This window comes from Physcomitrium patens, chromosome 25 (genome assembly GCF_059467195.1).
Source record: "Physcomitrium patens ecotype Gransden chromosome 25, ASM5946719v1, whole genome shotgun sequence".
Lineage (NCBI taxonomy): Eukaryota > Viridiplantae > Streptophyta > Bryopsida > Funariales > Funariaceae > Physcomitrium > Physcomitrium patens.
The window spans coordinates 2,577,743-2,718,948 of record NC_143434.1 but is presented as its reverse complement, the minus strand read 5'-3'; the positions used below and the strand labels follow the sequence as shown (position 1 = coordinate 2,718,948).

Genomic DNA, 141,206 nt, shown 5'->3' with positions numbered 1-141,206 from the left:
GAAAGCCTAAACAGAAGAAGAAGAAGAAGAAGAAGAAGAAGTCTCGGCCTCGCAGCCCTAATTCTCTTGACCTCGCCATCGCCGTCGCCACTCCGCCAATTCGCCTTCCAGTTGCATCGCCGTGGCCTTTTTTCCCCCCTGGAATTGGAAGAGACAACCACATGCTCCGCCGGGGCTGGTTCGTCTGAGCGTTACGATCGCCGTGATGGCGGAGCTCCACAGGTTATGATGAAGGAGCTTAGGCGCAGGACTATGGCTTATGACGTCTCCATAGGCGTTGCGGAGGTCGGGATAGGAGGGGACGGAGGCGAAGGTTGCTTTGCGATGTCAATGTGTGCAACCGCAGATTGTTTCGTGGAGGTTTATGAAAGTCGCGTGGATGTGGCCTGGAGTGCTAATATATTGGCGGCGTTTGAGTGCGGGGTGGTGTAGAGGTCGTGAATCGTGGTGTTGATTCCTGCGAGTCGCGGTTGGTTGTGTTGAACAGGATGTGTAGGTTCGGAGGTTTATGCGTGAGAGGGAAGGCTTATTGAAATGCTGAGTGAGCTTGGAAGGGTTTGTGGTTGTGATTGGTAGATTTGCGATGGGTGATCCGTCAGATTTTGTTGCAGCGCAGGCGGTAGTGCAGGGGGCACAAGAGGATGAGTTCGCACAATTGGCAGGTGCTCATGCCATGCAGCATGCGCCAGATGATATCTCTACGTCTTACGTGAGCAAGGAGATGTCGCAAGCTATGTCTTACTCGGTGACCGCTGATGAAATGAAAAGTAATGCAGCTCGCGTTCAAATTTCAACTATAACTCCAGCACCGGTTGGTGCACAGGATGCGCATATTCTTCAAGCGAGCAAAGGTTCGCAGAATTCGACAGTAGACGATGAAGGGCACGATGAAGGAACCACTAGCAGGCCGGGACGGGTATGGATGGAAGCTACTGGTGCTGCATCATCTTCAGTTGCATCCCAACGCGCTCGCGATGAGCCGGATCCTGACAAGTTCGAATTCCCAATTGAAACTGTTGCCGCAGTTCTGCCTCCGCCGATTTTAAAGGCACCTCGGAAGCCTTTTCTTCAAGCTTTGACACTGCCTACTGAACAGTCACCCCAACCATCACCGCATGGGAGCGAACAAGAGGACAGCCGGAGAGCGTCACCTACTATGACGCCATCCTCGTTTGTTGCACACACTGTGATGAACAAGAAGCCACCCAGGGCCTTGACTCGTCTCAAAACACGCCTTCAAGACCCTCCTCCCATGACGCCCGCAGTCAGTGCTCTTGTTTCCAGGGGCCGTCTTTTCGGGAACAGCCCAGATCAAGAATATCCGCCGCCTATGACAAGCAGGGGTATGCCTACTAGTCGAAAATTTTCAGTGGCTGGAAATTTGAGCCACGTTGCCTCATTTGCTGCAGCTACACCAGGAAAGCTCAGGTCCATGGCATCCGCGCTCTTCACACCTCGAGGTTCTGCAGCCACACCACATCCTTTCCCGCCTCCAGAAGAAGAGGTAGATCCCTTGAAACAAGCTAGTCTTAAGCTTATCCCGCGTATCAGCTTTAATTTTGAAGGAAACGTTCAATATATTTTAGACGCGTTTTGCTTAGACTACAAACATGAATATGTTAACCTCCCCGGTGATGCAGATTGATCCTTTGGATGACGAGTCCATTCCAAAGTACAAGAAATGGAAGAAGACGGGCAACCGCCGGCTTCATATATTACAGTGGTCCTGTCTCGTTACTGCGTGTGTCCTCCTCGCGTGTTCTGTCCGTATACCATCTATGAAAGGCATTCATTGGTATAACATCATTCTATGGCAATGGCTTACTCTTGCACTTGTGGTGACATGTGGTCGACTCGTCGCTGGTTGGGCAGTCCAGGTATAGTGTTTTATTTTCATCCTCTCCTTTTTAGAAAGAGCTGTGACCATTGCAGAAGCTCATCCTACATTAAATGATACAAATCACCTGCATCTGCTTATATTCACATAACTCACGGGATTCATGGAATTGTGGGCAGCTCCTTGTTTTCTTGATAGAACGTCATTTCCTACTCAAACGCCGAGTTCTGTACTTTGTCTATGGATTGAGGCATTCTTTCAAAAACTGCATATGGTTGGCGCTGGTCATTGGAACCTGGAAGGTCATTCTCAGAAACAATACCGATCAAAATACCGTTCCTGTGATCACAAAGGTACAATTATATATCTCCTTAACACAAGCTTTATCTTTGTGTCTTAGTTGACGCTAGAGTTTGCGATTGGCTGCATCTGGCATGTTCAGCAATAATGTTAGTTTCAACCAAATCCATTCTTGGCCGGCAACTAACGTGGGAACTGGTTGGGATTTTGGGAACAGATTCTGTGGTGCTTTTTCACCGCGTCAGTATTGTGGATGGCAAAAATTTTATTTGTTAAAACCGCAGCCAATAGCTTTCATCGTGCAGCCTATTTTGATAGGATTCAGGATTGCTTGTTTCATCAATACGTTTTAGAGACGATATCGCAACCAAAATCATTCGAAGACGACTACTATTGGGGTTATGGTACAGGGCCGGCAGTTGAAACCAGCGTCAAACGGGTAATTATTAGCAAATGACTAGGATCTTGGTGGAACTCTAAATTTTCCCATTTCTATGCGCACTAGAGTTAGAACTCAAGTCTTTGTGATGGCCGACAGGAACCTGTAAACCAGGAGCCAGATTCTGCCGTTGGACGAACGTACTATCGTACTAACTCGTCAGAAGCAAGTAAAGCTAATAAAATTTTGAAGGCTTCAGAGTTGGAAACGCAGGTACGATAATAAGGCATATCTTTTTATATCGCTAAGCTTTAGTTCTGATTCTCTTCTACCTAGTGTGTGAATTTAATTGGACAATCAATTTAACTATTGAAAACATAAACTTAAATCTGATCTTTGTGGTATCGGGGCCAGGAGCATACAATAAATATCAACGGTTCTCATGCTCCTGTTGTTCAACGGGGTTTAGATCCTATTCCACCATCCCCAGGTAAAACACATGTGTTAACACACTAATGTCACATTCTGTAATCGATGAATAAATGTATCACATTAAGCGCACTGTGTTAACAAATTAATATTACTTTGTCTTCGTATCTCTCAGTTCATCAGAAGAACAAACTCGATTTTGGATACTTCTTGGTCAACGGCGTTTGATAGATATCAAGGGCACAAAGTCATCAAAAGATGTCCATATATGGTCAAGTCAGTACTTGGTGCATGGGTAGTTTAAAATCTCGTGGTGCAATGTACGGATGGATTCTCAGTGTCATGTGGCATTAACTGCACTGATGAGAGGTTTTTGGAGAGCAACTAGTATATGAATGTTGCGAATGAACAGTCCTTATATTCATACAATGTGCGATGTTGTAAAAGATAATTGGTGTATCCATTAGAATTGGTTTGTAAGTCTGATTTGCTATTGTAGGATTGCTTGGTAAACGCTGATCTACTAAATGTGAGGACATTACCAAGATAAATTGGTTAGACAGGATGCAGCACATTCTATTGATTGAAGAATTTTCTTTATTCATTTACAGCTCCCATTCCTGCAATGCAATTCTCAAGTACGGCGCAAACTTCATCACATCCAGGTCCAACCAGCAACAACGATGGCCATTTTGGCACAGGTTTTAGTCCTGCAGCAGGTCTACAAACCTCCAGGGCTAGGGCTAGCTACCTTGGTTTTCCAGCTGTAATTGATGGCAAAACTGTGGAGCCAGCCGTTATCATTGCACAGGATAAGTTACAAGGATTGACCTCTGATGTGAGTTTCTAAAAACTAAATTCTTCAGTATTATTTTCTTGTCGTTTTCCTTCTTTGTGTAAACTATTCTAAAAGAATTACTGCATTATTCAGTTGTCATATTTGAGCATTCATAGAAGTGATAACGGGTTTGCCATGCCCCTCCTGGTTCAGTCAGTGTCACCGTGGACCTTGAAGAAATTGATGAAGCTGGTTCGAACCCACAACATGTCGACGTTCTCATCGATGTTGTCAGCCGATTGGGAGATTGATAGTGAAGCCCAAGCTAAATCTGCGGCTAAGCAGGTGTGCATCTTTCTTTTTGACTAGGTAAATTGAATAGGCATCCCAGAAAGTTTTATTTGAATGATTTTGTCTACTGCAGACGTTCATGACTGGTATTTGAGAAACATTTTTCTAGTGACCAAGTTGAAAACCCTGATTTTGTTCAATCTTGAGCCTTATTTACATCAAACAAGCCAGTTGAGCAGTGCAAACATTTTCGACTCAACTGGCATTAGTTTGTTCAATCTGTGGTTAAGAAGAGGTTACAGTCACGGTATCTCACTCCTGTGTGTTCTATATCAATTGAGGAAATCTAGTAACCATGATTTTGTCACAGATTTTTTACAACATGGCCGACCCAGGTGCGAAGTACCTGACATTAGATAATTTCACGGAGTTTTTGCCCGAGGACAAGGCAGCGAAGGCATTTGGCTTGTTTGAGGTTACTGATCAAGGACATATTTCGAAAAAGGGCCTTATGCAATGGGTGGTTAGTGTCTACAAGGAGCGCAAGGCATTGTCCCTGACCCTTAGTGATAACCGCACTGTAGTTGCCAAACTTCATCGCGTCCTTGATGTTGTAAGTGTACTTACTCACTCATAATGTATATTTACAAACTTGTTGCAAGAACATCCTTCAGGTTCCCGAGCACTGTTCTAGGAGTAGGTTCCATAGATGAACACTTACAATTCGGGCTGCTGATTTTAGTGCAAACAAAATTGACTCTGGTTATATACTTGAGGTTAAAAAAATCTTCTAGTATAAAGATTGGTAATGATCATCATATTTTCATGGCTAGCTAAACATTTGGAATTCCACTTTCACGCCTTACAGGTTAAGAAGTCATTACAGGATCTCACATTTTTGTTGGAAAAGTCATGCAGCTTATGTTGGCCATCTTGTTGACGATTTGCTTTCTCATCATGGGAGTCAACACGCAGAAGCTATTGGTTGCTTTCTCCTCAATATTGCTTCCTTCTGTGTTTGTCTTCGGCAATGCAGCAAGGAGCACATTTGAGTCCCTCATCTTCCTCTTCATTATGCATCCTTTTGATGTGGGTGACCGGATTAATGTTGACAACGTTTCCTTGGTTGTTGAGGTGCATCTTGACCCCTTAATAGTGTGTCTTTATATTTTGACGCAGAAATTGCTGTTTGAACGTGCATATTGAACCAGACTTGAAACTGTCCGAGTGTAATCCATTTAGTTCTCAGTTAATATGATCTGCTTGCATCATCTATATTTAAAAAGCGTCATGATCATCAGTTTTAATGTGAGGAGGGGAGGAACTGAGACCTGGCTATTACTTCCTAAATGTATGCTGATTTTTCATTTATTAATATTATATCTGCAGGAAATGAACATTCTCAACACCATCTTCTTGAGGTACTCAACATAATTATAGCGTTGTATTTGTAAATTGCTCTTGATTTGTTGGAAGCATCTCTTGTAAAATGCTCGTCGATTTATTAAATCTTGCTCAAAAGTACGTGGCGTGTCGCTTTCTTAACAACATGTTCGTGCCTGACAAAATTCGTGTATTGGTACAGTGGTTCGAATGAGAAAGTCTACTACCCGAACTCTGTTTTGGCATCAAAACCAATCTCCAACCTCTACCGCAGCCCTGACCAATGGGATGCCATAGAATTTCAAATTCACTCAAGTACCCCATGTGAGAAAATAGGAATCTTGAAGGAGAGGATGACCAAGTATATTGAGAGTTTGCCACAGTACTGGTATCCTACGTTTCGTTTAGTGTGCAAAGATATTGAGGACAGCAATCGCATGAAGATGGCTCTTTGGATGCAGCATCACATGAACTTCCAGGTTAGGCATCTATGCCATCGGCTTGTGGAACTGATTTAAAATGCAATGCTTGAATTATATGCCCTTGCAACGTCAACTATCCACCATTGAATACTTTTCAACTTGTTTTCTGTAGTGTCATAAACTACACAGATTAACGATCACTTTGACCTGATGGTTAAGCCAAATAGGAAACTTGCAAACTTCACTGTTTTCTCCGCAATTTTGTGGTGGATAGGAGTCTGGTGAAAGGTGGCAGCGTCGTAGCAACATGATATTGCACATGAAGACATGTATGGAGGACTTAAAGATTGGCTTTATGCTACCCAGGCAGGAGATTACTGTAACTGGGATCCCTCTTCTCGACGTTCCCCACACTCGTCTGTGAAAAAACCTTTTTGTCATCGACAGATTTGGATTAACACCTACGTTTGGGGCCTGTGCCGACTTTCCCTCTTCCTGCCAGTGCTTCGAAGGTAAGTATCACAAAAAGATGAAGTCACTAAGACTTGAACACAAAGGGATTTTTTGTCCTATAACTTTTGAATTGCACAGTATGATTTGCCACGAATACTTCCATAGCATCCTACTGTGACGATTAAAGAATGAACAAAAATAGAGTAGGCTTCAGAAGAGACGCTCGAACAGACATAAGAAAAGTGCTGGATGGTTAGATCTACAGCATGAACCGTTGTTATGATTTGGGAAGAGGACAATTACGTCAACACAGAAATCTCGACCCAGACACGACTAAATGGTCTTCTTCGCCCCCATGAAATCTGCATTTCTGTCGTCATATCCCAGCAAAAATTGCAGAAAGATAATTGTCCGACTTGCTATGTCTGATGGTGAGTTGCACCTTGACATTACTAAAAACAGATAACCTCAAAATATGGTGAACAGAAATTTAAAATCACTGAGAATTTTTTGTTTTTGTTGTGGGAAATCTGGAAATAAATTTAAAGAATAATTTCGCCTTACCTATACCACCTTACAATAACAGCCACATGAGGGACTGTCGACGTTAGATCAACTTGAAGAGCAAAATCTTCTCTTCCCAATTGGAGTGGGTGATTTGAAGACTGAATTTTGAAGTTCATATAATACGGTACTGATTATATTGGCATGTGCCGGAAATACGAATTAATCAGATTTTAAGGTTAAGTAGTTCTCAAAGCGAAAGATTTTCCAAGTGTGGAGGCCGCCCTTAGAAGGTTGTAGAATGCAGGTCAATGAGGTTCCCTAGGAGCCTGCAATTCTCTCTTCGATACTCATGCGGAAGTAAGCCACTTTAACACGGTTTAGGCGATGATTGATTACATGGAATAGTTCGACCTCCTGATAAACTACTTAACTTTATAAGAAAACAACAGTCCTCGTCCTTCAGTTTATTACCGGTCATGAACCCATGGACATTCATCAAGTGCATGAGGTCACCAATGTAGAATACTTAAAAATCTGATTTTTCTTGAACACACATTGCATCTTCACGTGCACAGATTAGAATGCGGCACATGTAACCGTTCGGCACCTCACCAGATTCGCGCATGGTGGAAAATGTTCGCAAGGCTCCTTTCTGTATGCTTAATCTCAAGTAAACGCGTACCAAAGTGCCACAGCTTTCCGTGTCATCAACCCAACCAGTGTCCAGAAATAAGCTGACCTCGTCTGGGTCAAGGTCCTCTTTCTTCATCTTCTTGACCAGACAATCCGATTTGTTGCACAGATCTACATTTCCATTTGCAAAGATCATGAAGTCATGACGCATGGCACCTAACGTCGGAATACCTTAAAGCAACAACTTTAGGTATTTCAGCTATCTCGGGGGGGATTGGTGGAGAAACAAGGTTCTGATGTGCTTCAAAACAAAAAAAATTACAAAATCTGTATTGGTTTAATTGATGTAAAATTTGAAAGGGTTTTACACTTTGAGCCCCTGAACCAACACATACAATTGGCCAAAACCGTCCATAAAAACACATTAAACCACCACTTCCATCACACTAAACCACCAACTTTATCCTTATAAAGTTTACCAATCATTAGTGGGCTTGAAATGGGCTTGGAATTTTTCTACAGGAAGAATGGTTGTTTTAGGGTTTAAGCAAGGGCAGCTTCAGACAAGGTCTACTGGTTGATTCATGGGCGTGTGACACGCTTCAAGGTATTTCGACGTTATACTCTAACCTAATTTCTCCATTGTATCCATTATGTGCTCCGCTTCCTTGATTACACCCTATTGTCCATTAGTTTTTCAGCTGCTTCTCCACAGTTGTCTATTGGACGCTAGCTCGTTGTTCCTCATATCATTCATTATTTGCTCTTACTCAAACAAACCGTCACGCGTGTAAACTGCAATCGTAGCAGAGTACGCGGCCACCACTTGTACCCCGCTCTGCAACATGTGCGATAATAAGTTCGCACATGTTACTGAGCGGGGTACGAGTGGTAACCGCATGCTCGGACGCTTCAACTTCATATCCATGCTTCCTCAACATCACCATAGTGCTAATGCAGCATCCTCGTACTTCAGTTCATTTTACAGGCTGAACCCCAATTCTTCAACATTGTCTGGAAAGATTTCGCGGCATAGTCAGCGCAATTGGCCTTGCTTGCCCTCATAGTCAAGGTCATGAATGTGTAGTCACCCGGCTCACAACCACCTCCCTACATGTTAATTAGAAGGTTGTCCATTCATCTTTTTATTCTCGCTACTAAAATCTGGAACAAACATACACTTTTTTCCCGTTCTCACGCATCAGTTTGAAAAACCTCCAACGCTTCGTCCTGACTCCTTCCATCATTCTGAAGAAAAATAGTTTCGCATGATGGGAGAAGTAACTTAAGACAGCCCCAGTCAAATTTGAAGTGACGATCCGGACGTCAAAAACCTATCGATTAAACAAAGTTGTTTATCTTATGCTTTAGGCCCCTTCATGACACTTGCGCCTGTCAAGTACACTCGACTTCCCCATGATCTCCTCTTTAATCTTTGAACACGACCCTAGTAATTGTCTTTACTGAGACTTTCGTAAGAGGCTTATGCTCTACAGCCTCAGAATTCTCGAAACCGCAACCTACATCCAATCCCCCCGCCTACATCCGAATGTGTCCCTAGCAATACTCCAGCAATTTCAATGCAATATAATATAGACTTATCAACCTCGGAGGAAAAGGAAAAGGAAAAGGACAAAAAAAAAAAAAAAAAAAAAAAAAAAGTCTAGGGAACGGCCAACTCCCTGGTCATTAGAAGCCAAATGATCCTACGCCGAATTATCCTCATCCGAGTCCAATTCCTACACAATTCCCTCTAGAGAAGCCTCGGCACCAATTCTCACTTCCCGCAAGTCCAGAGAAACAGACTCACGATCTCTGCTAGCAACTCCAATTGCTCATCACTTCAAATTGCACAACCACGTGGACGATGGAAGAAACTTATTGTTAACGTCTGCTTAATGTGCTCTGCAAATTTGAATGAGATTGGCTTCGCGCGCTTCTCCTTCTTCCCGCCCTCTCTTGCCCGCCACCTGGGGGGAGGGTGGATGGGGACAGGTCCACGGTGGAAACGAGCTAAGTGTACACGGTGTTAGGTCCATGGGGCCTAATTCCGCACCTGGTGTTCTCTGATGCTATTCTGAGCCGACAATTAAAAACACACAACATCAATATTTTTTCATGGATTTTCATATTCATAGAATTAATATAAAGAGAACGAAATAATGCGAATGGCTAAATTAGAAACAAAGCATGTTACTCCTAAGAATTCATGGAATTGAATTTGAATAGTTTTGCTCAAAATTTTAGAGCACATTTAATTTTTTGCTTCTGGAAATTGAAATATACTAAATTGTAGATGATAACTACAATTGAAAAAAAAAGGATCCTGTTGTGTATAAACATGACCAATATTGTTACAAATAAATTTGGCCAAGAGTTCAGTCTCAACATTTAAATGATTAAATTCAAAAATTGTAATAAATTTTAGTTATTATTTAATACAGTTCTTTTTAATAAGATTTTTTTTGTTGATGATTAATCCTTACAAAATCTATGATTGTTTGGTGTTAATTAAAAAATATGTACTATTCTAAATAGATTGTCTACCACCTCAAAAAGGCATCCAAACAATAAAGGTGGTAGATTTCTAACAAAGATAATAAGATCAAAGTTGCTCTGCAATTGGCAACGAATGTAAGATTTTATGAAAGCAATGTTTCATGTTGATGATATTAGACACTTATAATATAAATAAATAAATAAATAAATAAATAAAGTACACACAATATCATCACAAGTATGATAAAATTCACCAAAATGTTGATGAAAATGACTACACAATTTTACATACTTATAATGGTTTGAAAAAGTTCAGCATCATATCTAATCTCTCTCTCTCTCTCTCTCTCGCTCTCTCTCTCTCTCTCTCTCTCTCGCTCTCTCTCTCTCTATATATATATATATATATGTAATACAAATTAAAAGAAAATATAGGCATTTATGTTTAATTAGAAATGAAAACTTCCATGTATGTACGTATATATATACATATACATATACATGTATGTATCTTATTGAGTACACTATTCCTTCATGTTTTACTGTGAGTCAAAAACCTATGTTTAAAACATGTTTTCATGATTTTAATCTATAAACCTTTAATATTTTAAGGTTTTGAGAACAATTCACATATTGAAGTCATGTTTTAAATTGACCCACCCTTTTACAAAATCGACGCATGGACACTGTGGCGATGCTGAGTCCAGCTGTGGAGATGCGTTGATGAAAGACTATACTGATGATCTCGCTCTGTGGCAGCCCTCTGGGGGTGGTGCCACAAAGCCTTGTGCTGGAAGCAGAGTCAATCACAGGTTTGAGGGGGTGGGGTGAATGGAAGGTAGCGCAGGGTATCTAGGGTGACTCTGCATTGTGGCTAGACCTCGTCAGTCCCGAGTAATTCAGATTCTCTCGTGTCAGATTGGTGCCTTCAGGTCAATGGCAGCGTAATGTGTAGAATCCATTCGCGTATCGGGTTTGGTTGGCCTTGAGAGGGCACTCAACTCTTGATTTGCATGAGGGTGCTGGATTTCTCATGTGTGATTCATGTTGAGGTGGGTCGATTATGCAAAAAGGTGGGTTGATTTAACAATTCTCTATATTTAGATTAGATTTTAATATCTCAGTTCACACAGCCCTCTGCCGGGTCTCAAAATATCGGTGTTCACACAGCACCAAAACGGTTACGATCATCACCCTTCGGCTCGAGTGAAGCCCGAAAACGTAGCGGAGTGTGCCTGCTGCGAGCTTCGGGGGAGCAATCGTACTACAAAGTCCCACCGCAGTACAATCCTTACTTGGTACTGCCAAACGACAGTACAGTCGAAGAATCTTAGCTTTCATCACTACAAACACTCAAAACACGGAGGCTCCCGTAGCGTAATCCAGTTTGTCGCTGAAGTACGATTCTCATACTTTCAGGCTAAACGCACAATTCCGAGCGAACTGCAGTACAAAGCACAGATATGAAAACCACCTAGATCAACCAACTCTATCAACTCCCATCACATTCGCTGATGACCTTGCAGTACTCATTGAGGTGCCTGGAGCGTGTCCCTGAGGTTGTTGGAAAATTGATACGAGGTATTTTTTCTGTTCATTTGTTCTTGGTAAGAATCGGTTGGGTGTTAGTGAAATGGATCATCAAATGGCTCCAGTGACACATGTGATGGAAATGTCGCAAATGACGTTTTACTGGGGGAAGAAGGTGACGATCCTGTTCTACTTCTGGCGCGTGCAGTCGTGGGGGTGGTTTGCCGTTTCCTTGCTGATCGTGATTCTCTTAGCCATGCTGCATGAGTTCTTGTCGTTCGTCAAATCGAGATTTGTGTTGGGGTTGAAGCCAACAGAAGAAGACGGAGGCTTCAGAAGCTCTCATCACAAAGGCGCAGTTCAGGGGAGCTTCTCCAGGAGAGCGTTGGAGTCCTTGATGTTTGGGGTCATCGTCGGGATAAGGTACTTGCTCATGCTCGCGTCCATGTCGTTCAACGGCGGCGTATTTATCGCCATTGTGCTAGGGCTCACTCTCGGCCACTTCCTGTTCCGCAGCTCGGACATCGCAGGCAGCGACTGCGCTTGAGCACCGTGATAGATTCCAGTAGAGAGATTCTTGCTTAGGTCCGCTGTAGCAGCATCATTAATCTTGTGATTCAGATTTGTGTGTGATAGATGGTACCCTCAATGAGGTAACAAAATATGTCAGAAAAGAAATAATTTGCAGCTTCTAGATTTATATGCGAGGCCGCATGAACAACAGGTTCTCAGTGGTACGCCGCCCTCGCAGTGGATTCACGCTGGTTTGTAAAAAGAAATGGATGCATTCGCAAGTCTCACGACAGCCATTGCTGAGCTCTTTCGATCCTCATGTTCTTGAGTCCGTTTCTGTAGCTTTAATTCCACCCTAGGGTTTTGTTCTTGTCGATATATCTTTTGCTGAAAGATTCTTTCCGATCCGCAGTTGATGAATTCAATAATCACTGCTGGGACTGTACACAATCCTAATGATACGGTCAGCATGTTCAAATTCCACATGCATCTATGTATATACGTAGAATTATAAGGTGAATTACAGTGAAAAAATATTTATTGAAAGTAAACATGTTTAGGTCATAGAAGCGAAATTAAAAGCTTATTGTTGTTATTATTACTCAACACAAATGGGGGTCTTCATTGCATTCATTACTATGAGAAGTAAAAACAAAGCATCTACTTTCTTAACAACCTATATCAAGGCATGTATTGCAACATATGAATTTCTATACCTTATGAATACAATTAATAAGTGTATTTTTTTTCTAAACCATTGATTAGTAATATTAATTAAAACTTTTCATCTATATGGTTCATCAATTCTATCTTAAAATATAAATAATACATGTTGATTGGTTATTATGTTTGTTTGTTAATTCTATTGAAAGTAGTTATATTTTTAGTGCATGTGTCAACCATAAAGGATTCAAAATTTTTAATTGGTATTTTAACCACTAATTAAAAAAAAATTAAATGCCATTTATTATTAGGTTTAAGCTACAAGCATACTCCAAATTACTACACAGACATCCATTATGTCTATATACACACTCAAGTCTTTTAATTAGCTCATCTAAATCTCTATTTCTTTATCTTGATGCATGCCTTAGTTCCCTTCCTTCTCTCTCTTGCTTTTATGTAGGTCCAAGCCTTCTTCTTTTCTTTCTTATTTTGGCACAAGCCTTAGTCTTCTCTTTTTCTCCCTTGCCATGGCATAGGTTCCAACCACCTAATCATGTGAGAAGAGTTATTGATTCCATAGTTCATGAATAATATGGAAGTATGCCAATAAATTCATATTTTAAATAATAGCAAGAGTCAAAGTGTGAAATTCAAAAACCGAGATAGTCATATTGAGAGATTATGATGCATTGTAGATATGATAAAATTATACTATTCTTATACATCCAATTTTATAAAAGTGCTCATAAGAAGAAAAAAAATTATAGTTTATAGGAAAAAGAGTCATAATACAATTTTAAAGCATGCTAAATATTCACCAATAGAATTGGAAAATAACAAGTTTTTTATAAAGAAAGACTAAAGACCTCCTTCCAAGCCTGATTAGAAAACTCATTTAGGTCTAAAATATAAAATCCTCTCTTGATTCTCTAATATATCATCAATTTAAAAATGAAGCCAAAAATTCTCCTTGATTGATTTTAAAAAGCAAAAAGAGAAAGTAGAGCAGTCCATCAATGAATTGGTAGACTTTTGACATGTCATAAGAGGTCATTAGATCTTTTTATAACTTCTTATAAAAGATTATTTGCATGTATAAGAAAAAGATCCAAACCATTAATACATTATTCTTAGAAGTATAGTTAGAGGTGGATTTGGAGCTTGTAGGTCCCAAGTCATTAAGTGTTTCACTCTTCTTATACATGGAAGTGCAAATTTTGAAAACAAGCGGACTTTGCCTCCTGGAAATCACCAAGTGTAGCTAAAGTTTAAGATTAACATTGCCCACCAATCAAGCATGGAAGAAAGTCTTAAATAAATGGATTATAAAGAATCAAACATTATTTCTTTGCTATAAGACTCACGATTGCATTTAATAGTGTTAATTTTGTGTAAATGAGAGGGTTTCATAAGATCACTTAGAACTTTTAGTAAATTTTATGTGTAGAGTATTAGATAATAATTTGAAGAAAAATAGTGAGTTTTGAATTGGCCTATAAAAGTTAAATAATTAGTCTTTTATATTTTAGCCAACTTTGACCTATATGTAGATGTAAATTTTATTACTTTATGTGGCTCAAACATTCCTTTTCTTTCTTATGCAAACAATTCAAAGTACAAGGAATTTGAATCAAAGTGGTTGTATACTTAAGTTAGTTTATATGGTTCATTTGGATTATACTTGGTTTCAATTTAAGTTGGAACATTTTTATTGCTTGATTTTTATGAAAGTCTAATTTTAAAAGTACTAATTTATGACCACCAAGTTTAGAGTAGAATATTTAAGTAGAAAAAATGAATATGTTTACTTTGGATGCATTTGAATTTTGTTGCATATACATAAGATTGTAATGTTTAGATTTGTTATAAATTAGATGTATCAAAGTTGTGCTTATTAAATATTTTTTAGCACTTTGTTAGAAATATGTATTACAATGAGTATTCATATTAATATTATTGCTAAGAGTTGATAATTTTGAGAGAGTAAATAGTTGTAAGATAGGTGCAAGAAAAATAAAGAGAATAAGCAAATATAAGGTGAAAGTGAAGAAGCCTTAAGATGGGAGTGAAGAAAAGATTCTAGGATAAGTATGTTGTAGAGATTAGAAACCTAGATAAACAACAAAGGCAATAGCTATGAGCATTTGATATCATAAAATAAGTTGTAATTGCATACAATTTTACTACAAAATCTATGTAGAGATTAAAAGAAAAGTAAAAAGGACACATTGGATCAAAGAAGAAATGAATAATGAGACTAAGTCTTGTGCCGAGGTAAAGAGTGGAGGATGGAAGGATAGAACCTCTACCAAGGCAAGGTAGAAAAGAAAGGAAATTAAGACTTGGACATGGATAAGAAAAAAGAAATCTAGATGAGGTAATCAAAAGTCTTGGATATGTATATAGATATAATGAGTGTGCATATAGCAACTTAGGATGAACTTGTATCATGAGCCTTATTATTATTATTATTATTATTATTATTATTATTATAATTTAGTATTTTTAAGCTATAGAAGACAAAAATTAATATATTTTAATAGAAAATATGATTTAAATAATTTTTTTTATATGTAAAAAAATTAAATATAATATATTGATTAAAATTTTTGATAATAAATAAAATAACATACTTCAAATCAATGTTTTTTTTTATTCTTGAAGTTCTAGCAATTGTTACTATTGCTTTAGGCATTATGATTTTAATATTTGATTACACAATGATTAAATTCTATAATATACATATATTAATTTTTTATTATAAAAAACAAAAATAATTCTAAATTAAAATAAAAATATTTTATATAAAAAATATTTTGGCATAATAATGCAATTAATGTTGTAGATATAAAATAAAAAAAAAGATTTTAAAAAATTCTATTATATCTTAAAAGATTTTAGAAGATTTCTATTAATTTTAAAAAGTTATTAATAGGTTCTAACAGATTCTAAGAAGCTTTCAAAAGGTCTTAAAAGGTTCTAAAAAAATTTAAATGATTGTAGAAGATTCTTTGATACTTGCTTCACTTCCAAGTATTGATGAGATTCCTTGAAGGAATTCTTAACTTGACTGAGTAATGTGTTTGTAACAATTTTTCAAGCCTAAGGTTATATAATATTAGAGATTGGTTTTTTTAGATAAAAAGTAGATTAGAGACTTTTTTGAAAACACTATAATATTCTAACAGTTGTAATAAATATTATTTAAGAAAAATAAAGAACTTTATACTATAGTATTTTTTAAAATGATTTCAAGGAATATTATTTAAGAAAAATAAAGAATTTTATATGACTATATATAATGGTCAAAGAACATAATGACCTTGGATATAACTACAAGTTGCTTTAGAAATTTGATGATGAAGATCTACTTTATTAAAAGATGTATGTATTTTAAATGGTAAATTGATGTGAATAAAAAAATAATGATGAATTAACTTTTCTAATAAATTTGATGGAACTTATTAAAAGTTTTGTGGCTATATAAATCAAGTATAACATGTTACTTTACTCCATCTTCAATAATATTTTTAAAAAGTATCTTGTGTTGGTCTTCTTAGAATTTTATTTTGAAGTCAAGCTTTGTCTTGATTTGTTCCATTATTTGAAAAGAATTCTCATACATTATATAACTTTGAAACAATTTTGGTAGAATTTGATGAACCATTTGGTAAACATGATAAGATCTATTTTGTAACAACAAAGATTTGAAGCCTTCAATAAAGAATATGTTCTTCGTTAGTTTGTGCCTTGGATTTTTGACAATGAGCATATGATATAAAATAGGGAGAAGAAGCATTAATAAGTCAATTTTATTGGAAAATAAAAGATAATTCAAAAAGATCTATTTTTGACCATATTTAATCTTTAATCATTAAATAAAGTAAATTATTAAGATATGAAGTAAAATCACTTATTTTTTAAATATTGGTAAGATAAACGTCTATTATTTATGCTAAGAATTTATTGTGCATTTATTGTGCATCTTCTATACTTTTTAATTTTAAAAAATATTTGGATGTAAAAGATCTCCCATTTACTACAATTTGATTCAAATCCATTTTTGAACAAGAAAAGAAGTGTCAAAAAAAATACGACTTATGTTTGTATTATTGAAAACATGGACACAAGATTACTAATCTCTACAAAAAGTGTCAATATTTTTATTAATTGAATAGTGTGACCACATCATCAAGTGCTTTGAAGGAAAATAAAGATTTTCTATTACAATATATACCATGTAATCTCTCTTTGATATATATTTTATTTGTTTATTTAAATTTTAAAAAAATTTATTTTTAATTAATAATCCATATAAAATTTATTTATAGTCGATTCTTATTTTCTAAAGGTATTATTTATAAAACCATTATATGAAAAGTAACATTAAAAAATCGTATTAGTCAAATTATATTTAATATTATTAAGCTTCTATCAATCTTGATTGTATTTTTAGCATTTGCTATTAAGATACCTATCATTTTAGGACATTTTTAGTATGAAAGATATAATCTTCATACTGATTAGATATCTTATATAATAGATTATTTTTTAAAACCATACTTATTATTATTAAAATTATTAGAAAATTCCATGCTCTTTATTTATCTACATTTATAAAACTTCATTTTATTGATGGCAAAAAATTCATAAAAACAACAAAAAAAATATATTTTTATTTATTTATTTATTTATTTATTTGTTTATACAACTCTAGTATTTGAAGTGATGAATAGTCCAACAATCTTTGTAAATAAATATTTAAAATCTTAAGATGTATTTAAAAAGAAGAATGAAGATACTTTACAAAAATAGTATTTATATGATTGTACTTTTGATCTTTAAAATGACTCACAACTATCTTTTGTTCTAATTTATAACCTATTATACAATGAACATATGTAAAATAAGACTGGTCTATTTCAAGTATCTAAGACCCTTCTAATCTATAGCAACATAAAATCTCATCACAAAATAGGACAAAATGGGCCAGAACAAAACTAAACAGAATTCAACAGAATAGGACACAAAAGAAAAAATTGAGCAATTAGAATTAGAAGAGAACAAAACAAAATAGGAAGATAAAAACCCAAATTTTATTAAGAGAATGTGTTCAAAGCCATATCTAATGAGATGTCCCAAAAGTCCCTAGCCAGTCTTACTTATATTTTGTTCTACCACCCTCGACTTTCTAGAATGTTCTTAGATGATAGATCCTACTTAGATAACCATCTTAAATTCCATCTAAAAAGTTCTATAGTAGGCTCTACCTAGATAACCATCCTAAGCTATTTCTAGAAGGTTCCACGATGGATTCCTCTTAAATAGTTGCCCTAAGATCTTTCTAGAATGTTCCACGATAGATCCTACTTAATCCACTAATCTAACTCCAATTCTAGAAACTTCCATAACTTTTCAAACATGGTTCCAACTATCTATTTTTATATGTCAATAATATAATTATCTTATCTTTATCATTTTACAATTAATTCTCCTCCACTAATATGAAACATCATCGTTTTGCTCTTAATGATATCTCCAAATTGTCTCTTAGCAATGGATGAAATACTATGTAGGTTCCCACGTTGCATTGTAGATGGAATAATCTTTCTAAAGCACTTTTTATTGAGGTTATAGATGTCTATTGCCACGTCAAAGGTAGCGATGCTCTAAAATGCTGTCTACTTCATATTCTTGCTAGTTTGTAAGTATAATTGGTGGTAGTGGTAGTTGGTATTGATTCGAAAAGTACTTTGGCTCAATATGAAATTCTTTTATTTATAAAATATGGAAGATTGAATGGACCCAAATAAGTAGTAGAAGCTTGAGAAGGTATGCGACATCAAACATTGCTGCAAAAATGTAAAAAGATCCAAGCTATTGAGGTGCTAATTTATGGTTTTAGATTGATGTAACAAGTGGCAAGTTGGCATTGAAAAATAATAGCTAATTATCTTCTCAAAAGATCTTGAATTATTGGTAGTTATCCGCATACTATTTTGTCAATTTTGTGTAATATAAAGATAATGTCTTGTCTCTTGTAAGGCCGTTGTAAGCCATTGTATAAATTCCTCCATTGTCAGGTTGTTGGTGTTGATGGGATGATAGAAAGTTGCTGACATAAGTAGATATTGATCAATGTTAAGAGAAAAATGGCAAATAATCGGTACTTGCTTAAATACTATCATTGTAAGCAAAATCCAAAGGCATCAAATATTCATCTTAGTTATTATAAAGAACTATCACAAATGCTTCCAACATATCTTCCAAGGTCCAATTTGCACACTCTATTTGTCCATTTGTTTGGAGATGGAAGGCTCTAGATATAACAAGTCATGTACTTAGTAGCTTAAATAAGACTTGCGAAAAACTTCCTGTGAAGCATGGATCCCTATTTAAAATAATGATATAAAATAATCTATAGTAATAAAAATTAATATTAAAAAAGATCTTTGGAAGTTTTGGAACATCAATATCCAAGCACACTACGACTGAGTAAAGTTAGTTTGAGAGTCGATCCACAAAGACGGCAACCGCAATGAGATTATGAGGCATCTGTTGTAGACACATTTTGAGATCCATAATCATCTACTTCTAACATGCTGTAGGTAGTAAAATTGATTGCAATAGTCTAAAAGACGTTGCATTGTATGCTTTATTATGTTAATATGATTTGTAAGAGTATACAAAAGCTTGAACATCATAATCCAAATCTATCCAAAATTATGTCTTGAAGATCCATTTTAGAGGCTTCTCTGGCTTTAGATGTCTAGATATTGGAATGTCATATTCCTCTTGAAGTATGCATGTCTAAAATATAATATTATTGGATATATAAATTTGCTTCTTGAAATAGAGCAAGCCATAACTAAGTTTATAAATTTGATATTATATATCACCTACCTTCAATTGATCACTAATCATCTTAAAATAAGCATCTCAATATGTAACTTCTTTGTATTCTCCATATTTAGTTAGGTTTGAAATGACACTATTGGTGGTAGCGACTTCTGCCTTGTTTCTTAATTTGGCCTTCAAGTTTGGTCTCCACAATAAGTTTTTTGGTACAACATATTGTTGCTATTGCTTGTACTCATATTAGATATCAAAAAACTGTATCTATTCTTTTCAATGATGATATCATGATTTCATATTTTTTAGATGCAAATCGTGTAGCAAAGATCAATGGTTAGTCTAAATAACTACTAGTTTCTCCAATAGATAATATTACCACATCTTTGTAGTATGTAGAATTGATAATTATTGTCAATCATGTGCAGAGTAATTGTACTTTGAACTTTTGAGCTTGTAGGATGCATATGCTATAGGTTGAAGGCTCCTACCAAAGTCTTATTGAAGAATTATTCCAATAGCAAAGTCGAAAGCATCAATGTCAAGTGTGTAGGGAAGGTTAAGATCATATGATTAGAATATTAAAGCTATAATAAGTGCTTCCTTCAACTTATTAAAGGTACTTTGCTACTCTGGTTTCTATTTGAATGAGGCACCTTTCTCCAATAGGTTTGCCAATGAGGCAGCAATGTGTGCAAATCACTAAACAAAACGATGATAATATCAAGTAAGGCCTAAAAATGAGTAAACTTCAAAAGCATCTTTGGAGATTTGTTAATTCTCTACTACTTTCATCTTATCTTGCTCCATGTGCATGCCTTTGGAAGACACCACATGCCCTTAAAAGGTGACTTTTGACTTGCAAAGTTCACATTTTGATTGCTTATAATAAAAGCAATTATCTTATAATCAACACAACACTTTTTGTAGGTGTTGTTCTTACTCTTCAAAGATTTTACTATATATAAGGATATCATCAATGAAAACAACTACATATTTGTTCAAAAGATTCTAAAATAATCTATTCATGTGACTCATGAAAGAGGCTCAAGTATTAATGAGACCAAATAATAAAACTAACCATTTGAAATATCCATAGTATATACAAAATGCCAACTTTACTATATCCTTTCTTACAATAGGTATTTACCAATAGCTCCTTCAAAGATTCAATTTGCTAAAGATGGTCAGATCTCAAAGTTGGTCAAGAAGATCATCCACATGTGAAAGTGGATATGCATTCTTAATAATTTGCTTATTGAGGCCTTGATAATTGATTCAAAGCCAAAATCTATCATCCTTCTTGGATACAAAGAATAGAGGTGCTCCCCATGGTGGTGTATTTTTTCAAATGACACCTTTTTCTAAGAGTTCATCTAATGTCTTCCATAGCTCTTTAAGTTCATTTGGTACTAAGCAATAAATTGATTGACTTACTAGTTTGGCTCTAAACAATAGTTCTATTTGAAAGAAGGTATCTCGATTAAAAAGAATGCCACTAGATAGGTCGATTAGGAAGACATTTTGATATTCCTATATGAGTTGATTTGCCTATTCTATTCCTTTGGCTATCTTTCCTACTATTGATGCAAGATTTGAAACCACGATATATACCAATTTTTTTTGTATTTTTTTTCTTTATAAAGGTTGTTCCTATGAGTAAGTCTTTAGTTGCACATTATTTTTTTTCTTTACTCGATGTGAAAGTATAAAGAGTCACCTTGCATTGACCATCTTTGAAGGAGGTTGTCCTTGCTATCAAATCAACTTACTTATTTTCTATCTTTAGCCATGGTATACCAAAGACAACATCATATCTTAACTTTATTACCTTGAACCTCTCTCCTAAAACATAGGTGTTAGTCAATCTCAAGATTTATTCTTCATATGTCTCATTCAATATGTTCTATTGGTTATCTGCAAGTTTTTTTTTTTTTTTTTTTTTTTTTTTTTTTTTTTTTTTTTTTTTTTCTTTGATTATCTTAGTTTTAATCCCAAGTTGGTCAATAATTTTAGACGAGATGTAATTTTTTATAGAGCCACAATCCACAAGTACTTGACATAGTTGTTCCCTCAATAGTCTCGTTAGATGCATCAATCAACTCTTTTCATTGTTGTCTGAGGCCATGCCATTTGTTTCTAAGAGACAATAGTTATTCCAAGTATTAATCCTCTACGCCTTTACTATGAAGTTTCATTTCCCTGTTCTATCTCATTATTGACTTTGTGAGTTTTGATACTATAAACTTGCCTTATTTTGTTGATTCTTAAATTTTGACATTCTAAACAGCCTTTGATATAAATGCCTAATTCTTGACAATAGAAATACAATCCCTTTTGCATCAATATTTTTCGTCTTTATGGTGTTAATGATCTTTATAGGGCATCAATTTCCATTTACATTGGTTGTTATGCCATTGTATTAGATAGCGACATAGGACTTCGTGCTATAGGTCATGCTCTACAATTTCTAAAATCTATAGTATAGACCCTCTTTGCAATCCTAATTGCTTCTTCAAATATTTGTGGATCTTAGATTTAAAACCTCATAGAATTCGATTCATCATTTTTGTCTTTGAAACATTGTCAATTTGGAGACATAGGGACGTAAATCAAGAGACATAATCTTGCATCAATCTAGATTGTGTAAGATTTGCCAACTGATTGCATGCTATCTTTTTTACATTGATGGGCCAAAATTGATTCCTAAACTTAGTCTCAAATTCCTTCTAATTACAAAATCCACCTTGAACTTCATAGTTTTGAACTTGATGTTGCCACCAAATGACTACTGCATCTCTCAAATTCTTAGCTGCATATATAATTCTTTCAGTGGTATTTGCTCCATATAGTTGGAGGTATTATCACATGTTAAAGAACCATTGACATATATCTTCTTGCCTTAAAGTCCTAGAGTATGTACGAAGCTTATTAAATTTTAGCCTAAGACATGTTAATTCTTTTATTCTAGAGGCTTCTATTTGCTCTTGTAAAGTAGCTATTTGGCCTAAGAAGTGCTATATTTGAGCTTTCATCAAGGATTTCTCTGTCATATCTAATATGTTGTAATTTTTTGTTGGACTTTACTTTTGTAATGTCTTTTCATCTTTTGGTTGACTTTCTAAGAATAGCTCATAGTAGCTTCAACAAAGTACCTAGTGTAACTACAACAACTAACCTTGAACTAGATGATGACTATCGACACACTACCTAAAAACAATCTACCACTTACTCTAATACCAATGAAATAGGACTGATCTATCTCAAGTATTCAAGACCCTTCTAATCCATACGAACATAAAATCTCATCACAAAGTAGGACAAAATGGGCTAGAATAAAATTGAATAGAATTGAATAAAATAAGACATAAAAGATAAAATTAAGCAACTAGAATTAAAACAAAACAAAAAAAAGAGAAGAAGATACAAACTCAAATTCTATTAAGAGAAAGGATCTAAAGCCATACCTAATCACATGCTCCAAAAGGCCATGACTAGTTCTATTTATATTTTGTACTATCACCTCAGACTTTTTAGAATATTTTTAGATGATGGGCTCCACTTAAATAACCGCCTTAAATTCCGTCTAGAAGGTTCTATGGTAGATACTATCTAGATAACCATCCTAGGCCATTTCTAGAAGATTCTATAGTAGATTCTATCTAAATTACTACCTTAAGCTCTTTTTAGAATGTTCTATGATAGCTCCTATATAATCTACTAACTTAGCTTTAGTTCTAGAAACTTCTATAACTTTTTAAACATGATTCCAACTATCTATTCCTATGTGTCAACAATATAATTATCTTATCTTTACCATGTTATAATATGATATTGAATAAGTATATTTATTGAAATTTAATAAAAAAATTGATATTTTAAATCCTATGTTGATATATTTATATTTTTTTTGAAAAAAATAAAATATATTTTTATAAATGTACATCAATTATTATATTTTTAATAATACATATATATATATATATATATATATTATTTATAATAAATATATGAATTTTTTGATCAGCTAGATTAAACTAAGATTTACATCAAAATATGTTTTTGTGGAGCTTATAATCTAATAGGCATCATAACAAGATATATATGAAAGAGTCTTTTTTATAAAAGATATGGAAACTTTAGATACAATATCTTGTCTTTTGATCTTTTGGATACGCCAATCATTTTCCAACATTTAATGAATGATTTATTTTATGATTTTTTTGATGATTTTGTTATAAATTATTTAAATAACATCTCAATTTATTCTAAGACTTTTGAAGAACATAAAGAATATATTTATATTTTCTTACAAAAATTAAAAGATAATAGTTTATATACAAAATTAGAGGAATGAATATTTCATAAGCTTTAAGTAGAATTTTTTGGCTATATTATATAAAATAAATGATTAATAATAGATCCAAATAAAATTAAGACTATTAGCAATTAAAAAACTTCAAAATTGGTATGTGATATCTTATGATTTTTAAATTTATAAAATTATATAGAAAATTTATTAATAATTATTCTCAAATAGCTACTCCAATTACATGGCTGACATGCAAGGATAAGCTCAAATTAAAACTAGATGTCATAGATATATATATAGGTATTCTAGTAAATACTTATATAATTAGGTAGAAATAAGTAAAAGTAGTTAAAAGTAAGTTAATTTCATAATACCTTCTAAAAAAGCTTCTTAAAAGCTTTATAGATGCTGCTTTGACTTTAAATGTGTTTGTAGTTGATTGATAGGTTAGAAACTTGGTCAACAAATTAACCATGTATTAATAGTTTGTGAGACAAGCTAATTATGTGGCGCACATATAAAAAACTTGCCTTGCAAGTTAAGATACTTATCTTACAAATTCAACATGTTTAGGAGGTCCTATAGGATATCACCACATAGCTCTTAGTTAAGAGTATATATGGAGGCACGAGTGAAGCCTTCTTCATTCTTATCAATGCCTTTTTAGTCCTTAGTCTTATTTCAAGACTTTCTAGTCTTCTTGTTTTTGGCAATAGTCATTCTAGTTTAATATTATATCATCTTTGAATGACTTTTTAGTTTCTTTCAGTGACACAAGAAAGTATTGAGGATTTTCTTTCTTTGAGATTTATATCCTTGACACTAGAAACTGAAAAAGCATTTGAGTACTTAAAGAAAATATGCACCACAATTTGTATTTTGATTTATTCAAATCTTTTCAACCTATTGTTTTATAGAAATGAATATTTCAAATTTTACATTAAAAGAAAACTTATTAAAACATAGAAGAAAAAAAAATACATTGAATTGCATTCAAGTCCAGTGAAGCATGTCTCTATTTTATTTTGACTTCAACATTGCATATAAATTTAAGAAGCAACAATGATTATTAATTTTTTTTCAAGGTAATTATATCTTATGCCAAAAAGTAAAGAGATATTAGAACTACCTATAGAAAACAATCTTTGAAGCTTCATAAATTTTATATTTGAGCAATTAGTATATTAATTCTAAAAAATATATTTTTTTTTAATCAAGTTTTTGTAACCTTGATTATAGACCTTTTTAAATTTTTTTCATATTAAATATTACTTTAGTAAGATCTACAATGATTTAAATAAATATAAATTTGAAGATAATTTCATCTATTTTAATACCTACATATCTTAGAAGGACCATTGCACCTTTGTGTTCTCTAAATGTGTCATGAATTTTCAACCTCAAGATATTTTGGATTCAACTCGATATTAGAACTCATTGCTATATATTTTTGGTAGCCTCAAATATATAAAAAAAAAAATTAAACTCTCTTGCAACACATGTTCTAGATCAAAAAATCTTTAACATTACTATTTGGATTTCTTTAACCATTATTAGTTCTAAAGCAACTATGGTCTTTTATCTCTATAAACTTCATTACAAACCTCTTGCTATTAAATTTCTTTGAAACTACATTAGTAATTATTCACTAATTTATAAAGATGGTATATTTTACTTTTCTTATAGAAAGGCTATTTTAAATAATTAAATAACCAAAATTTTCATTAATAATATCTATTAATATAATAGATTATTAAATAATATTAGATTGGATTAAAGGCCACAATTTGTATCTAAGTTTTAGAAGTTATTTTTTAAAATATTTCAAAAGATATTAAATATTTTTTTAGTATTTCATCTATACATTGATAGCCAAATACAACAAGTCAATTAAACTATGAATAGGATAATTGGACATCTTACTTATTTGTTGCAAAGTTTGTCTATAATAATATAATTTATGCATCTATTTAATAAACTCCATTTCGTTCTAATATTAATTATTATCTAAAATTATATATTTTATTTTTGATAGATTCAAAAATATGGCATCAAATTATTTTATAAGCTAAACAGATGATATCTCATTTCTTTTAAAGCTTCAATTGAAAGAAGCCAAATTTTACTCCTGAGACTTTGTTGACATATAGAAGAAGAAATAACTTTGATTTTGAGTTTGAAACAAAGTATGGTTGTTGTGGTATAATATAAAGACTATTCAACCATTTGAAAAGTTTAACTATAAAAAATTATGATTAATTTCTATTCAAGAGCAAATAATTATGTTACTTAGCATTGGAACTACTAACAACTATAAAAGTACATCATGTTTTCAACACCTCTCTTTTAGAACCTTACAAAAATTAAAACTTATTAAGAAGAACTTAATTGCTATTACCTAATATTGAAGTGGATAACTATAAAGAATTTGAAATAGAAGAAGTACTTGATTCAAAGCTAAGAGAATGACAACTAGAGTATTTTGTATATAAGCAATGTTACATCCTTAGTAAGCACACATAAGAGCCAATTTCAAATTTAGTGAATGCATTGCAAAAGCTATAAGAATTTCATTGATAATATTTTTTTGGATCTATATTGAAAATATGTGTTAGCTAATACTTCCACCTTGCATACTTAAATATGATATATTTTAGACTTTGTAACATTTTTGTAAAAAAAAAGAAGTAGTTTTAAAAAAATAATTTAAAAATTTAATTCTTAAATAAACTAATAAATCTTAAAGTATTATTATAATATATCTTTTATTTAGCTTGTGTAGTTAGATATGAATAGTCAAAAAGACAATACTATACCATTCTACCAATATTCTATTTAGACTTAGTACGAATATTTCACATTTTATTTAGATTTAGTAAAAAAAAATCAAAGTTTGATATTAAGTCTTCAAATTTGTATACTTATTTTGATATTTGTATATATATTTATATTATATATATATATATATATATATATATATATATATATATATATATATATATATATTTTATTAAATTCTATTAAAAAATCTAATAAATATTCTATGAAACATAAAGCTTAAATTTTATTGATTTACAAAACTATAAAATTTTGATTTTATTTTTAAAATATAATATTAATAATATATATATATATATATATATATATATACATAAATTTATTTAAAAATAACATCATGTAATATTTATCTTTATATATATATATATATATATATATATATATATATATATATTTTATATAAATAATACAACATTGCTTAAAATTTGTAACAATCTTATTTGCCTTTAGGTTGTAATGGTAAAAAATGCATTAGTAGATGATAGAATTGGCAAAGTTCCTTATTAACACATTTAGGTAGTCATATGCCGCCTTATAACCAATATGGAATATTTTACAAAGACACAATGGCACCAAATTAATACCAATTTCATTAGAACCAATGACTCTTTTATTTTTCATACAAAACAATATACAATCATAGATATAATCAAAAAGATCATAGAACTTAGTGAAACTATTGGCATTTAAGGCACTACTATACAAATGATTAATCACTCAATTCAAAAAAAGACCTTGAAGTCCCTCCAATGGCTTTTTATATATCTAAGATTCTTAGATATGTAAGTACTGCTTAATATTATACTTTTGCTACAGTGCCACTAATAGTTATCATAATAGCTTCAAATAATCACAAATATTTACATAAGTAGAAAGAAAGATAGAGAGAAGAATTTTTTATATCTATGATTTAAGTGTATTAAAATAAAAATATTAAAAAAATAATTATATTGAATTTTATATATATAATAAATTAATAAAAATTAAAGTTTTTTTTTTTTTTTTTTTTTTTTTTTTTTTTTTTTTGTATTGGATTCTAAAAGACTTGAATAATTTTAAATTACTTCACGTACGTGCTCAAGTCATTAATGGGCATTACAATATGCTTTTAAAATTATATCATAATAAAAAAATGAAGTATAATATTTATTTGATATATATAATATATTTATATAGTAATTCTATAGAATTATTTATATATATATATATATATATATATATATATGATTTTTTTTAAAAAAAATAATACAACCTTTATAAAAAGAAAGTAAAAATTTTTAAACGACTTTTTTTATTTATTTAGAGAATGTAAATTAAATCTTATTTATTCAAAATTAAAGTTTTATATCGATTGTGATGATTTATTTAATACAAAACAATATTAAACACAAGACAAACTTTTTGTTAGTAATGAAATATACAAAAAATTGAATAAAGAATAATGTGAAGAATTCTTAATATTTTAACAAAAATTAAAAATAAAATAAAATACATATACATATACATCTATATTATGTTTAAGATTGAATTAAAAGTTACAAAAAAGAAGTTTAAAAAAAAATTACTAACAAGTTTACTTCAATAATGTATATCAAAGAATATTAAATTAAATAAAACTTTTACTTAGTGTTCTTAAGAAACCATAGCAAAGCATTTTGTTGTTAAAAAACAGTATTATATATATATATATATATATATATATATATATATATATATATATATATGTAAATTTTATTTTTGAAATTTGAAGGAGTTGGTGCTTCAATGAATAAAATATTATGAATGTAACATATATATATATATATATATATATACATAAGTATATATATTGCACTAGTTTTTTTTTTTTTTTTTTTTTTTTTTATATTAAAATTGATTTATTAAAATAAGCTTCAAGTATAAAGAAAAAGTCTTATATATTTTAGAATTTTATTCTTGCTCAGCATTTGATGTTTAGTTTACAATATGCCTTACAAATAGTATTTTACTTTTACGTTAGTTAGGTTGTAAAAAATGAAGTATTTAATTCTTCTACAAGAATACATGCTGCTTATAGTTCTCTGTTTAAATTTTAAATTCCTTTTTAAAAGAAGACAACATACCTGTCATATTTCTGAAAATAGCTTTTGACTACTTTAAAAATGGATAGGAATGACCGTAATTTATTAGAGGGTTGCAAGTAGTTGCTAGAATAGCCTGGTTCAAATCTACAATGTAAATTTTAAACCTTAATAAAAAAATAGCACACAGACATCCTCGCTGTTTCAAAGGCAAATAAATCAAACTAAAACAACAAATCTCAAGAAATAAACTAGTTTAGGCATGCCTTAAATTTAGTTATTCAACAAAAACGGTGGAAGAAGAAGACATGGTTGACGACGTCATCACGCTGGTCAGTTCTACCGCCACCAGTTCAGCCTCCTTCGCTACGGTCCAAATTTACCAGACCAGCATATGCCAAGGAAAAGCTTGAATCTTCTTCCGGGCAGCCGCTGACTCGGCTGCCCGAATCGTTCTCCCATGTCGTTTTTTGTTTTGGGCAGAGGCCACGGAATAAGGGTGAGAACCCGCGCTTTCTCTGGGCATGGGGAGCCTAATATGGGGAACCCAGTTGTGGGTGTTCTACCGATAGTCAATGAGAAAAGGCTTTGGTGGCGGCCTCGATAAAAGGGAGAGGCTCTGTCTCGCTTGGCCAGACATCCGATCGTTTGGCTTGCTGTAGCGCATCCGCCATTCCAGGGAGCAGCAGAATGATGCTAGCTAGATTTTGATCAGACTGTGCAGAAAATTGCCCTCGCGGGTGTCGGATTTGTTCGCCGCTTGACAAGCAGAGCTGGGTATCGGTCACCGACGTTCGACATGGTGGTTCAGGTGATCTGTTCGTGAATGCCGGATGGGGCAAGGAGGTTGGCTGGAAGGCCAATCTGAATAATGGGTGTCTTCACGAGAGTAAACTTCGGGCTGCTGCTGCTGTGAGCGTGATCTGATGTGGTCTTGGTTGTGATGACGGGGTAGAGAGCGTGGTTTTTGCAGGATGTCTGGTCACGCGGTTGCTCGCTGGGAGGTGTTGTTGTTAAAAAGGGGACAAGAGGATAGGGTTTTCCGTTTCAGCAGATTAATGGGGCTTAGGCAGGGATTTCTGGTGGTAGAATCGACGCTTTGAGTAGATTGCGAGATGTGGCTGAAGTTGATTGCTTTTTGTTGCTGTATGGAAAGCGGTCTAGCGGAGTGAGTAGCTGAGTTTCCAGTGAGAGTTGCTTGTCGTCCGAGATGTGGACTGAAACTCGCTCTTGCGAATCGTGACCTTTCTGGAGTAAGTGCTGTGTGGTTAGAGCCATGGGCATTGGGATGGGGCTGGTATGAAACAAGTCCGGTGCGGAGTGTTTTGATGTAGAGAACGTTGTTGAGTTCGACGAGGCCATTGGTATGTTGGAGGCGGTTTGCCTTCCGATTTTGAACCTGCAAAGAAGTGTCCATACCACAATAGATGAACTAAGAGCTGTGAAACAATGCTTCAGCAATGACTGAAATTGAGAACTTTTAAGCTTCTGATGACTGGGGCCACTTAGAAATGTACACGCTTGCGATTGAGTTACTAAGATATAGTCGGTGGATTGCGAAAACAAGTGATCCAGATTACATCTGTTGCTGGTGGATGGCGCTGCCGCTGACTACACGTGCGCGAACAGCTTCAAGTTTAAGCTCGTTCCCCTAGGATTAGAATTTAGCACAATCACAACCTAAATGAGTTTGATATTGGGAGACTGAATGGATTAGGATCCGCATTACTTCAGTAAACTGTCGCGAATGATGCATTGCACAAGACAGTTGGGAAATCTGTCGATGTCTGTGTGCGTGACTGCATACTTCGACTAGATTCCGTAGGATTTGTATTGAGATTGAGGCTCATGGCTCGCAGATTTGTGAGATTCTCTTCTGATCGAATTATATATTTTGAAGTGGAGTAACGAATTCCAGTAAGCATCTTTGAGAGGAGATCGAGCAGACTAGTGCCAAGATGGCAGCCGGGGCAGCCGTCACTCAATCCGAAGATAGCGGTCATGACAAGCCGAATGCACAAATCCAGTTGGAGAAGCCGGTTGACACAAGTCCTCTCTACACGATGCAAGCGTTCTTCGATGGCAAGATGAAAGTAGAGGACTTTGCGAGATCGGAGCAAGAGCGGCCCAGTGTCCCGCATTATGTTTTTGATGACACGCTGCCTGTCATTGACATCGCTGCCATCAAAGAAAGATCCAGCGAAGAACGGGAGGCCAATGTGGCCAAGATGCTGATGGCGGCGAGGTCGTGGGGATTTTTCAGGATTATTAATCACGACGTTCCTGTGGAATTGGTATTAAACAATGCTCTGGAGCCTTCTTCGTCATCGAAGACCATGATTGTCAAGAGACCACGTGGATTGTCTGATGTTTTAGAAGTTAGTTGATAATAACAATTTCATTTTCAATCTGATGGAAGCCTCACTTTCTGGAGGCGAACCTCACAGGTGAAGCAAGTGGAGGCAAATGGCAAGCAGTTCTTTGCGTTGCCGATGGAGAGGAAACTTTCAGTGCGAGCGCCAGACTTCGTGTTTGGGTACACGGGCGGCTCTCCGATCAAGTGGAAATCAAAATGGTGGCTCGAAGGTCTCATGATCAAGGTGCGCAGAGGTTACAGTCTCATCGAAAGCGTTAAGAATCGCGATATGTTCAGTATCTTAGCTGGTACTCATGTTATTTGGTAGACCGTTTTCAGGCTTTGTCATGACTACAGTGAACCCAGTGATGTACAGGCTGGTAGGGTGAGTTCTGGATTGCCTTTTTAACTGCACAAAAACTACAGGTGACGGACGAGGCGTTGGATGATATGGTGAACCAGGTGTATCCACATGAGAAAGAATTCGCTGCACAGTTCAAGTGAGTTATATCATTAAACTAGTTTGTATAATAGTTGGAGCGAAACACATTTCCACTACTTTCTTCCATTTTTTATCTCATTTGGTACTCGATTCCGAATGGAACTGAAACTTCGAAAAACGCTCTGAAACCTGTAACGCGATTCGACACCTGGTTTTGAAACAGGTTTCATTGTTCTGAAAATGTTTTTGAGATGATCTGGAAATGCACGTCTCGGAATATTGATTCAGATCTGTTCAGATAACAATGCATGTTTTTGCGGAAGTTCAGCTATCAGATGTTCCAATCGGTCGTTGAAAACATGGATTGAACAATAATGCAGGAAGGATCTGAAGTCGTTCTTCGGCCCGATGCATGAGCTGTCGCGTTTCATAGTCGAGGAATTGACCGAGGGACTTGGCCTTGAACGAGATACTTACACCCGTCTAGAGACCCCGAACTCTAATTGCACTGGACGCATGAACCACTACCCGGTCTGCTCCGATCCAGACTCCGTGCTGGGGATTCCTGGCCACGCAGACACGCAAATGCTGGCAATTTTGTATCAGGATGATGTTGGTGGGCTACAAGTGCTCAAGGACGGTGAGTGGGTGGGAATCCGGCCCGACGATAACAGCTTCATCGTTAATATTGGAGATACCTTCCAGGTAACTTTACGAAGCTTGGTTTTGCACTGGTTTCTGATACCTAAGATGCTGTAGCAATTATGATATCTCTGCAGTTCACCAGTAATCCATCTTTTGAATGAGTGCTTTGCTTTCAGGCGATCACAAATGGGATTCTTCACAGCGCATCACATCGAGCTGTGGTGAATTCAAAGAAAGACCGATACTCTACTGTGTACTTCTACGGCATTGACAACTCCATCACTCTTACAGTGCCGCCAGGGCTCATCACCGAAGATCGTCCTCTTAAGTACCGTCCCTTTACAATCATGGAACACAGGAAATACATTGTGGACAACGAAGTCCCATTGGATGCGGTTCGGCACTTGCAGATCAACCCCGAAGCATGATGCTCGAAAGCTCTCCGGTCGCAGGGTCGTAAAAGCGCCTAGTCAAGTAGGCGCCACTGGAATCAGCTCATGATTACAGGATGTCGTGCCGCCTTGTCGCTCACTCAGTCTTCTTTCAATCCTTGTAGTCGACATCCACAGATTCATGAACCTCGCAAAACTCACATGGAGGACTCCTGAAGGTCAATGGCAATGCAGAGTTCACCTGGCTGACTCCTGCCTATTGGAATGATACTATTCACTGGAGAAATCGGTCATCTCGCCATGAATCCAGGAGGTCAACCGGCGTTGTTTCCTATGCCGATGTTCGTACTGCATCACTGTCGGTGCCTCCAGGTCCAGTTTCTTGCAATATGGGTTTTAATGTCGGTAAGCTGAGCATGCCTAAGGTCATCGCTGTATACTTGTGATCTCTTCCTGACCAAGTAGAATCCTAGCGATGAATCAGTTGAAGTGTACTAAAACAATTTGTACCTTTTCCTTTGTGTCCACAAGATTGAACACGTATTTCACCGTATTTGTTGATGTGTTCATCATCGCAGTCGTCGTGAATGCTGAACTATCATGTTACTGTTTCTTAATAATTGTTGTTAGCGTCGACGTTAGTGTCGTAATGTGGAGAAATGTGTGCGACAGGGTGCTTTCTGTCGGCGCATGAACCAAGGTCCATAAACAACGAAGAGGAAACTAGTGAAGCAAATGGATTGCTAAAGCTCTTTAAAATTAGGATTTACGTCTCGAAACTTACTTTAACTGTGGCAGATCAATGAGGAAGAGGCATCATAATCTTAGATGTCAGTATTTGAGAGTACTTAAAATTTAAGAATATTGAGTCTGTTGTGATGAAAATTGATTTGGGAATGTTTCTAAAGATATTTGGAGATTAATTATTAAATTTATATGGACTTTATATGGATATACATACTAAGAGATAAAGTTTTTAGGAACTATTTTTGTGTTAAAGTGTTTACAAGCAAAAATTTGTATCTTTGACCACAAATATAGTTTTTGTGAATATTTACTACTGATTTATTTAATAAAGTAAATATAAGCTATTTATTAAAGTGTGCCAAATAAGGGAAATGGATGAATCATGAGTTCTTAGAAAAAACTAGAAACTGTTGACAAAGTACTAAAATAGAATCCACAAAATGATATAACATGTTAAAAGAATAAATATAAGTCAAAAACAAAATTTGTAAAGAATGTTAAACAAAAGCAATAATTGTGAGTTGGAACAAAACAAGCATTGCATAAAACTGATTTTCTGTTTCAACCTAACCTCAAAGTTGGTCAAACTAACTCTACACTAAAACAAAATCTTTCTCTCCACTAACATCACTTAGTCAATCCATTTGTATGATAGCCCACATTGATTTTCAACCACATCTTCTTTGCCGAATTGTGCATAATTGTGTTTTTAATGTAAATATAACCAAATCCAGTTGCATGGTTGCAAAAACGAGAGATTCCAAGGTGCCACGTGGCTATTCAGCCAATGCCACTTGGTAGAGCGTGGCATCCACGTGGGATTTAGCACGAGGGACACCTTTGCAGCCAAAGCAACGAAGCGATCGTCCGGGTCAAGTTGTGAAGGTACTCCAGCATCGAATCCGAGAATGTCGAAGACGGCAGCCTCGACGGATCCATCGATCCGACGCTTATCCGCCTCGCCCAAGGGAGGTTGACATTTAAAACAAATTCCACGCAAAGCATATTCGACGAGGAGATCGAGTCACCTGGCACTTCAGGAGGCTTTCGTTCGAAGCTTCCTCTATCTAATCTTCTAGAAAATGAATCTCCGAAAACTTCGTGGATCTGGGCCTACCCGCCATCCGATCTCCCACCCGAAGGCCACTCTGCGCACCCGCTGTTGCTCTAGCCTTGCGACCTCAGGTTCGTTGTGTCATTGCGGTCGTCGATTGCTCCATTGTTGTACTTCGAATGGTATTCGGTTGCGATCCACATTCTTCTCAACAATTCCCTGTCAGGGAATGATCGGATTCTACCTGCAGTGTCCTCTCTTGCGGGGCCATGATGGTTATGTACCTCGATCGATTGCAGCCCACATGGAAGGTGATGTTGACGTCGTTGGCGAACTCGCTCCCCGGCCCACAAGACATGGAACACCCTCTGCTGTAGACAGCAATATGATAGGAAAACATGATTCAGTTCAGCCCGAAACATGAGCGTTTTGGAACAAAAGAAGACGAAGGATCGAGATGAAATTGTGCGTTTCGGGTGAAACATCTGCCACGATGTGAACCATCCTCCCAACGACTTTTACTTCGAACCGTCGATGGGTTTCTATGTTACAAACATGGTTAAGTTGTTTGTCATTTGTTTTACGTGCAATTAATAACTGTGTACTAACCATGAGAGCAATCATCTAGGAGCTTTATCGAAGGAATATCACTAATAAATAAACCTATGATGACACACGGGGTAATGGGTATGTAATTTGTTGCCATTTTCCTCCATGTACTAATAATTTTCTCGAGCATTGATTACTAAATCAAATCTAAGGGCACAACAGAACCTGTAAAATAGGACAAGTTGGTTGGATGTAAAATTAGAACGATCACTTTATCTCTGCACGTGTTTATACGTTCCGAGATTCCCTGTCCGAAAGAAGAGCAGGAATAATTATGATAATAGTATTCGACTTAAATTTTGCCTAACTATTCTTTTCGTGGACCATGGGATGCAACAACAGCTTCACTCACTTACTAATGTATGTTGTATGTTGGGAAGGGAAAAAAGTAGGAAAGTATACAACAATAGTTGTGTTCTTTGTCTTGCCCGGGTACAATGGCTTCCTTCCTGGTTTCAAGGTCGACAATATTCTAGAAAGTCATGTCTACGAAGTACACCTAATTGTCACCTCCCTAGTTATCATACTGAGGAAGCTAAGTAGAAGTAAACTAAGAAGAAAAAGAATTGGCGCATATAGACATACGTGACTCTGGATGTTTTTAGTGTTCTAAAGAAAAATGTTGTAGTTTTTCAACGAGTAATACTGGTTCCCGTTTGCTTCACATACACAAATTCTGCTTTACCTACTTCCTGCGCTTGAACGACTGCCCCCCACATTGGTGATGTGATCATCGCGGCGTCATTTGGCCGAAGAGTTGTGTCTACTGAAGGGAATACATGGGATGGAACAAGTAACAAACAACGATGCAACCATTGGATCGCACGTGGGGAGTGTGAAAACATTTCGACATATGTAGATGCGTCACTTTTATTGAGGTGCGAAATGGGACGTTTCAGAGGCGAATGCTTGACCAGGTCGCCAGGGAATCGAACCTAACGCCCCTGAGACGCTGACATCCTGTAGCTGGATTTCTGCATCGATAAGTGGTCTGCCAACTTGCGTTAAACACTCTCTACCTCATATTAGATTTATCGACGTCTGGAGTTTGTGCGCATGCAGCCGGTGGTAACAGATCCCCAGGCTTCTCTAGCCCGGGTACGACCGTGACATCACTCGTCTGATGTCAATGGACCGACGTCAGCGTTCTAGTGCCAATGAACCTAGTCATTCTGGATGTTTCTGGCACAACCTTCTTCACTCCGGCTATAACTGTTGTTTCCAGTGTAGTGCTCTGTAGAATCCTGTATTTCAGGGAAAAAGGCGGTTCACGTCTCTAAGTTGGTTACAGTCTGTAAGAAATGATAGAAGAGCTGAATATAGGAAACCATGTGAAGCATCTTTAGCAAAGCGCTCTCAATTTGGACACGATTTTATTTTTAGTTAGAATAAGACATCATCCCTCCGGCCAAGATGACAAAATGATACACATTGATGACTTCAGGAGCTGAAATTAAGGCTGGCACCCAGATTACCACATCTGCCAACCAACTCAGCAGATCCGATCTGAACAACGACACCTTGTTACTGTGTTTGAGCTAGGCTTGGACGACCTTTTTTGAATGGCCTTTGCAAGTGCTGAGGCTTTCGTCTGGCACGATTTTAAAGCACCGTTATTATGGGTACTGTGACGGTTCAGCGGTCCAAAATACGTTTCTACCCTACGTGAAGCTCAATTTACAGGATCACATAAAGAAAGAATGTTGGATATTTCCTCTAAGGCATCGTCACCCATGTTGGTTCCTGGGGCCCGCATTGTGCACTTCTTTCACTCGGTTTGTCGTTTGTCATCATAGGACAAAAGAATGCACTATCTCATTGGATGGATCTTTGTCGTTACTTAGGAGTGGGACAAATAGCCTGTGGCTTCATTGCTCCGCAGGCTGAATGTGAAAGCCGGGAAAATGTGAAGGAGAATGTCTTGTATCTGAAGGGAATTTCTTTCTGCTTGTGTGCAGAGGATCGGATTCCCCAGCTAGTGTCACGTTTCAGCTTTCCCACATGAAGTTTGGAACACTTGGTTCAGAACGGAGCTTTTAAGTCCTCGAGATCGTAAAGTTGGAAAGGCTTGTTTTGTTTTGAGTGTTCAGAGGCTCAAGAAACGTTTTGCTTCCCTGCTCACGTCGGAGAAGTTGGTGTCACGTTTCAGCTTTCCCGCATGAAGTTTGGAACGCTTGGTTCAGCAGGGAGCTTTTAAGTCCTCGAGATCGTCAACTCTTAAAGCCTTGTTTTGTTTTGAATGTTTAGAGGCTTGGGAAACGTTTTGCTTCCCTCCTCACATCTGAGAAGCTGGCGTAACGTGGTCGACCAAACCCTTAATCAGTTCTGCCAGTGCGAAGGGATCTCGTCTTGTTTCAGTATTCTCTGATGTGTGGAATTCGGAACTTCTGAAGCAGGGAAAGAAATCCGAGTGGGAAGCGTTCTGACTGAGCCTGGAAAAAACCGAGTGAGGAGGTGAGGCTAGTGATGGGGTCAAGTGAGTTGTTGATTCATGGCCAAGATAATCGTGGAGGCGGTGAGGTGGAAAAGAAATCGGAGATTCCGCTCTACACAATGCAAGCCTTGTGGGACGGAAAAATATCGCTGAAGGATTTTGAAGTGGTAGGAATGGATAAACCTATAATACCTCACGATGTCTTTGAGCCGGATGAAGCGTTACCCGTCATCGATGTAGAAGCGCTCCTTGGTGCTGACAACGAGGCTCGACTTGAGAACATGGTCAGAATGCTAGAAGCAGCAAAGACGTGGGGTTTTTTTAAAATTCGCAACCACGGCGTGTCCCTGGAAGTGGTATATACCTCGCACCCGACTCTTTTCCAAATGTAGAAAACGCGCGAATTGCTTTGTAGTTCACTTCGATTGGTTGGTGAAGTGGCTTCAAAGCATAGTACGGCTGTGGGGCTGTCGGGTTCGGCAGTCTGGAAATGATATACTGGCCTTAATGCCCTAGCTCACATAGATAGAAGTGTCTCATTTCAGCACATAGTGTGTTAATCTCAACATTAGATTGGTTCTGCATACGAGCCAATCAGCTTGAGTTCCAGTTCACTTGAGCAGTCTTCTTCTATCTCCAAAGAGAGCACCTAAAGCGGAGAGAAGTCGCAGAACATGCAGAATTCATAGCAGCGTTGACAAAAAGTAGTTGTTGTAGAGATTCAATGTCAACACACTGGATACGAACCACTTTCATGTGCAGTGGATGACTGACCAATGTGCGAGGATTGATATACAGGTGAAGAAAGTGGAGGCGAATGTGAAGAAATTCTTCGCATTGCCCATGGAGAAGAAACTATTGGTAAAAGCCAACAACTTCTCTTTCGGGTATGTTGGGGGATCGCCAGTCAGCTGGAAATACAAGTGGTGGCTAGAGGGGCTACATATGAAAGTAAACATTCGACCATCTAGTCAACCAATTATTCCTGCACTCTTGTTCAAATGCTCGCACTTGTGACTTATTCTTATTAAAGGCTTCCAGTATCATTTCTGAGCCTGCAATCCACCTGTCTGATGAACTCTTGGCAGGTTCAAGACGAGGCAATAAAGAATATTGTGGACCTGGTGTGGTCCGATGATGAAGAGTTTTCTACAGAATTCACGTGAGCACAAACTCCCATTTTTCCACGTGTTCCTCATTCGAACTTGACTATGATGTCACATCAGAGCAGGTTTAAATCGCATATTTCTAACTTCCGTCATCGAATACGTACAACAATGCAGAGCTGATTTGACAAACTATTTCGCCATCATGCGAGATCTGTCACGTCTGATCGTAGAATGCCTGACTGAAGGCCTCGGCCTTCCCCGTGACACTTACACCAAACTCGAAACGCCGAACGCCATTTGCAACGCACGTGTGAATCACTACCCCGCATGTCCCGATCCGTCCAGTGTGTTCGGCATCCCAGGCCACACCGATCCCCAAATGCTGTCTATTCTGTACCAAGACGACGTCGGAGGCCTGCAAGTGCTCAAGGATGGCAAGTGGATCGGCATTCGTCCCGATGACTCTACCTTCGTGGTGAATCTGGGCGACACTTTTCAGGTAAGGAATCACTTAGCCATGACTATCACCTCCTAGAATGTAAATTCTTTCAACTTCCAGTAGCACTTGTAGCACAACTTTTTAGGCTAATTCATTTACTTTTAAGCAGGTCATTTCGAACGGCATTCTGCACAGCGCAGCCCACCGAGTCGCGGTGAACACCACCAGGTCCCGGTACGCAACCATCTATTTCTACGGGATCGACAATGAGATTCCACTCTTCATCCCACCCCAACTTGTCACTAAAGAGAGGCCGCTTAAGTACCGGCCCTTCACTGTAAATGAATATAGAGAACACCTAGTGATAAAACAAGTTCCTATGGATGGCGTCAAGTATCTAGAGATGGAGCCCGAGATCCAAGACGCTGCATCGCCATCCAACTCCTCACAATAACACACTTTTTTCGAGTTATGTAAATTCAAAACATGTAAGCTTCCGAGTGCTGAAGGTGTAGAGATTCAGTCAGACCTGCTGTCCAACCTGAATTAAGAAGAGTGTCTGACATGGTACGTTATAGATGACTACTGAAGCCAGGTGATTTAGAGCGAATCACCTGCAACATGCATGTCCGGAACTCAAAGAAAGAATAACACCCCATGTTAGTGACAGACACTTAGAGAATTATGTGGAGTGTACACGTTGCAGTTCGTCGCAGTGAATTCCTGGGCTGGAAGATTTTCAGCAAGTGCGTCTGATTTACTGGTGCATTGTCGATACGGGGTTGTTTCTTCGGATGGTGGAGTCGGACCCGGAGCTTCTGCACTACCTCCAGCTGAATCTCGTGTGCTTTGTCCCGAGTGCACCTGAATTGTCGGAGTAGGTTTCCTTTGTCCAGTTCTACTCCTTTACGAGTGAAAAGTGGGATTTTATTAGCACACATGGAATCGGATACATTTTATTCTTTTTCGACACATGACGAGTATTCCCGTTGCATTGATAGATTGCAACCGGATACGTTCAACGCAAAGGGATAGGTAACTGAAATGCTCATGCCTACCCGAAATAGCGAATCAAGTGGCCTATATTTTCAGCTAAATCTCTGCATAGCCCAGTGTCGAACCATCTATTCTGTCGCCACAGAGCCCATGGATAATTGCTCTAGGCTGGAGTATACACAGTAAATGTTAAAGGAAAAGAACACGCTGGCTTAGTAAAGCAACTGTAGAAATTTTGCTGCAAAGCCAGTATGTCTTCCCCCCTTCTTTTGGAGAAGATGTGTATCGATCCGTAAAGTATGCAATCATCGTCCAGTAAAATACAATTGGACGAAAAGTGGCATTGAATGCGTATTACACAAGCCTGTAAAAAGACTATCAACCTCAAGGGAGAAGGACTTGTATCTAACTTCTGTCACAATATTTTATTTAATGGCATTACTGTATCGCATTGTCGCCACCCCTGCAAGTGAATTGTGCAAGTTTTAGTGTACTCCGTATCAATTAGAACATCGACATAGGCAGACCAATGCCGAGAAAACAAGTGAACAAGGGTCAGGCTGAGAATTAGATCAGGATTGGGGTAGTAAATCAGAATCATGTATAGATAGAGTGAAGACATTGTGAAGGTAAAGATAAAATGTTGTGTCAAATATTGTCAATTGTTGCTAGTTTTGTAATGTGTGGACTAATTTTGCATCAATTCAAATAATGAATTGAGTTTCTTGGTTACAAGAAGCAAGCAATTGTAGTGCCATGAAATCAAATTGGAAAATAATACTTTAAGTTAAAAACCTAATTTAAAAGACATGTTACACAGCATTATTTTTTATTTTTTATTTTTAAAAAAACATTTGTGCATATTTCAATATCAGAATGTCAGTTTTAATGTGAGTGCAATATGGAATCCTGTTGCAAAGATAGATGAAATTGAACCTATCCAGATATTTGATTGTCTAACATTAAACATGATTATAGAATAATTTGAAAGAGTAACCAATTAAATAGTTGTGGGAATTGAAGAAGTATAGAAAGAAAATCTTGGCAACCATAAAAAGAACTTAAACTTAGATTTTGTTTGGTATTTAAATCTTTAGTTGGATGATAATTGGAAATACAAGTAATTAACTTTTTAAATAAGAAAATAAATGCACTTATAAAAACAATTCATATATAAGGTGCAAAAATTGCTTGGTAACAAACCAAAACATTAAATGGTTGTTTAGTTCTTATTAGATACAAATAAAATCTTTCAGAAAAGAATATAAAAAAAAATAATTATTGGTGATGTTTTAGAAGCTAGTATCAACAAAATAAATAAATAAATAAATAAATAACCTTCAAAGAATCTTCAATAATTAAAAATCAGCTCATATTATTTTAAAACAATAATGCATATCACATATATGGTACAAAAGATAGATTTTGATTATTGGGGTTTAAAAAGAAATAAAATTATAAATATTTGAAAAAATACATAAGATTATTACATCCTTAAGATAGTACAAAAAGAATGAAAACTTAGGTAATAGCAACCTTACAAAAATCTAAAGAAGAACTATAAGGACTAAGATGGTAAATCAAATCCTAGTATTAGAAAAAATAAAGTGTTTAAAGTCATATCTATTTTAGTCTATAATTATTTCAAAAGAGTTTATTTTGACTTAGGCATGAAATAAAACTAACACAATTTAGATATCTAAGATATGACAAGACAATCAAAAAGTAATTAGTAGTAATAAGAAAAATTATATATTTTTTTGGATTTTAATATTTTATTAATATACACCTATATATATGTATGTATATATATATATATATATATATATATATATATATGCATAATTTATTATTTTAGATATTTCTAATAAAAAATTGGTGCAATATTAAATAAGTTCATAATTATTAAAATTTATCAGTCACTTGGTTTTACAAACAAGAATTTATTAAAAAAATAGTAATAAAAAATAAACTAAAAGGCATAAGTTATATAACATAAAAGAAATAAAAAAATCTAGTTAATCAAGACTATTCAATCATGTAAACAAAGTAGGAATCAAATAAAAAATATATTTTGATTAATACATTTGTGGAAAGAATAGTACATTAGCTATAATATCTAAGATACACTAACACTATTGTAGCATACTTTCATGTATAAGATATTTTGATTAAAAAAAAGACAATATTTTGGTATTGATTAATATACATAAAGTTGATTGAATTTGTTTCTATATTTGTTGTAAACTAAATCAAACTTACAATTGAAACATTATTAATTAATTGTTCCAAAATATATTGTATTTTGGTTTTAATTCTTACATGTCTCAAGCTCAAGGTAGAGAATGATTGAAATTATGATATTCATAAATAACATTGTAATTAATGTTTTCATTCTTGAAGCATATTATAATTAATAAAATTTTAAGGTCAAACTGAGAATAAGGATTTAATGGTTACTTGTATAAATGTCTTCTTTTATAACTTAAAAAGAAAGTAGAGAAAATAATATTGAACATGGTAGAGACATTATAATACAAGACATTTAAAAGTACCAAAATTAAAAGAAGAATTATATTATTTTAATAGACTTAGAAGTATATATATAAAAAATATTATTTCCATCCTAAAACCTAAATTATTTTTTAATTTCTTATTTTATTATAAATAAATATCTTCTTAAAATTTTAATATTTGATTAGTATTATTAAAATAACACTGGAAAGATATATATTTAAGATTTTTTTTAAATGATATTTTTATTTGTATTTTGTTTCAAAAAAAAAACTTTAAATATTCTATTGTTGTCACTATATATGATCACATTAAAAATTTATACTTTTCAAAATTAAGATGATAAATTCAACTTAAAAGCCATTTGGAATCCAAACTTGTTAAATCAATTGGAAGAAAAATTATTTTGTACATAAATCACATAAAAAAGACTACTAGAAAAGAATTAATAGTAGCCTTGCACAAAATAATTTGCTTGCAAGAAGTACTTGGTATTGGATTAGATAACTAAAAGACTTAAAAATTAAATTCTATCATGTTTTAAATTTCAAAGAAAGATAGGAGTTTGAGCCACATATGATAAATCTTAATACATTGAGTTAAAATCTTTGTAGTTTTAAAAATTAGTAAAAATTTTAAAGAAATTATTGGAAGAATAGGCTAAAATCTAATATAGATTTCCATAGGATGTGAAAGCAAGAAAAACAATAGTTATGTAAAAGATTACAATTTTAGAATAAAAATAATAACAGTAAAAAAGTTTATTAAATAATTATAACAAGTACTAACATAAAAAATAAAAAACATTATTAGAAAGTATAAGAAAGAAAAATTATATTAAAAAATGGATATAATTTTTTTTTAAAGTGAGCTTTAATAAGTAATTATAAGTATTTTTTTAATTGACTAAAGGTTGTGAAAGTGCAATGCAAAAGGCATGTAAGCAAGAAATATGCAACCTTACTTCTTCCATTATCATTTTAAAATCCACTTTTGATAATAATAATGTATTATTAATTTAATATAATATCAATATATAAATTTCAAAGCTATAAATTAAAATTTCTAAGATAGCATAAGAGAAAATCCAAAAAGAAGAGATGCATAAATCAATAAGAAGTGGCATTATCTATAGTAATACTACTTTCTAGCCATGGCTAACAAAATTAAGTAATCAAGTTATCTCTTTAATTTAATTTAAATGTTTCTTATATAAATTATATTCATTTATTTATTTATTTATTCAAAATTTTTATTGATATAATATTCATCTCCTACCACATCCAAAATCAATCAATTTGGTGAATTTTAGTTAATTATAGACCATAAAAGGTCAAGTTCTTTAGATAACACCATATGTAAGAATTAAAGTAATCTTCATTCGATTTCTTTGATTAATAAATTCAAACATTATTTTATGTAATATTAAAATTTAATCATCTATAAAACAAAGAATTATTTTTTGAAGAATTCAATTAATTTTTGATGTTTTCTTATTTAAAAATATTAGCCTTATAATAAAAATGAATTCAAATATTTAAAAAGTAAATTACAACTAACTGGAGTTTTTTAGACTAAAAGCTACTCTAAGTTGTATTAAGATTATAAATGGAGAAAAAAAAGTTATGTTCATTTTGATTTATTCATTTAAAAATTATTCAGTAACAAATATTGGATTTTTCATAAATGGTAAAATTTTATAGATTGAAAAAAAATTCTTTAAAAAAACTCAAAATTAAAAAAATATCTATACATCCGATAAAATATATAGAGAAATATGGTAAATTTTATGTCTACAAACTGTTTTTTTAATTTATTGGAAAAGATTTGAACACAAAAAATTCATATTATTCTATTACCTAATATGTAGTATTAAAATGCACCACACATTTGGATGTAGAACCTTATATATAGTATGAAAATGTACCACACATTTAGTTTTAGATTTTTATTGTATAATTGTCTTATAATAAAAAAATAAGGTGCTTATTAAAAAATCCTAATAAATCTTAACAAGCTCTAAGCTTATTATAAATTCTAATTAGCAAACCACAAAATAATGTTATATTTTTTAGACTTTTAAAATTTTAACTGATTTTTAATATTAATAAATAATATAAATATTTTTAAATGGCACACTTTATTTTTATTTTCTTTTAGATAAGAAAAATCTTAATAACTAAAATAATATATATATACATATATAAGATCCACAATAGTAAAATTCTTGTTGTTGTGGATTCATTCCAAAAACGTCATAGCCTAGAAGACCCTTCTTATTTAATCACAAATTATGTTACTTGAAATAATATTAAATATCTTTTGCCATTAGTATCAAAGACAAGAATTCAAAAAATGTAAATAAATAAGTGAAACATTTTTTAAAGAGAGATGACAAAAAAAGAAAGAAATAAATATGTATATTCAAGAAGAAACTAGAATAGCTATTGCCAAAGATTAGACAATTGGAGACTCTTGAAATTATAGTAAAATTAACAAAAGAATTGATAAAAGTGAGGAAGGTGTCACTCTTGCCTCTACACGTATTATCTAACTACAGGCTAAATAATAACATTCTATGAGACTTCTAATATATATCCAAGTTGTAGACTATATGTCTAACTTCTAAGATATGTTTCTTACATATGTACTACATGATATCATAGTTATAACTAATATTAATAATTACTTAGATAAGCGGAGTCAAGTAGAAAATAAGTAAAAATGAATAAATTATATAATATCTTATGGATATGCTTCTTAGAAGCTTTATACATGCAAATTTGAATTTATATATGTTTGTACATGATTGATAGGTTGAAAAGTTGGCCAAAAAATTGGCCAAATGTTACACATATTAGCTACTTGTGGTACAAGTTGGCTACATTGCATACATACATGAAACATTTTTTGCAAGTTAGATATGTGTTCAACAAGTTTGATACTTATCAAAGGTCTTATAGAACTTTGTTACATAGCTTCTAATTAGATAGTATATATTGAGGTAAAAAAAAGGTCTTTTTTACTTTTATCAATCACTTTTTTGTTCTTAGTTTAATTTCAAGAGTTTATAGTTTTTTTTAATCTTTAATAGTAGCCATTCTAATTTTTCTTGAATATTTATATTAACTTTTTTTTTTTGTCATTTCTCTTTGAAAAACATATCATTTTTTATTTTTATTCTTCAATTCTTATCTTTTATAGATTCACAAAAATATACTTATAATATTAGAACTTTTGCTTTTTTTGATTAAAAATATATTTTCTTTTTCTCTTGCAAAGACATAAGTATATTAGATATTATAGATTATTTACTTCTAAATTAATATTTTTCATAAAATTTTCTTTTTTTTAATATTTTCTTTTTTTTAATATATTTTTTTCTTATTTTGAGTAATATTAGATGACTATTTTTATTATTTGATTATGGTAGAGCTTGTTGAAATAAAAAATGCAATGGCATAAATAAAAGAAAAAATAAAAAAAATAATGTTTACAATGCATAAACTCAATTCACCACCATAGGGAACAATAAGATTGATTAGAAATAAAGATATAAATATGATTAAAGTTACTTAAATATGGACTTCAAATCATATTACTTCTTTTATGGTGGAACATTACTAAAGTATTAAAGAACTAAGAGTTGGCTTCCTTGAAAAGTTTGATGGTACAAGATTCAAGTTTCAAAGATTTATCAATTAAGTAAACTAATGATTGAGCTTCAATTTCAAAGTTTTCAAGTTACTTTAATTTCTTTATTTTACTTCAGTTTGTCTTTACAAGTCAAAAATATAAGTGGAATTGAAATTCAAAAATATTTTTTGATAAATATTCAATATTAATTTATAAATTAAAAAAAAATTGACATCTCTTGTTGTTTCTAAATTTTTTTAATCAAAAATAGTTTAAACTTTCTTAGGATCCATCATAAGGCCATTATTTGACATGATATATCCTAAAAAATCAACTTAAATTATATAAAATATATTCTTTTCTATCTTAGCATATAGTCTTAGATCTCTAAGTTTTTATAACAAACAAAAAATATGAAATTCATATTCTTTAGTATTCTTAGAATAGATTAATATATAATTTAAATAACAAAAGATAAAATCAATTAAAAACTCTAGAAAGACAGCATTTATAAGACATTGAGAAGCAAGTGGTGCATTTGTGAGTGTAATAGGCATGACATTATATTTAAAATATTCATACATGGTTTGAAATGTAGTATTTTATTCATCTCCTTTATTAATGTGTATTAAATTATATGCTTTTCATAGATCTATTTCTATATAGATCTTGGCTTGATTCAATTAATGAAGAATGTATAGGATATCTATTTTTGATGGTAATTTTATTGAGCCTTCAATAATCTATACACATTTATAATAATATATTTTTTTTTATTTATAAACAAGATAGGAACTCTTGTTAGAAATTTTGAATGGTGTATGAAGTTCTTTGCCATATTTTTATTAATGTATTCTTTAAATTTAAGCAATTTATATTACAATAAGTTGTTGATTGGTCCAAATAGTAATTGAGCTCTCTCTTGAAGGCCAATTGAATAATGATAAGGATTAATAAAATTATTAATGATGCTTTAAAAAGATATTTATATTTTTTTTGCTAATCTTAATATTGATTTACAATAATGCTTGAAGTTTTTTTACCATTAAAAATTGGTGTGGTACAAATAACAAAAAGTGACTCTTTTTTTGCAACATGCATGAAAATTCTTATACACATAAAAAAGAATTTGGTTGTAGTAGGCTTATGACTTTTTATTTACTAAGAAAAAATATTAGTTATGTTTTGCAAAAAATTGAGATTCTAAAAAATCCAATCTATTTGAAGATTATACTTTTTTCTACGACAACAACCTTGAAATAATTGAATTAGAAGTAAATCTAATAATATTAAATGACACTACGCTATTGTGACTATTTATTGCTAAATATATAAGAATGATTTTATACATAACATCTTTAAAAGCAATGGCCAACTATCTATGACTTCTACATGTAAGTTAAGTTTTCTTTCTTAAGAATATTTTGAGCAATATACTTAGATTTTGTTCAATATAAACACAATTCTTCTAAACAATATTAAATCCTTTTTTGCTTAGTAATAGGTTTAAAATGTATTGTGATGAATTTTTTGTTAATAATTTTTAAATATTTGTCTTAAAAAATATTTTTTTGCTATTAAATTTTAATAAAATTAAAAGTTATTTTTATAATTCTTAAATTAAAATTTAAAAAACTAATTATTATATTTTATAACTAAATAAATTATTTCACTCAATGTTTGAGTATTATATAAGTTTAATATTAATTTCTTTATTTCATATTATAATCCATAGAAAAATTAGTCAATAAGTGCAGTATCATTTAATTTGATATTAATTATAAGTTTTTAGAATTATAAAGTACATAATGTTATTAATTGATTTTTTAATAAAAAATACATAATTTATTGGTTGTAATACAAATTGTGTCAAATTTATCATACATAAATCAAAATTCTACCAAAATGTACTTCAAATTATTTAGTTTTAGATCATATTGTTCAAAAAAAGAGATAAAAACCATGATAAAGAAAAATTTGAAAATAATATTCTAATAAACCTCACTTGTAATCTTGAAAATAGATAACTTTAAGATTGAAGTTTAATTTTTAATTATACTTAATTGATTAATCCTTGAAACTATTATCTTGTACCATTAAAATTTTCAAATAAGGCAATTCTTGGTTCTACGACACTTCATCAATGTTCAACCATATAAAAAGTAATATGAATTGGTGTACATATTGAAGCAACTGTAATTATCTATATATCTTCATTTTCTATCAATCTTTTTGTTTATTGTCGTAGTGAATTGAATTGGTGCATTATAAATATTAATTTCTTTATTTTTTCTTATATTTGTATTATTGCATTTTTTATAGATTTCTTTTTTATCATCATAATACAATAGAAAAGAAAGCATTACTCAAGATAAGTTAAAGAAGAGATTCAAGAAAAATTAAATAAATCTAAAAATAATATTATTTTAATAATACATAACTTAAAAATTTTAATACTCTTACATCTTATCAATAAATAGAAAGAATCCATTTTTAATTAAGAAAATACAAAGTTTTGATCTTGTAAGTATAATCTTGTCAATCTATCAAAGACAAGAACTTGAAGAATGTAAATAAATAAGTGAGATATTTTTTAAAGAAAGATGATAAAAAGAAAATAAGTCAATATGTATATTCAAAAAGAAATTGAAATAGCTATTACCAAAGATTAAAAAACTAGAGACTCTTGAAACTAGACTAAGAGCAAAAAATGAATTGATAAGAATGAAGAAGGCCTCATTCTTATTCTATATATATTAATTAACTAAAAACACATAGCCACATTCTATAAGACCTCCAATATGTGTCTAATTTACAAGACACATGTCTATCTTACAAGATAAGTTTCTTATATGTGCACCATTTGGCCAATATGTGCAATAAGTCACCAATTTGTTGGCCAAGTTTTTAACCTATCAATTACTTATTGATACTTAGAAAGTCAAATTTGCATTTGTAAAGCTTCTAAAAAGCTACTCCACAAGATATTATTAAATTTACTTACTTCTGCTTATTTCTACTTAATTCTTTCAATCTAAGTAATTTCTAATATAAATATGTATGTCAATGACAAATACATATATTAAAATATTGTTCAACTTTTGGAACATGTCTTTGTTATGATTTTTATTTAATATTATATGTTATCATGGAAAGCAATAAGACTTATCAAAAAAATTGTGTATATGTTCTTATCTTGCACAAAAAGAAAAAAAATACCACTTATTATTAACAATAGATAATTCTTTTGAAATAGAGAAATATTATCTTTAAGCTATTAAATCAACAATTCTAGTAGGTACTACTTTTTTAGACAAATTTTATTCTAATACATTAATATACCTTATTTTTTATTTATGAAAACAATCTTCATAATCATAAGGAAAATATTTTTTTTTATTTTTAATAGATAAATTTATTCTAAAAGGTCAAATACAATTATGTAAACTTTAAGTATGGAACAAATTTTGAATAAGATGATATTTTAAGTATGATGAAATTTTGAGTTTTATTTTACGAGATTGTTAATGGTTTCAAATATTAGATTCTCTTAAAGAATTTATTCAATCTTTTGATACTTGTTCACAAGCAAAGACTCCGTGTCATTAATTCTATAAACTTCTTGAACCTCTATTTATTTTAAGGCATTATTAGTTTTTTTATTTAAAAAACTTTGTTATAAATCTATCACTTCAAGATTCTTGCGACTAAATTTTTATAATGGTAGTTTATCAAATCAAAATGATATATTTTATAACTTGTACAAAAACTATTACCAGTTAAAAAAATTCAAAAAATTTAAAAAAATTTATTAGTTATGTTTATGTTAGGGACATAGTCCTTAGAACCTTCTAGAGACAAGTTTCTAGAACCTTCTAGAGACAAGCTTCTAGAACCTTCTAGAAGTAAGTCTCTGGAACCTTCTAGAAGCTTCTTAGTTGGTAGAAGATGTTAGGGACATAGTCCTTAGAACCTTCTAGAGATAAGTTTCTAGAACCTTCTAGAAGCAAGTCTCTAGAACCTTCTAGAAGCTTCCTAGTTGGTAGAAGTTGCTTGAGAAGCTTCCTAAATAGGAGTATATATTGGAATCGAGGCTGAAGAGTTCTTCAGTCTCGACAACACATCTCTTGGAGCTCTAGCTCACCTCTCTGGTGTTGTTTTTGTATTCATTTGATTAATCTAGTTCTTGCCAATTCTTCTTGAACTTCTTGGTAGATATCAAGTCTGTATTCTGTGTCCGTGACAGTTTGTCGAGACTTCACTCACCTCAGATATCAGAGCTAGTTTCTTCTTTGTTAGAGTGTAGATTATCTCTCTGCTTGGAAGTGTACTAGCACTTTAGAGGTTGCGGATTACCCTCCTCTAAACTAATACTTCTTTTCTTATAATATTGGAGTCTTATTCTTCTTGGAGAGAGTAGATTACCCCTTTTCTTGAAGCTCTTAAGGCATTTTAGAGGTTGCTGAGTACCCTCCTCTAAACCAATATTGTCTTCTTGTAGAGTCATTCCTGTCCTTCTCTTAGAATGGTCGGGGGCCAAGACATTAGTATGACGGAAAGTTCAGAGTCCAAGTTAGATGCTATCATGAATGCCCTCGCTACATTATCACAAAGAACTGCAGAGATTGAAGGAGTCATGGCAAGGCTTCATAATGATGGAGCATTTGAGATGGCACAATCTAGGTTGCACCAGCTTCAAACTTCTACACTTGGAGAAGCAACTTTGCCTCAGGTTCGACAAGCACCGCTGGTTCTACAACATAAGGAACCCCGAGTTAGCCTTCCGGATAAGTTCGATGGTACACGTTCCAAGTTTTGAGGATTCATCAACCAAATCAAGTTGATAACAGTTTTACAGCCCGAACGCTATCTAACGGAGGAGTCACATGTTGGGCTTGTTGGAACCTTACTTACAGGACAAGCTCTATCATGGTTTGCTCCTTTGTTTGAGAAACGATCGTCCATACTAAACAACTTTGAAACCTTTTTGGAGGCATTTGCGGAAGCATTTGGTGAACACGACAAGGTTCGATGGGCTACAACAAAGATCCAATCACTACGACAAGGGATGCGTTCTACATCAGTCTATGCATCGAACTTCAGGCAATTAGCATGTGACATCAATTGGGAAGAAGAAGCGTTGATGAGTCAATTCTATTAGGGTTTAAGGGACGATGTGAAGGATTTACTGTTAACTCTTCCTGATCCGCAAACGCTCAACGAAGCTATTAGCCAAGCTGTGAAATGCGATAACCGCCTATTCCAACGTCGCCAAGACCAACGTTCAAGACAACATACGGTTCGCCACACCCCAACTATGTCGGCAAGCAGCGTGAATTCACATTCACAGGTAGAAGACATGTAAATTGATGCGGTACGTGTCAAATCTCTTACTCTAGAAGAAAAAAAAGCGGCGTATGGAGGAAGGTCTATGCTTGTATTGTAGTGAAGAAGGCGACAAAGTTGGAAACTGCCCCAAGAAGCAAAATCGACGTATTATCAAGACTAGGAGTGCGTTTATTCAGGAAAACGAAGATGCCCAGCCATAATAGGAACCGTGCGGTTGGACAGTGAAATATCGCAACAACAACCAGGTTCCTTTCTTTCCGCTCAACCTGTCCTTTGTTTTACAATCCCTTTGCTTATTGGCCCTCAGAAATTGAGAACCTTAGCATTATTAGATTCGGGAACATCTGCTTGTTTCTTAGATGAAGAATTTGCAAGGCGTCATAAGATCCCTTTAGTACAAAAATCCAAACCTGTTCACGTTGAGGTCATAGATGGACGACCTTTATTGTCTGGTAGTGTCACCCATGAATCAGAACCTGTAGAAGTGACGTTTAAGGACCATAGTAGTCATATTATTTTCAATATTATTAGAACCCTATCAAATCCTGTTATTCTTGGTCTTTCCTGGTTGGAAAAGCATAACCCATCTATAGATTGGAAGTTGCGGAAGATGACCTTTCCCACAAAACCACCCAAGAGCAAGCCTAGTAGAAAACCCCGAATAGAGAAATCCTTATTTATTGGAGCAAGAGCGTTTATAAGATTGTCCAAGGGAGGCACACCGTTTGTCATTTATGCGGCTCCAACTACCGGGGAGAAGATCTCGACAGCAAGTATACCGGAGCAATATAAGGATTTTAAAGACGTGTTTCAAAAGAAAAATGCCGACATGCTACCAAAACACAGACCATATGATTGCACCATAGACTTACAGGAAGGAGCACAACCGCCTTTTGGCCCAATCTACAATCTATCGCAGATGGAGTTGGCGGAATTGCGGAAGTATATCGACGAGAATCTAGTCAAGAACTTCATCCGTCCTTCAAAATCATCAGCTGGAGCACCCATCTTATTTGTGAAGAAGAAAGATGGCTCGTTGCAGATGTGCGTGGACTATCGAGGCCTCAACAAGGTAAGAAAGAAGAATCGTTACCCGTTATCCTTGATTTTTGGTCTCTTAGAACAACTTGGACGTGCAAGGATCTTTACAAAAATTGATCTAAGGGGAGCTTACAACCTCGTACGAATCAAGGAAGGAGATGAGTGGAAGATAGCGTTCCGTACAAGGTATGGCCATTTTGAATATAATGTCATGCCCTTTGGTCTTACCAATGCTCCAGCGGTCTTTCAACATATGATGAATGACATTTTCCGAGAGTACCTTGACGATTTTATTGTCATCTATTTAGATGATATTTTGATATTCTCCAAAAATGAGGAAGAGCATGAAAAATACGTTCGTTTGGTATTGGAGAAACTACACGAGCGAGGGCTATATGTCAAGTTGGAGAAGTGTTTATTTCACCAAATAGAGATGGAGTTTCTGGGGTTCGTTGCGACTACGAAAGGCTTGAAGATGGACCCCAAGAAGGTGGAAGCAATTGTGTCTTTGGAGGTTCCGAAGACGGTTAGAGACGTACAATGCTTTCTTGGTTTTGCCAACTTCTATCGGATCTTTATCAAGAATTACTCTCAAGTTGCTGCTCATCTCACTCAGTTGACATGCAAAGATAAGCTGGAATGGGGACCTCTAACAGAGAAGGTGTTTCAAAACCTGAAGACCGCATTTACTATGGCTCTAATCTTGATACATCCAGACTTTACAAAGGCCTTCTATTTAGAAACTGATGCTTCGGATTTTGCTTTGGGAGCTGTACTTTCACAAATGGGAGAAGACAAGAAGCTCCATCTGGTTGCATTATATTCTCAAAAGTTCTCTACTACTGAAATCAATTATAAGATCCACGATAAGGAACTTCTTGCTATAGTGGATTCTTTCCAAGAATGGCGTCACTTTCTTGAAGGAGCTGCACATCCAGTGACCGTATACACAGATCACAAGAATTTGGAGTATTTCATGTCGGCTCGAGTTTTAAATCAACGTCAAGCTCGATGGAGTATGTTGCTATTTAGGTTCGATTTTATTATCACTTATCGACTTGGAAAGCAGCAAGGACTATCTGATGCCTTATCGAGGAGATCGTATCTTATACCAAAGGCTGGAAAAGCAGCGTTTGATCAACAATGTATGACATTGTTGAAGCCAGAGCAATTTCAGCTTTGCGTTACTATTATGCCAATTGATGCTGACTTCCTGAATCAGGTACGTGCCGTAACCATTGAAGATTCAGTAGCCATTGATATTAAGCAGCGTGCCAATGATGACAAGTTCAAGGTGGAGGGAGATCTTTTATACTTTGAAGAGCGGTTATAAATCCCAAGAGGACCAGCACGACTCCGAGTTCTTCAATCTCGCCACGATTTTCTTGCTGCGGGACATTGTGGATTCAACAAGACCTTGGAGCTTATTTCTCGAGATTTTTGGTGGCCCCAACTGTGGAAGGATGAGAAAGATTTTGTCCTCTCCTGCGACATCTGTTCAAGATCCAAGAATCCTCGGCATCGCCCTTATGGACTCCTACAGCCATTGCCGATTCCATGTCGACCATGGTCTTCAATTTCCATGGACTTCATCACGGACCTACCATCATCGAACTCATTTGACAGCATCTTTGTCGTGGTAGATCGGCTTACAAAAATGGCACACTTTGTCTCTTGCAATAAGACATCGTCCAGTGAAGTCACGACAAGGCTCTTTCTCGATAATGTGTATCAATATCATGGACTACCAGATGATATCGTATCAGATCGAGGAACCCAGTTCGTATCGAAGTTTTGGAGATCTCTCTTTGAGATACTGAAGGTGGATATCAAGCTTTCTTCGGCTTTTCATCCTCAAACTGACGGTCAAACGGAACGGGTGAACCAAGTCTTGGAACAATACTTACGATGCAGCATCAACTATCAGTAAGACGATTGGACCACATATCTACCGTTAGCCGAGTTTGCATATAACAACACCTTCCATGCGTCGACTCAATACACACCATTCTTTTCCAACTATGGGTATCATCCAAAGCTTGATTTATTGAGTCCATCAACAAATAACAATCCAACAGCTGAAGGATTTGCGAAACAACTATCAGAGCTTCAAAATACGTTGAAGCTTCAATTACAATCTGCTCAAGAATCCTACAAGGCGTCTGCAGATAGATTTCGGAATCAAGCACCTACTTTCAAAATTGGAGATAAAGCATGGCTTCTTCGACGGAATATCAAGACCAAGCGACCATGTGATAAGTTGGACTATCGAAGATTGGGACCATTTATCATCCAAAAGCAAATCAATCCAGTGGCGTACCGTCTGGAATTACCGGCTTCTATGAAGGTACATCCAGTCTTTCATGTTTCTTTGTTGGAGCCTTATCGAGAATCATCTTTTCCTGGAAGAGTGCAATGTCCGCCACCTAGTATTGAGATCGAGAACCACGAGGAATACGAGGTTGAAAAGGTGCTGGATTCTCGGCTAAGGTGGGACAAGTTGGAGTATCTTGTTCATTGGTGCGGCTACGACATTAATGAGCGAACGTGGGAGCCAGCTGAAAATCTCACCAATGCGCTGCAAAAGGTACAGGAGTTTCATCAACAACATCCTCATAAACCTAAGCCGGTTCAACAATAGCTTCTTTTTGAAGCTTGCTTACCCAAGAATATAAGAAAGGGAGAGAGCACCACTAAAATTCGTAGTTGATGTAGTTATTTTCTCCAAGATAAAATAGAATTTTTTTAGTAGCCATAGTTTGGTCTTCTGATATAAATAGCCAAGAGATAGATACTATGCCAGTCAGATTATCTCAATCAACTAGTTCACGAAGGCGACCCCGAGATGAAGAACTACCTACACCACGACGACGACGGAGGATACCAAGTAACCGATCACTGGTGATTGTATTTGAGTCCGAGCCTGCTTACGATGGTCAACCAAAAGGCATATTTGTAGGACAATTTCACAATGAAGATACGGAAGTTCATGTTTGGTCAGAAGTTGAAGAAGTGGGCCACTACCGTTGGCTTCAAGGGCCGATGAACCACTTACCTCGTGAACAACAGTTGGAGTTCATAGCAGACGTTATGCGACAGATCTTCATTTTCTTGCATTGATACTGATTGACAACAACATTGCTTCTCAGAGACCTCGAAGCTAAAAGAGGGGGTGATGTTAGGGACATAGTCCTTAGAACCTTCTAGAGACAAGTTTCTAGAATCTTCTAGAGACAAGCTTCTAGAACCTTCTAGAAGCAAGTCTCTGGAACCTTCTAGAAGCTTTTTAGTTGGTAGAAGATGTTAGGGACATAGTCCTTAGAACCTTCTAGAGATAAGTTTCTAGAACCTTCTAGAAGCAAGTCTCTGGAACCTTCTAGAAGCTTCTTAGTTGGTAGAAGTTGCTTGAGAAGCTTCCTAAAGAGGAGTATATATTGGAATCGAGGCTAAAGAGTTCTTTAGTCTCGACAACACATCTCTTGGAGCTCTAGCTCACCTCTCTGGTGTTGGTCTTGTATTCATCTGATTAATCTAGTTCTTGCCAGTTCTTCTTGAACTTCTTGGTAGATATCAAGTCTGTATTCTATGTCCGTGACAGTTTATTAATACTATAGATTTTTAATTAATATTTTATACAATCAAGGATCATAAATTTTATCAAGATTTTAGAAAATAATTTTTAACATATTAAAGTTTAATATCAAATTATCTTAAGTTTTTAATCTTCAATTTGATAGACACATAGAACTTGTAAATTAAATATTAGAATAGTATTTGTTATATACAATCAATTATTACTAAGTCAATTATACAAGTATTTTATCATTAATAAATTATGTATATGATAATATTATATTTTTTTGTCAATTATAGTTATCATCTATAATTTGATACTTTTTACTTTTTTAAAAGATTGAAAAATCAATATTAAAAGATTTGGCAAGAAAAATAGCAAAGATTAACACAATAATAAAGATACATTAAAAAAAAATCTCTATTCAAAGTATAGTTTTTTTTTTTTTGTTGTAATATCAAGATTAATTGATCTTATTCTAAGTTGCATTATTAAAAGCTTAATCTATTTATTATTTAAATATAAATTATCATAATTTTATATTAATTATAATTACTACAATTAATAAATATTTATTATGTATTTTATTTTTTTTATATTAAGCCTTAAATCACAATGAATATACCAAAAAGAAAACACTTATTGCTACATTCTATTAAAATAAGTAGCAACTTAGAGATTAAAATTGAAGAAGTTGTTGAGTGAAAGAAAAGTAAAAAATAGAAGATAAATTTTATAAATTGACTTGGACATAATATTAATCAATGCACATGAGAGTCATGTGTGAATCATATAAATTTATCAAAATTTATTTTTATTTTTCATCAACAATATCTATCAATATTGAGAATCATCCATTGATAATAAGATGACATAAAACAAAGAGAAACAAGTCTAAGAATCAATTTTTAGTAGTAGTATTGTATTGACATTCATCTTAGACATGTGATGCTACCAAACATAGTCCTATTTATTGCAATGTCAAATTATCTTACACTAATATCTTCTGTACCATTTTAAATATATGCACATATGGATTGGTCCTTAGGAGCATTTTCTACAATTGCACCAATACAATATCATCCAATGCATGCATCAAATCAAGGCAATTTTGACACTCTTTCTTTGTATTCTAGCTTTGTGAAAAATTCAAAGAAAGGTCACCAATTCAATTTAGTGATTTGCATGTTCCATGTTCCACATGCATTGCACTTTTTATATTGCTTACACAAGAAGTAACTCAAATCCTCCCTCTACTTGAAAATCAAGCTTTACACACTTAGGTAGTTACTGAGATTCTTCTAGTGTGATTAAAACAGACAATCTTATTTTACTTTATATAACAAGTCCTTGCTATATTTTGGCTATCTTCGAAAATGTTATAATATATTCTGGTTGAATGAAATTATTTCATTGAATTTAAACCCAAAAGATAACTTGTGGTCCACTCAATTTATTATTTTAAAGAGAAAACTAATGGATAACACTAGTAACAAGTTGTCATGAATCATTGAATAACACTAAAACAATGCTGTATGATGGGAAATGACTGGTTATAAATCCTGATATCATCATAAGTACATACAAGGTTAATCATTTATCCTTACAGGCTCGATTGCTAACTCCAAATTGTAACTGCTGGAAGAATCTAACATTTAGTGTGCACTTGCTCTTTCAAGGTGAACATTTGTACAGCGCAAATAGGGGGAAGAAAAATTAACTTCAACTAAAGTAAACAAACAACTCTTGGAAATCTCAAAAGAATTGCATTTAAACGATCTTAGCCCTTGAAAGGCAAATTGATGAGCTTGCGCTCATCATAAATAGTATAATAATAACAAATAAAAGTAGAGTACCTTCTTACTATGTCAATCACTCCAAGCTTGCAACTTATGTATTAGTATTGTTGCTCTGTTAAGAGCAGCAATATTCCCTAAGCAAGGTGCTGGCCGCATACTCTCACTAACTTCAATCATTCTAAGACCTGCCTTCTTAACCTCTTCTACGAAGAACACAAGAGTGTCCGGATTTCGGATAGCAGTAGCTATATATGCAACAGGGTACTCATAAACACTACGTTCCAATTGACTGATCGTAGCAGGGTGATCAAGGGACAGAAGAGAAGCCAACACCCTTACAAGGTGAGGAATATACGATGGATCGTAGATCAAATCAGCCCCCAAGCTGCAAAGTCACAAAATACAGGCTATAAAAAAATTTGTTTCGTCATATGCAGGGTAAGTCTGAGCAAAAAAATGTAAGCGACACCAACTTACACCTTTGCAGACCATTGTCATGAAGCTCAATCAGAAGCAAAATTAAGAGCAAACCATAAAACCCTAACTAATGCTCTTTCTTTTATTTTCACAGAAGCGCTAGCCCATTATGTATGATGATGAAATTAATTTTTAAACAATCGGCAATCTGTACATGGCGCCATTTCTCTAAACCAGCACAAACTGCCTGGAACTATAAGGACAACATGACACCTTAAGATCTGCTCTAAGTGATACAAAGCCAAAAGTGTTGAAATAAATCATCAATTATAAACTTACATGATGTTAGATTCCAGATCGTGTAATTCTTTGTCACAGAGAGTCTCCCAGATCAACTGCCGACACTCTACCTGTAGAGAGAATAAACTTCAATTAAAAACATGTTGGTATTTCGACTGCTAAAACTTGGCAGTGTGAAGGAGAGAAGTCCAAGAACATGATCAACATCTGTTCTTACCCGAGTTGAGGGGTTTGTGTACTGCTGAGAGTCGTTGACTTCTTTCATTCCTTCCACAGGAATATTGTTGATTGACAAGTTGTGCTTCATGTTAGCCAACGTAGCCAGAGAACCATCAGTCAATAATACCTGATCAAACAGAATTTGGATTCAGATGTTTTCCAGAAAATATCTGCATTGAATCTAGAAAAGACTATAAATACATGCCCCGCCCCCTTTAGCACTAAGTTAAAATCTATCCCAAAAGAAAATTCTAGATTTGTACTTAAAGGTCTTACACTCTTTAGGCATACACATAAACTTTCTAAAACGAGCATCAACATCTCAATTTAGCTGTGTTACGACTATGAAAAGTGAGAAAAACGTTTCAATCCGTACCTTAGATGCACCAAGGCGTGAAAGCAATACCCCAATCATGCCTGCTCCAGCACCTATCTGTTTCAATTCAAAGTGGAACTGAGCGTAATTCATCATACACCAAGAGTAATTCTAAAAGAAATTGCCTACGATAAGAGCTCTTACGTGTATATAGAGTCAATAAAAGCTAGAACGTATTTTAGACAAGTCAACAAAAATCAAGATCAATTATAAGAGCACAAGTAGATAGCATGGGCAACTAGGAATTCTTTAAACCATACCTCTAGACATTTCTGGCCAAAGAACAGCTCTGGATGACTTAAAACAAATTCAGAAAGCAATAAGCCAGCAGGCCAATCGCTACACCTGTAATCATATGGCAATTGCAATATCAGATACTAACGTCTTGCACCATAACGCTCCACTCCAACCCAATCGCAGGGATTTCAAATCGACAGTAATTGTAAGACACTCAAGGGTGTTTTCGATTCGCTGCACAAAACCCAACGCCCAACCCCAATCCCAACCCCAAAACTCTAACTGCCCATAGTACCGCCACTGGCATGTACGAAACAGATATTGACTTGATGACACGCATAGTTGAAATAAATGATATAAATAAATTATCATGAATAGAAAGAGAAAAAAAGAGGGAGAAAAAAAGAGTGGACAAGAGATATTGGTCAAGCCTATTCCACGTCGATAGGCGTGGATCCTGAGCACATACCAACCATAACGCCACGAAATCGAATCACGTCGTGTATGATGGCCACGTACCCAGTATCACCTTCCAACATGTTCAAGGATACTCGAAGTGTCACTAGATGCTCAACCTCTTCCATGAACTTCTTAGATCCTGTCTTGCACGCTAAATACGCTCTTGTTTTGGCAGGAATATTGTAAGTGAAGCTTTTGTAGCACTTTGGAGCCAATTCAGCGGAGCCTTCCTGTTTTGAGTGTGTCCGATAAATTTCAATATTTCTCTAGCTATGCATCAAAGTTCAGAGTAAAAATGTTCAAAACATTTCAGTTCATGCATACCCACTTCTTGCGGAAGAAATGTTGTTTCTGTTATTAACCTAAATTTAAATGAAAGATATAAGTTGATTGGTCACCTTAGGCGGCAGCAAATAGACAGCATGCAAATCATACAACCCATCCAGAACTTCATCACCGTCCTTTTCTGCCGCCAGTATCATCTGCTTCAGAACACGTCTAAGGTACAACAACCCTGGTGGGTAGCGGTTGCAAGTCTTCACGACCACAAGCGAAGAGAAATGTTAGAAGACATTCTCGACGCAAGTTCATGAACCACATTCATAGCATCCGACAGCTAACTATGAGAATAAGACATCAATGTAAACACATGATTTAACTACAACACGACCTGCAGATTGCATTTAATCAGAACGCTAGGTGAAAAGACTTTCTAACCTCATCATGAAGACATTTCTCAAGGAAAAATGTTTGGGCATCACTCGACAAGACCCCCCCTCCGAACCTCCTGTATTGTATCGCATTATCACGATTACTATACGATAACAAGTAAACCAACCCATGAAGACAATTCACGGAAGTGTTTAGCAACATTAACAGTGACAAAAATCGCGTCGTGATAAATGCTAAGAACTCAGGTACGGGGAGTACTACATAAAAAAAAATTAACTAGCGCCGAACTTGCGCTGAACCTGCGCAAAACTTCGTTTCCGATCGCAATTTTCCACTCATTGCCACTAATCTCAATTTCGGATAAAGGTTTCCAAAGCCAAGTTGAAGTGCGAAGCATAAAGAGATCTCCAGCAGCTCTTATGAAGAGTGGTTAGTCCAAGCACTTATACTAATATTTTACTTATTTAATTGGAGACAATCAGCTTCATGCCCGCAAAATATGTGCTCTGCAAACTGAACTACGCCTCTTACGGAGAAGAAAGAATTTGAGCCCTTCATACAATGTTATTGGACTTATCAGGATGGGCGGGTCTAGCACCGCTCGTCAACGCTGCATTCTTAACGGAGGTTTATTAAGTGAAAGAAAAAACGGGAAAAAATAAAACACGGAAATTGAATGAATTGAATCAAAGAAGCAAAACTCAGAAAATGCAAATAAAAACCCATCGCATTGACACGACGAGAACAAACAGAAACAAAAACAACAAACCATGACTCAAATCTCATGAAAGAGCCTGGGTAAAAAAAAAACAAAGGAAATCACAGTGCCTTGCTAGAGAAATGATTCGCGACGGCGGCTCCATGGCACGAAACGCCGCCAGCAGCACCTTGTCAACACGGTCGCTGAAATCCATTACCGAGACTCGGAACCTTTGATCCACCCAAGTTAGCAGTTAAAGAATAAGGAATCGCACACACAGCGTGAGCATCCACCCAAAGTCCAGCCAGGCAAATCCTTGAACGGCATCTCATGAACGCAGTTGACGACGCTGCAACTGGATAACCCCTCCCCCATTATTCAAAGGTTTAGGGCTTAGGGTTGCAGTTCTCTTTACCGCTTGCACCATCCCCCCCCCCCCCCCCCCAGCCGCGTCACAAGCACCCGCCATCCCCACCTTTATTCAGTCGCCACGTTGTACACGCCACGAGACCCAGCGAAATTGTTAATGATATGACGTGGCGAAGGGGATCCTAGTCAGCCAGAGTTGGGTCTTTGACGCGGCGACCCGCTGTGAAGCCTCCCCCTTATTAATGCGGGCACTAGTTATGGGATCCTATCAATTCTACATCTTCCATGTCGGGGATGTAGAAAATGACCTCCTATACTTGCGAGAATATTCTATCTGAATTAGTAGATTGTTATGTCATTTTCTTTTTAAGCAGGATCATCTGAGGTAGAAAATTCGAAACCCATTTTAATTTTTGGTTTTTTTTTTCAAGGAAAGAAGTCGATTACCTCGTATGAATGATAATTCGTACGTATGAATGATATGTATGATATGAATGATATTTACCATGTGGCCATCAAGCCTAATCCAGACGATCATGCCATTGATGAAGGCTTTAGTCACTGGTAAATTAAAGCATCGCCATTCCCAAGGTCATTCGAAGGCAAAAGCAGTCATGGCCTTGGGGATTCTCTCAACGAGGAGACAGACTTACCACCCCACCACTACATCCAAGAAAGGAGGAATCTCCTGTTTTCGAAAGGATGTCTCAGTTCATCCACCGACAAGGGAGCTACATCCAAGACGGGAGTGAGACCATTCTGGGAGTTTTGTTCATCCATCCGCCTCGAAGTGAAGTTGAAGGAAATGGAGGTATGGCTTATCGGAACCCAGGGCTTGGGATGACGCAGGGCTAGGAGGAATAATAAGATGTCGCCAGTGTCAGAGAGTCGTCAGGTTGCGCAGTGGCTCCGCAGTTGCCCAATTCGCCTTTTCGAGTTTTCACCTGGCCTACAAAAGGCAAGGCTGCGGACGTTTGTTTTTCTTAATATATATTTTTTTGTTTTCTTCCTAGTTTTTGATTTCCACGCTTGTTTTTCTCCCGGAATACTGTGTACTGCGCTTTTGGAATGCGGGAGGTCTCTTGCTCCTGTCATGCCTGGACGCAGCTCTATGGTTCGTTGAATGGTTGGGTTCCTGCTTGCGAGGCGTTTTTTAGTTGAAGCAATTAGTTCCTGGTGCCGTAGAGATTGGTGTTGTTTCCAGAGTTGTTGTGAAGCGAGTGGGGAGGCCATTGTTGTTGCTGTTTAGTTGTTCGCCGAGGGGTTGCTGGTAGGTTTTGCCTCAGTGTTGCCGCAACCTGAAGGGGGGAGGCCAGAGCTGTGGTATTGGATCGGCGAAGCACTCAAGCGGAGGAACCGAGCGTCTTTGATTAGTGGGTAAGGGTGGGGGAGGGGAGGGAGGTATACAGGGCTGCAGAATTGAAGGCTGAACGTGGGGGAATAGGGGAGGGCAAGAAGTAGAAGTGGGTGGGAAAGGGGTTAAAGAAATGTCTTGTTTGTGTGGCAGCGGATTGTCTTTCAATCCATGTAATGTACAGCCATCGTCGCGGCCTGTATCGCAGCCCGTTGTGACGGTATCTAACTCTGCATCGCAATCGTATGTGTTCTCTTCTAGGGGGAGATCACCATCTCTTCCCTCGCTTAAGTCATCATTTCTTCATCCTATGACTGCTAATCGCTCCAATCGAGCGATCAGGAAAGGTGTCACTTCACCTAGGTTGCATTGCACCACTTCCCAAGGTGGGAGTTCCTCTTCGTTAATCCTTTCCTGCCCTAAACTTCTTGTTCGTGGTTTCTCTGATGTTTTCTATTATTCATTGTCTGTCAGATTGTTTGCCAGCAATTGTAACGCTATGTCAAGGTCAGGTGAAGATCGCAAAGCTCCCTCTGAAGTTGTCAGTAATGCTCTGACGACTTTTAAGTGCGACATTGAATGTTCTCTAGATGGAGGCTTGCTTTTGTCCAACCGTGCTTTGGGAAGGTGGATCCAGATATAGATAATAGGCTATCGCGGATTTGTACGGATTAGAGAGCTCACAAGCCTGGTCTGTTAGTGGCAGTGTAAACATTGGGGTTTGTGAATGTATGATCGTAGCCGGGCTTCAAGTATTACATCGATGAGGTATTTGAATGGTGACAGCTTCTGATAGTTTCGATTGCCATTTGATTGTGCTTGCGTTTGCAGCCAGAGATATGGACGACTTGGTGGTATGCTTTGGAGAGCTCCTGATAGATTTTGTGCCCACTGTGGGCGGTCTATCGCTTGCTGAAGCTCCCGCATTCAAGAAAGCGCCTGGAGGTGCACCTGCCAATGTTGCTTGTGGGATAGCTAAGCTTGGCGGAAACGCTGCTTTTGTCGGAAAAGTATGTCTTCTACTCTCTAATGGGTTTGAAATGTCCTTTTGCGTCGTTACTTATCTTATGAAGATACTGCGAGTTTGTTTAAGTGGAAGCGAGTTACCACTCTGAACTCAGAATTTTTTCAGAAGTTGCGACATGTACTTCAATGTTAAAGCGCTAGTTTGCCTCTGCTTACAGCTTCTCTTTGCATGTATGTCTTTATGTTCCTGACCTTAATTCATTCGTATGTTTCCTAGTTAATTTCTTCGATTTGGTTGAGAAGCGTAGAAAATTAAATCAATTACTTGGCAGCACCGAGTTTAAGTAAAATTGGCGTGCACTGGTTGGGCAGTCTTTATCACAACCAGTTATCTACTTCAAATGATGGTACAATCATTTAGAAATGGTTTTCAACAACTTAAAAAGGACATTACAGTTGAGCTTGGACATCTTGTAGGTTGGCGACGATGAGTTTGGGTACATGCTTTGCGAAGTTCTCAAGGATAACAAAGTGCAAACCAAGGGTGTCAGATTCGATGCTCAAGCAAGAACAGCCCTCGCTTTTGTTACATTGCGCGACGACGGGGAGCGGGAATTTATGTTTTACCGCAATCCTAGCGCCGACATGCTCTTCCAGACAGATGAGTTGGATATTGAGTTGTTGAACCAAGTACTGTTTCCACAAGAATCTTCCGTCAGATATTTGCTCGGTTTTCATACTTCAACGTCTATGTTTTCTTGCTGGTTTTCTTTCATTTTGGTTTGTGGACATTCTTTAGAATCCTACTATGGAAAAAGTAAATGAAATTTGATTTCAATCTTCAGGCTTCCATCTTGCATTATGGCTCCATCAGTTTGATCACAGAGCCATCTCGCTCGACCCACTTGGAGGCTATGCGCATTGCCAAAGAGGCAGGCGCACTCCTGTCCTACGATCCAAACCTTCGGCTGCCCTTGTGGCCATCTGCTGACGCCGCAAAAGAGGGGATAATGTCGATTTGGGATCAGGCTGATATCATCAAGGTTTTTTTACGTAACCATCTTGCTCAGCTTTGTTTCGGCTTATAGCCTGATTATGGATATCTAATCAAGACTTGTACTAACATAGAGGACGGCCTTTAATGAGCCAAGGGTGTAGCGGAAAATTGTGGGAGATACCAAGATTTTGCTTATATAGTTGTATCCGTTCAATGCTTTTCTTTATAGGTCAGCGACGAGGAGGTCATCTTTCTAACTGGTGCAGATCCCAAGGATGATGCCCTCAACCTAAAGATGATGCATCCTGGCTGCAAGTTGATGCTAGTGACTGAGGGTGGAGAGGGCTGTCGTTATTACACCCCGGTAATTCATGGTTTTCCTTGTCCAATTGATTTACATTCGCTGAATTCACGTGAATGGTGTGATGTGCCTTGAGTATCAGCACGAAACATGAAGTCTTTTATCAAAAGGGATTGATAATCACTTTCTTAAGTCACATCCTGTGTTTGGAAATGCAGAAATTTCATGGCCACGTGAGTGGTCTCAAGGTTCAACCAGTTGATACCACTGGAGCCGGTGATGCGTTTTGTGCTGGTCTTCTGAGCCAGATTGCTAAGTCTCCAGCCCTCGTTGAGGTATAAAAATGCTTTGTACAGGCAGACTTGTTGTTCGGTATCTTAGACCTGCTGTTATCTGTTAGTATATTTTGAATACACGTTGGCTAGAATATACTTAGACATTTAATCACTAGTTATATCAAATTTCCTCTAAATTGGTCGTGGGATCACCTGTCTTCATATCAGGAAGATAATGTGATAGGTTTGACGATGAACATTTTTTTATGCCACTGAAATGTTGGCAGGATGAGGCTAAGTTGCGTGAGGCTCTCTTATTTGCAAACGCTTGTGGAGCTATTACGACGACGGAAAGGGGAGCTATTCCGTCCCTCCCTGACCAAAACACTATATCAAGGATTTTAAGTAAAACTCATAGGCTCCCTGTTTAATCAGTTCTTCTCTGCTTCGTTAATCTCTTAAATGTTTTAATTTAAGAGGAATTATTATCACATATCGTCACTGTAGTAGTCAATTAACTTTGAAGCAACGAGCTCAGTGTGAGGTTGTGAATATAGTTATTTTGTTCATTGCCTTGAGCTTGGAACTTTATGGATGTCTGCAAGTGGTATTTGCTTGTATCATTCACAAATTCATTAGAATAAAGAGTTCTAAGTGCACTTGGTTCATTCGACTTTCTTGTTGGAGGTCAATCTGGAATCACATGCACTCTGGATTATTTTGAGTATATTTGTGAGGCGGTCTGGGATTACATATACTGTGGAAAACCTCTGGAGATGTAGCAAGAGGTTTTCTCTTACCTTGCATTGAAGTATCACGTACATGTGTTCCGCGCTTCCTCCTGTAAAGACGTTACTGCTTTCCGTTTCTTATTTTTTCTTATTTATTTATTTATTTGCTGAGAATTATATAAGGTTATTTGGAGTTGATTTGACATACTGTGCAATGTCGTTCCTGTAGCAGGTTTTATGTAAATTTCGCGATATTCTGCTTTTAAACGGTTTCCTTGTCAGGAGTTTTTCCTATTTCCCATGTAAATGACTAAGAAAGCCATTCGGTCTCGCGATATGTTGAGATGGATGTTCCTTTTGCTAACTCGTGGAGTGTTTCTGTTGCTAACAGTTCTTAACTCCAACACGTCGTGCGGATGGTTTTAGAAAATATTAATCACTTTAATCCGTTTGATACCTGTGATTCTTTTGACCTATTGCATTTACTGGTGGTCGAGGTTTATTCGTGGGAAACAATTGGGATGCTGCAGTTTACTACAGCACTACGGAGGCATCTGAGCCTCAGTAATTGCCACCAGCATGTTGTCATCAAATGTTTTACAGTGTTTTGGGTGTGTTCTGTCCAGGAAAACCAGCCTATGTCTTGGTGTCGAATAAGGATCCTTCATGGCAAGGTTACCGAAGGTGGAGACACTAGGACACGGTTGCAAACTTGTCCAAAACTGCTGCGCTGATTCCTCCAATATCAGAAGATTGATGGATATACGAGTTGTATATATGTGTACACATATCATTTTTTTATTAGTCCATTGTGCTGGGACTAAGCAATGTCATTAGTAGAGGACATACTTTTTTTTTAAAAGTATATAATCGTGATTATTTTTCATACATGCGAAATAAAACCCAGTAGGGCTATACACTTCTGGAAGTTCTAAATTATGAAAACTCTGTCACTACTGTTTCCATGGCAATTATTACTGAGCTTATTGTATCAACACTATATTCATGCATGTTCTTTCAATTGGAGCAAACTTGACTACATTCAACAATCATTGGACTGAACTTCACCACACGGAAACGAATGAAAGTGTGAAGTAAATATAATATCTATAAGTATGATTGATGTGATAATAAAAAACACGGCAACACTTGCACATGCATTGTGTACTAACTGCTAGAATGAAGTTGTTTATCTACTTTAGAAATCATATTTGAGATGCAATTTCATATAGATTTGTTTGTTTGTTTTTGTTTTGTTTTTTTTATTGAAAACAAACAGTTCCATGTTTCTGATATGTATTGTAGTTTTTTAAACAATGAATCAACATATTTAATTTATACAAAACATGATAGAAAGTTTATTTTTTAATTCATTATTATTATTACTACTATAGTATATCGTTTTTAATATAAAAAGACCAAACCAAACTAAATTCTTATTGTTTCAAACCATAAAACAATATGTAAAACTAAAAAATTTATGATAGTTTTGAGATATTTGTAAATTTTAATTCTTTTAAAATCTCTCTTTTTTTATTTTTTATTTATGAGCTAAATGTAAAGATTATACACTCAAACAATAAAGAAAATAAAAAAAATATATGAATTCACATTTTTCTTATAGCTCTAATTTTAAGGATTTTATGATAGAATTGTTGCATCTAAAATGGTTTTGATTTTTTTTAAAGATTATAACTTACAAATAGAAACTTAAACATGTCATTGAAGAATAAAATAATGTATATAAATCTTACTTAAATTTATGCTTTGAAGACATCTTTTTGTAAATCATATATAAATTTTAGTTTTTTATTTTATTATATTTTAGAGATATATCTTGCAAACTCAAGTAGACATTCAAGTTAATATAAATAAAATAAAGAACACAATATATATAAATAATTAAATAATTAATCATAATATTAATAGGGAATTGTTAATGCTACATCTCTAATTGATATATAATTGCATCTTACATGACCTCTTCTTGGACAACTTGCTAATAACATGCTTATTTTTTTGTGCATTTTTATTTTTCTTCACTTTAAAAAATAAATTGGCTTTAAAAAATAAATTCACTTTAAAAAATAAATTCTCTATTTAGCTATTAATCACAAGTTTACTACTATTTTAGACTCCTATTTGTAAATTGTCTATCCTCAAACTACTATGATAAGTACAAACATTATGCCCAACTTGATCACATTTCCTATATTTTCCATGTTTAACTTCACAACCCTCTACAACCTCAAACAACAAAGAATCCTATTGCATAAATGATGTTCATATATAGTTTAAAGCTCTAGGATGATATCCTCTTGGCCACTAAGAGATTGGATTATTTTGAGGACAAAAGCATTGTGATATCAATTGGATTAGTATTTCTTGTATTACAATCTATTGATTTCAATCCAAATTAGAATAGGTGTTGGCAAACAATATAAGAATCAAAGTGATTGTAGGCACTCTTTTTGTCAAAGAAAAAAAAATCAATTGGCATAAGAAGCAAAAGTTCAAGGTGCCATTGAGAATGGGAGTTGCCAATGTACAATACACCATCTCTTGCATGACACATCTCTATTGTATGCTTGCAAGGCATTTCAAATGAGGTGATAAAATATCCACAACATATGTCTTTTTTTTTCTTTCTTTTTTTATATTTTTTCAAATTGCAAGGCATTGATCTTCAACAATACAAAAGAAGTTATCTTCATCACCACTAAATCATAAAATTACTCACCAATATCCAAGTAAAGTTGTGTCTTTTCATTTAATAACTAAGATACATGGCAATCCAATAATGAATATAATAAAATCAAGTATCAATACTTAAAGCCATTGTTTCAATTTTAAGTGACTGCTTTCTATGTAAGAACTATTGATATTGCCAAAGTAGAGATGTTAAAAGGACTAGGATGTAATAAAGTGTTTCTTTTAAGGTATCCAAGTTACAAAAATGTAAGTGATAACATTTAAGTGACTAACCTCATGCTTTATTATGAATCTTAGTCTATTATTGTCAAAGGCTTCTATCAAACAACTTCTTATGAATTGGATCCATTCTTATAAGAAGATTGTCCATTTGTCATATAAGAAGTTTTGTTTGCCATGTATTAGAATGTTCTTGTTATTGTACGACACATAAAATAGATTTGAAAATGAAAAAAAAAAAAAAAAATGGCTTACATTGTAGACATGGCTACAAGTTTGCAATCAATAATAAAGGTCTTTGGTATAATTCTATTAACAAAAATGTTTTGCATTCATTCAAAAGCCTAAATATAATTTTTTATTTATTTTTATTTTATTTTATTTTATTTATAATAAAAGAAAGAATAAAACATGTACTTTAATAATGTCATGTCTATGACATGTAGCAAAGACATGCAAAATTTGTTGCCTTGTAAGTATAATCTAATAGGAAGACATAAAAATATTTGCAAGCTAAATAAATCCAGATGGATTCATAAAGAAGAATCATGTTAAGGAAATTGTTTTGCTATCATAAGTATAGTCAAACTAATTGTCAAAGGTTTGCATTGTATAAAAGAGTGAAATAATAGAAGTATGGCCTTGCAATCTCTTATGTTGCATAGCTACACATTCATTGTATATGTTTGTTGAAATGTTTATTACATTGGCATTTTCTTGCCTAATGGAGGTCAATACTACACAGCCTAGTTTTAACAACAAGAAGACGCACATGGATATACAAAGATTGAGGTAGTATGCCAGAGTATATGCATGTATATGTGTTGTTTGTAGATAGTTGTGTATATCAATTTTTATCAAGAACAACCACTTTTCTAATGTTTTATTGTGGCATGCAATAGTTTCAAAGATGCAATTGGTCACACAAGTTTGGAAATTTTTACAATTGAATAAATGGTATATATTATTGTAGAGTGGTATTTTTGTCTAAAATTTTATTTTTTTATTTTTAATTAAAATAAAAGTATAATATATAGTATAAAAAATTAATGAAATATAGATTTTTTAAAAAAATATTATAAATTATTAAAGTTAGTAATTTTTAACTTTTTGATAACATATATAAAAAATAAAAAATATTCAAAAATATAGATATCCATAGATGTTTAACATGATCACACATATATTGCTATAGTTTTTTGGAATAACTTACATCTTAAATATTTATATAAAATATAATATTAGATTTTATTATAATTCTTATCTAAAATTAAAAAATCTTATTATAATTTTAAACAAAAAAATATTTTTTTTAAAACTTATAATACATGCTTAATTTTTTTAAAAGTAAGTAATATCATTTTTAGGGATTTTTCTTATTTTTTGTTTTACAATACTAAAAGAATAAATTTTTTATAATATGAATAATTTTAGCCTTTGTATATTCCAAAATGATTTTGAATAAAGACAAAAAAATGAAATAATAAAATAAAATACTTTCTTTGCTACTATATATGAAAAAAACCTCCAAATTCAATTGATTAGCTTGAAGCATCTTAGTTGTTAGATATCCAAATTCAATCTTAGCCATTACAAAATCTATTAGTCAAGCAAGAGAGTATTTGGAGAAATCCAAGAAGTAAGCAAAAGTGCTTTGAAGAACTTAGTGATGCAAGCAAGATTGTTAAGGATATATGGTGATGCAAGCAGCCTTATATGAAAAGAGGCTACAAATCCTAGCCACCTTCTTATTTGGCCAATTATAAATTTTTGAAATAGTAATTCAATACTAAAAGAATTGAAAAAAGTTATATTTTTAGATGTAATTGGATAGTTATTAGAGATATATTTCTATCATAGATGTTATTTTTTTTATAGCCAAAAATATTATTTTAAAAATTTAAGAAAAGATTCTTTCAAATCCTAATACCACAAACAAAATGAGGGTCAATAGGTATCCATTTGATTGACTTTTTTTACTTGCTTAGGATTTTACAATCAAATTGTACTCTTAAAATTGCTATAAAAAAAAATTGATCATTGCTATAGAAGCCAACATATATAAATTCATGTTTAATAATATAAATAGAATTTTGATGAATTACAAAAGTGTTGTAAAACCAAAGAAGCCAGATATCAAGTTAAGATACAAAGACAATGATGTTATCAAATAGAATAACAAATAGCACTATTCTTGCAACTCATAGAAAAAAGAAGAGAGGATGTTGTCAATGATTAAGCAATAACAGTCAATTCTATTAAGCTATAGAAGTAATTCTAGATAGAAGTTTAGAGATGCATTAGAGAACATACAAAAGAAGCAGTGGTTAAGTAATTTTTGAAATCATTCCTTGTAATACATCATTTATCTAGCTATTATCTACATCTTGTTGAAGCAAGGATTCAATATAAAGTTATTAAAATTTTGAGAAGGAAATGAAGCTTAAAATAAAAGATGCATCTTAAAAGAAAGTGCAATATAGTTGAATATTTTTAAATACAGCTATGAGTGATAATGTGTATTATGAATAGAAAACTTTTTCAAGACTCTTATAAATAAAATTAAAAAATATGTGGAAGACAGTCAAAATGTAATATGTAATAATAGATGAAGGTCTATATACTTTTTAGCCATGCAAATATAAAATAATAATAATAAATATATATATATATATATATATATATATATATACATATATATATCTACATGTATATATCATTAAATAAATTAAAGATTAATAGAGGTCAAAGACTTGAATTTCACCTAATCTAAAGTATATAATAAAGAAACATATAGAATATAGCAAGAAGATATAATATTCTTCTTCATATGCTTTTAAAAATACTAATATTATAATTACTTCTACTTTCTAGTTTAAAGATGTTATTTATGATTTAAATTTTGGCTAGAATCTTTATTTAAGATAAAACTATTAAAGAAAAGAAGTCTAAAAGCTACAAATACTTAACATCAACAAGGTTTGGATAAGAAAAGAAGTGTGGAATATAATATCTCTTACTTCTAATACCCTTTATTTATAAGTGGAGTTACATCCAAAATACATGAACTTCATCCAGAGACATCTTCATCCTTCCAACTAAACCTAGATTCATCTTAATTTAGCTACCACCTTAAAATCTTAACTGCCACCATAGCAACTTCTTTTAATCTTTTCTTACTTTTTGACTATTAACAAATTACCATGATTAATCTTCATGTGGTGGTAACTAAGTAAAAGCTTGTTGATCTTCAATACTTGAATTTTGCTAATTTTTAAAAGACTTTCAATTCTAATCTCTATATCAACTTGTGATGTCTATCCTTTACTTATGCCTTTATAAGCACATCAGCAAGTATGTCATTTATAACACAATACTTCATACCTATTATTCCATTTTCAAACTTCTCTCATATGAAATGATGTTCAAAATCAATGAGCTTGTTCTTTGAATGGTGTTTTGGATTCTTAGAAAATACAAGACATCCTTGATTGTCACACATAATTAGAGTTGCCTCTAATTGCATTAGTCTAATTTCTTCTAAGAGTTGTCTTATCCAATATGCTTCTATTGCACAATGACTTATTGCCATGTACTTTGCATCCATCGTTGATCTTGCAATGATAGGTTGTCTCTTACAATTCCATGAAATGACTCCCATTCCAATGAAGAACACATATGTTATTGTGGATCTTCTATCATTTGTATTTCCAATTCAATCTACATCACAATAATCTTGCAAATCAATGTTCTTACGACTAAGGCATAATTTGAAGTCCTTTGTACCTTTTAAGTATCTTAATATCATCTTCCAAATCACTCATCTCATATTCTTTCTCTAATTTGGCCTTCATCCAATCCATCTTTTCTATATTGTTACTGAAGATGATCAAGTCATCAATATAAAGGATTACAATGAGTAAGAATTCTTTTGATTGTATCACATACAATGAATAATCAGCCTCACTCCTTACAAATCCTTCACTGACAAAAAAAAAAATGTCAATTCATTGGTACTATGCCCTTGGTGGTTGTTTCAATCCATACAAGGATTTCTTCAATTTACATACAAGATTTTCTTTTCTTTATTATACAAATCCTTGAGGTTAATCAATATATATGTCTTCTTATAATTTTCCATTCAAGAAGGCTATCTTTACATCTATTTGGTGTATTTCCAAATCTATTGGTACCTCAATTATTACAATTGTCCTATTGGTTGTGAATTTAGTAAGGGATGCATAAGTCTCATTAAAATCAATCTCAATAACTTGTAAATATCTTTTGGCAACTAATCTTGCCTTGAGCCTCACCACCACACCTATTGCATCTCTTTTTGCCCTAAACACCTACTTACAACTAATACTGGATCGATTTGTTGGAAGAAGTGCCAATTTCTATGTATCATTATTCATAAGAGATTGGTACTCTTCTTCCATAACCTTCTCTCATTTGATTGCATCTTCAAACTTCATAGCATCACACAAAGACAACAAATCAGCAAAAAGAACAACATTTACATGTTCTTCACTTATTTGAAGAAAGATATGATTCTTCCATCATTCACTACATTGCCTTCTTCCTTTCAAAGGATATCTCTTTTCACTTCTAGAAAACATTCACCTTGTTGCACTCCATATTATTTTCTAACCTTCTTCTTTCTTAAATCTTGTCATTTCTCACTTAATGATTGATACTTCTCATTATCATTATCATCATAATCTTCAACATCTTCATTTCTTTCATTGTTGGTCTTAGCAATTGTAGTAGCATTCATCTTTTCAACCTTCTTTGATTTTTCATCTTTAACATCTTTATTATCTTCATCTTCTTATTTCTTTGCTGAATTCAAAGATGTATATACAAACACACTATTACTCCTACTAGGACACATCTCTAAGTATTCAAAAGTATTCTTGTGCTCCAAAAACTCAACATCATGACTTTTGAAGATCTTCTTGGTTTCCAAGTACATTAGCCTATGTGCCTTAGTACCTTCGCAATAACCAAGAAACATACACTTTATATCTTTTGTATTAAATTTGGACCTCATACAATCTAGTATTTTTGCATATGCAATGCAACCAAAGGTCCTCATATGAGAAATGCAAGATTATCTCCCACTCCAAGCTTCTTGTAGTGTCATTGATATAAGAGTACTTGTTGGATACTTATTTCTTGTATACATTGCATTTACCACAACTTTTGTACTAAATTCATAGCCAAGATTTTGAACATGAAGTATATTCCTTATCATCTCTATAATAGTTCGACTTATCCTTTCAGTAACACCATTTTGTTGTGGAGTGTATAGAGTTGTGGTTTGTCTAGCAGTTCCTTCATTCTTCAAATAAACATCAATTTGCTTAGATATGTACTCACCTCCATTGTTCATACGCATCACCTTGATTTTGCATTCACTTTGATTTTCAATAAAGTGCTTTAAACTCCTTAATCCTCCAAAAGTATTCACTCTTGGCTTTAAGAATGTAGATCCAAATCTTTCTTGAATAATCATCAATGAAAGTAAGAAAATACCTTGATCCTCCAATATTTATATTCTTCATAAGTCCACATACATCTGAATAGACAATCTCCTGTAACTTGGTAGCACATATTGCTATACTACTTGGAAATGAGGCCTTTTGTTGTTTGCCTTATATGAATCCTTCATATGCAAGTTGTTTTGTATTTTGGCTTGTATTGCCAAGATCTAAGCCACTTACCATAGACTTGATCTTTCTCATGCTCTTCACATTCAAATGGCCAAGGAAAAGATGTCATATATTCAATTTATCTTGGTTTGATGTAAACTCAACAAATACAGCTACATCTACTCTATTCACCTTCTTACAAATGAGGTAGTACAAATTTCTCTCTTTAAAGCCTTTAGAGACCTTGTCTCTACTTACTGTTCTTATAAAACATCCATTTATGTCAAATTAAACTTTAAAACCTTCTATTATAAGTTTATTCACCGAAAATAGGTTTTACTTCATCTTAGGCACATGAAAGACGTTTTTGAATGTGATCCTATTGGTTTGTCCATTCACAACTACCTCCACCATAATAGAACCAATTTCAATGGCTTCACATATGCCACTATCCACCAACACTACATTTGATGTTGAAATAGCCTCATAAGTATCAAATGAATACTTATAAGCTGTCATATGCTTGAAACAACATGAATCTACAATCCATCCTCATATGGCAGCCTTAGAAGTCTCATTTGTTGCTGAGAATACATAATCTTGTCTTCCAAACTCAACTTGTATACTATTTATATTCTCTTTTTTTATCTTTTTTTCTTTGTAGTAATTTCAAATAAAATGGCCTACTTTATAACAAATAAAGTAAGATTTGATATTATCTTATTGATTTGAATAGTTGCCCTTGCCTTGACTTGAGTAGAGTGCTAAAGCTTCACTTTGGAGATCCTTTTCTTTCTTCTTCATTACTTTATGAACAAGTCTTGCCGTCACATAGTCCATTATAAGCTCTTTTAGCTTAATGGACTCCAATGCCATAATGAGGTAGTTGTAGGATTCGGAAAGGCTCATCAACAAGATCATGACAATATCACTTTCTTTTAAAAGCTTGTCAACAATTGCTAGTTGGTTTGCAAGAGCATTTATCTTATCAACATGAGCCATAAGGTCTTCACCTTCTATCTTGCAAGTGAAGAAATTCTTCATTGTATAAATGATGTTGGATAAGTTCTTGCTCTCATAGATATTGCAAAGAATCTTCCATATTTTTGTTGGTTTTTTACAAGAGATAATGTGGAAGAGGTTGACTTCATCCACATTGGTTGCAATCAATCTAAAAGCCTTTTTTTTATAACATTTGAACTGCTTCTTCTTCTTCATATTAGCATTTATACTTGGAGCCTCTTTATTTTCATCTATAATATCCCAAAGATCCAAAGACACCAACAAAAGTTCCATTTTTATCTTCTAATGGTAGAAATTTTTACCTCTAAATTTTTCAATTACTCTCAATCCTTCACCCTTACTTAAAGCCATGTCTAAGGTAGAGATGTATCAAAAAAGATTGAAAGAAGAAGTCCTAATGCTCTCAAAATCAGCGAGAAAGTATTGTTGCCTTAAAATCACAAAATCCTTCTTTGTGAACAAACTAATGTTCTTATTCTCAAAAACACTTTCAACTTCACTTCTAAGACTTTTCAAAAGTCTAATGACCTATCTAAATGTTTCAAATCTGATTTTCTACTCAAATAACACTCTTATGCTCACAAATCACCTCTATACACCATAAGAGGCCTTTGAAATACAATCAATATCTTTAAGACATGAAACTACAAAATTAGACCACTAAAGATCTATCTCAACAAAATCCCAATGCAAGTTTTTTATAACTTTTCCTTAAGGTGAAAAACCAAATACCAACACCAAAATGCTTTTGATCACAAGTAAGAACAAACCAAGATCTAGATTTAGATCTGAATCTGAAAATTAGATACTTCTAAATCCTAACATAAATAACAACAACTTGATCTATTCCACACATCAACAACCACTTCAAAGAACTTCAAAACACTCAAGCAAATGTAAGTGTGCCCATAACCTATTAAAGAAAAAAAATCTAAAAGCTACAAAAAACTTAGCATTAGCAAGATTTAGATACAAAGAAAAGTATGGAGTAAGATATCTCTTACTTCCAACACCTTTTACTTATAGGTAGAATTTACATCTAAAGTACATGGACTTCATGTAGAGACATCTTCATCCTTCCAACTAAACCTAGATTCATGTTAACCTAGCTGCCACCTTAAAATCATAATTGCCACCATAGTAACTTCTTTTAATCTTTTGCTACCTTTTGACTATTAGGAACTTACTATGATTAATCTTCATGTAGTGTTAATTAAGTAAGAGCTTGCTGATCTTCAATAGTAATTGATTACTTTTTATAATTATAAAATCTTAGGTATAGCTAATGAAATACAATTTATATATATTGTTTGTAATTGAATATGAATTTAAAATAAGAATTGGATTGTAGGAGGTTTTAATTATGTGGAAATATTTTTGAAAGTAATTTTATATTTTATATTGTACGTAGATGTTTTTGAAAGCATTGATGCACTTATCAATGCAATTAAGATGCTTTAGATATAAGCAATTTTCTAAAATAAAATCTAATATATTAGAAGGAAAATCAATACTTCAAATACTTTCCAAGCTATCAAATAGAATAATTTTTGGCTCTTGAAAGCATGCTTGTATTTTTAATGCAATGTAGTACTTCTAAAAATATATCTTTATTTTCAAAATTATATTGCATTTGATAGTTATGCTTTGTTATAGTATATACTTGATTATTTTTAATAGTACAAGCAATATTAAGATATATTCAAGAAGAATATAAAATTTCTAATTTATTAGTAGATATCAAACTTATTGTACTTGGATGTATATTTATTTATACAAATAGACTTTATTCTTAATTAAAAGTTACTAACATCAACAATAAGATTTCACACAGTGCATTTGTTATACTGCAACTATTTTATATTAGGACTCTGACAAATAAAAATGATTATTGTTATAGATATCACTTTGATTTGATAATGCTCAAAAAATCTCTTAATTAATTGCATCAACATTGTCATATATATATATATATATATATATATATATATATATACTACTACTACTACTATAAGTATAATTATATGATATGCGTTCCAAATGGAAGACTTTGATAGGTGCATGAATTCACTTATAAATTTATTTATATACTCTAAAAGAGTTGTTTTTGCCCAATTCTGATTGAGCATGAGTGGTATTGCAAGCAATATTTATTAGAAGCATGTGAGGCATGTGGTGTAGCTTGATTATTGCCTATATGTCTAGTGGAGGATTTGGAGTATATTATTTTGTCTTAGAGATGCTACGAGACAACCTTTGTAAATACGGTTGTATCTATAGAAGAAGAAAAAATAAATAAATAAAATAAAATACTAAAATTTTCAAAAAAATACTTTATTTGTAGGCCCACATTGTCTTATAACATATTGTCTTGCTTGAAAATGCATTAGGCACTTTTTTGTGGAAAGTAAATTGGAAATTATAATAAATTTCTTAAAAATTCTGATATAATCTTAAATATGTTTTAATTGAAAAATTAATAATTTTAATCAAATCTTAATTAATTCTAAAAAAATCTTAAATGAAATTTAAAAGAATCATAAAAATTCTAAAGAAATACTAAAAAAAATTAAATATATCTTAAATAAATTTTAATCAAATTTTAATTAAAATCTAATAAAATCTTAATAAATATTTAATAAATCCTAATTAAATCCTTGATAAATTTTAATCAAATTCCTACAATGATCTTAAAACCTTAATAACTATTAATTAAATCATTGAACTTAATTAAATATTTTTACATATATAAATCTTTAAGCAAATAGAAAGCAAAAATACTTTGAAAAAATTTGAACATATCAATTGAAAAAAAATAAAATAAAAAATAAACTCTTAATTTTTTTAAGTGTTAGTTATCTTCATTTTTCAACCATAATATTGATCTTTTAATATCAATAATTCTTTATTTAACTATTCACTTATTCTTTAAATCAATAAAAAAAAATTAAAAACTAAGCTCATTATACTCTCATAATTTTTTTTTAATTAAATCAATACATTATTCAATATCACAAAAACTCTCATTGATTCTAAAAACAAAATATAAAAGATCTTAATCCAATCAAGTTCCAATATTCTTTATTTTAATCATTTGATTGATCTTACATTTGAAGAGTACATTCAAAATAAGAATATTTAAAAAATCACATTGACTATTATCTATATTTGTAAGTTAATTTGCTAAAATATTTTGAAATAAGATTTTCTATAATATAATTTTTTTCTCTCTTTTACCTATTAGTCATGCTACAACATGGCAATATTATAAAATTTTATTAAATATAATTATATATAATATTAATAATATATGTAATATAAGTTAGTGATGAAAATTTTATTGATTGAAGTGATATTATTTTACATAAATTTTGAAAAAAATTATAGCTTTCAAGTCTAAAATGAGATCCACAGCTCATACTATCAAAGCTAATAAGTCACAATGATGATTCATATTACTTGTATGCACAATTTAGTACATACTGTAGAAATATCATAAAGATGTTCACTATTAGATTAATAACAATAAATCACACGACATTATATATCTAGAATTACTTCAAAGAGCATTGGATGTGATTACAAATAAAAGGCATCACATGCACATAACATTGAATTTGGAGTAGTGAATGTGCCACCTAATTTAAATCATGTTGACCAATATATTTTATTACAAGATATTTGTACACCAGTAATAAATGTTAGATAAAGTGGCAATTTTTTAGAACTATGCATGGATAAGATTAGACTTCATTTAGTCTTTGTTTTTTGGTCATGCATTTTATCAATCTTAGATCACAATATTTAAGAATTCTTTTGATTCATTTCAATAGTTCTTCTTTTGTGCATTATCAAACCATGTTTGCAATTAAGTAGCTTTGTAGGAAAGTGGAAGGGAGTAGATATAATGGTGAAAAATAGACTAGCTTATAAATAATTGCATAATCCAAAGCAAAGGCTCCAAAAGGCTTATAATATTGTCAAATTCTTATATAGAATATTATTTTGTTGCATAGAAATATCTTTTAATAGAAAAAATCAAGTTTTTATTTTATAATATTTTTGTGATATGTCAAAAGATGATATTGACAAAGCTTAACATTAGAATTAGTACTAAATATTTGCACTCTATTTTATTTATTTTGTAGTCAAGCCAACCCAACTAATGATTAAAATAATAGCTTATTATTATTAGCATTGCTAGACAAAAAAATAAGAAGATTGTAAGAATTTAGACTACATATATTTATAGGTACTAAAAAGGATTTTACTTAAGAATACAAGAATTATGAAGGTAGTGATATAGGAACAATTGAAGATAGGAAAAAAATCTCAATTAGGAAACAGTGTAAACAATGATTATTATATTAGAAATTGCTTTACAGTGATAGTTGAAGACAAAAATGCAAAAAAAGTATGGTTTTATTTATTGGAATATTAAAAGCTGCATTTCAAGATTTATAAGCCCGTCATTTTCATATGGAATAATATATTTGAAGTGGAAGATTAAGTAGTGGAGGATTTTTACTATCAAAAATAGAATCAATAACAATCTAACAACTATATGTTTCTTAATGGATCACTTTTAAGATTTATCTACATATGCTATGTACAAGATAAGGATTTTAAGTTGTAATTGTGTGATCACTTGCTTTAGAATAATAAATGAATATACAAGCTGCATACATAATATCACTAATATGCAATGAAATAACTAGTTATATGCTTTTTTTATTAGTAATATAATATTGATTGAATTTTTATTATTTTAAGCTTATCTATTTATAAATCTATTATTATCATAAATACTAAATTTGATATAAATTTGAATATTAATAATTTATTTCAAATTTTCTATATAATAGTCATAGAGAGAATCATGTCTAAATAGTACTTTGGTATGAATTCAATGATAGGATCTTTCTTTGAAAATTTGATATTAAATCTATTAATAAGTTCAATTTGATGATAGTACTTAAATATGTTGGTTTGATGATCTTTATACTAAAATTTTTTAATGAAAGTTGGATAACTTACCTAATCTAGAAGTATGCATGTCAACCTCATACACAATGGAGATAGAAAAAATTTGTAATAAATATTGATTTAGGAGTACTTAGGAAAAAAATAGCATATCATCTATAATTGGAAAATATAAACCATAGCCTCTCATTCCTACACATGTTGAATCAATATCTAAAGCATGCACAATCACATCTAAATGCAATTGTCAACTTGGCTACTTCAAACTATGCAACATATTACATCTAATAGTACCAACTTTATTGTACAACATATTGATATTCCATCTTTCATAATAATTCTATATATTTTGAAGATTTTCACATATTATCACATTATAAATTATGTTACACTACTTTTGAAAGGATTTAGATGAGGATATTTAGTTAGAAATTAGTATTGTATTAATATGTCTAGCATTACTTTCTTATGGATTATTTTTAAGTTTTAGTATGGATGTGATAAGTTGTATTTTATTATTTTTTAAGATTGCATATAAGAAAATGGACCATTGGGGGTTGATTTCAAGTAATGAATCTAAAAGAACAAATAAGAAAGAAATATGAATTAATTAAATTTCTTATACATCACCAAAGTTTCTATTGATGCATTTAAAGCAAATATTTACTTTTGTATAGCAAATCAAAGCTAATACAAATTCTTAATTCTACATTTCTTTTTTAATTCTAAAATTAAATAAATAAACTACTATAATTGAAGCTTATAGTTTAATAGATCTATTTTTCTATTGGTTGAATAAATATTTATCTGATATATTGTGATGGCATATTTTACATCTTATCTAAAGATCCATGGCTTCTTATAACTTGATTTTTTTGTTGAATATATAATCTTAGAAGAAATATTCATTTTTTGATTCAATAATGTAAATCCTCCATCTTTTGTTAACAATGCCTTTGTAGATTTGTCAATAATCTTCTTTTCAAAATTCTTAGTTCTTGTGATTTTTGGCTCAAACGGCTTGGCCATGTCTTCATGTAATAATGATATACATTCTTTTCTATGTAATTTTTTTCCATCCTATATTTCTTTTCTTTTTCCATAATCCTTCTTATCAATCATTTTCTTCTCCACGTATTGATTTTTCTCCTCTACGATACTTTATACATGTATAGCATTCTTTGTAATTGAAATCTTTGGACTAGGCACAATCTTTGGTCATAGCTCTTCTTTTCATATCCTTTAATGCATCCAATTTTTAAATAAAGCTTTTGTTTTATATTTTTATTATTTTTTTTTTAGGCATGATATTTCTAAAATGACATGTCTATCAACATTACTATCTTTTAACTTTGTGAAGCATTTATTGCCTAGATTTGTGTCATCTTAGGATGATAATAATATATAAATTGTAATATCATGGTCTACATTAATAAATAAATATTACAAATCTTTCTAAGTTCTAATAATTAGATTCATGAGGCTATTTCTATAAAAAATAATATTAGGTACTTTGCATAATAGTCTTCCACCTTAACTATGCTTAATATCCAATAAAGTATTATTACCAAAGTTTATGATGTTATTATATTTTGATTTTGTGGAAGGCATGCCAAATGCCATAGGCTTAGCAAACGGCTTAAAGGATGAGTCTATTACATGAAAAACAACACACATTAGGATGAATGACATATATAGGCTATAAATAATGTAAGTATGGAATATCAAAGCATAAAAGAAGTATTTATAAGTCTTGGATTGCACTTTTTAATATTGAGGTATTCCATCAAAATTAGAATTGTCTTCTCAAAAGCTATGAAGTACCATCACAAGTTAAAGTTTGTCTTTGAAATCAATGTAATACTTTCATGATATAGCCAATTACTTTCAAAATCATTGTATTGCATCTTTGTTGCACCATGCTTGACTTTCTATGATGGAATGCTCTCAAAGGTTGATGACTATCTTCTAAAATATCAGATTTGATTCCACATGCAATGTATTTATATGTATAAGTATACATCTACTACTAAAAGTACAAACCTACATTAAAAGGTAATTATGTGTTTTCTAATGAACTTCATCCATATATCCTAAGCATAGACTTAATGGCAAAATACATAGAGAAAATATTACTAAAAAATTAGTAAATATCTTAACAATCATAAAAATAGATATACAATGTAAGTATTTTTTTGTAGAAAATATATTTATTCACTTTAGGATACAACCCTAGAGCAGCTTACTTGCAATAATTAATATGTGTAATGTAGCTAACCTCATTATCTTCTAATTTGTATGTATTAAATAGATCTTTGTTAAATTCACCAAATCTTTAGTTCTTTAGCCATATAAAAGAGGCCATTTATTGACAATCTTTGTGAATATATCCATGCTTTACTATAAAATATATTATAATATACCAATGATGATAAAGATGTTGGCAATGACATACTAACATATTATTTTGTGAAAAGGCCTTGCTATAAAAAATACAATTTGTAACCATCATTCTATTCGTTGTTGTAATAGAGGCTTGGTTTGAATAGTACAACAAGTATAGATGAATCTTGAGCCTTGCCTAATAAAACTTAAGAAGCATGTGCTATTTATATAATATGGGATATTATGGATCATGTCAGTCTTAATTTGACAATGTTTCTTAATACTTATTGTTCTTCCTCTCCAACTACAATTTCAATGTCTCCAATATAGACTTGTGCCTATTCACTTAGTGTTGTAATATCTTTATCTTGTTATAATGCTTCAACACTTCATCTTACTCCAGATTGCAAAGCCTAAGAAATAAGCAACTTAATAGTATTATATGCACATTTCTTGCATTTGGATATAAGTTGTCAAAGTCAATAGGACTAAAAATGGCACAAGCAATAATACATGACAAGTGACTACTAAATCCTTTTTATGATTCTATTATCACAACATCTTCCAACTCAAAGACTTTGTGCTAATTATCTTTAATCTCTATCAACATTATAATTTTGTCTAGTAACATAACTTAGATAAATTCTAATATTATTCTTTCTATATAACACATATCTATCAAAATCATCTTTTTTTGATACTTATTCAAATACATCTTTTGATACATTGACTTTTTGGCTAATCATTCCAAAGATGCTACTTGAAGCATTTGCAAAACTTCTATACTCAATTTTTATTTTTATTTTGGATTATAGCCTCTAAGCTTCTTCTTCAATTTATTTGTCAATCTATCTTGTTCTTCTCTTTGCAATAATAGGTCTTCTTTGGACATTGTTCTTTACTAAACTTCAAACCCACTTGTCTAGGCTTAGCCACCAAGAAAACAATATGTTGCTCTTCTTTTAAAAATACATCACATTAATTGATCCATTTGGTCTTATAAATCATGTACCCAACTTATTGAGCAATTTTAATTTGGACGGCATAGCTAGCCTAATTTACATCTTTTTTTTTCTTCAAATAATAAATTATTTTTATACAAAAAAAATTACAAGCAAGTTTTAGTTTAACAATTTGTCATAAGAATAACAAAGCGGTCACATCTAAAGTACAAAATTTAACATTGCCTCATCTATTATTTCTTTCATACTAAATCTCTTTGATCACATCTTGTTAAATTGCTCAAAAAGTTTTGTTGTATCAACTTCAAATTATTCTTTAGTTAAATGAAGATTCACACTTCTCTACGAAGTCTAAAATGCCTCTCAAAAGAATCTGCATTTTGTAGCAAAGGCAGAGGCAATTGCATCTTCAACTTTAATAATACCCCTTTGAATGTGACGACCTTCATTTTAGACTTTTCTTTCCTAGTTATAGTTGTGCCTTCCACCCTATTAACTATGATCTTATTCTTGATTCTTTTGTACAATTGAGACATAGTAGCTATTTGTTAAATCCAACAAATGCATAAGAACCACTATGTTGACCTATATGACTCTAAATCTAACTAAATTGCCACTTATTGCATACAAATCCTTATCTTGGGCAATAAGATTGAATATTGCTAGAAAAAAAAGACGATACTAGTATTTTTGGTAATGCCAAAGTTTTTGATATATATAATCAATCACTATTATAAAAATCCCTAATTTGATGACTACTAAACTCCATCACCTACTTGTTATGTTTTATTAAGTTCAAAAAATAGAATAACAAGACTCACAAGATTGACTATATGTATAAAGACATATATAATATAACTCAAGTATAGAATATGTAGCTTAATATTTTTTAATTTTTGTAAAAGATTATATATGAAAGTGTCTACTATGGCTTTAAAACCATCCATCCAATCATGGAAACCACCGTATGTTGATGCCATGTATTAGTTATAGTTTTGTCAATATATTATCTTTTCTTGTCACATTTAAATCAGATTTTGCTATTACCTATTAATCAATTTTTAATAATGACATAGCCATAGAAAAGTATAAATAATTGAATGTCAATGATGTGATCTTTGAATGAATTATATTGGCTATCAAGAAAAGGATCCATCTTCTAATGTAATATATAGTGTGAGGCGATGTTTAATAATTCAATATAAAAAAAATATAATAATAAAATAATTGATAGAATTATTGTATTTTTTCCAATTTATCCAACATATATTTTTTAACTAACAAATGAAATTAATTAATTAATTAATTAAATTAAATTAAAAAAATTACTAACATAATATTTTATATCTACACATCCATCACTTGTTATTAGATTGCCTCTTGCTCTCTCTTGCTTATTCTCTCTATGTCTCTATTTTTATTTTATCCTTATTTTTGTCTTTGCTTGTTTTTTCTTTCATTCTCTATTTTGTTCTTTATTCTTTTCTCTAACTTATTATCTCTCTTTTTTTGCTCATTTTTATTTTCCCACTTCATCAACATCTCTTTCAAATATAGACCTCAATACAACATTAATAGCCTAGTTCTTTGCCATCTAGTAGCAAATTCTTCTCACTATCAAAGGAAAGTCCTTCACTCTTTTTTAATTGACTCTTGATTAGAAGAACAAGCAAGAATGTCCAAAAGCACCTTCTTAAAGCTATGTAAATTCTTGCGTGATAAAAATGTGCTAAAAGATTCTACTACATACTCAATTCAACTTTAATTGTGCTTATATTTTTATATTGTTGGACAGTGGTCCTCAAACCAAAATATAAGAGAAAATTTTTAATATTTTGGTAAAATTTTCTTTTGTAGTAACAATATCTAAATTGTATATCATAGCTTGTATACACACCAAATTCTTCACAAATCTACAATGAGCCAACTCAATTAATAATAATAATAATAATAATAATAATAATAATAATAAAATCATCATATTTTTTATATTTATGAAAGTTGACTTATACCACATTGTGGTAAGATTTAAGTTGGTTCTTTGTAAATATAGTATTGAACTCTCTATTTGTGGAAACAACTAGGGCATCTCAAACCATTGCTTTAAATTTGTTTTGCAAATGCTTCTCTTTTTGTTGTGCAATTAACATTCCTTCAACAAAGAAATTATTGCATTATATATTCCAAACTACTTGTGATTTTATTTAGCTACCACTGTGGTAAGTTATTAGTGATAGAGTCACTTGTAGTATTGAATGTATAATAGTAGTGGTGGTTGACAAGGAGATAATAAATATTTTATAAAACAACAAGTTGTGAGGTTTTTTTTCTTTTTAAATAAAATATGTTTTCAAAAACTATTTTATTTAAAATTTTATTTTTATCATTGGACTGCCAAAAATAATAAAAACTATTTTTTAATTTAATCTATTTTTGGATCAAATTGGAATTAAACATTGAGTTGCCAAACATGCTCTAACCTTAGTAGTATACTTTCTAGTCAATTTAAGTTATTTGGAGGTACGTGGGATGTAGTAATATCAATTGGAGGTGTAGCATTAATAATTTTTTAATAATAATATATCACTAAATATATTAAATACTAAAATTTTAAAAAGAAAATATTTGATTATAATGATAATAATAATTTTGTACATTACAAATTAAACAAGGTATTTTATCAAAGAACTTTTAGTGTAAAAAAATATATTATTCTTTGCTTTGTAGATTTGAATTTAGTTCTATATACACTCTAAAAAACAAAATGTCATTTTTTATATCTTAGGATAGATTTATTCTATATGAATGGCTTGTTTTAAATAAATTAAATTTAAAAATATTTATATTATTAAGAAATTAGATTCTAATTAAGTATGATATTTTTATAAATATAAATTATTTTAAATTATTTATTTTATTAATATTAAGTAATCTAAAAGGATCATTAATATAAAAGTACATGCAAGTTATGTTATTTTATTTTTATTTTAGATTATACAATAAGGAGGAAGTTAAAGAAGTTCTAAAGAAGTATATACAAATAATTCTTAAATTCTATTATTAATTTTATTTTTAGACATTCATAATTTTTTATTATATCTTAACAATCTTGTTACTTTCTTAACAAAATTGTTTCTTTAGTTATTTATTTATTTATTTATATTAATGCAATAAGGTCAACAACTTTGTACTATCATAGTTAATGCAAAGATCATAATAAAATATTTAATTGCTCAAAAATATTTTTTAATTTATTTTTTGGTAACATATACCTTCTAAAAAAACCTCTATTATATCATCTATTTCTTGATTTTTTTTGCTTTAATAACCGATTAAAATTATACATTATTAATATATTTTAATATAAATAACAAATAATATGATATATGCAACAACAAAAGACTTGGATATTTTGTCATAAACTAAAATATTAGTTTATTTTACAAGATATTAAATGAAATTTTTCATTTCAAAAATGTACCTTCAATAATCAAAAGAATTTAATCTTTTTTACACAATTAAAAAAAACCAGGGTTACAAGCAAAACAAACTATGCAAGTTGTAAAAGTTGAAGCAGTGGCTTGGTCAACTTTTCAAAACCAAAACATCTTTTGTGTGGGAGGAAAGCCAAGCAATTTGAAACTTATGCTTTACAGATATGTGAACTTCAACGTTAGTTTCAAGACATCCCCAACTTAGCAAACATTTGTCTGTGGGCTCTGCTTAAACTCTTGTGCATGGATTCTATTGAAACTTGTGACCTATTAGATTACTTGTTTTTACTTATATATACACATTTAAATGTAAATTGTTTGTTTTTTTGTTCTTGTACTGTTTCTTTTCAATGCAAAACTCAAACTTGAATACGTTAATGTACAAACATACACGCACATGCAAGGACCCACTTGACAAAAGTTCTAAGCAGAATCGATTCCTCATGCGATTTTTACTTCGATAAACTGAGCTCGGAATCGAGACAATGGCGCATCCATGATGCGTGTTCGACGTGAACTTGAGTTGCATGAAGATTATCGTTTGCTTGCTTCATGGCTTTCCAGTAGATTCAGTCTCCAAATTCTGTGTTCCAAGCTTTGATTCCCACAGTCACTTCCGCATCTGCCACTCCACACAACTTTTTTTTATCCTTCAATGCATGATACCGCAAGGGGTGTTCTCTTTCTTTCACTCTCAATTCCTCATCCAAATCACCCCAACACCGCAACTGGGTCCCTTGGCGTCTACCAAATGATGTGGAATACGTCAAGAATCCAAGAGAAACTTCCTGCAATCCTTTCGGTTGATGCTCAGTAATTCCTAGAGATGCCGCCTTCGTCACGTCCATGTAAGGACGGGGCTTATAATCTCCAGACCATCAAGGTACATGTCCCACGCATTATTTTAAACTGGTAGCTGGATTGGATGTGGAAAGCATTTTCAATCAAATTGACATGTAACGAGCACACAGATCAAGTATACATTCCAATAAGTTTGAGATGGTCACCTTTTGAAATCTCGCATCAATATTTATTCATATAACTATCTGACGGTGTATTTAAACAATACATTCACGTAATCATTTAAGATAAGAGTTGCTGCACATCGACTCAATTTTGCTGGACTCTTTTTTTGTTACTGTCACACATTTTTAAGCAGCACGTATCATTCCAAAAGGACTTTAATGACGGTTGGTTATTGTGATAGAACTCCACATTGGCTTAACTCGTGAATTTCCAATTACTAAGCGGGGACTAAAATTTCCAATTACAAGCCTCAGAGCTGATAAAATAGAGAACATGGCAATGAGAATTTAACATTCTGGTTGGTTGGTCACAGCTATCGATGCTGTGTGTCGATGACGTAAAAGTCGAGGCTATATGTTCACAAGAGCAATTCAAAGGCACTAACACTTCTCATGGCTGAGGTGTGGCAGATTGAGCATATAACAATTTCCAGTAAATTGATTTCCGTAGTCAGACAATTCTCCACTTTTACCCCCAAATAGGCAATCAGAAAGCCTGCACAAATTACAAGACCAGGGATGTATTACATATCTGACTTAACCATCGAAATATTTAGCAACTGTAACGAATAGAAGCACTTGCGTGGAGAACTACACTGGTCGACATGGTATTCAATCACCAAATTGAAGGTTTACCGTCGCAGGTGATACTCAAGCTTTCCAAATTCCAGTAAATAAACAAAGATACAAATCCATATAATTCAGTCTAGACGTCCACTGTTCGTATCATCTTTCAATGAAATAGCATACAGGAGAGGGAGAGGGAAAACAATAACTGGTCTAGAAGGTCGGTCACCTTCAACGTCGAGAACAGAGCGAATTTCGACATAACTAAACTCTTTCAAAGGTAAGAAAGCTCTGCTGTAGAAGCGGATGCTTAGCCTCACAAGAGGACTCCCTTGCCGTGTTGTTCCATCTGTAGCAGCCATACTATAGGGGTCACCTGAGTCGCGATGAGTTCAATATGTCCAAGTTCATTGATAGAAGATTCTGACCTGACTTCTGAATATTGCATGATGACAATCTGCACAGTACTAAAACAAACACTGAAATTTGAGACTTCAGGTAAACAATTATATTCGCATGCACACTACAGCAAGCTAACCTGGGCAAACGAAGTACCAATTCCATTAGGGGTGATAAACCCAAAAACACTTGCAGGCACAAAGATTGATTACCGACTTTTAAATTTGTCGGTCAACCTTCCAGAATCTCATTGCAGAACTTGTACATTGACTTCTTCAGCTCTGTTAGCAATTTTCACTAACATTCTCTAACGAAGTGTCTACAGCCTGCACCTCAGCACTTCCCAGAAACTTGAGAAGGGCACGTCGAATTTCTCCTATGCGAAGAGCAGCCTTCTCGTCCATGGAAATCTTGTCATGCTTTGAATATTCGAAAGCACCAAGAAGTGGCGCCATCGTTGCACCACATACCTGTTCCGGCCTGATGAATTAATCATGTCTCAGCATAAAATTAAAAATGGAACGAACTAAGAATTTCCACGAATATCTACTAAAAACAAGAACGAAGTTTAAGACACATACCACGGAAATTCATGCTAAGTCTGTCGGTCTGACCAGGAGGCGTCTGAAGCTAAAACTGTGGGTAGATGAGGAAGATAGCGAAAAACTAATGGCAAAATCTTCGAACGTCTTTGCATACTCCACATAAGAGAAGTTTCTAAATCTTTAATAAGAAGTGCATCTGGGGTCTTTGCGTCAAGTTTTTGCATATCCTCGCCACTGACGTGTCTGATTCCAGTGGTAACGAATTTTTCTTTTCAAATGAAGGAGAACTGGACATTTTAGGCTTTTGATTCAGCGCAACATTCAAGCCTTCACTTCTAGAAGATGGATTTATCCCACATAATTGCTCAAGAAAATCTTCATATGCTTTAAAAGCATTGACTACAGATATTTGCATGCCAGAATCTGTTGAATGTGGTTTACGAAAATTTACTTCTAAATTGGTATTTGTTTCATGGTTTCCAGTAACTGATACACCCCCACCACTTATACGATGCTCCTGTGAGGAATTTCCAGAATTAGAAGTTACTTTCTCATCTCCATCGATCAATGTATTTCTCCTATTTGATCTACTGCTGTTCTTCAATACTCCTTCCTCGCTGACTTTACCAGGCTTATCAACTTCTGAAACACCTGTAACCACCGTCAAGCCAGAGTTCCAAGATGGAAATGGCTCTAATCCTTCTGCAAGCCTAGCAAACCCACACAACCCAACACATAATCTAATAAGGAACAATTCCAGCAGCCACAGCAGATCCCTTCTGAGCTGGATAGAAATATGACTAGGGCAAGCAAGAGAGCACATACTTCGAAGCGTTTACAGAACTTCAGGTGGAACTACAACATAGGATTGGAACATACCTGGAAACGTAGCATAACAGCCTGGGACCAACTGCGAGTTCTTCGCGATGCAGGAAAGCCTGATAGAGATTGCAAACAGAGCCAGCAAATACGCTTACAGAGGGATCGTGCACACGGAACCGTGTCATGCGTGCGTTGAAGTGGGGAAGAGCTCACTCCCCCGCTCAGTGGAGAGGAGTTGAGAGCCACAAGTTTGGCTCGTGGCAGCTTGCTTTATAGACCCCCGCAATACTGCTGCTGCTTCGAGGCCAGGTCTTGCGGCTACAGCAGCGCCTCTCTCGCCCGCCGAATGGATGGATGATATCTCTCTCATCCGTCCACATTCGTCTATGCCCGTAACTTTAAATGTTACTGACTTTATAGGTTTCCAACTTTTCGTGAGAGTACTTTTCATTCCCCAGCTTGACTTCCCGCTTTACGTGAAGCTGGATGTTTTTCATTGGATGATTTTGCGTTACGCATTTCAATGCCCATTAAGAGTATTTCCTTATTACGGTATACTTGAGTTTATGGGCTTCTCACAGTTTGGAAGATTTGTTGTTGCTATTTATAAATATATATGTTTTATATTTTTTAGTTTGTTTTTTATTTTTTTATGTATATATGTTATCAATTATTTATAAAGAATTTTTTCATGTATGATATTTCTTAGTAATTCTCATATCATAGACATTTAGTCACCAATCCCACTTTTTTATTTTTAACATTTTGTGTATGTAAATGTATACACTTTAAATTATCATTTTGAAAGTTTCCAATGGCAAGCACTTGACTTTTTACAGGTAACAACATTCTATAACATTTTTCACACGTGTTATTTCAACATTTCACAATTCACATACACTTTGAAACTATTTCTACCGATTCTTATAAAAATTGATACAAAATTACCAGCACCAAAATTCTGCTGTTGAAATCATCAAAACTAGAAGGTGCATGTTTAATATGATGGAACAAAAAAGTGAATCCAGAATTGAAACAAACGTCACTCGAATTTTGTTACCTTTGTGTGGTGCGAGATGTGGCAAATACTGTGGGCCATACTATACAAACGCTTTTTGTTTTTGACTTGGAAAGGTCACGTGCAGACCAGAGCAGTGACCCAATCCCGCATCAGGGACCTAATCCCGAATAGGGGGCTTAATACCGCTTAAGGGGCCTGATCCCACGCGGCTTGGGGGGTGAGCCCCTGCAGCGAAGGGGATAGTGGGGGACGGAGGACTCCTCAATAGTCTCACGCTTCGCCACTAGATCGTGTCTCCCTCCGCGCCAATTCCACCCTTCCCTTCTCGAAAATTTCCCTCATATCGGGAGCTCAAAACGTTTGGAACATCGTGAAACCACCTTCGCAATATTCGATCCCACCCACGTCCCAGATCACTCGCCCCCAGCACAATGTGGGTGACGCTCCGTGGCCTCTGTGTCAACTGATCGTAGTTTTTTTATGCCAGCGCTTCGCAATTTGGTGTTGAGGAGTTGGGTTCTCAAATTGCCGCAACGGGCCTGAAGGTGAGTAGCTTGGAGTGCGATTTCAGCGACTGGAGGATGGTTCAGTAGAGAATGTGAGTTGGGTTGAGGGTGGAGCGCATCTCTGAGAAGAGAGGTGGCGGAATGTGAACTGGGATTGGGTGCATAAGTGACGGCGAAATGTGAGAAGGGGTTCTGTGAAGGAATGTGTTGTGTCGGTATGAGTGTGAATTTGAGATCGTCATCGGAGGGAGAGTTTTTTGGGGGGGTGTGTTGGATGCTTGTGGTGCTCAATCTGAAAGCTTTCTGTCCGAATTGGTTGTGATTTAGGGGATTAAGCGGCTGCGTTGTTATCAGTAAGTAGGTGTTCGGGTTGTGTGCTGTAAGGATTATGGCTGCAGGTGGGAAGAGAGAGGCGAAAGATCCTTTGGATTACTTGACAGAGGCGTGGCGGGTGCTGCGATTGTCGGTTCGATGTTCGACGCGGGTGCCCACATGGGATGCTGTTATGTTGACCGCAGCAAGCCCCGCGCAGGCGAATCTGTATCAATTGCGGTTGGAGCAAGCCAAAATGCACGGTACGATCGCCAAAGAGACAGTGGTATTGGCTGTTCCCGACCCTGAAGGGCGGCGAATTGGCTCTGGAGCAGCCACAGCGAACGCACTTCGAGCTCTTGCCTGTCATTTACAAGTAACTATTACACACACGGACATGATTTTACATGGTTGTTTGATCTGGATCAAGAGTTCGGATTCGCAAGGTTTAGGATTCGTTTTCCAGAGGATGTCAGCTTTCTTCCAGTATTACTGTGGAAACGCATAAGAGCTTCAGTCAAGCTGAGGTAGGTTGCATGTTGTAAATTCCATTTTATGTCTCTAAGCTGGATCTCGTTGATTAGCAAGAGGATATACTGACTTTGAGTATTTTGAATAGGATGTGGAGGGGAGTCTAGCAGGACAGGATCTGACCACGACGACCACGCCACTCGCTTTCGATCGAAGAATGCGGGTGCTGCTATTGCACACTGGCGGTGACTCTAAACGAGTTCCATGGGCAAATCCTATTGGCAAAGCGTTTATACCGCTACCATTTTTGGCTGGGGATGAACCTGACGGACCGATACTTACTTTATTCGACCATATCCTTGCGATCTCTGCTGGCGTGCTTCAATCCTTTAGCAACAAAGGTAATCATCGGGCTACATGCACGTTACCAAAAGGACGACACACGTAACATTTTTGGTTCAAACCTTTATTTCATGTTTGAAGAGTGCGATTCTTGTTGCAGGTGGTTTGCTGATTATGACTGGCGATGTCCTTCCATGTTTCGACGCGTCATCAATGACACTCCCCGAGAATGGTGCCATTGTGATCACGGTCCCTGCACCTCTGTCTAGAGCATCAAAGCATGGTGTAATCCTGGGTTCTCAGGTTAGTATTGGTCTTTTGGGTTCTACTTCCCCTGATAGTTGACTTTGATTGTGTGCTTGTGTAAAAAATTGTGCAGCACTTCTGATAGTTTACTCACATTGTTGTAAACAGAGTGATAAAAACACAAGCACTCTGCCTCTTGTGATAGACCTGCTTCAGAAGCCGAGTTCAAAGGAAATGGGAAAGAGGGGGGCGATGCTGGCAGATGGCACAGCGCTGTTGGATACGGGTATTTTTGTTGTACGGGGAGATGCTTTCAGCAACCTAGTAGCATTTGCACTTCTGGATCCAAACCCAGTGGCAGATATTCTTGCAACAGGGGAAGAAGTGGGTGGGCTCCCTCTCTTTGCTACTATTTTTCCTTTGTCAGCAACAGGCACGGTGCTGTTAAATGAGTTAAGCTGTAACTGACATTTCTTCTTCTTTTGGAGTTCAGTAGTATGAATAGAAACTCTTGAATGTTTGGTCTACTGCAGGTGAGTTTATATGAAGAGGTTGCAGGGGCGTGGGTGTCAGCAAGGCATGAATGGCTAGTATCGCGGCCGCTTGGCAAGAAGCTCATCAATGCATTGGGGTCCAGCAGATTGTATCATCATTGCGCTGGTGTGAGACGAGCCCTTTCCTGTTTTCGCATGTTCTCACTGTGATTTGCCTTGTGTTAGGGGCATCAGCCTTTGTTATCTGTAGGTATGTTCTAAATTATGTTTTTAAAAAATATCCGCAGAGAATATCTTGTGTGCCATCCATTCACTTTTCTAGTTCTTTTTTTTGTGCTATATTCTATCGGAAGAGATTCAAGGGCTCTGTGCCAGTATTGCTAGTTTTCTAATCTGGCATCGTGTCTTGGATCCAGAGGAATTGGAGTTCCTTCATTTCGGTACATCCAGTGAAGTCTTGGATCACTTGGTAGAGGATCACAAAGGCCGCGTCTTACGCAAACAGTTCAGTGATATTCCTGGATCTCCTCTGTGCGAAGTGGCAGCATCAGCATCTGTCATTGGCTGTAAAGTTCACCCTTGTGTCTCGGTGGGTGAGGGAAGCTTAGTCTTCAGTTGCACGCTTGTGGCGGGCACAAGGGTTGGCAGCCGGTGTGTAGCCATGGGTCTTACTTCAGAAGAGCCTGATTCAAGCTTCACTCTTCCCGACCGCCATTGCTTATGGCGGGTTCCGGTCTCATTGAAAACACTGAGCGGTGCTCAAGTTGTTCTTTGTTGTGGTCTGGATGATGACCCCAAGGTTTCTTTTTCATCTGGAGGCTCGTTTTGTGGTGGACAATGGGGCAAATTTATTAGAGATCGAGGAATTTGTAAGAGTGATCTTTGGGGTCCCAATGAGGACGAAAACCTCTGGAATGCTAAGCTATTCCCTGTTGTGTCACTTCAGGAACAGGGCATTAGCTTTGCCATGTGGTTGATGGGTGCCAGTCGAACAACCTTCGACAAAAACTCTGAGCTTACCCTGTGGTGTACCAGTCATCGTCTCAGTCTCAGAGACCTTCATCGTCACATCAACTTCAATCAGCTGAACCATGAAGTTGGTGAGCACATTGCCACTTTAGCAGGTGCTTTTCTAAAAGCAAGCATTGTTTGTGGAGCTTTGGGTCGCAATTTCTCGCAGCTTTGTCAGAGCATTGCGCTTGGTGGCAAGGAAACCGCTGCTAAGCTGTTTAAGGAATCAAACTCGTTAATCACGGATCTTAAACGCGAAAATACAGCCTTTGCACCTTCAAGCAGGGTGTGCCAAGCATTGCTCGATATATGTGAAGCTTGCGGGGACCCTTGCTCTGAGTCTATTTCCGATGCCTGCGTCTGGGATGCAGTAGCTGCGGAAACTGCTGTTGCTGTGGGGCAGAGTGTCGGAGGTACGCAATCAGGCTCTTCATTAGATTTGTTTCGGCTAGTTGAATCCTATTAGGTGCTTCGCTGAAATATATGTACAGTCTATTCTGAATGCCAATATTGATGAGGACTAACAGAGGTCAAACGTCTCGATGAATTTCCAAACGATACATTACTTATATCATTCACCTGCAAGTCGTAATGCCTGGTCAAGTACTTTTGGGTTTCAAACCTCGCCATTCATAACTAGCATCTGTATGTTAGAATATCGCACGCGAATTCTCGGCCGCAATTTGTAGTACATGAAGTTCTGTAGTTGGTCATTTTTTTGCAGAGATGGAGGCGGCAAACGAAGAAATTGCAGTTCCAATCTCTATAAGAGCTATTATTCGCTCTAGAGTTGAGCTTCCTGTGCGTTTGGACATTGTTGGTGGATGGAGCGATACTCCACCGTGGAGTCTTGAAAGAATTGGCTGCGTGCTCAACATGGCTGTGCAACTGGATGGTCGGTCCCCATTGTGTGCTGAAGTGCTACTTCATTCTGATGGTGCCGGAGTCACTATTTCTGATGAGGAAGGAAATTCAATAAAAGTTGACGACAGAAGCAGCATTCAAGTACCTTTCGATTCGGACGACAGGTTCCGATTAGTGAAAGCTGCCTTGGTTGTCACAGGTTTCACCAGCAAAAACTCGCTTTCCACTTCAGGGAGGCTCGATATCACCACTTGCTCGAACGTACCACGTGGAAGTGGACTAGGAGTATCTAGTGTACTGGCAGCTGCAGTGGTGAAGGGCCTTCTCGAAGTCAAGCAGGGTGACACCTCTTCGGAGAATGTGACTAGGCTTGTTTTGTTCTTAGAACAGATCATGGGCACCGGAGGCGGGTGGCAAGACCAAATTGGTGGTGTGTATCCAGGCATTAAGTGTACGACAAGTATGCCAGGGCGGCCGATTTCTCTCAAAGTTGAGGCTGTGCCCGTGAGTGACGCCTTGAGACAAGAACTTGAGACTCGGATGTTGGTTGCTTTTACAGGACAGGTAAGGGGAGAACATGCCTTTCAGAAGGGATGCTTTACAGCCTAATAGCATCACTGCTCGTTTACATCTTCGGTTTGTCTCCTCTATTTGTTTCGGAGGTTGAGGGTAAGTGATCTGTTGTGACATTGGGATGGTTTTATGCAGGTGAGGTTGGCACACAAAGTGCTACAAATTGTTGTTCGGCGCTATTTACAACGTGATGCACGTCTCATAGCTGCAATCAATCGGCTCGCCGCTCTTGCCAAGCTAGGTGAAGCCGCCTTCGCAGCAAATGACTTGGATGCTATTGGCGAGATTATGACGGAAGCCTGGTTTTTGCACCAGGAGCTCGATCCAAATTGCAGCAACTCCTTCGTGGATTCTTTGTTTCAGAAAGTGAAACACTTAAGTTGCGGACACAAGCTTGTTGGTGCAGGTGGAGGGGGTTTTGCCATCTTCATAGGCAAGGATAAGAACGCAACTGAAGAGATGAAAGTTCTGCTTCAGAGCGTTGGTCCTCCGGTTCAAGTGTACAGTTGGGCTTTGTTCGAACCTGAATCAAAAGTTGTTGCCGAACTTGATTAGAACTCTGATTAATATAGTCTAAACTTCACCTTGTATGCCAACAAGGGTCATAGCGAGATAGGTGTTACGCGAAGTTGATGAATTTGGTCCATCAGCCGTCTTGTCATCATTGTCCGGACTCAAATGTTATTGGAACATATTGAACACGTGAGGTAGCCATTTCACAGAAAAGTTCCATTGAATTGCCTGTATCCAGTTCACCTATCTCTGGGCTGACAACAAACTTTACGGTACTTTATGTAGCAATTTTTGATAAATCTGAAGGAGGAGATTAGAAGAACTCACTCACTTTCTCGATGTTCTAGCACATCGTGGAAGTGACGTGGCTGGTGGCTACGATTTTTGTTATCTTGATTGAGATAGCTTATTTCTCTGCATGTATTTTGATATTTCTGTTCACAGTCGACTAGTAGTGATGTTCGCGTATGACTTATTGTATGTTTGCCTTTCGTGGGGACAGTTCCTCTTCAACACTGGACAAGGACAACACATTGAGACTGCTCTCTACCAGTACCTATCTCAGCGATTGCCCAAACAGTGCAAAAAAACTGGAGTTGGGCCAGATAGCAATCTGGCTCTCGAGTGTGCGTGGGCCCTCTGATGAGGGTGGTGACCGGTGATCGCGGGGATGTGCCATACATGATAGCGCGCACGCTTACCATGCGAGAGGGTATGGGGATCGGTACCCCGCTTCTCCATAGACATAGCTTCGTAGATTAAAGCATCTGTGGAGAAGGCGGGGAAGGTCCTCAGTTCAATTCTCAGTGGAAGTTCCCTTCTATCCGTAATAAGATTGGAATCAAAGATGAAAACTAGAGTTTTAGGTAGGGTCGCCTCGCGTCTCACTGGTGCAGGTCCGTCCTCCCTCTGCTTTCACCCACACTCCATCACCTCCACGCACCGCATTTCCCCCTTCTTGCATGCTTTCTGCTGCACGTCGAGATGTTGATTGGAAAACCCACTTGGGATTGAACATTTTTAGTAAATTTCCTAGTGTTGATTTTGTGGTCTTCATGACTACCCACAGGTCTAATAAATAAAAATATTTAAAATTGTAATTAAACTAGAAACCGGAGCAAAAATACGAAGACAACAAAGCTCATGGTTCGGCAAGAAGAGAAGACATGTAAGAAAATTAAAGAAGGTGAGACGACCAAGAGAAGTTATGAAAAGTTAAAATAAGTAGAAACAAAAAGAAGAAGGGGTTGTAGGCGCTGAGGCTAGCCTACAATTCTTATCAACCAAGGCTGGTACAAGAGGGCACATCGGGACCCCGGACTTTAAAGAGGAGTTGTTTTTAGACTTACCAAAGACAAAGATTTGCATATTAATGACCACGATATTTGCAGGGTTTGGAAGGATCGTTTGCTTCAACGTGGAAACTGAGTATCTGATCTCAGACTAAGCCAGCAACTAGTGGGAAGGCGCTTTGTAGAACGCATGTTTTTCTGCCAAGAAAAGTAGATGCACACACTAGTATTACCAAAAAAAAAAACACAAAAAAAACACAAAAAAACACAAAAAAAAAAAAAAAAAAAAAACACAAACACAAACACAAACACAAACACAAACACAAAAAACACAAAGAACACAAAAAGACTTGTGGAAGTTAAGCGGCCATTACATAATCGGACAAGCCATTCCAATCCTGTTGTACTTGTGCATTGCAACTGAATTGAAATGAACTTCAAATTCATTACTTCCGAGTTTCACAACCTAACACCAAATGCATCCATTGCATATTCTTACACACTTTGACATGCATTGTTAAAATATCTTTTCTCGTTCGTTGAACGAGTTCTATTAATATTACAGGGACTCTATTCTAACCTTGAAATGTCACCTCTTTATAGGAAATCGCAATTGACTAAATATACTCGCATGTCAACGATTCAATACTCCAATGACCACTTGGTCTCAGTATAAGTTGTGAAATACTTCCCAGCTATTTTCTATCTTAGTGTCGTTAAGGGGTACATGGTGATGATATCTCTACGAATTCAGACAGGCGTAGGGTGTTTCAAACTCAAACGTTCAGAGGGAGCTTTTGTACATAATGCTTTGACGTCGTCACCATCAGAAACTATGATTGATGCTCGTCGCTTGAATATCTGCAACATACATCAAAGATTGACCAATATCCCCATGTAAGTTATTGAGATAAGCACTGCCCATGCATACTGCGATAGTAGAAAGAAATTTCAGCGTCATGAATGCTTCATAAATCAATTCTAGCTGTAGAAGCGGGAGTAGATGGGTTGAAGGAAATTACTGTCTCAAAATACGGAAGCTCTTGCTGAGCAGCCCAGATCTCAAGGGAGACATCATACGGATTGCCTGTCGCTGCATCGGTGGCCGGCACTACAGCCTACCTCACAGAAAGGTAAGTTGTGAATTTTGTGTATACTAAATCTAAACGTTACATTAAACAAAAAGAAACGAAAATGAAAAAAACATACACTCACCACCTCTGCGTGCATCAAAATAATAATAATAATTAACAGCTGAAAACAGTTACTCAGTTTTCATACATCACTCCTTAAACACTACACTAATCTTCTAGAACACTATCCATTCACCACAAGGCAGATCTTACCGACAACCACACGCCGTTTTGATGGTTACAAATAAAACAACCGCAAGTTGAACTAAAAAATTGCAGCACTACAAGATAATTCACAAGATAGTTCGTCGAAGAGTTGGTGCTTACAAGAACAATGCTTTCCGTTTGCTGGGAAATATGGACATACTGAATGGCGCTTGAGTTACAGCGGTCAAGAGCAACTGCCACACGCATGACTGCACACATCGCTTGTACTTTCTTTCGAGACTGAAACCAAGGTCAGATTCACATATGTCAGAACAACGCATATTTGTCCCTTCTAGGAAAGATTTGACTGATGAAGAATCTGCATGATAGCTAGTAATGATTCAAGTCCAGCTCGTTGATTTACTCTTGTTTTAGTTAAGTACTGTCTGTTATACATTTCGATACAATTAGTAAAATTTCCTCATCTCCAGTAAAAACTGACGTAGTAAGCTGAATTCAGGGATCTTCGAGTATTTTGATGTTTTCATATTCCATTTATCAACTTGATCATTTCCGAAAGCTATCTCTTCAGGTAACTCACTTTTTCAGGCAGTCTAGCGAACTTCTTCTGACTAGGTGCTTTTTTCCGATGATATCGTACTAGGAGAGCAAGTATCTGCAACGTCAAAAAGTAATCAAATCAGATTTCCATTCAAATTGCTGTAGCAAAAGCCTAAAGAAATTACGGAACCACCTGTTTCAAATATGTGGTCGTCAATTTTATGAGTTATAGACATGCTACACCTCTAATGTACAAGATTTCTCTCAAAGTGGAGACGAACTCCTACATTTGGTTGTGAGAATACTCAAACTGAATTCATAGCAATATGTGATGGAATTGTGACAAAAAGGAAAATACCTCAATCTCTATGGTGCTGAATCCCAGCAGATGTTCAGTATTCTGCGTTGTCATATAAGCATTAGCAGCATCTAACGAACTCGTTTTGATTTTACCAATTTCATCATAAGCAATAAGGGCAGACAATATGCTTCAGGATTATCATCATAAAAAACAGCTGCCTACGACTTAAAATAGAAATTAGATGTAAAAGATAGATGGAAGATTCATGAAATGAGCGAAATGACAATTTTCACCGTACCTTTACAAGATAGTATGAATGTTTGTGGTATGACCTATGGTTGATAAACATCCCCACAAAATGCAGAATAGTAGCAGCCTCCAACAGCTCAGCATCGTCATTATTCAATAATCCAGCCACGTCTGGAACATATTCTGTAGACCCAGAGCGACACGATTGAAGTCCTGCAAGAATTTGCTGTACACAACAGATTACATCTGCATAAATAACTCGTGAATTTTGAAAGAGCCACCAAATCTGGCATCTTTGAATTGGAGACAGAATTCGTCATAGAAGCATTCCTGCAACGTCACAAACCTCCCACACAACAAACTAACAGTTGAACAAGTAACTGGCACATAAATTGTAACAACAAAAGCCACCAAGTACCATGAGAAATGACTAACCTTGGCCAGAAGAGCAGAATGTTGCGCAGACTCCATGCGTCGCCCTGTATTGAACTTCAATGCGAGATTGTGGATGGAGCTTGACCGGACGTTGACACCTGGTTGATAGCTCGCAAAAGTTTCAGCTAAAGTGTTAACAATAACTCCTTCTCGAAGTGCATAAGGTGACACCAGCATCGACTTTAATCCAAATGCCAGAAAAATTTCTTCCAAAAGCACAGCCCCCGCAACAATGACATCAGCCCTTTTTGAAGGTAATCCGGGAATCTTGGCTCGCTGCTCTGAAGTCTTGGCTTTACAAATCTGATCATCGAACTCGAATAATTATGGACTTGTAACCAGAAATATGATACAGTGATCACCTCTTCACAACACAAACAATTCATGTGCAGTAATTTCTATTTGGAAAATATATATATATATATATATATATATATATATATATATTTGAGAAAGTGCTACCTTCTTTACCGCCTGGCTGAGTTCATCTGCTGTAAACTCTCGATCCAGAAGCTTGGGATCCGTAGCCTAGTGACACATAAATGTGAGAATTTTTCCGACAAGAACCCCGGATTCAACGTGAAGATGACGAAACTTGATCTCGATGAGGGCTTTCGCCAATGAGCTACACGCACCTGTGAATCATTTGACGTTGTGACAGCATGATGAATCATTTGTTCAATACTTTCAATAGTGCCAGAGCTCCCAATGGCCACTTCAAATGGAGTGGTCTTCACTTGGTCGATCACACCCGAGTCGGCTAAGATCACTCGAATGTGTCTTATTAGCTCCTCAATCTATAACTTAACGAATATCAAAGATAAGTTGAGCTTATGTCTCGTTTGTATTACATTGAGAAAGGAAGAAAGAAATAAACCGATGCTCTCATCTGCCTCATAAAATCTAAATGTAGAAGCAGGAGACCAACAACGTGACTTCAGATGTGAATAACAAAACTTACGCAAGATTCCATGTGTCGAAAATTCAACAGTAATGATAATTACTAACCAAGTCCTTCTTCAGCCCATCTTTCTCTTCACCCAGTGATGGAAATTGCTCCGATTGCCGAACATGGCCGAGTTTGAGCGACGTTGCATAGATAGGCTTGCCTGCATTCCCAAGTATAATTTCGGTGGAGCCACCTCCGATGTCCACCACTAACACAGTCTTGTTATATACAGAAAGTGCCTCCAGTACTCCATTGTAAATCAAGCACGCCTCCTCCATGCCTGCAAGAACCTCAACCTGTAAACCCACATCGTCATGGACTCTACGCACAAATGTCCGACGATTTTTGGCTTCTCGAACCGCAGATGTAGCTACAACTCGCATTTTAGCGTTCCGGCTTTCCGCAAGAATTTTGAAACGCTTCAATGTAGCTAAAGCACGATCCTCTGCGTCTGAGGTAATTACACTTAGGTCAGGACTGCCGCTGCCAAGACGGACGGTTTCCTTTTCCGAGTCCATTACTTGGAAGCGTCCTTGCTTGTCGGCTCGCACAACCACCATGTGAAATGAATTGGTCCCCATGTCCACGGCTGCCAGTATGATGTTACCTGCAACCATTTCAATTTCCAACGTACAAGTCAAAGTTCCAGCATTCTAAAATTTTGCAGCATTGGTGGCATATCACACAGCCTTTTCTGCTACACTATGCGCTCACAAAGAAATGCATAAACGAAACCAAAACGTGCGAGTTGAGACACGAGGCTACGTAAGGGGAAACATGGTTTTCACTACTATCATCGAATGCTAAACAGACAATGGTTGAATTCCAGAGTGCAACAACCACTGCCAAATAAGGCGTTTCTTATCAATTTCCCCATGTAAACTAGCCTTGGTGGGAGCTGCTAAGCTTGTCAAGCAATCAATACTAGAGTCTGTTCAGAAATGTAATCAGCATCAAACGAGGCAACGTACCATTTTGGGCAGATTTTCCAATTCCCTCGCTTGCACTCGTTGGGTAAATACCACTCTCTGGACTGGCTAGTAGTGGATCATCGTCGAAGTCATTTATACCGACCTCATCTTTAATTGGACTGTACGGCTCCAGAGACTTCAAACTTTGAGTAATCATAGGTGCTCAGTAAAAGCGGGCTCTTTTCTCGAAAGAAGGAAGCGAACTGCTCAGTTTTGCAGAGCCTATGAGCTGAGCATAGCCGTGAGCAGAGAAACCATGTACAGATTTCAATGAGATAGGAACAATGGAGCAACTTTGTGGTACTCCCGATGAGCTAAGAACATGGTCGCCCTGAAGATCATTCCAAGAGAGTGAATTTGTTGTAAAAAAAGAGAGGTGAATTTTACTGTTAGCGCCGGAGGAAAAAAAAATTAAAAATTAAAAACATGTATGTATATCTCTTATATAAAAAAAAATCAGGGGATAAATCAAAGGGATAAATCAAGGGAAATAAATTTGATCTCTAATTGGCTACATATCTTATTGTTTTTATCAAAAATGAAGCAAAAGTTGAGTTATGTAGCAATTCATATGGCTTTAAGAGAACCAATTTTATATATTCATAGGGCCTTAACAACACATGATTCACTTCTACCTCTAAAAAGATATCACATTGGCTTTTGACTCAATCATCATTGTTTTCATCAAAAGTTTTCTTTGTATTTGAGATCATTTAAGGTTGTTGCGGAGTTCATGCCCACTCCCAAAATTGAACATGTTGAATTTTTAGAAAACAAAAAAAAAAAAAAAAAAAAAAAAAACTTTGTATTATGCTTCCTTGAGAGGTTTCTTAGTAGATCTATAACTATCACTTTCAATTTTAAACCTATGGGCACATCATTGAAAGCAATCATAAGATAGAACAATGGTATTTGCTTCATACCTTATCAGATCTTTATCAAATTTTTAAATGCTAATTTTTCTCTTAGTAGATTTGTTCTCTTAAGAGTTGTTAGCCTTTGTGCAATTTGTAAAAGAAACCAAGATGTCATCTTTCACTAAGAAAGATCGTCTAGAGTGTGTACTAATTGAGATGGTGTAACCAAGTGTGTAAAGAGGCTCAATCAATACATCTTGGATTCTTCAATCCTTTGTCTTTAGCACCAACTGGGACACCATAAGTGATTCTTTCGTTGTTTTATATAACTTCTATAACAATGGTGTTTGTCCAACTTTGATAAAAGATAGCAATGGTGGTGAACATGAAGCCAAAATTTGGTACTTATTCTTTTGCTTGGATGAGATTTTGATTGATTCCACCACTAGACATGAATATAATGTTTTATTATGGATATAAACAAAAAAAAAAATGCAATGAGCAGCTCAAAACTTGTTTTGTATTTAGGTGTCCATAATTTTATTCAAAATCATCTTTTGTAAGTGTGATAGTTTCTATCTAAAGAGGACATTGTATTTCCAAAGCATATATGAGCCGATTTTCTTCTTCAGGATGTGTGAATTTTAGTCATAAATAAGTTGTGTTTTGATTTCTTGAATCTACCACTAAACTGTACAATAGATGCTAGAAGCAATCCAAGAAGAGAAGTATGAGTTGGAGGAGAAGCAAAAGTTTTGCCTAAAGAAGAGAATAATTGAATTATAAAACAACATATTTTTGTGACAATAGCATGCATTCAACTACTATATACATATATATATATATATATATGTGTGTGTGTGTGTGTGTTTTTTTTTTTTTTTTTTTTTTTTTTTTTTCCTTTGATTTAACTCAAATACATCTATTTTCATTGAATGATTTTTTTTTTGATAGTCTCCTATATAAATTAGTGTTATTCAAACTTGTATTCTTGTATATTTATTTTTCTTTCTTCTTCCTTTTAATCTTATTTCATTATGTGGGATTTTTTTGGTAATAATAGCAATGTCATATTTCTTTCAAGTTTTGCATAAAAGGTTTATATTTTGGTTAAAGTTTACAATTTCTTCTTTTCATTTTTGTATATCCCTTCTTTGGATCTTTAATAATATTTTTTAGATTAATTTTATTTATTTTTTGTTTCCTTAGTTGTGGTTAAATTTTATTTAGTTATTCAACATTAATTGATTCTTAAATTATTCTACTACTATAAATCAATTCACTAATTTGATCCAATTCATATTATTTAAGAACTTGTAATATTAGACTTTGTTGTACATATAGAAAATATAAAGTAAACACATTAACTTTTTGAGAAATGTCTATATATATATATATATATATATAACACTACATCACAATTAATAATGATGATTTTATTATAAATATTCATAAGATAATTATATTCTTTTATATTTTTAGATAGATCTACAAATACACCTTTTTTGTCTTGTCATTTAATGCCCATTTTTTGTAGAAAAAAAATATTATTTTAATAATGCCAAATAAACATGTATAAGCAACTAAATTTTTATTTTCAAAGAATGCTTCATAAAGAACGTGCAAGATTTTTTTTATAGGTCCAAATCACAATTTTTTTTATACATGTCTAATAGTACTAACCAATGTTTAATGCAACAAATATTTCTTCAAACATAAAATTTATAATTTATTTTCCTATGAATTCTTTTAAGTATATATATATATATATATATTATTATTATTATTTTTATCTTGGTGTAAACTAGAGTTTTGATTCTGATAAAAAAATTTGATCATTTTTGATAAAAATTCATATTATTGTTATTATTATTTTATACAATATATTATATAAAAGATATTTATCAATTTAAACCACCATGTATTCTGTTCCTCCAAAATTAGTCACATTAGAATATTCAAGATTTAAAATCACAACATCTAAAATACCACTTGCATGTTTATGTGTTATGAAAAGATTTGTTATAGGTCTTTGTGGCATTACATATTTTATGTGTTTTTTTATCTTTTTTTGTCCACCTATGATTATCAGCCTCTTAGTAAAACTGAAAACATTATGTCATACAATTTTTTTCCACAAAAGCTTCTCATTTCCTCACTACATTTCATATCCAAATTAAAAGCTACCCATAATTCCAAATGACACATAAAGTTATTTATGTTTCCTAGAGTTGCAACTTTTCGTTTTGACCCACAAATATATCTTAAAAACATTCCATATGCCAGGCATTGGAAAGGGAGAGGTCTTCCTACAAGCATGCTTTAATACCATTTTCACATCTGAAGTTTAGACGTTCGAACATACATTGAGATAATTACAGGTCACCATGATAGGTTATGTGCCATGAAATACGGTATTCGGATCGATGTTTTTATGTTTTTAGATCCAGAAGTTTTCTTCTAGTTTTTGCTTTTTGTTAGCTTCCACTTGGAAGAAACTTTTCTCCGCTCCATTGTCTTCATAAATGTTATATTTCATGAGATAAGGGTTTAATATCTCTAAAGCCAAAACATCTGTTTCTTGTAAGTCATGAGCCTGAGCAAATGTGGACCAACCGCCTACAAATCCTTTTGACGTTCTACTCCACGACAAGTCCCAGTGAAGTCCTGCATCATTTGCTAACCCAATTTTGGCCTTCATGGGTAGCCTTTCCACAAACTTCGATGGAAATGACTGCAAAGATAACACCAAGTCCCTCACTGGATTGTTAAATTTTTGTGTGATTATTTACCTTAAAAAGAAATATTGTAACAAAGCTTCGAAAATCGATGGCGTGACGCAGGTCAAGTCTAAACATTACATTCGAAATACCTATCAGTTGCGTTGAAAGAATTCAAGCTTTGATGAGTTTGGCGTTGAGTTCAAGTTGAAACTCTGTAATTGAACCCTACAGATCCAATGACGAAGTTCGAAACCTCTCATTATGAGTCAAGCCAATCTTTAAGGAATGGCAGTTGAATTCAACACTTGGGTTAACTAACTCATGAAGAAACGGAATGCTTACAATGGCCGACTTTGCCTTCCCACAAATCTTTACAACTGTGGGATTTTCCTTTCCAGCCAAGTGTTGTTTTGCAGCCACAACTCCCTTCGAAATGCTTGATAGAGGATTATGTCTTGTGGTAGAAGAGGTTGTGACTGGCGACGGGGACTGAATCACACTGTGACATATGGGCGATCTAACATTGGTGGGCGAGGCCGAGAAGTTTGTAAAGCTCGTTGGATCCTCTATGCCAGGCGAAGCTTTTGCGATCCCATTGTCATCAAAAGTCTACCGCTTGTCACAGAGAGAATAGAATCAAGACTAAAATTGAACAATTGAAACCACATAGAAAGATGCAATTCAAGTGGTTATTCAAAATGTAGACTCCACACACAGACAGACAGACAGACAGAGTGAGTTGTAGTGTACCTCAAATTGAAACAAAGACTTGGAGGTTTTACTAAACAAAACACGAGAACCAAGAGGAACCACTTGATCTGTCAAAAACCCGATCGGGACAACGACAACATGCTTCCCTTCCACCAAGATAGTTTCTCCAGTGAACTTGTCCATATTAGTTTATATCATTCCATAAAACGAGATTCTCCTGTAAACTCCGCGCACTGTTACAATCACGCGGGCAGAAATGTAAACTCTATAAACACATAGAATAGAATACAATATAATAGAAGAAATTAGGGTTTCGGACAACTGAAGAAGACGAAGCGATCCGAAAGAACACAGTGGCCTCGTTCACACGGGAGCTTTTCTCTTTCTGAAGCAATCGAGGCGCTGTCCACTCAGCAGCCACCCATCAACCACAACGACAAACACCCGCGTGACGTGGCCGGGCTTATATTGGGCCACGCGGGCACGGCCTCCTGGACGGTCATGTCTCTGTCTTCGAGACTTTTCGTCCTGAATTACCAACTTCTGTCGAAAAATCCACCATCTTTCACCTTACGTTGTCATGAATACATCCTCGTTCGTCGTCGGCACCAGCGGCGGCGTCCATCCTCCACACTCCTTTTGCTGCATTTTCTTCAGTCTTGCGTCTTCTTCGAAATGCATACCATTTTCTTTTCCATTCCGATCACCAACATCTACTGTAGCTCTGACACGATTCCATTCCAGGTACTGATCCTCATTCCCCTTCCTTGTCCTCCTCATTTGGGTCTTCAGTTCTTCAATTACATGTGGTCTGTGGGTTTTTGTTGCACTTCGGGTGATCGTGTGGAGTCTTCTCTTCGTACACGTTGAAGCTGAGTTCATGGTTCATTGGTCCTTGGCGATCGACACATGTAAGGGTTTGTTGATTTTTCTGGGTTTGATCGGAGTTGTGTTGACTGTGTTTAGGGGTGCTGTGTGTGTTTTGTATTTCTTATATCAGAGTTTGTGGTTTTGATGTTAGTCTTGGTGCTCTTTCCCTCTCTGAATTGTTGAGGCCTTTGAAGGTCTCGTGGAGGACAGTTGTAGGAATTTAGCAGGAGTGAGGTAGCGCAGGAGGAGGGGTTGGTAGTTTGGTGGTCGCTACAATGCTGAGGCGGGTGGTGGAGAGTTCCACGAAGCGTTTGCTACGGCAGCGGAATGGGGCGCTGGCACGGAGCCGATCTCAGCAGCCGAAACGCGGTTTTGCGGTGGATGCGAAGGTAAGTTTGTATTATTTCGAGTGGCTGCGGTGAGATTGGACCAGTCTGTGGAATTGCATGTGGGTTTTTAGGGTTTCCAAGATTCTGGCAGTAGGCAAGGTTTGTAACTCGACTTGTCAGTTTTGTTTCTACCGGGGTCATGCAATTTGCTGAGAAACGTGGGTTTCTTACTCCATGGTGCAGTCATATCCCATAGTGGATCATACATATGACGCCATTGTTGTTGGAGCGGGAGGGGCTGGTCTTAGAGCTGCTATTGGGTTGTCCGAGACTGGATTCACTACCGCTTGTATCACGAAACTCTTCCCGACGAGGTCTCACACGGTTGCGGCACAGGTTGAGTGTGAATTTACCTCATTTTCTTTTGATTTTTAGATTGCGAGCATGTTTTCTTGTGAGTCATTCAATGGTGCAGATGTAGACATTATTATGTTCGCACTTAGTTGATGTTACCTGATCATAGCAGGTGCATAAACGTTCGATTTTATTTTTGCCGATTCGCTACATCTTTTAATTAGTAGTGCATCTGGGGGAATTACTGTGTACTGGAGGAGTTAACATGCCTCATATGAGATTAACCTGAAGTGTGCAGATGTGCATAGATATTACCTCTGAGAGCTTTCATGTTGAATAGTCTCGATTTTGGGTCGGAAGTTTGTATAGCCTTCGTGAAATCTCAAATTCGATGAATGCTGATCTGTAATTTGGCAACCGTTTCAATAGAATCAGGCACAATGCTACGTACTACCCCTTTTGACTTGCAGTTGCTGCTTTTGCCTTGATAGAGTGTCAATTCTGGGTAATAATTGCTTTGGAATTCATGGTTTGCAGGGTGGTATCAATGCAGCCTTGGGAAACATGACTGAAGATGATTGGAGGTGGCACATGTATGACACTGTAAAAGGAAGTGATTGGCTAGGTGATCCTCTTATTGGCACTTTGTGTACACCATGAATCTGATAGCGGTCATACCTGGTTAAATATAGAACTCGCTTGACATTTGACTTATTCTTCTAGCACCTGAGCATCTGATTGAGTCTCATTACTAGCGCCGACTGAAGACTTAAAAAAGACAAACCTCTTTGGAAACATCTACTTATGGCTTTATCTTGGTGGTCTTGGGTTGTTCCAGGTGATCAAGATGCCATTCAATATATGTGCAGAGAAGCTCCGAAGGCAGTCATTGAATTAGAAAACTATGGACTTCCGTTTTCGCGTACCGAAGATGGCAAGATATATCAGCGTGCTTTTGGTGGTCAAAGTTTGAACTTTGGCAAAGGTAATTTTCTTACTCGGTCCATGTTGTTTTTGAATTCGCTCTTTTCTTTTTCTCGAAGTTCTCATGGGTTTGCTGTATCTTTTTGACATGATCTCTTTGGGTTCTCTTTATTCCCCATGCTTCTCTCATGCACCGACCTGGATATATGCAAATAACAAAATCCTTCATCTATCAGGCGTCAGAACTTGTTTGCTAGAATTATCACTAACTCAGTTTGTTGCAACTTGTATGGCGCAGGTGGTCAAGCATACCGATGTGCAGCTGCAGCAGATCGCACTGGACATGCTATGCTTCATACCTTGTATGGACAAGCCATGAAGCACAACACTCAATTTTTTGTTGAGTACTTTGCTCTTGATCTGATTATGGATGAACAAGGTATGGCATAATCATCGCTTTGTATTTATCTGATAACTGGTACTCTGTTTGACGTTGATGGTGCAGTCGTCTGTCTTTGTTTCTAGCGCGTTAGTTTCTATCTTTGGACTAGGATGCTTTGAACCGTGAATATTATTGTAATGCCATTGTAAAAGCTTTTCGACGTCCATGCCAGGATATTTTAATAGAATGTTTTTGTTTGCAAGTGCTCGCCTGGATTCCTATTAAAAAAACATTTTCTTTCAGTGTGTGCCCAATTTGTTTGAAGACGCAGTATTTATGCAAAGGTCCCCACTAGATCCTCACTAGCTATCTTTGATTGGCCCGTTCTATTTCAGGTGCTTGCAGAGGAGTGATTGCATTGAATATGGAAGATGGCACTCTTCATCGCTTCCGCGCAATGAACACGATTCTTGCTACTGGGGTATGGTTGTTTCTCTCATCCAGTTTTGAATTTAGGATATTTGTGGGGTGTAGTACCTGCCAATTTTACAACTCAATCGTAGTTTTTTTTTTTTTTTTTTGAACTATTAAAAAAAACATTGCTTTGTTTACATAGGTGATAGTCCAATCAATCGTTTGATCATATGATATGCGCTTGACTTAATACACATATTGTGCCAGGGCTATGGACGTGCATATTTCTCTGCAACCTCTGCGCACACGTGCACTGGAGACGGCAATGCTATGGCTGCTCGCGCTGGCATTCCTCTACAGGTAATAAACCGTTCATGCTGGGCTCTTCTTACTCTCATTCAACTGTATAGATCAACTGCAAAGGAGATTGAATGCAGCATCCACTGTGTTGTTATCGGTGAGATTACAGAATACAGAGACGGACGGTGTACATGTTGTATGACTCTTCAGTAATCTTGGCGTTTAAGTTATTCTCCACTCTTTTCTACGTCTTCCGTCTCTACCTTCACATTTCTTCTTTGATTTAGGCAACGTTCAGACCTGATTAATGTTTGCCGTGATTACAGGATTTGGAGTTCGTTCAGTTTCACCCGACTGGAATCTATGGTGCTGGCTGTCTTATTACTGAAGGTGACTGGACCATTGCTTTCATTTATATCTACTTTCTATAGTTGTTGGTGTGTTGAAAGCCGCACTACTTCTTAATGTACAAGCTTTGTTGACAGTTCTTGTGATGTAGCATCTCGTATACGATCCGAGCACTATCTATTGTCGATTTATCCGTACTTAATGGTGTAAATGGTGCTTGTGAACCCTGTTTTGAATACAATTCTGAATACATCTTTTTCAGAGTCTAGAAGTAGTTTGAAGATACCAACTTCTTGTAATGATAGTACTTTCCTTTGTGTTTGTTGTTTTTCTTCAGGGTCTAGGGGAGAAGGAGGTATCTTGCGAAACAGTGAGGGAGAGAGGTTTATGGAAAGATATGCACCAACTGCCAAGGATTTGGCATCACGAGATGTTGTTTCACGATCAATGACCATGGAAATTCGTGAAGGACGTGGTGTTGGTGAGAGTTTCTCCTGGATAAGCTTAGAACTCAGCAATAGATCATCTTCTACAGTGGCAGTATGAAGCATACCCATCTTTTCTCTACTTATATAGATTACAATGTGTTTGTTGCCTAATGTCATACTGTATCTGGCATTATCCTAGGACCCGAGAAGGATCACATTTACCTTCACCTGAACCACTTGCCCCCCGAAGTGCTGAAAGAACGACTTCCTGGAATTTCGGAAACTGCTGCTATTTTTGCTGGTGTGGATGTGACGAAGGAACCCATTCCTGTTCTCCCAACAGTGCATTATAACATGGGTGGTATCCCCACTAATTACCATGGCGAAGTGAGTACAATACTATCATGATTTTGATATCATTGTTTGCTCTGGCGCTTGTTCTCTTCTTTTTGAAGTAGAGCAGCTTTTGGAGGATCATGTACTAACATCGTATGTCAACATAGTATTATGTTCAGAACTCAAGGCAAGAATACTGACATTTGTATTTTGGACATCGGTTGTGTTACTTTGGATCAGGTTTTGACAAAGAAAGGTGATGATCCAGATTGCATGATTCCCGGGTTGATGGCAGCTGGTGAGGCTGCATGTGCTTCTGTGCATGGAGCTAATCGACTAGGAGCTAACTCACTTCTTGACATTGTGATTTTTGGGCGCGCTTGTGCAAACCGAGTGGCCGAAATGTTCAAGCCTGGTACAGACTTACTTGAGCACGAACTTCTACCACATAAAATGCATACATGTAACTAGTACATACTGAGGAATGTATACATGCTTGAATTTACTCTAAAAATGATATGATTATCTCCCTAGTTTTTAGTGTAATAACTACAAGCTTCTTAGAATCATAGAGATATTCACCAGGTAAAACAAGCTGGTCAATTCAACTAGATTGTCTGTAGCTAGATCTTTACATTGATGGCATTTGTTTACAGGACAAAAGCAGCCTGAGCTTCCGAAAGACGCGGGAGAAAAGACAATAGCATGGTTGGACAAATTGCGATATGCCAATGGAGATATCCCAACAGCAAACATTCGTAACAAAATGCAGCGTGTCATGCAAAATAATGCTGCCGTCTTCCGAACTCAAGAGACTTTAGAGGAGGGTGAGTATCTTCTCGCACATTATTCTTGTTTTTGTTTGTATGTATATGTGTATGTTTTTCTTTTCTTTTCTTTTCTTTTCTTTTTCTTTTCTTTTTCTTTTTTTTTCTCAATGTTTTCACCTTCTGTTGTTTGAGTGCATCTTCTGTTGCTCTGTTCTTGATATAGACGTGCTCGCAATGCTTACATTTTGTGTGTCGTATTGCTGGAGTCTGTGAACGAGTGTTTGTTTTTAGCTGATCGGCGTCAAGGGCTGTCCAACAGGTTGCAAGCTTATTGACGAAACCGTAGATTCTCTCTCGCGTGTCAAAACCAACGACCGCAGTCTAACATGGTAATTGTCTACGTCTGCTCTGGGAATGCCTCTTTTGGATTACTTCCTTTTTAAATATGTCAATCAGAATTAAATGAGGAGAGTATAGATTACAATCAGCTACTTTTGTATTCGCTTTTGAGATTATTTTAAATAATAAACCTTGTTTCATAATTCTTATGGTGTCTCGTTTACGGTGATCCTTGAGCAGGAACACTGACTTAATTGAGACAATTGAATTGGAGAACCTTCTTATCAATGCATCAGTCACCATGCATTCAGCAGAGGCTCGCAAGGAAAGCCGTGGGGCTCATGCTCGTGAGGACTTTACTGTGAGTAACGTCAACCCTTTTCGCGTACAAGAATGCAAGTTATATTTGATAGAAATAAAATCACACGATCCCACCTGCGCCCAAATTCTGAGCAAAGAAGAACTACATGCGGTTTTGAGGGCCATTGTGATATTGGTGTAAAATGTTTAACCTTACAATTTTCCGCCGGATAATACTTATTCTCGATTTTTTTTCTGGCTACAGACACGAGACGACGAAAAGTGGATGAAGCACACACTTGGGTATGTATTGCCCTCTGAATGTTGGTGGTATTCCTGGTTATAATATAGTGGATTGTCAAACGATCTACCAAACGCTAAATTGAAGTTCTTACACGTTATAATCCACATGAAACCACAAGAACCTCTTTTTATTCAAGCTTCTTGCGACTCTTTTGATCACCTTAGACGCTAATCAAGTAGTTTACAACCATCCTCGACAGAACTTCTGTTCACAGCATTGTTTGACTTGTAGCATACGGAGACTTTAGTGGAGCTCTACCACTCAATTCTTCACCTCTATCCATCCACTACAATTATGTTATACCAAGTTAAGATGCTTAAAATGCTCATCGACTTCCATGTTCTGTGCAGGTATTGGGAGAATGACAGGGTAAGGTTGGATTATCGTCCAGTTCACATGAACACATTGGATGATGAGGTGGAAACTTTCCCACCTAAGGCTCGTGTGTATTAAAGAACTTATGTCCCGCTGTTTAGCAGTAGTAAATGTGCAGAATTCCAGCGTCTCCAGTGACCTTGATTCCTTGGTTGTAATCGGCATCTGTTTTTAAACAGAGTGGGGCAATCTCAAGGTGTCGCTTGCATGTTATCACGCAAACAGTACTCAAATAACCTCCACGATTAATAATGATATTCTTTTGGTCGTAGTATCTTCTTACTACGCTGATGAATCCATTAGATCTGTGTCAGTTGTGGGTTGTACTCTACTTCTGAAAACTTTTGCAGCTGTGGATGTAATCAGGTCCTTTGTCTCACATGTGATCAGTAGTAAACTTAGAATTTCGAACTTGTCATGGTGCACCTCTGCATGCTGTGTTTTTCGCATTTCTCGCCGCAGATTCATTCACTGCACCTCAATCTTAAACGCATCCAATGTTTTCCACTATGGGCGGTCACGTTGTTGCATTTTCGAACGGTTTTTTTATTATCATTAATCTTATTTCACATTTTAAAGTTTCCTATTAGCACCTGGTTTCTCTTCGCACGCAAAATGTTTCAAGTTTGCCACGTCATGATTTAGTCACTTATGTTCCTGTGTCCATGTCGTGATTCTTTTTCATTTTAAGGCAAATCAGTAAATTAACTATGAATATGTAGATGAGTATTTTAAAGCTTCAATGATGTATGAAAATTAATTAATGTTGTATCGTATATACGAATTTCTACATGTTCATATATATATATAAACAAATGTAATGATAAATAAAAAAAATGAAAACAAAAAAACGATTTTTTCCTCACTGGAGATTAATTGATTGAATGCAAGTGTAATGATCGTATTGCTTATTTAAATATTTGATACTATTATCATTTATTGAACTCTTCCGTAAAATTCTCTGTGTTTCAAGAAATATACATTAAAACATCTTTCATTATTTTTCGCAATTATTTTGTAGACTCTGTAGGAAAAAAGTACTATTGCAAGGAGTTTCTATTGTACTTTTTGGGCTTATTTCTGGAGTTGTAGATTGGGCTCTCTACAATACAAATATATATTACATGCTGTTATTTCGCTGTAATTAAGACAATTAATTGCTTCTACTACTACTTAATTTGTTTGGAACAAATTATATTAATTTTTGTTTTGACGTATCAATTTGTTTCCTTGACAGAATTTGGAATCAAACTCACATGTTTGAAGTTTCAATGTTACGTTTGAATACAATTACAAAATTTTAAAATCTCAATAAATTCGTATTATATTGCTAGAAATACACAGATTGCAGGTAAAAATAAAATACAAGAGAATGCTCATACACATAATTGAAATTCAACCATTTAAATAATATTTCTAATATAAAATACAAAAAATTCATTACAAAAAATATTATATATATATATATATATATATATAAAATACACACACACACACACTTGCAAGTGCAATATTTTAAAAAAAAAATTATGAAAAACACAAGGGCATTAGTGTTATCATAACCCAAATGAAAAATTCTCAATATGCCTCATATTTGGATAATAAAAAATATCAGAAAAGGGAGTAAAATACATAAAAAAAATAATAATAAAAGATGATCTTTTGGTGACTATACATAATGGGTTGGAAATTCTAGTGTAGTGAAATGTTAATGAAGGAATTATGACCCAGTCTGAAATCAACAGACAACTGTGGTTCTATGAGGTGGGAAGTGGGCATGACTGCAAAAAGGCAGTGGGAAAAGCACGTTCATCAGGCGACGTTTCATCCATTAAATGGATGGCTGACATCCATCGATTTCGGTCAGGAATGGGTCTCTTCTTCTCCCGTTCGCTAGGCCTCTGATTGTTTCCGCCTTCGAGAGCGTGGTGGTGGTGGTCGTCGTCGCTGAATTCCGATCTGCATCCCTCTGCTTGAAGCCATGGCGTCGCTCCCGCCCGCTCTCAAGAAGGATGACGATATCGACGACGATTGTGAGTTTCTTCGTTTTTATTGTGTTTTATTTCCTCTTTCTTTGCACTCTCAAACATCAAAAATGATCTAGATCTGACCAGAAATGAGGAAGATCTGGCGGGGGAATTGTAGGGTAGGGTAGGAAATGGAGAGCAATTGGTGGATGAAGGATCGTATCTCACTCCCGTGTTTGCATCTTCTGCAGCCGAATACTCGCCCTTCTACGGCATTGAGAAGAGCGCCGTTTTGCAGGAGGCGCGGTGCTTCAATGATCGAGAGCTGGATGCTCGCCGGTGTGCGCAGGTAACTGTGTCTCGTTTGCGGCCAGCTAGGTTCTATGCGTTTTTTCGTGTGTTCGTATCCATGCCAGTTTTGGTTTCGTTGAATGTGAGTTGTAATCAAACGAAGGCGCGCGCTCGTTTTTATCGTGCGTTGACGTTTTGCTGTGACGTCGCATGTTTACGAGAGTTTTGTGTGTGTGTGTGTGCTCGCTGTTGGTGTTCTGATCAGGTTATTACGAAGCTACTCTACCTCATCAATCAGGGCGAAACTTTCACAAAGGTTCGAACGATGCGAGACTGGAAATTTTAGGTCAATGGTCTTCTTGCGGTTGCATCGAATCAAACAGGGTAGCATTTGTCAAGCTTAATTAGGATTATTTGATTCAATACATCTTTGTGTCATCGCAGGATTGCTCCTAGGTTCAGTTCTAGGAAATTACAGCGATGCCATTTGCTGTTGAGTTGATGCATTTATTGAACATCACACTGAACATCGGATTTTTGTGATCAGAACGAGGCGACAGAGGTGTTTTTTGCAACCACTAAATTATTCCAGTCGAGGGACATTGGTTTACGGCGCATGGTCTACATCATGATTAAAGAGATTTCTCCTTCCAGTGATGAGGTAATCCGTGTTTCCATTTTTCCTATTTAGAATCTAATTATCATCTAACAACCGATTCAGGCCGTTCCGAACACTTCTAAAAAAGCAAAGACGCTTTTCAAACGTGAATTTCCCCTTTTACGATACGGGGGGCAAGGATCACTCTATACTCAATTTTAAGATGCGGTTATCTGTTTATTTTTTCTACGGGTGCTTTTCACATCTACTAGAAACTAAAGGCTTTGCTTACCTTCAATTCAATGTATTAGATTTTCATAAAACTTTGCATTAACTAGACTGGTAAAAAAATGATACTCTATTATGTTAAAATGACAATTTACTTTTTGTCGATGCAAATTCTTGTAAGCGGATAGGTGCTGTAGTTGTTGGACTCGAAGCCTGTCCTATCATGGATTGTGTGCAAGGGCTACATCACATTTTTCAATACGGTCTTGAAGCCCAATATGACGGCCCAAAATTGAGACTTAATTACAGAGACTCAGCTTCGAGTTGCTCTTGTTCTCTTGTTTTGTAGCACCGGATTCGAATTCATTGTTCTTAATGGTTTTGCGGTATGATCTATTCTGAAGCAATGCTTTCGATTTTCGGAAGCTTGACATAGAGATTAGATACGATATGTGAAGGTCTGAACATTTTTTCATGACCCAGAAGGTTGATCACAATATTAACCAACAGAAGTCTGATTCCAGGTTATCATTGTGACAAGCTCTTTGATGAAGGATATGAACAGCAAGACAGACCTTTATCGTGCAAATGCCATAAGGGTTCTGTGTCGAATCACAGACGGTGGATTGTTGGGCCAAATTGAGCGGTATCTTAAGCAGGCTGTAGTGGACAAGAATCCGGTTGTTTCGAGCGCCGCGCTTGTCAGTGGTATTCATCTTCTTCAGGTATTATTATTCTTTCAAGATCTTACTCTTCAGTTTGATATTCACTCCTTTTTACACGGTCACATCTGTATCCTGGCATGTACATTTCTTCTAGAGCTTACTTGGGTGATCAACGTCAAGCATTATGTTGCTTGCAAACTTTTCATCTATATTTTGGGATTAAGTGTTGTTAATCAAAATAGCCTACAAGTTAGCGAATGTTTTTCTGTTCTTTTAAACGTTATTTAAACAACAAATGATGAATTTTCTGATAACAGCTTCTCTTTTGCTCATTTTAAATCTGTAATTTTGTAGAGCAACCCCGAAATTGTGAAGCGCTGGAGCAATGAAGTTCAGGAAGCTGTCCAGTCTAAAGCACCTCTCGTTCAGTTCCACGGTTTGGCATTGCTTCATCAGGTTTCTTTTAACCACTCCGTCCTTTTTCTCTTGCTGAATCATCCTTGAAGGATTTACCCTGTGAATGATACATGAGAAGACTCTATGGCATGTTTATGAGGTCTGTAGTTCGAGAATGCATTTGGTGTAAGGTGAGAGCTTATGTGCTGGACAACATTTTGCATTTTCAGTTATAGACGATTGACTTCGTGGTTCGGTTTCAGTTATGCATCTATGCTGTATAGTTCTGCACTTGCGTAAGGACTACCCGCATGGGAATGGGCTCATGACGCTGTTAATTGTTTGCAGATTCGCCAAAATGATCGGTTAGCTCTAAGCAAGTTGGTGAGTGGTCTTACTAGGGGTACTGTACGGTCGCCTTTGGCTCAATGCCTACTCATCCGCTACACATCCCAGGTATGCCGATCTTATTCCTACGAGCTGGTCTCAAAGAATGCTTCTCTTGCACTGGCTGGGTTGGATGAAGTTGCCAAGTTACAACCTCTTTGATTCAGCATTTATTGAGTTACTCTTTCTGCACACCTTCCTCCGTCAATTTGAGAAAAAAACTGTTATTCCAACCATTTTCTACTTTTGTAAAATGCCAGGTGATTTCAGAGTCAGGTCCAAATTCTCAGACCGGAGATAGACCATTCTATGATTTTCTCGAGAGTTGCCTGAGGCACAAGACGGATATGGTTATATTTGAGGCTGCCCGTGCAATCACCGAATTGAGCGGTGTTACTGCCAGAGAGCTTACGCCAGCTATCACTGTTTTGCAATTATTTTTAAGCTCATCCAAGCCAGTTTTGCGTTTTGCGGCCGTGCGAACACTCAACAAGGTGCGTCTAATTTCACTATTTTAAAATAAAAAGTGTCGTTTTTGATGTGATAAATGTTTGTGTTTGCATATGCGTCGTCCTGAGAACCTTCCCGTGATGAATAGCTTCAGGTTTACATTTTGCATGCCGAAAGGTACTTGAGGAGGTGCCCCTTTGTATGGTGGTCCGAATTGCCCAGTTATTCTTTATGTGTTGACATTGAACTAGCACACAATTCATGGCGGGTTCTTCTGACGCTGCTGTTGATGTAGATCACTGAGGTTACAGTTCTGCACCTCTTAATCGTTACAACCATCCATCAATTTGTGTCCATTTCTTTCACTAATCATGTTCTTTTTTGGGGTTGTCTTTGTAGGTTGCACAGACCCATCCACTGGCAGTTGCCAACTGCAATGTTGACATGGAAAGTCTCATTTCTGACCAAAACCGCAGCATTGCTACTCTAGCCATCACTACTCTTTTGAAGACTGGCAATGAATCTAGCGTTGATCGGCTCATGAAGCAGATCACGAACTTCATGTCCGATATTGCTGATGAGTTCAAAATTGTGGTGGTGGAAGCCATCCGCTCTCTTTGTCTCAAGTTCCCTCAAAAGTATCGCGCATTGTGAGTTTCGCAAAAATATAAACCTATAAACCTATTGTGAATATATAAACCTATTGTGAATATATTGTAGAATGTTCTTTGTGATATTTCCTTCGGTTCCATATTCAGCTGTCAATTCGCTGTTTGTTTGATTAACAACTTGGGAAAGTTTACAGGGATTGATGTCTCCATGTATTCATGTGTTCTATTGATAGATTACAGGCACTCAATATTGACACCTATTTCTAGTTTGAGGCTACAAACAGAACCATTTCATAGGCTTAATCTTCATCGTCCTGATATCACGTGTAATCACCAATAATAGTTCTTGTGTGATGCAAGTATGATGACAGTGCCAGTTTTTATGCAGGATGAATTTTCTGAGCAATATCCTGAGAGAAGAAGGTGGTTTTGACTACAAAAAGTCAATCGTTGACTCTATTCTCATCCTCATCCGTGAGATTCCTGATGCTAAGGAAAGCGGACTGTCTCACCTTTGCGAGTTCATAGAAGATTGCGAATTCACCTACCTGTCTACGCAGGTTAGTAATCACTGCGTGTTGTGTTGTGCGGCAGTACACTTCCATGATATTTTACCTTGTACAACGGTGTTGTAGAGAACCCTCTGGTTTTTTCTTTTTATTAATAGAAATGACGACTTTGCCGGAACACTAAAACATCAGTCCAGCGTGAGAAAGTCATATTTTACTAACCCTTTTTGATTGCAGATATTGCATCTTCTAGGAAACGAGGGGCCTAAAACTGCCGACCCGAGCAAATATATCCGTTATGTATACAACCGTGTCATACTGGAGAATGCTACAGTGCGTGCCAGTGCTGTCAGTGCTCTAGCAAGATTTGGAGCTGTGGTTGAGGGTCTGAGGCCAAGAATTCTGATACTGTTGCGGAGATGTTTGTACGATAATGACGATGAGGTACTAAAATAACCTTTGCGAACTGGGTTGTCCAGTGCACGAGTGTTGTTCTCATAGAAATTATAACTGTGTCTCTTCCTTCAGAAGTGCTCACTTTAATTCCTCGGAAGAGATCGTACAGATTTTTGGTGTTCTTCTCGTAGGGTTACTCAATTTTGTTTTATTGTGACACATTTTTTGGATATGGAAATTATGTAAGTCAAGGGTCAATATGTCTAGTAATGTAGCGATTGGAATTCCTTCATTTATGCAGATGAAGGTTAGCATCCTTAGAAATGCAATGAGTTTTGTTGCAGGTGCGAGATAGAGCCACTCTCTATTTGAGCCTTCTCTCAGATGAACTGGAAGCAGCTCAAGATGAAGCCAAAGCGTTCTTATTTCAAGATTTGGACGTGCCCCTGGAAAACTTGGAAAAAAGCTTGCAGTCTTATGTAAGCACTTATATCACAATTAGCATCGGGTTTCATCATGGATCTTGTTGAGCCAAACTCGTTTACTTGAAGTCAGTTCATTTTTCTTGCTGGCATCTCTTAAGGTACTTTGATTATTTTCCTTTTCAACAGTTTACTATCACAGCCAAACGTAGGTGCACTTCCAACTTCTTTAGTGTCGTGGTTAACTTCGTACACTTTGTGTACTAACCTTTCGAATGTTTTTGCAGGAGCCAACCGACAGGGCATTTGACTTGGCAGCAGTTCCAAGAGATGTAAAGGCTCACCAGCAGGTGGAGAAGAAGGCTCCTACAGGCAAGGAAAAGAAGGCCGCCAAGGATGCAAGTCAAAAGGCAGCTGAGGGCAAGGCTTCAAATACCTTCGAAGCTTACGAGAAACTACTTAACTCCATTCCTCAGTTTGCAGGTTTCGGCAAACTTTTTAAGGTGCCACTCGAGTTTCTTCTTTTGGTTCCTAGTGATATGAGATGGAATCTTTGATGAATATGGTCAAGATGTACTTTTGGTCAATTTTTTTGTGCACTTTGTTATCACACACGCTGTATCCGAACATATTTACGGACTATCGGTGTTAATTCCTTGCCTACATTCAATTGTGTCGAGTGTTTATAGCACGCATGATTTGTACAAGCTGATATCTTTTGACTTAATGGTTTTAATCTGTTTGTTACTTCCGAACCCTGTGTAGTCGTCTACTCCTGTGGAGCTGACAGAAGCAGAAACAGAATACGCTGTGAATGTGGTCAAGCATGTGTACCCTGGTCACATCGTCTTCCAGTTCAACTGCACCAACACCATCGCAGAGCAGCTTCTGGAGAACGTGAGCCTGTGTTTGTTTACTTATGATTTCAAGCCGTTTCTTTGGATGTAGATTTGGTGTGTTTTCTGTGTGTCGAGTGGGATTCGTAACACTCATCTCCTCATTATTAGTGTGATAATTGTTTAGAAGGGTTTTGGAACTAATCGAGTGCACTTTGTCGTTGTTATAGCCAACCGAACGTGAATCGCAAGGGTAGTGTTAAACTTGCTATGTTTAGGGTGCACAGAACCATGTGTTATGAATTGAGGGTTTGACTGACTTGAACCTGATTCTGTGTTTTTTTGGGCATGCAGGTGAATATCGTCATGGATCTCGTAGAGGGGGAAGATTTTACGCAGGCAGCTTCGAAGCCTCTAGCATCTATGCCTTGTGGCGTTCCGGGCCAGGTTTTTGTTGCTTTTGAGAAACCAGAAGGCGCTTGCTCTCTTGGAAGGTTTTCCAATACTATGAGATTCTATGTCAAAGAGGTATGTAATATAGAATTGTCTTTGCGAATTGGCTTATTGGCAACTATTCAGACTGTGGTTGTTGGTTTCCATAATTCCGCTCTATTGATCGCACTTCAATCCACAATTCTTATGCTACGGTCATGTGCGTATCTCAGGTGGATCCCAGTACAGGTGATGCAGATGATACCGGGTACGAAGATGAGTACCAACTAGAAGATTTGGAGGTGGGATTTCTCCAGCACAGTAGATGTCTGTTATTTTGTCCTTCACGTGCATTGGACTTAGTTCTGGTATTTGGATCCTGAAGCGGAAGAATCAATTAGTGTTCTTTAGCTTTTTAATACAAAAAAGAAAAAGAAAAAAAGAAAAAGAAAAGACTAATGGGATTAGTTTCAAGTTCGTTCTAGTATTTCTTCCAACAACTACTGTTGGGTAATCGATTCCTCTAAATTGGCTCACAATTTCTTGCGTCTCTTATTCATGCACCAGATTACAGCACCTGACTACATCCTGAAGGAAGGAGTGTCAAACTTCAGAAATGCCTGGGAGTCTTTGGACTCGGAGTCGGAACGTGTTGATGAATACAGTCTTGGTGCGAGGGAGAATTTGCAAGATGCTGTACAAGCTGTGACTACGATTCTTGGGATGCAAATTTGTGAGGTAAAGTGTATTGGATTGAACTAAGTGCATCTCTATGCTTGTGTGTTTCGTTCTGAGCGATGTGTGTTTCATGTTGTACAAGCGGCACTTGCACTGAGTATTTACTTGTTTGGCTGCAGGCAACAGATGTCGTTCCCAATAATGCAAGGTCCCACACCTGTTTGTTGGCCGGCAGATTCTTGGGTGACACGCAAGTGCTGGTCCGTCTATCAGTTGGCATCGACTCTCAGAAGCAGGTTGCAATGAAACTCGCAGTCAGGGCGGAGGATATAGCTGTTAGTGACATTATTCATGATATCATCAACTCCTAGAATTTTGAGAAGTCTTTTTATCCCGCACTGCCTCCTGATACCATGCGAAGCTGACCAGTCTCCATTAGCGTATAACTATGACAAGACCATCATTTCTTCGTCCCTTTACACCACCTCGTTCACAGAAAGTACGGGTAGCAGCTTACTACGTGGTGAGGATCTTTCTAAATGAGGTCGAAGTCGTTATTAACCTAGAGATCGTCATTTAGAAGAGTTAGTTTGAGAATTAGAAACCTAGCTCCTTTTTCTTTTTATTAATTACAAAGCCTTGTAGTGGGATTTTAATATCGCCCATGAACTCTGCATCATTACCATCTTTCAATTTTTCAGCAGAGCTTCCTGTGGACAAGGACGATTCCATTGTACTGTTTCTTTTCAATTGTAATGCCATCCATAAGGAAACGTTTTGCCAGGCTTCCGTTAAAATTACTGGAACATACATATCTGACTACTCTTCAGCATTCATTTCTGCAATTTGAACTTCCAATATAAATTTAAGTTTCGCAGGATAACTGCTATCTCATGATACTACGCTACCTCCAGTTAGATTATAAAGCATCTCAGCTCCGCCTATGAAGGGGCCTGGAGATTCTGTTACCACTACATTTGCAACAACGTAAAGATTTCTGCTTTTCTCGTGCTTGCTATTCCTCCGAGTGGCTGTCTCGTGTCGCAGTAGCTTGTCAATCGTGGTGACGAGTTGTCTTGTGTCACAACACAGATTCCAACGCAGAGACGAAAGTTTTAAATGCACAAATGAATGCTCTGAAAGTTGGTCAATCTCACAGGGCATCAACAACATTCAAAATCCGAGTAAAGACGCAACACATGCTGGTCGAGTTTTAGGTGCTTAATGAATGCCAAGGTGGAGCGCAACCCCCACAATTGAATATAGGGAGCAGAATTATGAGCCAGCAGGCAGCAGACTTGCGCAGATTTATTCTCTCCCTAGCTTTGAATGGTGTCCAACTTGTCCCCTTCCTTTTGTAAGTAGTGTTTACGACCTCCGCTGTCACTGCACTTCTTTGCAGGATTCCTCATAACTGAAGGGGCCAAATTTGGTTTGGAGAGTTCTGCAGTATTAATAGCCCCAATTGATGTGCACGTCCGCCTTAGCAATTTATTTCTGAGTTGGCGGCCTCTTCAACTCATCCTTCTTGTTTGGGATCTCATTAACTGCAGTATGTCGTCCTACATGCTCGCGACTCTGTCATCGCCGAGGATTCTGAAAGCTAAGCCTATTGAATCATTTCTTTCACGAAGTGAAGACGCTGTGAGTAAAAGCATGCTTATCCTCATTCCATTTGAGGGCATTTCTAAATCCATTAACAAACCCTATTTACCATTTTAATACTGTCATTAAGGATCTGGCTCCCAAGTTTCTGGAGAATATACTTTATTTTTCTTCTGCTTTTTTTACACAAAGTTGGGTAAAGCTGATTTATCAAGCAAATGATTTGAAAGATACATCACTAACATTTGGTTCAAAGCAGATGATGAGTATAAATGACAACCCACACTACACTACACTACTCATTGATTCTACTCTTCATCAAAAACTGCACTCTCCAGCCAGACTTACAAACGATCTCTATGGAAACTATAGTCAAGTCAATCTCAAGCCCACTTTGGTTAATGAATTAAAATGTAGGAAAGTTTTTGATGAAGAGTAGAATCAATGATTCCTTGCTTGCCACTGAATGCCTACTTTTGTGCAGGTCATTGTTCTTTCACAAGATCTTTGATGACCAAGTTATTATCAAGCTCCCTCTACCCATTTATCACTATCTTTCGCTTCATATGAAATGGACTAATCCTTTGAGTTTTTCACTGTTGATATATATATATATATATATACACACAGACACAGACACACATAATTGCATTTGGGTCCATTTGGGTGCATTCTACTGTCCCATTTGAGAACTTGGAACTTCTTCCTCTATTTCTCCTCATTTATTTTGTTTGTTTTTTCTGCTTTTTCCATCGAACGGTGCCCATTGAGTGTTCTAACATTGTGCGTGGTCTCACCCACATGCTGAAAACAACATGTAGTTTGCTTCTTTGCAGTTTTTGGCAGGTATGTTATTAAATTATGTGAGTGTATATATGTATATATATATATATATATTTGATTTCATATTTGAAGAACAAAAGACCACAGAATAATGCAGCCCGTTTATGTGGCCCCAGAGTCTCTATTCAACAACTCATTGACTCTTTCTTTCTATTTGTACATACAGAGAGAAAATGAATGTTTTAGGGGATGGAGTTCATCTTTGACAACGCCTTCACAAAGCTCACAGAAACGTTATACTGCCAATGAAATACTCATCTTGAAGTCAAGACATTTTACACTTAAAGTTTGTTTCTTCATCTTCCTCATCTTACAAACATGTTTATTGATATTTTAGGAGATGGAAATGAAAAAAATACACTATCTTCCATTTTATATTCTATGTTTATAATTTTGTATATTCCACTTACATGTAATATTTTTTCCATTGTCAATGATTGATCCTTTATTTCCCTCCATGGAATAGAATAAAAAAATGACACTACTTTTGGTGGAAAAATAGAAACATTCAAAATTCTTTCTACATACACATCTATTATACACAAGACAAAGAAGTCTTCTAATTGGTCATGAAAGAAACATTTCTATTACATAACATAGCTTGGGTATATGACACAAAGAAACAAAGAAGTCTTCTGATTTGCCATGAAGAGGGGAACATGAATAAACAAGGAAATGGATGGATGGCAATGCCAAAATTGTGTTGCCCCTAGCCACAAGATTCCATGCGGAACGGCATTGGTTTCAGCTAGTAATTATACGTGTTAACATTCACATATACCATATATATGTTAACATTTACTTAGTTATTATTTGTTATCTATTAGTTAGTTTAAGTTAGCCATCCATTGAATCTGTCCCTCTAAGTCCAACGGATTTCCTGATAACTATCAGAATATCAGCATACCCCAAGGCCTGAACGCTGCTGACGCGGCAGCTTGCAAGTTGCCACGCGGGGGATGCACGTGGGCTGCTGACGAGGCGAAGACTACTTACTACCACAACCACTCAAGTCAACCATTTAGTAGGTTGCCAACCCACGAGCTTACAATCTGCCTTTGGATGGACAGTCTTCCGAATATGAACAGAGTTTTACAACCACACGTGGTCATCCTGGATGATCATTCATCCGACTTGGATCGTGCAAGCCCCTCTCGCTCTCTTTAGGCGAGTGCGAGGAAACAAGAAAAATAAAAAGAAAAAGAAAGTTCGGACTTTATCGCTTTGACAGATTGCAGTTTGTGCTGAAAAGTGAGGAAATATCATGATTTCGACAACACCGATTTCCAGCATGGCAAGAGAGTCGAGCAAGGTGGTACGACGAGAGGAAGAAACGGAGGAGGAGAAAAGAAGAAGAAGACAAAGGGAGGGAGAAATGGTATTGAAGGAGAGGAGAATCCTCGCTCCCTCCGAGCATGTCAGAATTCGGAATAAGCGACAAGCTTGCCGGATCCTGCCACCAACTCCATGCGTGGGAGCGCCGCGGATAGCACTCCTCCGAATCCTTCTCACCGCTACTACCACCTCGCCACCGTGGACAACCAGCGCGTCTTCAGGTCAGGTTCTCAAGTCGGGCTGCGGCAATTAAGAGTCCTGGGCTGGATGCGGAAGATGGGTGACGCCGCCAAGCTGCCAACCACGCAGAAAAAGAAACGGCACTCCTTGTCTGAAACTCAAAAATCGAAGCTCCGCGGATAGTAGCCTTGGGGCAGCTACTGTAAAACCGTCTGCATCGTCATACGTTTCGGGAGCGACGTAGCGGTGTTGCAGTGCGCGCGAGGGCGTACACTAGTTTGGATCTTTGTCACGAGCCTTTTGGGAGGGTACATGATAGCGGATGCCTTTAGCTGCCGTTCTGCAAGATGAGCGTTGGTCCTCAAGGACGGCGCAACTCTAGTGGTCTACGCTAGTTTCAACATCGGTCCTCGAGGGTGGTTGCTTGTCCTTGTGGCGATGAAATGGGAAACCCTGATCTATTTCACACAAGTTGAGACGTCACGGTGGAACCCTGCCAGTCCAGCAATCATTCGCACCGGTGGGTGGGTGTGTGTATGTGTATAAACATGTATATGAATAATCCCGGTATCGGACGATGCAGTGAAACTCCGATCCATCTCTCTCATGCAAGCTCCGTCTCCATGATGCGGTTACAGTGGGCTCTTCGGCGGCGGATGATTTGTTTAGAGAAGAAGCTCTCGGCCAGGGAATTCTTTGTCCTAAACCCAGCCCACCGCTGACATATATATATATATATATATTCATTCACATACACATACACAAGCTCTGCTCCTACAAAGTTTCATGGGATGTTCCACAACGTGAATATGAATTTTGGTATATTTTTGCTCTTTAAAATCCTTTAAGGGGATTCTGATGTAAGGTTTTTGTGTGATATTTCACCCATGATGATATCCTAAAGTATCCAGTGATATTTTGAAATGTCACTTGATACTTTAGAATCACCCACCTTGCAAGGTGGATGAATTTGAAATCCAAATATCAAAAGAGAGGCCAGTGAAATATCAAAAACTGCCTTGCTTGCCTTTATTGTCTTTCCTCTTTGACTTAATACCACACTGCTCTTTGACTTTTCCAAATCATCAAAATATCAAGGGATACTTCAAAAACTTGAAGATGGTAATAAAGTTTGAACAATAATATTTTGGGAGGTGATATTTGAGTGATCCAGGGTATTTGGTTTTCCAAAAATCTTTAGTTTGAATCCCCTTATTGAAGTTGTTTCTTGTTAAGTTGTTTGAACATTTCAATGTGATGAGCCAAAAATCCAACTTTAGCTTAAGATAACCTGACATTCAAATCATATATATTACAATTAATGATTTGTAATGTGTTGAAACAATAAGCATGGTTTATTTTTAATTGTTCCCTCCCCTCACATGGCTACAATACCATTTGTATAAGGAATGGCATTGACATCTCATGTGCTTTTAAAAAAAATACCATTGATTACAAATAACTCTTTTTCTCGACATCAAACAAAGTTTAAAACCACAACATGCAATCTTTTCAATTAATTTATTTTCATCTTGCATATTGAGGTCTTTGCTTTCAGCATCCTAAGGATCTGTTGGAATGTGTATTGAGATACGGGGACAAAAGTTGGACAAAGTGGAAGCAAACACCTCTATTCATCATCAAAACCATCAATATCTCATCATCCACCTTTACAACAATCACTCTCACTTTACTACATGTTTTGTTCCAACAAATTCTACTTTTATAAATTTTCAAGAAAGTAAAATTCATGGAAACCACACAACTTTATAAACCACAATTTGATCAACCCTTCCCAACATCTATCTCTTATTCCTTTTCGTTCTTCATGTGAGTTTTTGATATGCAAACACAAGAAATGTAGATTATAGATGCACTATAGATACTAAGAAAGAATCCCACTAGAAACCTACAACAATTAAAGGAATAAGAAACAATTAGTAACAAAAGTTCTATCTTTTCTTTTCTATTCTTTTCTTTAAATCCAATTTCTAATGTCAACATTTTTCTTCACACAGAAAGCATTTCCCTAATTTTCAAATGGTGACTCTGTTCATGTAGTAATTTTTAACTACTTTAAGTGATTGTTGCATATATGGATGGATATTTTTCTTTGTTTTCCTCATTGTTTTGAAATCATAAAGTTTACAGTTATAATTTTGATGTCAACTGATTGACCGTTTTTATATGGAATGCCAACCTGAAAAGGGAGATAACTACCATTTACATGAAGTGTCAGATGTCAACAAGAAAGATTTTGCCTGATTTTAAAAGTCATGAGAAGGACAGTAATAAAAGAAAGAAAAGATAAGAAAAGAAAAGAAATTTGCTGTTATAGTTTTTATCATGAACAATGACTTGTGCCCTCATTCATGTCTATCTCTTCTGCTAGTTTCTACTAGAAAAAAAAAATTAAAAAAACAACATCGCTGGATTTGATCACATTCAACATCACTCTTCACTCTTAGTTTACACGGGATTAGTACCTTTCGTTAATTTTGATATACTAAAAATAAAATATAGGTTGATTGTTGTGCAACAGATGGGTGGTTTTGAGAAAGTGGGATTTTCTTAAGCTATCAACACAGTGATGTGCCTAAGTTTGTACAAGGGAGGGCTTTATGAGGGATGGTGAAGAGGGCTCCCTGTCAGGAGCTGAGCTGCCAATTCTGAACTTGGAGCACCAACTGTAAATGAAATAAAAGGGGTTATTAACTATCAATACCCAATTCAATGTAACGAGCAAAACCTCTGCATGTCAAATGAAAGGAACAGATATATATATATATATATATATACATCAGAGGCTGCAATACAGTGTCAGGAATATAATTCTCATGATTCCAGCTTCCTCCACAGAATTCTGTCTTTGCTTGTTTATATATATGTAGTGTTGTTCTTTTGTGTTCTTAACTGTGGTGACTTTACTGAGCTTCCAGTTCCCTATCATATGACAATGGTGTCATGATCTTGGAAGAGATGAATGCCAGTGTTAGGAATGATGTACTTGTCTGGTGTAAAGAATAAGGCAGGGATGAATTGCAACCCCTAGGGCTCCATAGCACGTTCATATCTGCAGAGAATTGTCTCACACACACTGTGTTGATTACCTGTGCTCCCTGGATATTTATGTGAGTCAAAGGGAGAGTACAAGCAAATCAGAAAAGGGGGGTGGCAAGCAAAGCCCCAGTCAGAGCCACTAAGCCTGCTTTAAAGGCTTTCAGAGGTTAATGACATGTGTTGAATCAGGTGAGACCAAGTCTATTTATCACAAATCTTTTGCCAAGTACACAACCTCTTTAAGAAGAAGTGAGAGCGCATTTAAAGGGTTCTGCATCGGCGTATTTACCATATCTACTGTTACTTCTTGGGAGTTATAGTGGCTCATTGTAAGGAGAAAAAGATCCCATCTGAAGTCTATGTATCAAAATTTTGAATTCGCCCCAATAAATTTACACAAGCCCATCTATTCCCAGGGAAAAATTATGACGAAAAGAACAGAAAAGGATTACCACAAAAACTCCTGGGACAACCATATATGTAGTAAATGCTTGATTTACTTGTCACTTACAACCAGGAATACTTTTTTTTTATTTATTAAATACAAATTCAATAATTTTACAATCTTCAGAAGAAGAAACAGAATATTTGCCATCAGGTTTTAACAACTATGAAGTACACCCCCTCCCCCATTTTACTTCACACACCCTGATTTGTTTTGTTTGGGGTTTTTTCTTTTTATACCTGTACAGTGGAAATCTAATACCTTAGATCAAACTGTCCACACAACATGAATAGCCTTGAGTAGTAATTCCCTTGTGATCAGGCAGACAGTGTTTTCTTTGTTTGTTTTATTTCTAGTTTAGTTTAGTGTTTTTAATATACAACAACATGTAATTTTAATATACACCATTTTATGGACTAAGGTTTAGGAGGATCCAGTCATATCATTCCACTGTTGCAGAATCCTTGAGTTCCATCAAAGCATTCTGGTTTGTTGCATCTCTTAGTTATCTTCTCATGGGAACCATTGTACCAAACAACAGTGACCAAGATTAAAAAAAACAGCCAAATCCAAGTACCAACTTCCTTTGAAGAATGGTAATAGTCTTGGATGACTAGAAAAGTTGTAGGACACAAATTTCAAAGTTTGATGAGTGCAGCATAATGGAAACATATTTTGTGATCCCCTTTGCACCTTAGTTTGTAAACAATAAGGGGACTCAGACTTGGCACTTTTGCAAAACCAAGTAATTGGGATTCAACACATGATCTTTCCAGGATCACTCAAATTATTAAATCCAAAGTATCACTGTTTAAAGTTAACTTCCCCTGATATTACCCCTGATTCAAACTTTATTACCCCTTAGTTTGGAGATAAAAGAGGGAAGAGAATCAAATGCAGTTTTTGATATTTCACCCACCCCTCTTTTGATTTCAAAACCACCCATCTCGTCACGGGTGAAATATCACCCAAAAATGCCAAGTCTGAATCTCCATAATAAATATGCATTATGTGTCTTCATAAATTAAAAGTACTCTTGTATCACATGGGTGTTAAAATTTTGGTTTCTTATATTTCTTACCAAATTTTTATTTAAGGCAACAGATTTCCCACATAAATGATAAATGCACACAAACAAACAAATAGATCATCCTTCAGCATTTTCATAAGAAGACATCAATGGGAGTGATTTTTGGGGGATACAATGAGCTTGTTTAAACCTTTTGCCCCAGAACTCCTTCTAAGCCAGACCTTTTCTTACCTTTTCCATAGCAGAGATTCTTGCAGGAAGCTTTACACTATTGGTGCAGATTTGAGGCTCAGGCAGGGCTAAATGGTGGCTTAAACAATCTGCAGGAAATTTTGACAAGAAAAGTAAAACTTGGGAGCAGAATTATTAGTTTTACAAAATCACAAACTACAAAATTATGTATACATGCAGACAGATGCCAAAAAGATTGCCAGCAGATTTGGCATCACCTGCAATGACCCAATGTTCTTCAATACCAAGCATGTGGCATCACACACTCCAGGTGTGGCTGCCTGTTCCATTATACCCAATTTTCTACACACACACCCATCAATGGAGATAAAATTAGAATAACAAGGCAGAGTAGGAGGAGAGAGAGAGAGAGAGAGAGAGCAGGTTTTAGTGAAACAAAATGATGCGTGTTGCTTTGAAAACAAAGCCTTCACACTGTCTGCCTTCAAAAACTTGCACTCCCCAAGCCTTTGGCTAGCCACATCCTCTATCTCCTGAGCCCTGCAAGTGGGGTGTTGAAGGGGGGCCAACACCTTCAATTGTGTTGTTGTGTGTTGAAGTGTCATAATTCCATCCATATGTCATGGTGGGCAGCATTGGACAAAAAAACCCATCACACTGCTGGTGGTACTCATCCACTCACCCCCGTGTCTCACTCCAAAAGCAGCTCTTCTTTTTGAGGAGAGTGTGTGGCTCATCAGTTGCTGGAGAATCCACACTTTGCTGTGTTGGCAAAGGGCATTCATTTGTTCATACTTTCATGTGTTGTAATACCCATCAGCTGTACCTCTGCACAATGGTTTGGGAGGAATAAAGGCAAGATGATGGACGGTGAGCAATGGAGCACCTTCATTAGAAATTGAACCCCATTTCCTATGTTCTCTTTTATGTGTATATATATATATATATATATATATTTAAGAGAATGTTAAATAGACCCAAGTTTTTACTAAATCAACTTCCTCCTGATGAAGAATATGATAATCATGATGAATGTGGTTGATTTTTATTAGCTTTGGATCTAGTAGTGTAGAAATGAATAGATGGGTCAATTTAGTAAGAGCCTGGGTCTATTTAACATCCCTCCCCCCCTCTCTCTCTATATATATATTTATATATACATTCTTCACCCTGATTTCCAGGCCTTTTTAGTGACAGGTGAATGAAAATCAACAACTTGGTTGATGTGAAGTCAGATTTGATTTACGCTTCATGGAGGACATTAACTGAGTAAGTACAAGCATTACACCCTTGTACCACCCTTGTACAACTAGTGCCAAAAATTACCCCATTCACACACAGAAGTCATCAAAGAGTTAGGGGAAAGGAGTGTGTAATACGCAATTCTATTCCACGTAGGAGCCTAGCTGGCTGCTGCTGTATTCACACTAGGATTGGTGCTGTCCTACTAGCCATCCAAGTTTTCATTTCATGAGGATATCACTTTCTCGTTTTAGAAACAAGTTGCCACGACATTCTTTGAGGGCACCCATCTGGTGCATCCATATTGGCCCACTCTCCTTAAATGCAGCAGTTTTAGGTTCAATATTTAGCATTATAATTAAACCTATACCCTGGGAAAGGCTGCGCCTTTACACTTCTAATTTGTAAACGTTACAAACAAAGACAGAATTTCTTAGCTCGAAACATGGATTTTTCTATTTTTATTTCTAATTGTGAAATAGTCGAGGACAAGTTTTAAGAAAAATCGAAAACTTCATGTAAAATTCCATGACGAAGTAATTCCACATTGACAAAGAGACGAGGAATGAGGTGCAGGTGGCTGAAGTGGATAACAAGAGTGGAAATTCTACACAATTGTCAATTCCTTTATTCTTTGTTTTTCCAACAATAACTAAACCATAACACAAGATGCTTTTATGACTTGGTGCTGCCTACTCTACTCTACTCCTCCATGGCAGACCAGAAATTAGTGCTGTTTGTAGGTTAAGAGGGGCAAGTTGGGATAATAATAGAGGCCCTGCTGCTCCCCTGTTCCCATCATTTTCTCATGGAAGGGGGTCCTAAACATTCTCGCTCCCACTGAATGACAAAAGGATGGAAATGCTCATGCATGCATCCACGTGTTATAAGGACAAATGGTAGGGACATTGGATGGAAATACTCATGCTCGTGGTTTGCAATATCAAATGGCAGCTCGCACATTGAAGTCCCCCTTCTTCTGCTTATATATATATATATATATATATATATTTTTTTTCCCATATGTTTTTCCCGTTTTTCTTTTCTGCTTTTGTGTTTTTTCATGTTTTCATTTCAGACCATAGCTTTTTCTAGTTTCGTGGCTCGAAAGTCCTGCCAGTGCCACCTGTCTCCGTGCAGGTCATCAAGCGGATCTTTCTTTTGTTTGTCTTCCAAAGGAGGACCTCTTTATTGGTGGAGAAGGTGGTGATTTGGTTGTACTCTAAGCCCACAACACCTAATTTTGGTGCATGTCTTTCAATTCACTTCAAAGCACAAGGTCCCTGAACTGCAGTAAAATAGAGGCAGAATCCAACTAAATTACTGTCAAAGAATATAAATTGCCCTTCTTTTTTGTACCTTGTCCATTTGTGATGAAGGTTTTCTGGATCGACCAAAGCAGGTCCTAAAGGGGGGGGGGGGTCCTCGTGGGACGATCAAGCATCAATACAAGAGGAGGGTGAGAGACCCTATTTGATGATAGATGGGTCCCTCGATCTAGCAAAACTGGATAAGGCTGCGGAGTGCTGCTGGCCATCGGATGAAGCCTCACAGTCTAGTTAGGGGGGAATACAGTACTCTCATCCCCCTACAGTATGGTCATGGCATTTATGGTCTTGTTGAAACCGGTGTGCAGCTGAGGCTTCCTTTGTCGCGCCGTGTTAATTACAAGAAATATTTATACATGTCCATTAATGTAAAGGACTTGGCTGCACAATCATGCACTCCCGAGTTTGCAGATGTTGCCTCTTCGAGACCGCCTTGGGAAGTTGCAACAAGGAAAAGCAATGACGATCAGAGTGAAGACAGTTTGTGTAGCATTGTGTGCTACACATGGTCTGCAGGGATTTAAAAACTTGGCTTCAGAGATGCACGGGTAGAAAACCTTGACCTGGGACAAGACGAGTCTAACCGCCTCGCCCAATGGGTGGTGATGAGATCGGATTGGATTGCAGGAAGGTGCTCACCTGGACAATTCCAAAAGTTGGAAATCCAATCGCTCGAATGGCAGTACTTAGATTGGATTGCAAAGATCCAATCGGGTGCTACGCTCCGACTTGGATGCAACTTGTTCAAACACTCAGTGCAGTAGAGTTGATTAGTTTCTCATGAAACTCATCGTCCTGACTAGCAGTGACCTTCTGGGATTCAAATCGACATGAACTCCTGAACAGCGTAATGGGGTGGGCAATAAACTAAAATCCACTATGAGGTGAGCTGCGCTTGACAGCCTGACCAGGCATTACGCAGGCAAGGAGAACCAAGGCATCTGAACATGCTTAAGCACATGGGCAAGGAGTAAAGCACAAACGATAGGCAAGGGCTTGTGTGTGGTGATTCTCTAGTAGCATCAGTAATTTTTACTGTGAGTGATAAAAACATGGTACAGATTCCTGCCGCTGCTTTAACAGCGACAGCAATGTATCTTCTTTTTAAGCCTAACTACAACTTTACAATGTACACGAGGAGAGAGCACTTTTCTCTTGAACCCTTAATTATGTTCTCGAGCAGAGAAACAAACCAACTCCAGTTCCTTCTCCCTCCTGCTTCGATCACGAAGACTCTCCGAAGAGTTTCTTACAAGAAATCTGGACGATTCCAGTGGCAAGGGAACAGGAAACTTAAGAAGCTACTTGTTGTATAACTAACAGAAGCTAATGGAATGGACTAGGATCACGACATCTGAATTTTGAAAGTCTCCACTCGTTGCCTCTTGCCCGACGGCGGAGAGCTGAAGTCCAGCGGCACTTCGTTCTCGCATCGCGGGCACTTGGGGTCGCTCTTGTTCAGCATCACGTACATGAGACACCTCGTGCACGCTCCCATCACAAGGGCGCCAGTGACAGTGGTCTCAATTTTCCGACTCTCCGCTTCAGAAACCCTGGTAAAGATAAGAAAAGGCAACGTCAGGTTTGGAATTTGATGAATCCATTGGATTCCACTACAACTCTTATGAAAAACACGTCTGTGACCGAAAAGAGAATGACAAAAGAGAAACCGAATAGTGGCGATGGCTTACCCTGGAGCAGAGGGCCTCAACCTCTGGGAGTCGTCGTGATGTGATGCTCCCTGATGACCAGATCTTGAGGATGTGGAAGAGGAGCTGCTGGTGGACGGAGAGGAATGCGACCACGACTCGCCCCGAGCGGATGGGAGCGAAGAGAAGGACGATGAACCGGATTGTTTAGGGCCGAAACTGGTGGTCGGCATCTCTCGCTTCCCCAAAGCCTTCTCCGTTCTTTTCAAAGCTTTCTCTACCATCTCCATCGTGCAGACGCTCTGTTGCTGATTATGTTGCTGCAAGCGGGGGGAGTTTCCGCCAGCGGCCAAGTTCAAGTCCAGCTCTAGGTTAGATTCCTCCTCGTCTGAAAAACTGAGGAACGGTGGGGCTTGCGCCTTGGGGCTTCCGGTCCTGTTTAGACTCACAGTTCTGCGGTCGTCCAGCTGCAAATTCCATAGTTGCTTGCCAGTGGAGAAAGAAAGAAGCTGGTGTCCTGGGATGTTGGTATTTCGGGGGCTTGTGCCTCCCGAGGAACCAGAAGATGTCGAAGTCCTTAGGCTCTCCTCACGAAGTGTCTCCGACCTCTTGCTGCCGAGAAACTCGTGCGCAAGAGGTGATGCTGTAGGCACCGAGTCAACTGCTCGGGTCATCACGGCAACGACCCTTTGTTGCACCTTCCGTGGATCCTCGCTCGTCCTCACACCCGTGCTCTTGTTCACGAAGTAAAGCTCTCCTGTCTGTAGACACAGAGCAAAATAGCACCTGAAAGTCAGATTTACGTAGCACCAAAGCTACACAAATATAAACAAAGTACAATTCACAGAAGTACCCGCTACTGAAGTTAATCGGTCTTCGCTCGACACTCCCGGTCACAATCTCCTTGTCCACATATTTCTAAGCTACGAAGAAACAATGGAAAAATATATACATGCTTTAAAAAAAATAAAAATAAAGCATGGATATCGGTAATGAGAATGAAAACCATGACTTACCTTCAAATCAAGGCACTTCTCCCAGTCGGCGGGGAGGGGCTGATCGGGGTCTAGTTCCAGAAACTCAGCCGAGGAGTTGCAGTCCAATTCAGACCCCCTGACAGGCGACGAACCAGCAGCAGTGCCAAGCAAATCTAGCGTTACCTCCACCTGCTTCACCCCGCTAGAGGAGGAGCTTCCAAACTGGCCCATCATGAACTGCATCAATTTTTCTGTGTCCGCACCCCACGCACGCTTCTTGCTCATTTCCAACACCACCGGGCTACTGCCTAATTCCACACCCCTCCACGCAACCTCCATCGCCACAGCCATCTGCTACCCTCTCAACCCTGATTCTCACCCCTACACCAGATATCCCAACTGCTCCAACTGCTACTCCAGTTCTCAACTACAAGAATTTTAAACAACAACCACCACAATCACGACGACGACGACAACTACAGTCACTCCTGCTTCATTCTACAACTCTACACATTAACACCATTGCCGATGCTTCGGTCTGAGTTAAGATGATCGTGGCGGAGAGCAATCTAGACAAAGTGACTTGTTGCGATCCCCGTAGTCTTAAGTCGTGTGTTTCACGTTGCGAAAGACCAGGGAGAAGCTGTTGTAAATCGAAGTCTCCGTCGCAAGGACCCGGCTCCTGGCTTGTGCCGCCACAATCTCGACGTTCAGTAGATCCTGAACACAAGGGACTGGCTCTTTAAGCTTCCGTTCTTTCCAGAGACTAGGCAACGAACCTTCCACCCAGCTGTGCTTGAGGCCAAAACTTTTCACCCTGTTCCATCTGTTAGTGTTCCTGACTGCACAAAACCCGCGGTAACTGGGGATACTCGGAGACTGAGTGAAGTAGTTCCCGACAACCTCTACTTCGCGCGCTTTCAGCGTTGTCGAGGCATCCACGGTGGATTCATGCAGCAGATTCACTTGGATCAAAAATTTCCAACTGGAATCATCAGAGTGTGTCCACCCACGACTGGACACCGTCGGTAAAAAGCTGATATTGTACACTCAATATCAGGATCTAAAGAAGTATTAAATAAATAAAATAAATTTACTGCGGACTCGAGAAGAGCGCGACCGAAACACTGGATGTATTAAGTTACATGCAGTTCTCAGAGTTTGGTTACAGCACGACATGAATGAGCGAGGAGTAATTTAAAGAAGAATCTATGTGGCTAAAGAATCAATCTGCAAGGAAAGGTCCTTTTAGACCGTGCTTCACACTACACCGAGCTTTTTTTCACCCACATTTTTATCTGTCGTCGAGATTCACATGGTTCTTCTTCATCAAATTTGTACATTGAGATGAGCGCAACAACCCAGTCAATAGCTCTGTCATGTCATTACCAATCTCCCCAGACAAGTTCCTTCTGAACGAAGCTAACGCTGCGAATCGGTCAGCACTGCACTCGCCACATGGCATTACGAATGCTGGAGCACTAAACTCGATCACACTAATTCCTTTGTCTAAATCGGGGCTCCTCACATGCACCGCACCACCACGAACCAGACTCGGAACCACAGAACCATAAAATAAGCCATGTGCGAAACAATAGACCCTCATAGGGGCATGCTGCAACCATGTGTGGTAGGATACCTAACTCTTTGATATTAAATTCTGTATTTCATTATTGCTTCACTTCTGACTTGCCGAAGTTGCAAGACGCCAAGTCTGCATCGGGTTCTCATCAGATGCTCTGCTTTGGCTCCATCAAAGCAGTAGAATCTGATCAAGCAGGAGTAACTGGCAGTGTTAGGGGATGAGCTGGGTTTGCTGGGCGGAGAAGCCCTAATCCGCAACAGTCTTTGCTTGTTGCTGGGTTTCGCCTGGAACTGATCCACGCTTTGAGGGGCCTCGATCGGAGGAGCAAGGCGGGCCCCCGCCTCCAGGGGTGGCAGGGAGGATGTTTACGCACGAACTGGAGGCGTTGTCCCGTCCTGGATCATGATTGATGAAGATCTCAGTTGCGGTATTGCTATTCTCGTCCGTGGCAAAAGGAAAAATCCGCAAGATAAGCAGATTATATCCCACTTACTTGTATCGGGAATCGGGACACATGATGCCCTGAGTGCAGTTATGGACCTTTGTCAACGATCCAGTCACAGCGAAACTGCAAGGTTCCATCAATTATTTATAATAATTTGAATTATACTGACTGTTCACAGTAAACAGTAGAACCACCCGTTGCCGGCACTTGTCGTGATCTAATCAAGTTCTACAAAATCTCCTAACCAGCAGAAGGTTGAATCTGATGCAATCCAGTGATCAGGTTGTTGGACACAAGAGTGGCTTGACCAGAAGTTTTACTAACTCGTGAAGAGGAGTTCTGTTACCATCCTGTGGCAAAGTTTGTTCAAATCCTATACAAATAGTCGAGACCTGGCCGCACTGTGCCAACGCAGATAACTTTGTCGCACCACTGGAGCATTCAGGTTCATAGTAGTGGCAACGAGGACGGAAACTTTTTATCAATACATAGACGCTAGAAGTGGGTGCTCCAACGATCCTATGCACGCGTGCTGTTGACTACCTGCGGGACCATTAAAAAGTAAAGTGACAGAGGATAAAGATCAATTTTAAGTGGAGGCAAACCGTGAATCAGTAGCAAAAGTCAAAACTTTCTCTTTCCGCATCCTGCAGCGGTAGCAGGATTCTGGTTTGAACTTACCATGAGGATCGGCAAACAGAGGCAGCACATTGTATCGTTCTGCAAAGCGTAAGCTAGGATATGAATTAGACTTCGCACCCACGTTACAATTCGCCTTCAGTGTTCGACCGAAATTTAGACGACTGGCTGCTGCAACTTCTCATTGTCTCTTAAGGGTGGCAACGGAATCAGAACATGAAGTGACATTTTTTTACTGAGGGCTGGCAAGTCGCAAGATATACTTTGATTGCCGTCGCGTTACTTTTCGCTGCCGTCCCATTCAGGAAAGTTACGTGCCGTGGATTGGAACGAACCCGGCCATGGTCATCGCCAGGAGCAGCGTGCCAGCCATATGCGTATTTATCTAGGAAGACCAGGCCTTTCCCAGCTACGAAACATCAGGGGAATATTAGCCTCCCCAACATGAAACATGACTTTTCTTGGAAAGTCGAAATGCGAGGAGCACTCCACCGCAAATAGCCAGTCCACCTCCATTCCTCTCATCGTGCGCCTCCGCCATCAAGTCCAACACACCAAATCTGGCAACCAATTAACCTAGCCTAGTTTACACGGATGGTTCAAGATGTTGGAGATAGTAGAAACGACGTAGTTCTCATACGAACCAACTAACGGAATGTTCTCCGCTTTAATCGATTCCTCCATTGAGGTGTAAATGTATCCGCATCTCAGTTCACTTGGGTCTTGACGAACAGATGATATTAGCAAGTACCGTGATCACTTAATTGCACTAGAAGATCCTGTTCACGATTTAGTGATGAGGTGATCACCACCAGGATTTCGTCAACGGGCAACCTTTGCTGGCTCCCTCGCGGGTTCGCATCAACATTTAATGCTTGCTCACTAATCACGTTATTCTAAAATTTCAGTAGCTTTGAAACATTTAACCTAGCTGGCAGGGTGCTGTGGGTTTCACCGTGGTTGTACTTACTATTTTACTCGAAATTTGTTGAAGACATCATTCAGTGTATATTCTCTCGCTCTCAATCACAAAATGAGAGGCTTGAGGCAAAGTAACATCTAAAAAATGTTTTAGGTCTTCAGAGTGAGAAAAAAATTGCGGTTAGGAGGATTCTAAGGCAGTTTTCTCTTCGTACAGAATACGAAAAAACAGAACCATTTAAATATCGAAAACTGAGATTGCCGCTCTCTTCTGCACGCTCGGAGATGGAGTTGCTTGGATTAAACATCTTTTCCTGGACGAAGAATTCCCTGAAGAAGCAAGAACCTACAAATATGCCACAATCCAATTCACCTCACAAGCAGATCTAGCCAATCTGGCAACCCCCATGCCAGACCCCAGTGGAATG

The 141,206-nt window shown here is 36.1% G+C and overlaps 13 protein-coding genes and 1 long non-coding RNA gene across 39 annotated transcripts; 9 read left to right on the top strand and 5 right to left on the bottom strand.

Annotated features, from left to right (window-relative positions):
- Positions 1 to 32: 32 nt before the first annotated feature.
- Positions 33 to 6,835, top strand: LOC112278306 (mechanosensitive ion channel protein 10). Of its 3 annotated transcripts, none has more exons than XM_024511578.3 (13): positions 33 to 1,504; positions 1,641 to 1,877; positions 2,017 to 2,190; positions 2,355 to 2,576; positions 2,676 to 2,789; positions 2,931 to 3,006; positions 3,557 to 3,783; positions 3,937 to 4,068; positions 4,385 to 4,627; positions 4,933 to 5,148; positions 5,404 to 5,435; positions 5,600 to 5,876; positions 6,094 to 6,835. In XM_024511578.3, exons 1-13 carry the CDS (start codon positions 584 to 586, stop codon positions 6,241 to 6,243), a joined length of 3,021 nt encoding a protein of 1,006 aa, XP_024367346.1. In that variant the 5' UTR covers positions 33 to 583; the 3' UTR covers positions 6,244 to 6,835. The 3 variants fall into 3 exon arrangements, with proteins under 3 accessions (XP_024367346.1, XP_073387965.1, XP_073387966.1); XM_073531864.2 differs by having other exon boundaries at positions 6,186 to 6,598; XM_073531865.2 differs by lacking the exon at positions 6,094 to 6,835 and having other exon boundaries at positions 5,051 to 5,148; positions 5,600 to 5,705.
- A 4,539-nt stretch (positions 6,836 to 11,374) lies between these two features.
- Positions 11,375 to 12,273, top strand: LOC112278288 (copper transporter 5.1). Its single transcript, XM_024511543.2, has one exon. The coding sequence runs from the start codon at positions 11,545 to 11,547 to the stop codon at positions 11,986 to 11,988; it is 444 nt and encodes a 147-aa protein (XP_024367311.1). The 5' UTR covers positions 11,375 to 11,544; the 3' UTR covers positions 11,989 to 12,273.
- A 17,011-nt stretch (positions 12,274 to 29,284) lies between these two features.
- Positions 29,285 to 33,086, top strand: LOC112278531 (fe(II)/2-oxoglutarate-dependent dioxygenase 1). Of its 2 annotated transcripts, XM_024512155.3 has the most exons (6): positions 29,285 to 29,493; positions 30,542 to 30,976; positions 31,130 to 31,282; positions 31,465 to 31,538; positions 31,861 to 32,185; positions 32,302 to 33,086. In XM_024512155.3, exons 2-6 carry the CDS (start codon positions 30,641 to 30,643, stop codon positions 32,551 to 32,553), a joined length of 1,140 nt encoding a protein of 379 aa, XP_024367923.1. In that variant the 5' UTR covers positions 29,285 to 29,493; positions 30,542 to 30,640; the 3' UTR covers positions 32,554 to 33,086. The 2 variants fall into 2 exon arrangements, with proteins under 2 accessions (XP_024367923.1, XP_090103760.1); XM_090247634.1 differs by having other exon boundaries at positions 29,385 to 30,976.
- Positions 33,087 to 36,802: 3,716 nt separating this feature from the next.
- LOC112278537 (gibberellin 2-beta-dioxygenase 8) lies at positions 36,803 to 39,845 on the top strand. Its single transcript, XM_024512163.3, has 5 exons — positions 36,803 to 37,717; positions 38,160 to 38,312; positions 38,450 to 38,523; positions 38,645 to 38,969; positions 39,079 to 39,845. Exons 1-5 carry the CDS (start codon positions 37,394 to 37,396, stop codon positions 39,361 to 39,363), a joined length of 1,161 nt encoding a protein of 386 aa, XP_024367931.1. The 5' UTR covers positions 36,803 to 37,393; the 3' UTR covers positions 39,364 to 39,845.
- Positions 39,846 to 57,763: 17,918 nt separating this feature from the next.
- On the bottom strand, positions 57,764 to 61,564 carry LOC112278224 (uncharacterized). 2 transcript variants are annotated; one of them, XM_024511408.3, is made up of 9 exons: positions 61,327 to 61,564; positions 60,544 to 60,613; positions 60,225 to 60,362; positions 59,887 to 60,056; positions 59,391 to 59,475; positions 59,131 to 59,187; positions 58,753 to 58,881; positions 58,575 to 58,645; positions 57,764 to 58,203 (listed from the first exon to the last, which is right to left on the bottom strand). In XM_024511408.3, the coding sequence occupies exons 1-9, from the start codon at positions 61,410 to 61,412 to the stop codon at positions 57,888 to 57,890; spliced, it is 1,122 nt and encodes a 373-aa protein (XP_024367176.1). In that variant the 5' UTR covers positions 61,413 to 61,564; the 3' UTR covers positions 57,764 to 57,887. The 2 variants fall into 2 exon arrangements, with proteins under 2 accessions (XP_024367176.1, XP_024367177.1); XM_024511409.3 differs by having other exon boundaries at positions 61,386 to 61,564.
- Positions 61,565 to 62,601: 1,037 nt separating this feature from the next.
- LOC112278449 (fructokinase-1) lies at positions 62,602 to 66,187 on the top strand. Of its 2 annotated transcripts, XM_090247633.1 has the most exons (8): positions 62,602 to 62,944; positions 63,075 to 63,307; positions 63,753 to 63,931; positions 64,365 to 64,577; positions 64,733 to 64,930; positions 65,114 to 65,248; positions 65,404 to 65,520; positions 65,748 to 66,187. In XM_090247633.1, the coding sequence occupies exons 2-8, from the start codon at positions 63,232 to 63,234 to the stop codon at positions 65,889 to 65,891; spliced, it is 1,062 nt and encodes a 353-aa protein (XP_090103759.1). In that variant the 5' UTR covers positions 62,602 to 62,944; positions 63,075 to 63,231; the 3' UTR covers positions 65,892 to 66,187. The 2 variants fall into 2 exon arrangements, with proteins under 2 accessions (XP_090103759.1, XP_024367741.1); XM_024511973.3 differs by lacking the exon at positions 62,602 to 62,944 and having other exon boundaries at positions 62,981 to 63,307.
- Positions 66,188 to 66,352: 165 nt separating this feature from the next.
- Positions 66,353 to 67,136, top strand: LOC141045032 (uncharacterized). Its single transcript, XR_012216933.2, has 2 exons — positions 66,353 to 66,493; positions 66,818 to 67,136. It is a non-coding gene; the product is annotated as an uncharacterized LOC141045032 (long non-coding RNA).
- A 21,703-nt stretch (positions 67,137 to 88,839) lies between these two features.
- On the bottom strand, positions 88,840 to 91,215 carry LOC112278269 (uncharacterized). Of its 11 annotated transcripts, none has more exons than XM_073531873.2 (5): positions 91,039 to 91,215; positions 90,196 to 90,869; positions 89,827 to 90,094; positions 89,445 to 89,682; positions 88,840 to 89,144 (listed from the first exon to the last, which is right to left on the bottom strand). In XM_073531873.2, the coding sequence occupies exons 1-2, from the start codon at positions 91,164 to 91,166 to the stop codon at positions 90,332 to 90,334; spliced, it is 666 nt and encodes a 221-aa protein (XP_073387974.1). In that variant the 5' UTR covers positions 91,167 to 91,215; the 3' UTR covers positions 88,840 to 89,144; positions 89,445 to 89,682; positions 89,827 to 90,094; positions 90,196 to 90,331. The 11 variants fall into 11 exon arrangements, with proteins under 11 accessions (XP_073387974.1, XP_073387975.1, XP_073387972.1 ...); XM_073531874.2 differs by having other exon boundaries at positions 89,445 to 89,672; XM_073531871.2 differs by having other exon boundaries at positions 89,425 to 89,682; positions 89,831 to 90,094.
- Positions 91,216 to 92,278: 1,063 nt separating this feature from the next.
- Positions 92,279 to 97,547, top strand: LOC112278448 (bifunctional fucokinase/GDP-fucose pyrophosphorylase). Of its 4 annotated transcripts, none has more exons than XM_024511970.3 (9): positions 92,280 to 92,547; positions 92,893 to 93,196; positions 93,440 to 93,692; positions 93,794 to 93,936; positions 94,048 to 94,263; positions 94,413 to 94,539; positions 94,790 to 95,797; positions 96,109 to 96,812; positions 96,957 to 97,547. In XM_024511970.3, the coding sequence occupies exons 2-9, from the start codon at positions 92,897 to 92,899 to the stop codon at positions 97,374 to 97,376; spliced, it is 3,171 nt and encodes a 1,056-aa protein (XP_024367738.1). In that variant the 5' UTR covers positions 92,280 to 92,547; positions 92,893 to 92,896; the 3' UTR covers positions 97,377 to 97,547. The 4 variants fall into 4 exon arrangements, with proteins under 4 accessions (XP_024367740.1, XP_024367738.1, XP_024367736.1 ...); XM_024511968.3 differs by having other exon boundaries at positions 92,836 to 93,196; XM_024511971.2 differs by having other exon boundaries at positions 92,409 to 92,547; positions 92,907 to 93,196.
- Positions 97,548 to 99,047: 1,500 nt separating this feature from the next.
- Positions 99,048 to 103,592, bottom strand: LOC112278303 (uncharacterized). Of its 2 annotated transcripts, XM_024511568.3 has the most exons (12): positions 103,373 to 103,590; positions 102,866 to 103,008; positions 102,461 to 102,697; positions 102,088 to 102,249; positions 101,915 to 101,980; positions 101,453 to 101,755; positions 101,067 to 101,243; positions 100,826 to 100,867; positions 100,508 to 100,582; positions 100,087 to 100,206; positions 99,649 to 99,744; positions 99,137 to 99,487 (listed from the first exon to the last, which is right to left on the bottom strand). In XM_024511568.3, exons 1-12 carry the CDS (start codon positions 103,527 to 103,529, stop codon positions 99,377 to 99,379), a joined length of 1,689 nt encoding a protein of 562 aa, XP_024367336.1. In that variant the 5' UTR covers positions 103,530 to 103,590; the 3' UTR covers positions 99,137 to 99,376. The 2 variants fall into 2 exon arrangements, with proteins under 2 accessions (XP_024367335.1, XP_024367336.1); XM_024511567.3 differs by having other exon boundaries at positions 99,048 to 99,487; positions 102,461 to 103,008; positions 103,373 to 103,592.
- Positions 103,593 to 106,537: 2,945 nt separating this feature from the next.
- Positions 106,538 to 107,973, bottom strand: LOC112278453 (uncharacterized). The gene is made up of 3 exons (XM_024511984.3): positions 107,703 to 107,973; positions 107,295 to 107,561; positions 106,538 to 106,963 (listed from the first exon to the last, which is right to left on the bottom strand). The coding sequence occupies exons 1-3, from the start codon at positions 107,844 to 107,846 to the stop codon at positions 106,670 to 106,672; spliced, it is 705 nt and encodes a 234-aa protein (XP_024367752.1). The 5' UTR covers positions 107,847 to 107,973; the 3' UTR covers positions 106,538 to 106,669.
- A 367-nt stretch (positions 107,974 to 108,340) lies between these two features.
- Positions 108,341 to 114,738, top strand: LOC112278452 (succinate dehydrogenase [ubiquinone] flavoprotein subunit, mitochondrial). 7 transcript variants are annotated; one of them, XM_024511983.3, is made up of 17 exons: positions 108,341 to 108,407; positions 108,744 to 108,922; positions 109,106 to 109,258; positions 109,754 to 109,841; positions 110,055 to 110,201; positions 110,439 to 110,579; positions 110,918 to 111,003; positions 111,204 to 111,296; positions 111,563 to 111,626; positions 111,922 to 112,065; positions 112,212 to 112,399; positions 112,589 to 112,763; positions 113,005 to 113,175; positions 113,438 to 113,507; positions 113,698 to 113,818; positions 114,023 to 114,060; positions 114,412 to 114,738. In XM_024511983.3, the coding sequence occupies exons 2-17, from the start codon at positions 108,809 to 108,811 to the stop codon at positions 114,512 to 114,514; spliced, it is 1,896 nt and encodes a 631-aa protein (XP_024367751.1). In that variant the 5' UTR covers positions 108,341 to 108,407; positions 108,744 to 108,808; the 3' UTR covers positions 114,515 to 114,738. The 7 variants fall into 7 exon arrangements, with proteins under 7 accessions (XP_024367751.1, XP_024367745.1, XP_024367748.1 ...); XM_024511977.3 differs by having other exon boundaries at positions 108,728 to 108,922; XM_024511980.3 differs by having other exon boundaries at positions 108,718 to 108,922.
- Positions 114,739 to 116,355: 1,617 nt separating this feature from the next.
- On the top strand, positions 116,356 to 124,099 carry LOC112278407 (coatomer subunit gamma-2). The gene is made up of 18 exons (XM_024511864.3): positions 116,356 to 116,469; positions 116,655 to 116,752; positions 116,960 to 117,010; positions 117,242 to 117,355; positions 118,045 to 118,245; positions 118,540 to 118,641; positions 118,930 to 119,037; positions 119,229 to 119,462; positions 119,818 to 120,068; positions 120,418 to 120,589; positions 120,776 to 120,982; positions 121,279 to 121,413; positions 121,644 to 121,859; positions 122,122 to 122,253; positions 122,547 to 122,720; positions 122,858 to 122,926; positions 123,192 to 123,362; positions 123,482 to 124,099. The coding sequence occupies exons 1-18, from the start codon at positions 116,418 to 116,420 to the stop codon at positions 123,671 to 123,673; spliced, it is 2,679 nt and encodes an 892-aa protein (XP_024367632.1). The 5' UTR covers positions 116,356 to 116,417; the 3' UTR covers positions 123,674 to 124,099.
- An 11,459-nt stretch (positions 124,100 to 135,558) lies between these two features.
- LOC112278511 (uncharacterized) lies at positions 135,559 to 137,890 on the bottom strand. Its single transcript, XM_024512105.3, has 3 exons — positions 137,228 to 137,890; positions 136,254 to 136,972; positions 135,559 to 136,115 (listed from the first exon to the last, which is right to left on the bottom strand). Exons 1-3 carry the CDS (start codon positions 137,537 to 137,539, stop codon positions 135,908 to 135,910), a joined length of 1,239 nt encoding a protein of 412 aa, XP_024367873.1. The 5' UTR covers positions 137,540 to 137,890; the 3' UTR covers positions 135,559 to 135,907.
- Between the last annotated feature and the right edge of the window lie 3,316 nt (positions 137,891 to 141,206).

Coding starts and splice junctions, on each gene's coding strand:
- LOC112278407 (XM_024511864.3), top strand. CDS start 116,418: ATGGCGTCGCTCCCGCCCGCTCTCAAGAAGGATGACGATATCGACGAC. Junction 119,463..119,817: donor CCGTGCGAACACTCAACAAG/GTGCGTCTAATT, acceptor TTGTCTTTGTAG/GTTGCACAGACCCATCCACT. Junction 121,860..122,121: donor GTTTCGGCAAACTTTTTAAG/GTGCCACTCGAG, acceptor AACCCTGTGTAG/TCGTCTACTCCTGTGGAGCT.
- LOC112278448 (XM_024511970.3), top strand. CDS start 92,897: ATGGCTGCAGGTGGGAAGAGAGAGGCGAAAGATCCTTTGGATTACTTG. Junction 94,540..94,789: donor ATTGTATCATCATTGCGCTG/GTGTGAGACGAG, acceptor TCTTGGATCCAG/AGGAATTGGAGTTCCTTCAT. Junction 96,813..96,956: donor TGGTTGCTTTTACAGGACAG/GTAAGGGGAGAA, acceptor GGTTTTATGCAG/GTGAGGTTGGCACACAAAGT.
- LOC112278449 (XM_024511973.3), top strand. CDS start 63,055: ATGTCTTGTTTGTGTGGCAGCGGATTGTCTTTCAATCCATGTAATGTA. Junction 63,308..63,752: donor GCATTGCACCACTTCCCAAG/GTGGGAGTTCCT, acceptor TTGCGTTTGCAG/CCAGAGATATGGACGACTTG. Junction 64,578..64,732: donor ATATTGAGTTGTTGAACCAA/GTACTGTTTCCA, acceptor TTCAATCTTCAG/GCTTCCATCTTGCATTATGG.
- LOC112278224 (XM_024511408.3), bottom strand. CDS start 61,412: ATGGATTTCAGCGACCGTGTTGACAAGGTGCTGCTGGCGGCGTTTCGT. Junction 59,188..59,390: donor TTGGCCAGAAATGTCTAGAG/GTATGGTTTAAA, acceptor GAATTGAAACAG/ATAGGTGCTGGAGCAGGCAT. Junction 58,204..58,574: donor GATCTGGAATCTAACATCAT/GTAAGTTTATAA, acceptor GTGACTTTGCAG/CTTGGGGGCTGATTTGATCT.
- LOC112278288 (XM_024511543.2), top strand. CDS start 11,545: ATGGATCATCAAATGGCTCCAGTGACACATGTGATGGAAATGTCGCAA.
- LOC112278511 (XM_024512105.3), bottom strand. CDS start 137,539: ATGGCTGTGGCGATGGAGGTTGCGTGGAGGGGTGTGGAATTAGGCAGT. Junction 136,973..137,227: donor AGAAGTGCCTTGATTTGAAG/GTAAGTCATGGT, acceptor CTGTGTCTACAG/ACAGGAGAGCTTTACTTCGT. Junction 136,116..136,253: donor TTGAGGCCCTCTGCTCCAGG/GTAAGCCATCGC, acceptor TATCTTTACCAG/GGTTTCTGAAGCGGAGAGTC.
- LOC112278537 (XM_024512163.3), top strand. CDS start 37,394: ATGGGGTCAAGTGAGTTGTTGATTCATGGCCAAGATAATCGTGGAGGC. Junction 38,524..38,644: donor GAGTTTTCTACAGAATTCAC/GTGAGCACAAAC, acceptor ACAACAATGCAG/AGCTGATTTGACAAACTATT. Junction 38,970..39,078: donor ATCTGGGCGACACTTTTCAG/GTAAGGAATCAC, acceptor ACTTTTAAGCAG/GTCATTTCGAACGGCATTCT.
- LOC112278453 (XM_024511984.3), bottom strand. CDS start 107,846: ATGGACAAGTTCACTGGAGAAACTATCTTGGTGGAAGGGAAGCATGTT. Junction 107,562..107,702: donor AGTCTTTGTTTCAATTTGAG/GTACACTACAAC, acceptor GACAAGCGGTAG/ACTTTTGATGACAATGGGAT. Junction 106,964..107,294: donor GGAAGGCAAAGTCGGCCATT/GTAAGCATTCCG, acceptor TTATCTTTGCAG/TCATTTCCATCGAAGTTTGT.
- LOC112278452 (XM_024511983.3), top strand. CDS start 108,809: ATGCTGAGGCGGGTGGTGGAGAGTTCCACGAAGCGTTTGCTACGGCAG. Junction 109,842..110,054: donor AAAAGGAAGTGATTGGCTAG/GTGATCCTCTTA, acceptor GGGTTGTTCCAG/GTGATCAAGATGCCATTCAA. Junction 114,061..114,411: donor TGGATGAAGCACACACTTGG/GTATGTATTGCC, acceptor TGTTCTGTGCAG/GTATTGGGAGAATGACAGGG.
- LOC112278303 (XM_024511567.3), bottom strand. CDS start 103,529: ATGATTACTCAAAGTTTGAAGTCTCTGGAGCCGTACAGTCCAATTAAA. Junction 100,207..100,507: donor TCGCTAGACTGCCTGAAAAA/GTGAGTTACCTG, acceptor CCTTGGTTTCAG/TCTCGAAAGAAAGTACAAGC. Junction 99,745..100,086: donor AAACGGAAAGCATTGTTCTT/GTAAGCACCAAC, acceptor TCTGTGAGGTAG/GCTGTAGTGCCGGCCACCGA.
- LOC112278531 (XM_024512155.3), top strand. CDS start 30,641: ATGGCAGCCGGGGCAGCCGTCACTCAATCCGAAGATAGCGGTCATGAC. Junction 30,977..31,129: donor ACGACGTTCCTGTGGAATTG/GTATTAAACAAT, acceptor CGAACCTCACAG/GTGAAGCAAGTGGAGGCAAA. Junction 31,539..31,860: donor GAATTCGCTGCACAGTTCAA/GTGAGTTATATC, acceptor ACAATAATGCAG/GAAGGATCTGAAGTCGTTCT.
- LOC112278269 (XM_073531873.2), bottom strand. CDS start 91,166: ATGACACGGTTCCGTGTGCACGATCCCTCTGTAAGCGTATTTGCTGGC. Junction 90,870..91,038: donor CTGTTATGCTACGTTTCCAG/GTATGTTCCAAT, acceptor TGGGTTTGCTAG/GCTTGCAGAAGGATTAGAGC.
- LOC112278306 (XM_024511578.3), top strand. CDS start 584: ATGGGTGATCCGTCAGATTTTGTTGCAGCGCAGGCGGTAGTGCAGGGG. Junction 2,577..2,675: donor TTGAAACCAGCGTCAAACGG/GTAATTATTAGC, acceptor GATGGCCGACAG/GAACCTGTAAACCAGGAGCC. Junction 3,007..3,556: donor TCCTATTCCACCATCCCCAG/GTAAAACACATG, acceptor ATTCATTTACAG/CTCCCATTCCTGCAATGCAA.